This window comes from Apodemus sylvaticus, chromosome 1 (assembly GCF_947179515.1).
Source record: "Apodemus sylvaticus chromosome 1, mApoSyl1.1, whole genome shotgun sequence".
Lineage (NCBI taxonomy): Eukaryota > Metazoa > Chordata > Mammalia > Rodentia > Muridae > Apodemus > Apodemus sylvaticus.
The window spans coordinates 104,519,192-104,627,246 of record NC_067472.1 but is presented as its reverse complement, the minus strand read 5'-3'; the positions used below and the strand labels follow the sequence as shown (position 1 = coordinate 104,627,246).

Genomic DNA, 108,055 nt, shown 5'->3' with positions numbered 1-108,055 from the left:
CAACTTCCGGCTGGGTTTGCACACCCTGCTGGGAATTGTGCTAGGTGTGGGGAAGAGGCTTGTTATGCTCTTGGTTGTTGTGATTTGCAAGCTGTGGCCATCTCTAAGTTAGTTACTGAGGGGCTGCCATCCCTATCCCTGCTAGTTAGTCTCTCAATTGTCATGGGTGTGTGTGCCCACCCTTGAATCTCTGAAGCGTTGTGTGTGTGAACATGCAGTTGCAGAAGCGTGTACCTGCAAGGGTGGGAGCGAGGAGTAGAGAAGAGGCTCCCAGTTAACTTGCAGAATCCCTCTTGGCACCTCAACCTTACTCTGAGAGCCCAGGCTACTTTGCTACTTCGCTTTGTCGCTACTGCTGACAGGTCCCTGTCCTCTGCTTGTGTGCAGCTTCTCCCGGACTTTGCCCCTTCCCCGGGGCTTACGGGGGCGGGCGCTAGGACCCGGCGGGGCGGGGCGGGGCGGGGCTCGGGGCTCCCGCAGCTCTTACCTCCGCAGCCTGGAAAATACCGAGCGAGGCGAGCGGAGCCCCGGAGCCCCGAGCCTAGCGGGAGGGAAGAGGGCGGAGGGGGCGCGCGGGGCGGGGGGCGCGGAGCGGGGCGGGGCCGGCGGCGGGACCCACTGCTCCTCCCCCCAGGGCCCCCGCGCGGCCCCCGGTCGCCCGGGCAGCGGAGGCAGCGGCGGCGGCGGAAGAGCTCGCACCCCGGCCCCGGCGGGCCCCGACAGAGAAGCCAGAACAGGTGAGCCTCGGCCCCCCCATGCCCCGCCCCCACCACGGCCCCGCGCAGCTTGCTAGTTATGCTTGTTAGTTGTGCGAGTCCGGCCAGCACCACGCAAGGGACTCCGTGCCAGACCCGCACCTGCGATCCCCCAGAGTCCCGCCCGGCTCCCGCGGGCTCCTGCACCCGCTACGCAGCAACCCTACTGCCGCTCCAGGGAAGTATGAGGTCGCTCCTTGTGGGAGGGTGGCCCGAGTGACTGTCCTGTGCCGGTGCACAACCGCCCAGAGCCAGTACCTGCCCTTTTCAAGCTGTTCGCTGGTCCGGGACCCCGGCTAGCCCCACCCGCGCCCCCAGCGCACTGACACTGGTCCCCAAACCGGTCTTGCAGGTCCCAGGAAGGTGGCGTCAGCATCTGCAGCCGCGTCGACGTTGTCTGAGCCTCCGCGGAGGACCCAGGAGAGTCGGACTAGGACCAGGGCCCCGGGCCTCCCCACGCTCCCTATGGAAAAGCCAGCTGCCTCAACAGAACCCCAAGGGTCTCGGCCCGCTTTGGGTCGTGAAAGTGTCCAGGTGCCCGATGACCAGGACTTCCGCAGTTTCCGGTCAGAGTGTGAGGCTGAGGTGGGCTGGAACCTGACCTACAGCAAGGCCGGCGTGTCTGTGTGGGTGCAGGCTGTGGAGATGGATCGAACTCTGCACAAGATCAAGGTAGGGTTGCCCTGTGGTACCTGCAGCCTCCACTCCTCCCGAACTATCTCTCACAGGAGTCTCCTGGTCCAGACTCAGGCCAGGGGCCCATAGAGGGGTGCATGTGGGCTCAGAGTCTCCTAATATGGACCCCCACTACACACATGGGCCATGTGACTTACCTGACTTACAGAGCGCTAACCTGGGCATGCCTGTGTGTTCGGGAGATGGGTGATAGCCAGGCACACTTACGGGAAGTGTCTCTCAGAGGTCTTGCAGAGTAGCTTCTGCTTGGACCCCTAGTTTGACTCACTAGGTAGGTAAATGGCCCACTTCCTCCGTCACCCGGGGTTCTCTAGCTCGAGACGGGTCTTCTGGTCTACTTTCTGCACTCTTGGGTGCGGAGGATGAGATTCCTTCCTCCTGGTTCCTTTCCTCTCTGTCCCTGCCCAGTGGCTCCGGCAGGCTCCAAGTCTGCAGCAGGCCTTTAGGACTGTGGCTGGCAGCTCCTGATGGCTCTCTTGCCCTGAGCCTCACTTGGGGGGGGGTGAACTAGGGGAGTGGGAGGGTCTTGGGGTCAAGGGAAACCAGCTCAGAAGGCAGCTAATCAGTCTCTCACTGTCGCTTCTCCTCCTCCCTGCCCCATGATTCTCTTCTCTCTGTCATGCAGGGCAGCTTGGGGTCTGATGGGCAGAGATCCCGGTCTAGGGGCCTCAGAGGCTGCTTGTCACACGTGTGGTTTTGTTGTGAGTGCCACATTGCAGGGTTGAACTTCCCCTTAGAGCGCGCTTGAAAGGCCACTCCCTTGCACCCTTCTGCAGCTCTCCTATCAGATGCATTCCTGTTCTTGGGGGCCAGGGCACCCGGCTGTCTTCACAGGGTCCCGTCTGCCTAGGGCCTTCTACCAGAGCCTGAGGTGCTAACCTATCCCCTCTGGCCCTGTGCTTTTTATGCCTTGCCCTAATCATGTATAGCTTTATCCACCTGTCCCCACACAATTGGCTTGCTCTTCCTGCTGTCCCTTTGCCCTCTGTGACTGTCTCTGTATGCCCCAGCTGACTCTCTCTAGGTTTCCGTGTCTATCTCTCTGCTCAGTCTTTTCCTGGGCTTAAAGGCCCTGGGCTGAAGCTTCTTCAAGGCCTAGCCTAGGTCTGAGCCCGAGGAGCAGGGCGGGAAGGGCGGCTGGTAGTGTCAGCATGTTGCTAATTGCACTCGGGGTCCTCCCCACAGTGTCCACTAGGGGAGTGATGCTGAGGAAAGATGGACTAGGGAACAGAGAGAAAGGTGGTGGACTGAGAAAGGCTGAAAGCCAGCAGTGTGCAGGGGCTGGGAAGTTGGCTTCCCCACAGGACTGGCTCTTGTGTGTGTGTGGAGGGTGTGGGGGGGGTGGGTACTCCCACCCTTTGTCAATAGGGCGGAGCTGCCTCCTCCATCTGGCTTGGTTAATGAATAAACCCAGCCTTGCCCAGGACTGGAGTTGGAGTTGGCAGGTCTAGAGACCAGGCTGCGTCAAACAGACCCCTGTGCCTAGATCAGACATGGGAAGGGAATATTTGAAGAACCTATGGTGTTAAAGGGCTTCTGGGCAAGACATATGTTTTCTCCAACACACGGGTTCCAGTGCTTTACATACTGAACAGAGAGGCTAAGGTATTAGACAGCCCCTTTATACAACCTATTTGTGAGCCCCTTCTCCTACAACAGGATGCAGGCTAGGATACTAAGGACCAGAGAATACCAGGGCTATGCATGTGGCTAAGGGGGGGAGGGGAGAGAGAGAGAGAGAGAGAGAGAGAGAGAGCACTTAGAGCCCTCTTGGCTTAGTCTCCAAGTCTAATCTTGTCTCTAATTTTTCTCCATTGTCTTAGCCCCATTTCCCGCAGTAGGGGAGGCGGTAAGCAGACCAAGGCCCAGGGAAGAAACTGGCACCTTAGTTATAGGTATCACCAGTGCCAGGCTCCATGCCTGGTCCTCTCAGCACAGCAGTTGGAACTCTGGGAGATGAGCTGAGGTCTCTGAGCTTCCCGTCCCCAGATTCCAGGACTTCAGTTGCCACAGTTAGCCTGTTTCTGATAAGCACCCTGCTCCCAGCCAAGCATTTTCTCTTGGTTATCTGATTTAGCCTCAGGCCATTCCAGGGGAGTCTTCAGTTTATCTCTGTGTTACTAAGAAAGAAACAGGCCAAAAGAAAGCTCAGCCTACCACTGAGGCAGGAGTGCAGCCCAGGTCAGCCTGCTCCAGAGTTGCTGGCCTCGCGGATGAATCTGCATCCTTGGGCAACGCTAGCCTTTAACCCCATCAATAACGCTTTGAAGAACTGAAGGACATTATGTTCCCATCATCATACTCTTGTTTGATGGATGACAAAGCTGAGGCCCAGAGAGGTGAGTGACTCTTGCCAAGGTCATACATCAGGTAGAAACCAGAGTCGCAGGGATCATTGGGTTATTGCAGGAAACTGGGACCTAACCTCGATTGTTTGTTGAAATTCTGTTTTCTCTCTTCCTCTTTCTTCCCCTTTCTCCTGCACCAGGGCATGTCCTGTGCTGTGTGTGTGTGTGTGTGTGTGTGTGTGTGTGTGGTGGGGGTGGCGGGGGTGGGAGCATGCCTTTTTATTTTTTGATTGATTTCATCCTGTTCTCCCTATCTGTGTCCAAAGGTCCCTGGGAGCCACCATGGCTCTGGGCCCAGCAGACAGCTCGGACAAATAAAAGGGGCTGATGGAGGCACCCCTATTCTTTCCCTCCCTCCTGGCCTGCTCCATCTTCAGGCCTGCCCTGGGCTCCTGGTTAGTGGACAGGAGGCAGACCATTCCTCCTGCAAGTCTAGACCCTGTACCCGAGGGAGGCAGATGTTGAGTATGGACCCCAGAGCAGGCCAGGGGACTGCTTAGAACCCAAACCTAGGTTTCCCAAAGCCCAGGCTTGAAGAAATAGGAACTATTTTTCAGTCATTCAACCAGGGAAGCATGTAGACCTGTTACCTTTTTGCTTTGTGTGACTGAGGCATATCCTTTCCACTCTCTGGGCTGGCTGGTCACCTGCCATTGGACCTTTCTTTCTTTCTTTTTTCTTTTCTTTTCTTTGTTGTTGTTGTTGTTGATAAGTATGTATTTTTTTCTTGCTTAGAAGAATTTTTTTTTTATTTTCTATATTCTTTGTTTACATTCCAAATGATTTCCCCTTTCCCGGTTCCCTCCTCCCCATAAATCCCATAAGCCCTCTTCCCTCCGCCCATTCCCCAATCACCCCCCTGCCACTTCTCTGTTCTGGTAATCCCCTACATTGCTGCATCAAGTCTTTCCAGGACCAGAGCCCTCTCCTTCCTTCCTTCTTGGGAATGATTTGATGTGTGAATTGTGTCTTGGGTATTCAGAGCTTCTGGGCTAATATTCACTTATCAGTGACTGCATTCCATGTGTGTTCTTTTGTGAATGGGTTACCTCACTTAGGATGATATTTTCCAGTTCCAACCATTTGCCTAAGAATTTCATGAATTCATTGTTTTTAATTGCTGAGTAGTATTTATTTATTATATGTAAGTACACTGTAGCTATCTTCAGACACTCCAGAAGAGGGAGTCCAATCTCATTAGGGATGGTTGTGAGCCACCATGTGGTTCCTGGGAATTGAACTCAGGACCTTCGGAAGAGCAGTCAGTGCTTTTACCCGCTAAGCCATCTCTCCGGCCCCCATTGGACCTTTCTGATTTAAAGGACCTCAGTGGCTAGACCAGGACACATGGGAGAGAAAACAGGGCGGCCCTGGCAAGCATGCTCTGGGTGACCTGTGCGCAAGTCTTCTGGTGCTTATTGTATGCCCCTCTCTCTGGCAGGCAGAGGAGGGCTCCCGGGTTCTTTCTGATGCTTTCAGAACTTTACTGGCAATTCTAGGTGCATCTAGGCCCACAGCACATTGTGAACACACACAGCAGCAGGGGTGACCCAAGAAGGAACCAGGACCTCTGACAAGAGCAGGCTGGTGTTAGTATCTCTAGGGGCTTGGAGTTAGAACATCTGTGAGAATTCTTGAGAGCCTCTTGCCATAGGAAAGTGGTTACAAGGGACTTGTGTCCTGATTTCTGGTCCTGTGGTCCTTCCCTGTCCTTTGGCGAAAGCTCTAAATATCGCCTCCTGGCTCAGGCTCACTGTCTGCCGGTCCCATGCCACAGGCACTTAGGGTACAGTCTCTCAAGCCAGTGTCCTGATCTTAATACCCATCTCATGAGCATCATGTTCTCCTGTGACATATGGGTCACTTAGGGATCTCTGAGGACCTTCCTTACCTTTAGAGTCTGGGACTCAAAGCCATCCTGGGAAAGACAAGGGTATATGGGACCAGGACCACTCCGTCGTCCTGAGAGGTAGGACTCTTCAGTCCAATGGAGTAGATGTGGAAAATGGAGGCTCAGAGCAGGGGTCCACTTGTACAAGACCAAACAGTTAGAAGTGGCTGAGGCTGGATCAGAGCTCAGGTTCTTGCCTCCCCCTGGCCCAATCAAAACCGCCTTCTCTCACCTGTGAGCCATTCTGTCTCCAGAACCTCATGGAGATTCATCCTCTGTCTTTGGGTCTCTCTGTGCTGTGTCATTGTGAGAGGATATCTTGGAGGGAACCCAATTGGGTAAAAGTCCAGTCCTCACTGTGTGATCTGAAGGGTCACTTCACCTCTCTGGGTTTGTTTTCTTGTCTGTGGTGGCAAGGGTGAGAGGTGATATTGTTTTAGGAACTCGTGGAGTTCAGCTCCTGGTTTGGCCTTTGCTTCTCCACGGTCAGTGAGTCCTTCTCTATAGGGAGTTGCTGGGCAGGTGGTTTGTAGAATCAATCCTAAACCTTAGGCCCGGGACGGTAATGTGAGTGTACTGCAGGGCATAGGTAAGGATGGTCAACTCAGGCCTGGGTGGTCTATGCCAGCAAGAAAGGCCCTAGGTGAGTACTCTGAATCCAGGGATGGTTCTGAGGATTCCTGCCTTGGCTCTAGCCTTGACCTGACACAGAAGTCCTAGAAGAAGAGGCATCCAGAGATGTCCTGGGGAATAGAGTTCTAGAGGAGTTCCCAGGGTGTGTGCTATGGGGAAGGTGCACTAAAGGGGGGGGAGGGGCGGACAGTTACCAGTGGCTGGAGGTGTTGAGGAAGCTTTTATGGCTTGAGGTGCCTGTTAGAGTTGAATCTCTACAAGAAAGAACACAAGATTCTTAGCCATGTGGCCCTGAGCAGGCCGCGTGCGTCCGCTTCCTCCTCTGTTCCACGTGCACAGAAGTATCAGTTTGCCTGTGTTGTGCTACTTCAGTTACTCATTCAGTGAACATCACTGGCTAGCCTCTCTATCTGCACTCATGCTGGAAGTAGGGGGCAGCCAGGAATTGAAGGGTTCCCAGATGAACCCAGAGTGGCCACTGAGCCAGCCAGTCCTAGAGTATGATGCCTCCCTTAGGTGGTGGCTTTGAAATGGAGGGGAGAGAGAGTAGGAGTTGGTCAGCATCCAGAGCATTCTGCACAAGTACAAAGAGGAGGTTACGATGGAGGAGACAGGACAGGGCCTCAGAAAAGACGCTCTGGTTGAGAATAGGGAGTAGAAAGGGAGCTAGGCCAGGCGGTTGGCTTGCTGGAACTTGGGGACTTATGGTGCCAGGGTTTTGCTGTTGGGAGAGGCTGCACCTGCCTGGGCAGTGGTGCTGAGTCTGTACTAGAGTCGAGGCTGAGGCTAGTGCGGCTTGGGCTCCGCCCAGAGGGATGAAAAGGGATGGGTAACGGTGCGAATGAACTGTGCGGAGGTAGAAGATGGTGGGATGCACAGCTCCCTGGGGCCCCTGTCCTGGCAGTGGGTGGGGTGCTTCCAGGCTATGTCCCTGTTGGGGGTAGGGGAGTCCACAGTTCCTAGGCTGACTTAGTGCCCTCCACGCCCAGTTCCCCAGGCTCCAGCTTTTAAACTTTAACGAGCCTCAGCTCAGTTTCCAGCCGAGAGTGTTTAAAGTTTCAGGAGATGAGAGAAAAGAGCAGTCCTGGAGACAGCTGGGTCCTCTTTCTTCCCTTGTGCCTCTGTGCCTGGCTGGACCACCTGGAGCCAGAGCCCTGGGTACCATGACCCTGGAGACGTGGCGCTCTGTGCAGGTCTGGGACATACACTGGGCCTCTCTAGAGCGTTCCCAGAGGCCTGGGTGCCAGGTTGCCAACAAGCACAGATGGGGTAGAACCCAGGCACAACCCAGACCCCTTACCTGGGCCGAGGGTCATCCTCTGTCCACCGGAGGAGGGACACAGCTCTGAGTAGGTGTCAGGTTGACAGTGTTCCCAGCCCTCTCAGTGCTCTATATGTCCCCTTTCTAGCATGCTTGTGTTGGTGTGGATGCTGTAGGTCCCTAAAGAAACTCAAAAACATGGGATTGGAGAGTCCCGTGCCAAACCCACACCCTTGTCACTTGCCATTAAGTGGAGCTTGTGGCCCGTGTTTCAGGGCAGCTCAGCTGGCGCTGTTTTCTGAAGCTGTGTGTGTGAGTGTGTGTGTGTGTGTATGTATTATATGTTTTATGTGCATGTACACATATGCATGCATGTGCATATGCCATGGCAGGAGTGTGGAGGTCAGAGGGCAACTTGACAGTTGGTGGAAGGTTTTCCCCTCCCACCACGCAGGCCCCAGAGATTGAGCCTTAGTCTTGGTAGTGGTGCTGAACCATCTCACTGGCCCTCTCTGGCGTACCTCTGCCTTTCTGCCTTCCAGCCTGGGCTCCCAGAAGGTTCCAGAAGGCATATGCTGCATCTCTAGAATCTTTCTGTCCTGGGGCAGGTGTACAGTGTCTGCACAGGTGGGAAGTAGGGGGTGACACCTGCTCTGATCGACTTGTGGCACCTGGGCCATTTAACCTTACTGGGTTTGTCACAGTGCTTATTAGTGCTGGCTCCCGAAGGTCCCCTCATTATTTCCTGGTCCCCACTTTCTGCCTTTGGACCTTTCTAGATGTCCTGGAACCTGGGAATGGGTGAGGGGTGATAGGATTTGGATAGAGAGGCCTGGAAGCTGGGGGAGATCTGTCTCCCCTGTGTGTCTCCAGCATGCATTCATTCATGCAGACATACATGTAAGCACAGAGTCCATACATTTAAGGAGTGCATATTGTATGCCAAGCATCGCGTTCTGCAGGAATTTGGCACCAAATCACACTTATCAGACGCTGTTGTTATGAGGCTCATATCCTGTCAGGGGGCCAAGCAAAACAGAAGCAAACAGCTGAAGAAGATACCAGAGGGAGGCTCTGTTCTGAGCTCAGGGTAATTTGATGGGGGTGGAGGAGACTGCGTGTGGGCTTCTGTGTGTGGAACTGGACTGTGCGTGGCTGTGTGCAGTACGGCCTTCGGATGGGCCGACTGTGAGCCCCTCACAAGCAGGTACGAGGTCCCCAACCCCAAGCAGGCATCTGAGACGTTTGGGTCATTCCACACTGAATGCATGTGTGTGCCAAGTGTGAGTCTCTGTGTTTCTGTGTCTGGCATTACTCTGTGTGTGAGTCACACCCCCTCACTGCGGGAGCAGAGTTGTCTCTGATCCAATTATGTCTGCTCAGCTGTCTCCTGGCAGCTCCTGCCCCCTGTGCGGCTCTGCCTCTACCTCGGCTTCCCGTTCCTGCTGCTTCTGAAGCATCTGGCTGCCTCTGGCTTCTCTCTGGGTCTCAGGATAGCCCCTTTCCAACCTTCTCTTCTCCCTGCCTGGTAACTGCCTGTGTCCCCGATGGCTCTGCTTGGCCCTTTTCTTTCTTTCTCTCTCTTTTCCCCTTGTCTCGGTTGTGCATTCATTTAGCAAGCCTCCTCTTCTGCTGTCTACCGACTCTGCCAGCTATTGTATAGTGGATATGGAGACAGATCAGACCTGGGCCCTCCCCTCCAGAGACTCCAAGCCTGGTGGAGAAACTGGGAAAGCCTTCGCAGGAGTGCTGGGACAGACTTGTGATGCAGATGGGAGCAGGGTGTGAGCCAGGGCTTCCACAGGGGGCCGGGCCTGGACCTAGCCAGATGCTGGAGGTCTGTGAGCGCCTAGATGCACAGATGCACATGCACTGGGGCTCAGGAAGAAGGGCGGCAGGACAGTGGATTTTATCCTGAAGCCAGGAAAGGGAGAGGCTTTCAAGCTTGGCAGTGCTGTTGTCAGCTCCAGAAAACTCCCTGGTCAGGGAACCGATTGGCTGGGAACCTGGAGGCTTAAAGGGATATGGATGGCTACAGAGGCCAAGCAGGGATGGGGGGGGGGCAGGGAGGGCTTGCCCAGAAGGAAGGCTGTGGTGCAGCAGGGCTAAGGAAAGGGGGGGGGGGGCAGGAAGGAATTGGTTGAGAGCCAAGCCTGGGTTCAAAGGCACTGAAGGGAAGCAGGCACTGGAACAGCTTACAAGTTTGTGTTGGTCGTGGGGAACCCAGTTGTTGGTATTCTGTCTAAGCTCCACCCCACACCTACCTGGCAATAGCCAGGTATGCCCCACCCCATAGATCTGGCCCTCTATAAGAGGGGCTACTTGCCCCTCCTCTCTCCCTCTTTGCTCTCCGCTCTCCCACATACTCTCACCTCTCTGCCCCTTGGGCTCTCCCCGCCTCCACGCGGTCATGGCCGGCCTCCACTCCACTTCTCTACTCTCTCTCTCTCTTTCTCTCTCTCTCTCTCTGCCTTTCTCTACTACTAACTCCCATCCCCTACACTGAATAAACTCTATTCTATACCATGCCTGTGTGTGTGTGGTCCCTCAGGGGGAAGAAGTGCCTGGACATGGGCCTGCCTGGGCACCCCCTTCCCCCACACCGCCGTGCCACACTCCCTTAACCCCCAATGCTCTTTTTTTAAGCTCCTTCACCAGTGGCCTGGGGGCTGTCTAGAGCTTGATGCCCAGGAGATTACTGAGGCAGAAGTCCAGTGCTTGCTAGGTCTTTAGGGATCATCATCCACGATGGTCACTGATACCAGGGGAGCATTTGTCTGTATATCTCAGTGTCCAATCACTGGTCCTCCCCCCTCCCCCCGCCCCGCTCTACCTCATTTTCTTCTACCTCCCCATTACACCTCTCTTTCCCAGCTCCCCCTCCTCCATCTGTCTCTGCCTGCCCTCGGGGTGAGAGCTGGAAGGCAGAAGGACAGACCAGGAGGTCAGCTTCTGTAGCCTTCCCTTCATCTCTGCTCAGAGCTGGCTCTGCGGCTGAAGCTGAGGGTGGGGGTGGGGTGTCCAGGGAAGCTGCAGGAGACCAGTGGGCGGGAGGGCACCAGGCAGAGCAGGCATGAGTCACCGAGCCCTGGATGCAGAGCGAGCGGCAGGGAAGGGCCTGGGTGGGTCCTCGCTGGAAGCTCTGTATACCGAAGACAGGGCAGGACACCTCTCCTCCAGCAGTCTTGGAAATGCCTGAGGAGAGCTGAGCTGCAGGTGGTTGCTGCCAGACCCCTCCCCTTCAGAGGAGAAGGCTATGGGGACCAATGGCCAATTTCCAGCTGTGACTACTGAGCTGGAATTGGGGGACGGAGATTTTGTATTAGGCCCACAGATATGTGTTCTCTGTACCCCTCCAGTAGGCCCACCTCAAACAAATGTAGCCCCAAGGGCCCTTCTGCATTTCACACGTGCCCTATAAGTTCCAGCCTCTAGCACGGACAGCCCTCATCTGGCTAAGTGCTAGCTCCCTAGTATTCCCTGGTTCTCTCACAGATAGAGCCTGATTCTTAGGGACCAGGCTTAGGAGGTAGCCTTCGGTTACGCTGGCTCTAGACAGGTTCTTCCGTACCATTTTCCCATTCACTAAGGGACGCTGACTTCCCACAGCGTGGGCAAAACTGTTAAGCCGCTGGGCTAGCACAGAACCTGGCGCAGCAGGCACTCCATTAACGGTTGCTGAATGGATGAATGAATGAGCAGGTTGAGTACCCAAGGGACAGCTCCGTTTCCTGCCTTACCCTTGTTCACTCTGGGTGACTCAGGTTACCTCATGCAGCTGCGAGTGCCTTCTTCCCGAAGCCAGTCGGTCTGGTTCCCGTCTCTGCCAAGGGCCTTTCACCCGGGTGCCACCTGCCCATCTGGCTTTCCTTTAGGATTTGGTTCATCTTTGCCTGTAGTTCCTCTTCCTTCTGTCTCTGCCCTGACCCTGCAGGGTCACCATCGCCTGCTTCCTGCCCTGGCACAAGAGTGAGTGGCCTAAGACCCTCTGGTTCCTACTTCGAGCACAGTCTCTTTGGCGATCAGTGACATAAAAGCCAGATACTGCTGAGCATTTCCAATAACGTGTGTCAGCCACAGTGTCAGGCCTCAGCCTGGATAGAACCATTCAACTTCAATAACAACAACTCTTCCTCTTCCTCCCCTCCCGTCTCTTTCTTGAGACAGGTTTCTCTGCATTGCCCTGGCTGTGCTGGAACTTGCTCTGTAGACCAGGCTAGCCTCAAACTCAGAAATCTGCCTGCCTCTGCTTCCTATGCTGGGATTAAATGTGTGCATCACTATCACCTGACCTAGACAGAACTTCTTTTTTGGTTTTTCCTAGACAGGGTTTCTCTGAGTAGCCCTGGATGTCTGTAGATCAGGCTGGCCTCGAACTCAGAAATCTGCCTGCCTCTGCCTCCCAAGTGCTGGGATTAAAGGCATGTGCCACCACTGCCTGGCCTGGACAGAACTTCTAATTAAGATACCAAAATGTGTTTTCTTCGCGGGTCTTAGTGTAGCCAGGCTGACATCAAACTACCTTATTCTCCTGCATTAGTTTCCTATGGGGGTTGGGGATTTAGCTCAGTGGTTGAGCACTTACCTAGGAAGTGCAAGGCCCTGGGTTCAGCCCTCAGCTTTGAAAAAAAAAAAGTCACACTGCCTTTTAGCCGGCAGTGATGGCGCATGCCTTTAATCCCAGCACTTGGGAGGCAGAGGCAGGTGGATTTCTGAGTTTGAGGCCAGCCTGGTCTAAAGAGTGAGTTCCAGGACAGATGAAACAGTGGGTTTTTTAAAAATATATTTCATAAATAGTATAGCAATAGTAAGAAGAATCCAAAAATTAAAATCTAGCACATGCCCAAAGTTTCAATAACTAGTTATGCTGAGGCAGAAGAACCACTTAAACTCAAGAGTTTGAGGCCAGCCTGGGTAAACAGCAGAAACCTTGTGGGGTAGGGTGTGCATGGAGAGGATGAGGGGCTGGTGTGTCACCTAGCTGGTGCTCGGCAGAGTGCGTGCCTGGCAGGCACACACAGGAAGCCTGGGTTTGGTTCTCAGAACTGAATAAACTGGGTGGAGTGGTGTAAGGCTATGATCTCTGCACTGGGGAGGTGCAGATGGGGGTGGGGGTCGGGGTGGGAGCGGAGAAATTTGAGATGGTCTTTGGCTATGTAGCAAGTCCGAGGCCTGCCTGGTCTACAGGAGACTGTCTCTTCCCCCCCCTCCCTCTCTCTCTCTGTTTTGTTTTGTTTTGTTTTGTTTTTGTTTTTATAAAAAACCAAACCAAACCCTGGTTTCCCACAGGGACCATCCCCAGCACTCCTTCCAGCTTTTTCCAAGGTGCAGGCGATCAGTGCGGAGTCGGCACCAAGCACAGTTTGTGTGCTGTTTTGTTCATTTAAATTTGCATCGGTAGATGTTGCTCACATCACCAGAGTTATTAATTCATGAGCAGTTCTGACAGCTGCTTTCCACCAGGCCTACTCTGGCTCTGAGGCTTACAGAGAGCTGGGAGGCTGCCCCCGTCCTGGGGGTGGGGCGGGGTGGACAACACAGCCCTTGATGGCTGTGCAGTCCTCAGGGTGATGTGTCATTCTGAACGGAACTGGCCTTGCTTAGGCCGTTCTCCAATATAATTTTCTAATTACAAATTCAATAATACACTCATGAATATTGTAACAGAACGTTTCTTATTTTATTTTTTCCTGAGCTTAGTTTTTTTTCTGAGTACTGGAGATTGAACTCAGGCCCTTCGTGCAGGCTAGGCAAACACACTGTTTCAGTTCTTTGTGAGTGCACATGCGTGTGTGTGTGTGTGTGTGTGTGTGTGTGTATGTGTTGCACATGTATATCTACAGAGGCCAGAGCACACCTCATGTACCATCTATCTTGCTACTGCTTTTCTTTCTTTCTTTCTTTCTTTCTTTCTTTCTTTCTTTCTTTCTTTCTTTCTTTCTTTCTTTCTTTCTTTCTTCCTTCCTTCCTTCCTTCCTTCCTTCCTTCCTTCCTTCCTTCTTTCCTTCCTTCCTTTCTTCCTCCTCCTCCTGCTGCTGCTTCTGCTTCTTCTGCAACTTCTGCATCTTCTTCTGCTTCTGTTGTTTTTGTTCTAGTGTCTCTCATGGCTTGGAACTTGACAAGTACACTAGGCTGGCCCATGAGCACCAGTGGCCTGCTTTTCTCTAATTTGTGAAGTGCTGGGATTAGCAGTTTGGGTTACTACCTTTTAAAAAATTATTATTAAATTTTATGTGTGTTGGTGTTTTGCCTGCGTGTGTGTCTGTACACATGTGCCCGTGTAAGGCAGAAGAGGCATCAGATCTCCTATGACTGGGGTCATAGACAGCTGTGAGCTCCCTGTGGGTGATAGGAATTGAACTTGGGTCTTCTGGAAGAGCAAGTACTCTTTTGTTTGTTTGTTTGTTTGTTTTTTTGGTTTTTGGTTTTTTTGGATTTGGTTTTTCCAACACAGGGTTTCTCTGAGTAGCCCTGGCTGTCGTGGAACTCACTCTGTAGACCAGGCTGGCCTCGAACTCAGAAATCCACCTACTTCTGCCTCCCAGAGTGCTGGAATTACAGGCGTGTGCCACCACCGCCCGGCAAGAGCAAGTACTCTTAACTGCTGAGCCATCTCCACTCCCACCCCACTTAATATCAGTTTTGAGGATCAAACCAGGTCCTGATTCCTGAAAATCAAATATTTTACCAACTGAGCCTTCTGAGTTTTGGGGTGTGTATGTGTGTGTGTGTATGGGCCTATTCACTCACCTGTGAGTGTGCAAATATAGAGCCAGAGGTGGGTATCTAATATCTTCTTCTTTTGCTTTCCAGTCTTAGTTTTTGATACACGGCCTCCTGCGCCTGCGCTTGCTGTTTCAGCTGCGGTGTGGCCAGTGAGCCCCCAGGATCCACCCGTTTTCACCATGCAGTGCTGGGGTTACAGATGGCTGCTGCAGTGCCTGGCTTTGACTTGGGTGCTGGTGATCTGAACCCGGATCCTTATGCTTGCACAGAAGCCACGTTACTGGCTGAGCCTTCTCCCCAGCCCTGTCCCTGAGCCTTTCCTCTTTTGAGACAGGGTCTCATTAAGCTGTCCAGGCTTGATTTGTACTTGCATTCTTCCTGCCCTAGCCTCTCAAGTAGTTCAGATCTCATGGCTGTGCCAACCACGTCTGGTTTGACAATTATTTTCTAGAATGGTCCAGCTAGTTGTTACTGCCACTGCATATCATTCTTTTCCTTGGGGGGGGGGCGCTGCTGAGGCCCTGTCCAAGGCTTTGCTCTCTCTATATCACTAAGCGATACCTAGAACACTGTTACCACATCCTTATAAAGAGTGGGTAGTTCATAGATTAGCGGGTGTATTCATATGTTAGTTTATGAGTATAAATAGGTTCTTCAATATTTTTCAGATGATTATGATGACGATGATGATTGGTTTTAGAGACAGGGTTTCTCTGTGTAGTCCTGGATGTCCTAGAACTCACTCTGTAGACCAGGCTGCCCTTGAACTCAGAGATTCGCTTGCCTCTGTCTTCTGAGTGCTGGAATTAAAGCCACACCTGGCCAGATTATTATTTTTTTCACACCTGGCCAGATTATTATTTTTTTGAGGCAGAGGTCTCATAAGGTTTGCCAGGCTAGTTTTCTAAAGACACTCTTCCCTTCTTCAGCCTCCTAAGGAGCTGAGATTGTAGGCCCACTATCCTGACTAACTACTTATTTACTTTTTTTGACTACCAGAAATGCTAAAGATTTTAAAAACAAATTCCAGATCTTCCCTGGACCTGTCTCTTGGTATTTCTGATCCACTCCAACCCCTCTACTCCTTTGTCAAAGAAATTTTCCTTAAGGCAAAAAATTTTACAAGGACCCAACTGTCTTTCCCAGCTGTGCAGGTGTCTGACTTGATCTGGAACCCCATGCATTAGTTCCCAGCCACTCACCAGCATTCTGAGTTAGAGAAGCCTGCACAGGGACAGCCTGGCTATGGGCCCTACACTCAGGTCTTCACTGAGCACTTGGAATATGTCAGGGGCTGCTGTGATCAGGGGCCTCAGAACTTCAGGCAGAAGAATGCAATGCCTAACAGAGCCAGGACGATTGCCTGGAGAAGAGCAGACAAGGAGGTCTGGGGCACAGCACAGCCTGAAGAATTTAGGGACAAGACAGCAGACTCGTTAGGAGAGGAGCCAGCGAGGGGATGTCCTGGGAGGCCTTTGGGACCTTGGTGTAGCTACCTTGCTACTCCTCATGGAAGGACTGGCAGGTGTCTTTCCTCTTCCCTCTTGACAGTCACTGGAGAACGGTCTTAGGAGTTTCTGTTCTGGGGACCCCAGAATCCCATGATGAGAAGTGGGTCCTCCCTCAGATGCCCTGGGCCTGGTTCCCTGTGGAAACAACAAAACAGAGGGAGAGCCAGAGCAGAGAGAGGGCCCAGGGCCTGCTGTGGGGCTTGTGCCTCTCAGATCCCCTGCTCCTGGTCCCGCCCACTTAGGGCTGGTCCTGGCTGTAGGTTATGAAAGGTGACTGGGTTGATCTATGCAGGTGTTCCTATAACAAGTGTCCACCTATTTGTCCGCTCAGCCTCTCTTGTCTTTATATACCTTGCCCTTTGGAGGTTAGCAGAACGCTACTCCTTGGGCATGGCCAGAGAGCTCAGGGAGGAGCCTGGGGCTGAAGCTAGCATGGCACGAATTTGAAGGCTTTCTGTGCAAGCCTCCTTTAATCCTCATAGCACCCTCCAGGGAACCTCCTTTGACAGGTACAGATGCTGGGACTTAAAACTCCTTTCTTTGCTCAAGCTGAGACCGCATAGCCAAGGTATAGGAAAGGAGAGTTCTGTCGCATGCACAACAATGCAGAGTTGCTAGGGAAACTGAGAGCCTCAGGGCCCTGGCAGGGCACCATGTTAGCCTGAGGCTTCTCAGAGAGCCAGAGCCCCAGCGCTGGGTTTCAGACAAGCATGGCCCTGTCTTTGAACTTGGGGAGGTGTGGTCAAGCAAGTCAGATAGATAATCTGTTAGCTCCTCTTCTCTGACCAGCCACCCTCCAGATGGTCATAAGCACAACACTGCATGGTCCTTAGACAGCATGCTTTGGTTGTCAGCATTATTTTAGTTGGGCAACAATCCTAATGCTTTGGAGTCAGGAGGCCGTGGACTCTGCGTCTCTGCTCTGGGACTATGTGGCCTGGGTCCATCATTATGCCTCTCTGGGCATGCTTCAGCATCGTGCATTGGGAGGTTTTGAGGGTGATGTGTTCTCTTACTAGAAAAACTTAGCCCAGAAAAAGGTAAAGAAAGATCTCCTAACTTCTCAACATGAAATATCCGAGCAGATGGTCTTGCAAAGAAGGTAACCATTAAGCAGCCAATAAGACAGATATGGCCTTGTGCTATGGAAGCCTGCAGGTAAGAACAGCCCCATTTTGAGTGTTCACAATATTCTGGGCATATCTCATACATTATCTCATCCAGTCACAATATCTAGGAGGTAGATGTTATTAGTGTCATGGTTTTTTTATGTGAGGAACCCAAGGCTTGTGTGGTAATAGCCGAGTTACACAGTAGAAATGCCTGCCGCAGAGTGTTCCCGAGCGTTCCCTGGCAGCCCTCCTTGCCTATCCAGTTCCTTCTGCTGTGCCTCTGTGGGTGTGGGGTGGTGACTTGAGCCTATGCTTGGGAGTTCTGGGTAGCCTCACACAGTCATAGGGATCTATCCCCACATCAAGATTTGGAGACAGTTCTGCGTAGTCCCTCTAAGACTCACTTGTGACATGACAGCTGTCATACACCCTGTATCACACACACTATATCCAGACTTGGAAAGTTTTATAGACCAGCAGAGCTCCTAGCACTCTCTGCCCCTGGACTTGGCAAACATCTCCCTCCTAGACGGAGCATCTCCAGGAAGCCTGCTCCACACCGGCTTGTCTGGGAGGGTAAGCCTGGCTTCATGTTCACCTCTGCCACCTTTGACCCAGGGCAGGGCTGTGACTGGGGGCTGCCAGTTAGATCCAGGGGGCTGCTGGTGGGATCCAGTCACGCACTTCCATGGACTAGAAAAGCAAATGAGGCTGAGGGAAACGACTTCCTCAAAGGCACGTTTTATGGGTGTAGGTTGGAGTTCATTCCTGAGTTCTTGAATTTCTTTGATGCTGGTAGAACCCACAGCTTTGGCCATGCCAAGCATTGGCTTTGCCAGGGAGCTCCGTCCTCCTCTTGCCTGAACGATAAAACCCTTTTTAAAATTAAAGTTATTAATGCTGCACATGTATTTACTTGCACATGCATGTGTGTTTGTGTGCAGGTGCATGTATGTGCGTGTGCCTGTGTGTTCCAGTCTTTATTCAGAGGCTGAAGGTGGGGAAGAAGCTGAAGGTCTGATCTGGTGTCCTCAGCCGGGCAGATCCATCTGCCCCTCTCCTGGCTGACAGCTGGGACAGGCCTCTGCTGGGAAAGTGAGAATCCCAGCTACTACTGGGAAGGTTTGGTGAAGGACTCAGAGCAGCCTGGCTTCTCAGGGGCCGGTGTGGAGCAGGCTTCCTGGAGATGCTCCGTCTAGGAGGGAGATGCTTGCCAAGTCCAGGGGCAGAGAGTGCAGTGAAGACCAAGGCCCAGAGCCAGACAAGAGCACAGCCTGCTGGCTCCTTAGCTTGCCCACCTGGCTTAGGTTTCTGTGCCGTGGCGCACAGAGCCTAACACTCAAAAGCTCCCTGCTTCCAAATATGCTGGGCCAATGGATGATTCAGGTCTGGGAAGTACTCAACGAATGACCTTGACCAGTAGACATGAGAGCCAGCCTGAAGACTGACTAACCTCTCAGGATTTCCCAGGCCTCTCAAAGTTTTACGACTGAAAGTAGCCAGTTCTGAGAGACCACAATTCCTGGAAAACTAGGACCAGCGTCACTCTACCATGAGCTACATCTAAGACAAGCTCATTACATTGAGTAATGAACAAAACAGTGATAACAGATTATACTGAACCCAATAAGAAAACAAAGTAGCCTTTCCAATTTGGGCCTGGCAGAATGGCTCCTGCAAAGAATGGTGGTCAGAAGGAACCTTTCAGTCATCAACATGGTGGTCACCTGAGAATAAACCATCAACATTCATAAGCACATCCATGGAGTGGACTTCAAGGAGCGTGCCCCTCGGGCACTTAAAGAAACCCAGAAATTTGCCTTGAAGGAGAGGGGACTCCAGATATAAGTATTGACACCAGGTTCAATAAAGCCATCTGGGCCAAGGGAATAAGGAATGTTGCGTATTACATTTGAATATGTTTGTTCAGAAAATGTAATGAGGTGAGGATTCACCAGACAAGCTCTACACATTGGTAAGTTACCGAGTCTGTTGTCACATTCAAAACTCTATAGACAGTCAATCTGAGTGAGAACTAACCTGCCAAGTGCCAAATAAGGTTGCAGAACTGCAGAGAGAGAGAGACAGAGACAGAGACAGAGAGACAGAGAGACAGAGACAGAGACAGAGAGACAGAGAGAGACAGAGAGACAGAGAGAGAGAAGGAGGGAGGGGGGAGGGAGGGAGAGAGAGAGTTCTGGCAAAAATATATGCAATGAATGATCAGTAATGAATTATGCACACAGTTTCAAGGCACTGCCTATCAAACACTTATTAATTACAAGGGAAAATAAGAACCTGGACGATGGCTTAGTAAGCAAATCACTTGAAATGCAGGTGTAAAGGCCTTGGCATTGTCACCATCACCTGTGTAAATGCTGGACAGGTGTGGCAGCCCTCCTGCAGCCGCAGAGCTAGGGGATTCCTGGGACAAAGCTGGCTAGTTGGACTAGCTAGACTGCTGAGCTCGTGGTTCACTGATAAATCCTGCCTCATTAAACAAGGTGGAGAGTTATCAAGTAAGACATTCCATGTCAACTTCTGGCTGCTACACATATGCACATGCATGCACACACATGTACAGGGGCAGCGAGTGCAGTCAGGACCAAGGCCCAAAGCCAGGTAATAGCGTGGTGTACTGAGTTGCTGAGCGCGTCCACCTGGCTAAATTTCTGGGGTGTGGTGTGCATAGCCTAATACTCAAAAGGTCCCCGGTTCCAAACACACAGAGTGGGAGGAATAACTTCACAGTAGAGAAAGCTGTTGGTTCATGTATGTTACTAGGTCAAGTTACAATAGTGCATTCCCTAATAGAATGCAGTGGAAAGATTATGGACAGCACTTACGTGGTATCTCCCCCAAGGAAGCGTTGAGTACTTCCTTTCCAGCTCAGTAAGATGTTCCAGGCTCATCCTATTCTTTCTGTGACCCAGACCTGAATCATCCATTGGCCCAGCATATTTGGAAGCAGGGAGCTTTTGAGTGTTAGGCTCTGTGCGCCACGGCACAGAAACCTAAGCCAGGTGGGCCAGCTGAGGAGCCAGCAGGCTGTGCTCTTGTCTGGCTCTGGGCCTTGGTCTTCACTGCACTCTCTGCCCCTGGACTTGGCAAGCATCTCCCTCCTAGACGGAGCATCTCCCTCCTAGACGGAGCATCTCCAGGAAGCCTGCTCCACACTGGCCCCTGAGGAGGAGCCAGGCTGCTCTGAGCCCTCCCAGGCGTGTTCGGTGACCGTCCTTGTCTGGGAGGGTAAGCCTGGCTTCATGCTCACCTCTGCCGCCTTTGACCCAGGGCAGGGCTGCAACTGGGGGCTGCCAGTTAGATCCAGGAGGCTGCTGGTGGGATCCAGTCACGCACTTCCATGGACTAGAAAAACAGATGAGGCTGAGGGAGACTTCCTCAAAGGCACGTTTTATGGGTGTAGGTTGGAGTTCATTCCTGAGTTCTTGAATTTCTTTGATGCTGGTAGAACCCACAGCTTTGGCCATTCCAAGCATTGGCTCTGCCAGGGAGCTTCGTCCTCCTCTTGCCTGAACGATAAAACCCTGTTTAAAATTAAAGTTATTAATGCTGCACATGTATTTACTTGCGCATGCATGTGTGTTTGTGTGCAGGTGCGTGTGTGTGCATGTGCCTGTGTGTTTCAGTCATTTTATTCAGAGGCTGAAGGTGGGGAAGAGGCTGAAGGTCTGATCTGGTGTCCTCAGCCGGGCAGATCCAGCCCCTCTCCTGGCTGACAGCTGGAACTCTTCCTTCTAAACTAGGACTTATCCCTCAAAATGTAGTTGTGACCTGGGGTACCTTCGTACTTTAAAAATTGTGTTAAAATCTGGGCATGGTGGCACACACCTGTAATCCCAGCGCTTGGGAGGCAGATGCTGGAAGATCTCTGAGTTTGAGGCCAGCCTAGTCTACAGAGTGAGTTCTAGGAAAGCCAGGGCCACACATAGAAATCCTGTCTCAGAAAACCAAAGGTGGGAGGGGAGATTGTTGCTGAAGCAGTGCTGCAGGTGTTGCGGGAACTCAGGAATACAAACGAAACAGTCATCGCACTTCTGGCAGAGAGACAGCTGTTGTCACCTGAGATTCGTGCAGTCTGAGCTTTTTCTGAGCAGAGATTTTCCTCACAGCTCTTTGTCACGTACTTTGGGGGGGTGGGGTGGGAGAGGGCAGAAATTTCTACCATTTGTGTACATACAGTTTCAGTGCATCTAAGACTCAGATCACCCTCATGTTTCTCTAGTTGTCCCTAAAAATGTCTCTTGTAAGCAGGACCTGATGGCGCAGGCCTGTCATCTGAGGCACTTAAGAGCTGAGGCAGGAAGTTCTCAAATGCAACCTGGCCAACTTAATGCGATCCCATCTCAAATGCAAGAAGCAAAAAGAGGCCCAGGATTTAGCTCAGTCATAGAACATTTGTCTTGCATGCATGAAGCCCTAGATCAAATCTCTGGTTAAAAGGAGGAGGAGGAGGAGGAGGAGGGGGAGGGGGAGGAGGAGGGGGAGAGGGAGGAGTAGGAGTAGGAGTGTCTTATTTATGCCAGAGTCACACTTTACAGAGGGTGGTACTCAGTCCTGGAGAGATGGCTCAGGAGTTAAAAGTACCAGCTTCTCTTTTCAGAAGAACAGAGTTCAATACCCAGCACCAGCACGTGGCAGCTTACAAAAGTCTGTTCCTCCCGTTCCAGGGGACTTAAACTCCTGCACAGACACACATCCAGGCAGAACACCAATGCTCATAAAAAGCCCATGCCTGTAATCCAAGCATTTAGTGGGTAGAGGTGTGCAGATCTCTGAGTTCTAGTTCAGCCTGGTCTACAAGGCTACACAGAGAAACCCTATCTCTAAACAAACAAACCAAACCAACAATAACAAGGAAAAACCAAATGGTGGCGCCCAGTCCCTACATTATGACACCTATTTGAGAAAGTGCAGCAACTCTGCATAGCCGAGGCTGTAGTTGTTTAGGGCCTGGCCCTGCTCTCCTGGGGTCCTGAGGCCTGTTCGTCTGTGCTCTGTATTTTCTGAATCTGAAGCGGGTAGGGCATAGTATGTTTTCTGTATTTTGCATCCCCAGCCAGGAGCCCCTTATCGTGTGCTTTCATTGTGCCGGGGCCTGTCCTCGGAGAAGGGGGGCGCAGTGCTTCCTCTCTTGTAGCTGAGTGCACTCACTTTCTCATGGGTAGAGAATAAGCCCACAACCCGTGTGTGGGCTTCCTGTGTTGGACGAATGTCAGTTCTGGGAGAGTATTATAGACTATACAGGAACAAAACCGTTAGACTTTGCTGTGGGGGTTGGGCTCGGAGCAGACTAGAATAAGGGCATTGAACCTCACCTTTGGGATACGGGTCTTGAGAGATCTGGTTCTGTCTTTACTCCCAGACATGTGAGCTGGATTAAGTCACAGCCCTGCTACTTAACCAGCCAGGTGACCTTGGCTGGGTGCTTAACTGCTTTGAACCTCAATTCCTTCCTTGGCTTTGTTACCTGCAATACTTGTTTGAAAGGCTGAATAAAGCAAGACGCCCAACTCTGCTGTCGCCTCCCCTAGATAGGAAGCTCTTTGATGGTACAGCTGAATAATAGGAAGATGTCTAAAAATAGTCTCCTACCAACTCACTATCTAGCCCAGGCTGGCCCTTGAACTTGGGGTGCTTTTCCTGCCCCAGCCTCTCAAGTGCTGGTGTTACAAAGCAGTTAAATCACCCCCCCCCTCCACACACAAATGTGGCTGGGTGGTAAGGTGTATTTGCGCATTTGATTTTCCATAATGTGTACCTATCTCAAGCTCTTTGCTGAATTAACTGGGTCTGTCCACAAGCTGCTCCCAGGGGATAGGGAGGGCACAGACACAGTGCAGGAGCCTGACTGGTTTGCCTGAAGAGGACTCCTGAAGAGGACACAGGGCTGAGCTGGGGGGCTGGGATCCCTTGGTATAAGAGGTTTCTGGGGAGCTGAGCCAGGCTCGTGATAGGAGTGGCCCCTGTTCCTCTGTCTCCTCTCCCTGACCCCCACCCCCCACCCCCATGCCTGTGGCCCTGACAACCCGTGTCTGTCTGCAGTGCCGGATGGAATGCTGTGACGTGCCAGCTGAGACGCTCTACGATGTCCTGCACGACATAGAATACAGAAAGAAGTGGGACAGTAATGTCATTGAGACTTTCGACATCGCCCGCTTGACCGTCAACGCTGACGTAGGATACTACTCTTGTGAGCAGGCACAGAACTCAACTCCTACCCCCTCAGCTCCCACCCCACCTCCTACCAAGTCTCCTCTGACTCTCCCTCCCTTGGTCACTCCTGTGTGGGCTGCTCGTGAGATGGAAAGCCGTGCTCTCCTTGGGCATACTCACATGCTCTCACAGACACGCACTCAACGACAGCACACACAAACACATGAACGCACAGTTGTACGCCACATGCCACATCCCACAGGGACACATTTTCAAGCACATGCAATCACAGTACTGTCTTTCAAATGTATTCACATATACAGACAAGTCAGAGCAAAGGCTGTGTGAGGCCCTGGGGGGCAGTGTGGGCAGAGACAGTGGGGACAGGGGTTCTTCCGTGCTTCCTGGTTTCACGGTGTATTTCTGGCAGGGTTGGGGGTACCTGTTGGGGTGGGGAGGGCTGGCAGTTAATTGGATCCAAGTATTTCCGGCCTCTGTCACACCATCCCTGATAGGAAGATGAACTAGCAGCCAGGCTGAATTGTTCCTTGCCCTCTACAGGGAGGTGTCCCAAGCCCCTGAAGAACCGTGATGTCATCACCCTCCGCTCCTGGCTCCCCATGGGCGCTGATTACATCATTATGAACTACTCAGTGAAGCACCCTGTGAGTTGGCCTGCCCTCCCCCTGGGTGCGCAGAAGGGTGATGAGCAGGGCTGGGCTGTGGCTGTCCGGTGACTTCAGGCAAGCATGGGGGCCGATTTCCTTCCTGCACATTGAGGGTAATGACTTCCCTAAGGGGACTGTCAAGGAAAGGGTAGTGTGGGCTATCTCTGCGGTGAGTGGGTGGGGGAGACTGATGTGGTTGACTAGCCCTTGGGATGAGGCTGGCCTATAAATGGGCTAACAGGAACTAGAAGGCAGGATCCTGTGGTGGGACTCGCTTGAACTCCCTGGGCACAGAGGGCAGGCAGGTGTAGTCAGCCTAGGCAAGGGTTCAATGCCCACAAACACTCATAAGCCCTGACGCAGCCTGGCACTTTCCTGATGGCACAGAGAAAGCACAGTAAGAGGGGGCGAGGGTGGCCTGGCCTGGCCTGGCCTGATTACTTTCCCTTTACCCACCTTAGGTCTGGCTAGGCACAGTTGTCAAGACATGTGAACAGCTATGGTTGTGTGTGTGTGTACCTTATAGAGACATTCCCTCTGTCCCTACCCAAGTCTCACCTCCCTGTGCCTTCCATCCTCAGAAATACCCACCTCGGAAAGACTTGGTCCGAGCTGTGTCCATCCAGACGGGTTACCTCATCCAGAGCACAGGGCCCAAGAGCTGCGTCATCACCTACCTGGCCCAAGTGGACCCCAAAGGTGAGGGCTTAGGGCTGCAGCCCGTCAACGGGCTCCTTTCCTGTATGGGGAATGAACTTGATCTGCAGGTCATCTGAAGGCCCTCTGTTAGGAGCCCTTTGGTACTGGGGGATCTCTATCTAAAGCTAGTGGTTTGAAAGCAATGGACCCACGAGGCAGCCAGTGCTCCTCCCGGGAGTTTGGAACTGCCTTCCTGGTCCATTCCCAGCCTGGACCTGCTCTTGCCCCTCGGCTCTGTCAGCTGCGTCCCAGAGGCCTGAGTTTTCCATGCTGTTCTTTCAGTGTATGCCCATGACAGCTGAGCCCTCATCTCTCAGGTGGTCCGCCTCCTAGACGGCTCCCTTAGGATGTCTTCTGAACACCTGAGACTTGCTGTGCCCAGCTGTGAACTCATCACTGCCCTCCGTAGACCCAGCCTTCCTTCAGATCAGTAGCTTGCCTTTGTTTAGAACTTGCCATTAGTTAGTTCTGGCTTCTCCTTGTCCGCTCTTAAATCCAGTACTTAGTCTCTCTCTCCCTCCCTGCCTTTCTTCTGACTCACTCTGTAGCTCAGGCTGGCCTTGAACTCACCATCATCCTGCCTTTGTCTCCTGAGTGCAGGGATTCCAGGCCTGTACTAACATACTCAGTCCCCGTTATCACCTTTCCCCCCTTGAAAGCTCCTAGCCTGTCATTCTTCTGGTGTCCAAGCAAGCTACTAGAGGAGATTAAAAACAACACTTGCTTCCTCTGACTCGCCTGCTTAAAATGCCACTGTGACCCTGTTGCCCTCTGAGTCCAGGTGGAACCCCTGCCCAGGGCGAGGAAGGGGGGGTCTCTAGCCCCTCACACCCTTCTACTTCCCACTTCTGTGTCCATCCAGCCTATATCTTCAGCTAGCTCCCTGCACCTCTGCTTCTTACTCAGGGCTCCCGGGATCCAGGAAGTGAGCCTTCCTCTGTCCCTAATTCCCAGAGGGAGGGCCTGCTCCCTGTTGCAGGGCCCATGGCCCTCTGTGTTGAGATGCCACGTACTAGATTCCTGTTGTGACCTCCAGGCAGGTCCAGGGTGGGTGTCACAGAATGTGGACTGAGTTGGTGACTGAACTGGTAACTAAAGGCTGGTTAAACCTCATTGACAGGATTGTCATGGACAGAAGTGCCCCGTAGCCTAGGTCAGTGTTCCCTGCTCTTCATGAGTGTTCTGTGTGCACAGAGCAGGTACCTGGGGGGAGACATGTGGAGATCTGGCCTATGGATTCCAGGACAGGCTACATTGGAGTGCTGGGCTTAAGGGGTCTGAGGAGGCCCAGTGAGACAGACCCCAAACAGGCTGAGCACCAAAGACAGTCCTGCGTTACTAGTGTGAGGAGAGGGAGGTGACAGGCTGGAGCTTGGTGGATCAGAATGTCAATCCACAGGTTACTTATAGTTACCTAGGATCCTGTGGTTTCCTTCTCTGTGCTGGAGCTCAGCATAGAGACAGTGGGGGCAGAGATGAGCTTGGGGGATTTGAGAACTTCATTGAGAAGGAATGAAAAGGGGTGACCTCCCCTCAAAATCTGAAGAGGGAGGAGGGCTGGCAGTGGGTGGGGCTGGGTGCCTAAGGGCCTCTCCCTGCCCCCACAGGCTCTTTACCCAAGTGGGTGGTGAATAAGTCATCTCAGTTCCTGGCCCCCAAGGTAAGTGGTTGTGTGCTCTGGGACATGGGGGGAGGGGTGGGTAGCACTGAGTAGGGCAGGGGCAGAGTTAACACTGGGTGACGGCTGATGGACCAGGTCTACAAATGACTGTAGTTGGGACCCTGGGGACCTACTGTGCACCTCAGGAGGGCTCTGGAGGGGTGTGGCCCTCCAGGCACCCCTAATACTGTTCGGATGGTCTACAGGCCATGAAGAAGATGTACAAGGCCTGCCTCAAGTACCCTGAGTGGAAGCAGAAACACCAGCCACATTTCAAGCCATGGCTGCACCCGGAGCAGAGCCCCCTGCCCAGCCTGGCGCTGTCAGAGCTGTCGGTGCAACACGCAGACTCACTGGAGAACATCGACGAGAGCGCTGTGACAGAGAGCCGCGAGGAGCGAGCGGGCGGCGCCGGAGGAGAGGGCAGCGATGACGACACCTCGCTCACCTGAGTACCACCTCTCTGCAAGGACCAAGCCAGGACTGGGGTGGAGCCCTGGGGCACTGAGCCTTCTGCACTTCCTCCCTTCCCCCACCTGCCTTCTGGGGGCACTGCTCCTGCTCAGGTGGCTGAGGCATGGCTGGACAAGGCCCCAATAAATGAACCACACAGCCCCAGCCAGCTTTGTGCCTGCTTCTCGTCTGCCGGGCACCGCGCTGCTCTGCTCTACAGTTATTTTCCTTAATGCTGTCACTGCTCGCTGGGCCTCTGTCCTTGTAGGCATCTTCTTTCTACCTGTGTCATGCAGGATGGGGCTTGTGGCCTCCTCCTGTCCTGAGCTTCCTTTCTGCCCGTCCATTTGCACATTCATTTTGCTGGTCACAAAGGCGGTTTGCTTGTTTTTTCCAAGGCTCTTAAGAGGAGCTGCTCTAGCCAGAGGTCAGGTTTCTACTGTGGGACAAGCTAGTTTTAAACAGTTGGTCTGGCATACTCTGACTGGTTCCTGTCATCACAGAAGGAAGGGGAGGGACCCATAGGTCAGAGACCAGGGCTGAAGGCCTCAGAACTGAGGTGGGGTAGTGTGTACTGGAGGAGGGAGAGGGGTGGGTACTGGAGGAGGGAGAGGGGTGGGTACTGGAGGAGGGAGAGGAGTGTGTACTGGAGGAGGGAGAGGGGTGGGTACTGGAGGAGGGAGAGGGGTGGGTACTGGAGGAGGGAGAGGGGTGGGTACTGGAGGAGGGAGAGGAGTGTGTACTGGAGGAGGGAGAGGGGTGGGTACTGGAGGAGGGAGAGGGGTGGGTACTGGAGGAGGGAGAGGGGTGTGTACTGGAGGAGGGAGAGGGGTGGGTACTGGTGAAGACACTTCCACTGCACTTAGTGTGACCTTAGGCTGGTCACAGGAATCGTGGGATCCTCTGACCAGGTGCCAGCCGGCAGGCACATCATGCCTGGCTGCTCTGAGATCTAGAGGGAAGCCTGGGCTGCCTCTGCATCCAAGGGATGCCCAGAGTCCCAGAGTTAGTCTTAGGCCCTGCTTTTCTCTGTTAGTTTTGGCACCACAAGAACTTGGGGTCTGGAAGAACTCAAGATCTGACCCAGTTCATCTCTCCTGGAAAGCCCTGCTAGTGGAGAGCCTTAGTGGGCTAACAGTCAAGTGTTTTCCTGAGGAACAGTTTCAGTGAAGAGAGACCTGGACGGACAGGACCCTGTCACCCTGAACACCCAGCTCTAGGTCTGCCCATAATGGTCAGTAACTTTAAGAACACCCTGAAAATTTCAGACTCTCATTTCCTAACCTATAACCTAGGGTGATAATTTTACCCTTAAGCAAGTGTGACAATGTTTTTAAAATTAAACAGAACAAATTGCTCATCACGGGCCAGGCATGTAATAGGCTGTCTGACTAAAGGGCATTCTTCCTCCTTTCAGGGCAAAACCCCCTTGACCCATGCTGCTGAAAGCTGTTCTTCCAAATATACCCACACTTCCTATGGAGAGAGAGATACAAGTCCAGCTAAATTACGGTCTCGGACTTGGCTGTTTGCAGGGAGCCCTGGCCTCAGGACCAATGCCTGCCAAGTCTGGGGATTTCATCTGTGTGGGGAGGGAGGGAGAAGCCACGGACTCTGGTGGGACATCCCCAGCACCCTCTGCAGGGCGATGTGGTCCTGCGGACAGGAGCAGAGACTCTCTAAGAATGGTGCAGAAGAACTCCAAGAGAAGGTGCTTGTTCTACCTCCAATGGTGTGTGTGTGTGTGTGTGTGCCTCCTCTGGAGACAAGGAGATTCAAGGATCCGTGGAGTCTCAGCTGGGGCAGGGTAGACATGAGCCTCAAAGCCTTAGCTAGCTAAGGGTAAAGGAAGCGACACAAACCTGGCCGGCCGGTCTGCCTAGGGTACTCAGGATCCGGACTAGGCTGGGGGCGGGACCGGCCGGCTCCCTGCCGGGTCCCCGCCCTCACGTCCCCCGGGTGTCACGTGGGGCGGGCGGAAGCGCCGGGCGAGGTGGGCGCGCCCGGACCGCTGACGCGAGTTGGCTGCGGCCGCGTGTGACAGACGGTACCGGGACCCCGAGTCCCATCTCGTGGAGTTCTCTTCGCTCAAAACAGGTCAGTGAGGTTGCTGGGACCTCCCAATCGCCAGCCGTGGCCCGCACTGCCCCCATTCCTCAGAAGGGAATGGTGAGGCTGGGTTCAATTTTCCCGGGGTCATCTGGTGCGCGCTCTTGCCTAGGGGTGAAGTGATGTGGGGTCGCCTCTGGAGGTGGAGTCATCCAGCCAGACCCGTAGGGACAGAGAAGGTGAACTGGTGGACACCGGCTTTCAGCCATCAGCTCTTCTGCTTTCGGGCTTGCAGGCTCCGGAGTCAGTAGCGGCAGGCAGGTTGGTTTTCCCCACTTGAGAAATAAAGACTCTGACCTAGCCTACCCGGGACATTCTTACAGCCTAACAAAGCTTTAGGACTTTAGCCCTGGACCTGAGGCGTTGGTAACCTTGGGCAGATTACTTCCGTCCTCTGCACCTCCATTCCCTACCACTTAATGGGGCATGGTTTCTCTAGAGCTTACCTGGCCCAGTTGCCAGGAAAGAAGGGGTGTGTTCATTGAATGGGGTCAGGCTGGGAGTGGGTGGATGGGCCTAGAGCAGGCTTGCAGGGCAGGGGGGGGGGGGAACGCTGGGATAGGGGTGTTGGGGAGGAGGCGGGCAGGTGTTTGGACACAGATCTCCGTGGGTAGGTTTGGGTGCTGGGTGATTAGGAACCAGCCCAGTAAGTGTCTGTCTTCCCTATGTTTCTCTAAATCGGGGATCTTGGGGAAACCTTCCCTAATGCCTCGACTCAGGGTGCAAGGATTCAGGGTTGGACTTGGGGATGCCCAGGTAAGGATTTGATTGCTGCTGGATCCTGTGCTTGGAAAAGCTGTGACTGTTGGGGAAACCTAGGATCCTAGCAGCATCATTATAGGGTAGAAGAAATTCAGCAGAAGCCAGAGACAGGCGTGGACCCGGGGAGGAGAGGATGCCGGAATGAGCCTTGGTAATTAAGTAGCTGTTTGCAAAGACTGGCTGCAGGGTGAGGGCAGAACTTGTCAGCAGCAGGGATACAAGGATACCTGAGGAAAGGTGAGGGAGGTGGGTGTGGCTATAAGGTGTGGCAGGGGAGGATGTACAGAGAACTCATCTTTGGGGTTTATGCCTGGCTAGAGTTTACTCAGATCCTGGCCCAGGGACCCTGCTCTCCAGCTGACATTCGCTCACTTGAATGGGGTACAAGTGAGAGGTCCCCAGTAGGCTGCTGCTGGCTGTGAGGAGATGGACCCAACGCCCAGGCTTCGTGTGGACGTTGATGCCTCCTTACTTGACCACCACGCAGAGTTTACCACATGCCCAGAATCAGCTTCCGTGCAGGTGCTCCCTGCCCTGTTTTCTCCCCAGCCGAGTCCCTGTGTTCTATGGGACTTCGGGGTTCAGATTGCAGCGCCTTCCAGCCTGGTTTTCAGTTCCAGGTATTGGCAAGGCTCGGGACAGGTTTCCTTGGATGTCTGTGAAGATGGGGTATAAGCATCTGGAATTCTAGCACTGCTCCCAAGCCCTGTGGGACTTTGCCACTCTGTCCTTTTCAACTTCTGCATCTGAGGGTTGGGATGATTAGCCTGGCTCTGTGGTCCAAGGACGGACTACTAAAGCAAGAGTCAGGCCAGTGTGAATCCAAATCCTGCCCAGAATCTGAGTGAAGGAAAGGCAGACCCAGAGGAAAGGGCAGTGGGGAGCGGGACGCAGAGGACTGGCTAGCGGCAGGCAGGGCAGGCGCAGCGATCCAGGCCCAGGACCTGTGTCTAGCATTCTCTAGGGCTTCTCCCTCCCCACTCCACTCTTGGCTGAGCTCAAAGCCAGCCGCCAATGCCCAAACAAGTGGCCTCTGTTCCTAGGGGAGGGGGATGGGAGGCAGGCCCCAGGCTCTGGGCCTGCCTGTCCAGCACTGACCCTGCCCCCCCTTTTGCTGCGGTCTTAACTCTTGGAAGCCTGAACTGGGTACTGGGTACTGGGCTGTCTGAGGGCTGGTACTTCTTGTCCTACAACTGTCCTGTCCACCTTGCCTCAGGTCTCTGGGCTCTGTCTCTTTCAGAGGGAACTGATAGGATGTCCTTCTCTGTCTCTGTCTCTGTCTCTCTCTCTCAGATTTTATTATTATATGTAAGTACAACACTGTAGCTGTCTTCAGACACAGCAGAAGAGGGCATCAGATCTCATTAGGGATAATTGTGAGCCACCATGTGGTTGCTGGGATTTTAATTCAGGACCTTTGGAAGAGCAGTCAGTGCTCTTAACCACTGAGCCATCTTTCCAGTCTAGGATGTCCTTCTCAGAGGAGCATGTATGTGGGGTATGGGTGAGAGTCAGCTCCTCTCAACTCCTTTCCAGTCCATGAGGTTAGAATTAGTCCCTCCATAGATAGCATGAGGTCGTTGTGTTTTAGAGAGAGGTTCTGTGCTCAGAATGACTACCAGGTGTCTGATAGTAAAGATGGGTTGCAGGGTCCCCTGCAATGCAGTCTTCACAGAGCTCACATTTTACAGCTGACTTCACACCAGGACCCTCTCCTCAGTTCTGACAGAGTACATAACTTCTTGTCAACCTATCTTTCCCCCGAGCCAGGCCCCCAGACCTGTACATTCCAATTGGGACTCTGGGGGGGGGGGCAGTCCCTGTCCCTCCTGACAGAAATCAGGAGTGGTGAGGAGTCATAGCTCAGGGCTCATTGTCCACAGCTTTCCTGTGGAATATCTCCCCACCTCTCTCATTTTTTTTGATCAGAGGTCAGAAAGAAAAGCCTGTTGCATAAGATTCCCGAGTCAAGTATGGTGCGCACGCCTTTAATCCTAACACTCAGGCAGCAGAGGCAGGTAGACCTCTGAGTTTGAGGCCAGCTTTGGTCTAGAGGGAGTTCAAGGAAAGCCAGGACTACACAGAGAAACCTTGCCTAGAAAAGGAAAGGGGAAAAAAAAGATTTCATCCATAGATCACTGGGATAGAAGGACTTGGAGGGACGTGGAGTTAAGTGACTACTTCAATAACATAAATATTTTATCTAGTATAATAGTTATTATCTGAGTATACTCATAACAGCAGTAGAAGCTGCTATTTCTTAGCTATTCCCATTTTATAGGTCAGCTAAGTGAGGCCAAGAGGCAAAGTGATTTCCTAGGGACCAGACCTTTCTTAGACTAGTGGAGACATTGCATTTTTTGTTACTTAGAATGAGACTCTTGAGCACAGGGAAATCTTTTGCAGATTCTACCTCAGCCCTGCCCTAGATATTCCCAACTGCAATAACTGGCCGATTGGGGGACTGCTTAGTCCCTGACATTGGTGGTGATCCATCTGGGGAAAAGATTAATTTTCTCCCTGTCCCCCTGGCTTTCACAGACCCTCTTTTACTGCTGAGGAAGCCAAGGTCTGTAGATGGTCAGCATCTCGGAGACAAAAGCGGGGCCAGGAGTCCAGGCTGGGGCTGTACATGTGCTTTCCTCCCTGCCTGGGGCCAGGGGGGCTCTGAAACCCCGAGCTCTGTGCAGAGACTGCCCACTGCCTTATCACAGGGCTCAGGTCTGTGTCCTCAACAAACCAGGAGCCAGCTCCTCTTAGGGGCCCTGGTATCGCTGCCATGTAGGGTATTGGTGACTGAACAAACCTGGGAAGGTTTCCAGAGTCAAGAGACCAAGACACAGAGGCCACCTGAGGTCACGTGCATTAGGCTTAGGGCTCCGGTGGCCAGGGGGGGTGCAGGGATTGGAGATCTATTTTGTACCCCCGCCCCATGTATCTAATCTTCTTTTCCCTCATTTTCGTTTTGTGAGGACCTCTCAGGGTCATTCCTTTGTCGTCATCTGAGGGTAGAGAGCCGGAGCCACATCTGGAACCTTAGTGGCCCAGGACTCCGGGGGAGTCTTGTCTGGCCAGCCAGGTGGGGCCAGGCCAGGCTGCAGTAGGTGGCTGCATCCCTGGGACAGGACACTCTAGGGTTGAAATGTTCTTGCTCCGTAGCCTCCTGGGTGCCAGGCTCTCCCCCACTGGCATCCATTTCTCCAGACAGTCTTTTCTTTCCTCCTCTTCCCAGGTCTGCCTGTCCCGTATGTGGACAGCACCAGAGAGAAACCAATGGGACAGTCCAGGAGTTGATTGAGTGATAGTGGCGGGAAGGGAGGCCCCACCCATCACCACACGGTCCCTCGACCCACATTAGCTGACTATAAGCTGACTGTAAGATTCTGAGTTTGCCATGCAAAGCATTGGAGACGGGAGGGGTTGGTTTCTGCAGGTGTTCCCAGCTTTTAAATGTTAATGTCCTAGGGGCCTACAAAGCTTGGATTTGGAGTGGGTCTCCTTGAAGTGAAGCTAAACACTCTGCCACCCTTGTCGGCCACATTGCCATCAGACTGTGGCTTACAGACCATTGTGGGTTACCCGGTGACTTTGATTCCCTGCCGGCCACCAGGCTCGAGCGATCACATATGCTCTGCTCTCCTGCTTCTCTTTCTACAAATCCACAGGGCCCAGGGGTAGCACCTGGTCCAGCAGCCTTGTAATGGAGAGTCTTGGGACTTGGGGCGGCTGGGACCATGGACTGAGTTCATGAAAGACAAGCCCCGTGTACGGGAGGGTGCAGCTGAGGAGGAACCCAGCCTCAGGGCTGGCAGGATCATAGAACAAGGTCAAGAAATGCTCCATGGACATCAGAAATAGCAGATGTGGCTCGGCAGACCCAGATCAAGTCTGCAAAGGATCAGGGTCAGGCTGGAGGACCCTACAGAGAGGGGTGGTGGGCAGAGGCTTGAGTCAAGGAGGCTGAGGAGACTTATGATACCTTCGGGTACAGGAAGCTGTCTAGTGCCCTTAGGTTTTTACCACACCAGCTATGTGTCACTTGGGCTCTGCCCTTGTAGAAGGGGAGCTGTTCCTTACAGTATGTGCGATGCTTCCCAGAAGGCTCCCTGCCCGGGAGGCTCCTTGATAGGGGCTGGGGTATACCTACCAGTCCCTCCTATGCCATTCCCTCTGTGGAGAGTCCCTGAGATTGGATTCAGCATTTCATGTCCCAGGACTTGGGACAGGTGGAGCCCCCTCTGTACCCACAGTATGTGAGCTAGGCTAGGCTTTCAAATCTCCAAGTGTCAGCTCTCGGTCTCCTTAGTGAGGACCTTCATTGGGCTGTGGGTAGTTTCATAACTAAAATGCAATGATTTCTCGCCCCCCTCAAGACCCCAGACCTGAGGGGCAGAACCTGGAACAGATACTTTACCAGAGAGCGGGTCCCTCTTGCTTGGTGAGGAGGGGCCAGAGTATTAGCTAAGGTCTACCTTTACCATCAGGTGCCCCCAACACCTGCTGCCTCTTCCTCTGCCCTAAAGATGACTCACTAAACCTAGGGCGTCTGAACATCCAGGGACCTGATCGGGACACTGACCTGCCTGTACTGCTTGTGGCCTGAAAACCCACATTTTCAGGTCTGAAGAGATAGATAGCTCAGTGGATTAGAGCACAGGCTGCTTTTCCAGATGATCCAGGTCCAATTCTCAGCACTCAACTGACAGCTCACAACTGTCTCTAACAGGTCCAGGGGATCTGATGCCTTCTTCAGGCACAAGGCACGCATGTGGTGTAGAGACATACATACAAGAAAAACACCTGTAATATAAAATAAAATGAAAGTAAAACCCACATTTTGGCCTAGGGTTGATCCAGCACCCATTAGGTTCTGGGTTCAATCCCCAGGATAGCAAAAGCTGAGTATGGTGGTATTTCTGTAATCCCAGCACTTAGGAGGTAGAATCAGGAGATTCAGAAGTTTAAGGCTGGGATGAGGAGATGGATTGGGAGATAAAAGACTTGCTATGCCAGTGGAGGGACCAGATATCATATCACCAGAGCCTCGGACCGTAGTACATTCATCTGTAATTCCTTCACTCCCATGGGAGGATGGGAGGCAGAGACAGAGGAGTCCAGAAGCTTGGGGGCTAGCCTGGTCTATGTAGCAGAGAGCAACCAGCGCAAGCAAGGAGGAAGATGAAGACCCGCATCAGAGGTCGCCCTGGTCAAGCTCTTGCTCTCCCTGGGCCTCACTTCTCTTCTGGAAATGGGAAGATTTGGATGAGGCACTGCCCAGTGTGTTAGGAGCAGGTGGTTGGGGCCCGGTAGTGCTGGGAAGTCAGGGCAGGAGGTGGAATTGTGTCAGGTGCAGTAGAATAAAAAATCCCCATGCTGGAAAGGCCGCTGACCTGCAGTTCCTGCTTCATGTGTCAACCAGGAAATGGCCACCCAGTTATCAGCTGTTTACTATGTGCCACCTTTGAGACACAGTAGAATCAGACCTGGCCGTGTCTGGGTTGGATTGAGAGGAAGCACGTGATCCAACTGTGACCTGGGAGTCTGAGACTGTCCTTTGGAGCAGGCTGGAAAGGCTGGGTGGAGAAGAATCCAGGCAGAGGGAATTGTTTAAGCCCAGGCCTGGAAGGTGGTGTGGCTATGAAGGAAACAGGGCCAGTGTCTGAGCTCCCTGGACAGTGAACAGTGCGGAGCGGAGGCAGACGGGGAGAGACGTGTGCGCTGTGTGAGAAGGGTGGCCCAGCTCAGATTCCTGGGAGCCAGGTGTCAGCTGCTCCAGGGCCCTGTTAGGCTGAGGGGCAGCATAGGTGGTGTGTCTCCTCTGTGTAGCCTCCCCAGAAGTGTTTGTGGGACTATCCGGCAGGAAGTGGCTGGGCCAGCCTCACTTGGGAAGACAGCTACAGAGGATTCCAGAGGACCCCAGAACCTCATGTCTGAGGATTCCTAGACTTCTGCTGTGAACTCTACAGGTGCCTTGCCCAGCTCTGCTGTGTCACTGTGTCACCGTGTGTGTCACCGGGTGACCGCTGTGCTTAGTCTAGCCATCTGCAGATCCTGTCCTGCCCACGCTGACCCACTGTGTGCGGTGTGTCTGCATTCTGGAGGCTGAGGGAGGATGGCTGCTGTCAGTTCTATACCAGCCCAGGATAAACAACAAACACAGAAACAAAAACAAAACAACAGCCCCCCTGAAAACACCCTAAACACCTCCTCCCTCTGTGCCCACCCCCAAAGAAAGACAATGAAAAACCTCATAGCCCAGAAGGCAAGAACACGATGTCAGAGTAGCTGAGGATTCCCAGGGGGCTGGAGCGGAAGCTCGGAGGGTAAAGTGCTTTGGTGGCTTTCATGCAGCCCAGAGTTCAGCTCTCCAGCACCCGTGTGAGGAGCAGGGCACAGTGCTGGAACGAACGCCAGCGCTGGGAGCCTGGAGACAAGCGACTCCCCGCAGCGCAGTGCAGTCAGTCTAGCCAAATCGGTGAGCTTCAGCGCCAATGAGAGACCCTGTCTCAAAAACTAAGGTGGAGGATGATTGAGAAAGCCACTTGGCATAACTCCCTGGCCTCTGCATGCGTATGCTGTGTGCACACGCGTGCAAGTGTGGGCATGTGCACACTTGAATGTGTGTGTGTGTGTGTGCACACGGATACACACATAAGTACACAAAAAAAGGAAAGCAAGTGAATCCTCAAGTCTCACAGCAGTAGGAGCCCCTCTGTCACTGAGTGTTCTGTGTCTCTTCTGGCCACAGTATGGACAGTATAGATGAGTGTCTTTTTAAAAAATCAATCAATCAATCACTCAATGAATTAATTACTTGATTGGTTTTTCGAGACAGGGTTTCTCTGTGTAGCCCTGGCTATCCTGGAATTCACTCTGTAGGTCAGGCTGTCCTGGGACTCAGATCTGCCTACCTCTACCTCCAGAGTGTGGGGATCAAAGGCGTGTCACCACTGCCCTGTCTTAGAGTATCTTTGGGTCTAGGCCTTGCAGAGCCCACACTCCCCTCTTTCTCTCTTTCCTTCCTGTGTCCTCCTTCGGCCACCAGCCTCCGGTCCTGGCTTTGGGTCACCCTGAGTGAGCTACCTCCCCTTCCTGAAGCTCACTTTAGTCATCTGTGGCATTGGTTACACCAGCTGCCTCTAGGATGTGAGGGTTGTGGGTAGGGTGTGCAGTGTGGTGGTGGTGGGTTTCTTGTTGGACAGTGTGGACTCAGTTCAGTCTTTGAGTGCTCTATGCAGGAAGGTTAAACCTCCCTCCCCCTCCCCACACATACACAGGCCCTGCTTAGCAGGAACCTGAGAGGGGAGGTAGAACGAGGAGGAATCCTCCTTCTTTTGTCCAGTTGTAGCCTGGGGCAAGTGGAGGTGACTTGTTGCATGGGGCCAACTTGCCGGGCTGCTCCCCCCCACGGCTCTCTCTCCTCTCTCTCTCCCCTCTCTCTCCCACGGCTCTCTTCCACTCCCAGCCCCCCCCCCCAGCAGCCACCTGGCCAGCAGACTGGCCTCTTCAGCAGTCAGCAGGGCTGCTTTCACTTTCACGAGCCAGCAGCAAGGGACCTGCCTACTACTGTCTTCCTCCTCTCCATCCCGGGGGACTTCTAAGGAAATGGGGGGGTTGCCTCTATTTCCTGGGGTCACTAGTTCTGAGGACAGAGAGCCAGAGTCCCTTCCTCATGGGCAGGAGCTTTCGGCTTCCCACTTTCTCTCTCCCCTCTCCAGCCAGCCAGTGCTGGCCTTCAGCCTCCAAGTATGTGGTGAGGGTCCTATCAGCCTCCGGTGACCCTGGATTGTCCCTTCCTGCTGCCTGTGATCCTGTGGTCAGCCCTGTGCCCTCTCTCCCTCCTGTGGTCAGCAGCTTCCTGTTTCTACCCCATTTAGACTCTCGTCCCCTGGGTGGAGGGTGCTGCCGCAGGAGGATCTTCCTGGAACCATGCTGTGGCACCTCGGGCAGTGTTTGCCCTTGTAGGGGCAAGAAGTCTCAGTCCCCAGGAAGGCACCACAACAGGGGCAGGGGCCTAGGCCAACGCTCAGCTGTCCACTGTGGCACCAGGGCCACCTTGGTGTACACAGATGGAGAGAGCTGGAGGAGGGGGGGTTGGCACCATGGCTGTGTAGAGGCAGTTAGGGGACCTGCCTGGTACCTGTAGGGGAGAGAAAGACAAGGAATGGATTCGGATAGGGTCCACCCAAGGGCTGAGGCTGAGGCTCTTGTAGATTCGTCCTTGGCTCATGGGTGTGTGTGTGTGTGTGTGTGTGTGTGTGTGTGTGTGATGGGGTTGGGGTGCCAGGGGCTGGGTTCCATCTCTAGCAAAAACATAAAGGCCTGGGAGAATATTGAGGGGGGCATGAGTTAGAGGTGCGCCTGTAGGGAATGGCAGGGCAGGCGCGGGCCCATTGAGGGGGTTCCTATTGGGGTATGAGAGGAACTTTTTGTAAGTTTGTAGCACTTTGTCACTTGGGCTAAAACCAACCCTTTGACTTTCAGCTTTCTTGATTTGCAAGTGAGGGACTAAAGAGAGTCACACCTTCTCCCTGTGTGACCTCCTTCTAGGGTGGAGCCTGGCCATGAGTGGGCCCTGGATGAGGTGTGAGGCTGTGATGGGTCAGATGCTGTCTCAGGGGACAAAGCAAGGGCCCCTAAGTCTAGTGTTTACTAACGGGTGCTTCCTTGTGGAGACTTAGCAGACCCAGCCTGCTGTTTGGGATGGAGTGGGAGAGGCCATGAGTCTCCTTCTCTAGGCCAGATGGCCCAGGACTATAGAACTTTCATATGTGATAGTTCCGCTAGTAATCTATATATATATTGCTGGGTGTGGTGGCTCACTTCTGTAATTCCAATACTCAGGAAGCAAAGGCAGGAGAATTGTTACAAGTTTGGGATCAGCATGCAAACATCGAATTCCAGGCCAGCCAGGGTCGTTTTATATAGGAGGACCTGTCTCAAAATAACAACTTAGGGGCTGGAGAAATGGCTCAGTGGTTAAGACCATTGGCTATTCTTCCAGAGGACACCGGTTCAATTCTCAGTACCCACAATGGCAGCTTGCCACTGTCTGTAACGTCACTTCTAAGAGACCTAACACCCTCACACAGACATACATGCAGGCAAAGCACCAATTAATACTCATAAAATTAAATAATAACAAGATAACAGCAAACATTAAAACAAACACAAACCAAATCTATGTTATACTTAAAATCACAAGAATGAGGCCACCTTGTGTTTGGGTCTGAGAACAAGCAATATATAGAGATTCTCATTTTGTGTTTTACTTTAAATCTATCTCTTTACTTATTATGGTGTGTGCACATATATGATGACATGTGGGGAGGCACCGCAGAGCGCATGTGAAAGTCGGAGGACAGCGTCACAGAATCCATTCTCTCTTTCCTTGTTTACATGTGTTCCAGGACAGCGTCACAGAGTCCATTCTCTCTTTCCTTGTTTACATGTGTTCCAGGGATGAAACTCACGTCACCAGGCTTTGTGTGACAAGCACCTTTACCTGCTGAGCCATCTTGCCGATCCATGGATTTCTACTTTAAAAATATTATTTTTGAAGTTTTGTGTGTGTGTGTGTGTGTGTGTGTGTGTGTATGCGGGGGGGGGGGGGGGGAGAGAGAGAGAGAGAGAGAGAGAGAGAGAGAGAGAACGTGTCAGAGACAACCCCGAGTGTCATCCCTTCTTTGAAGTTGTGTGTGTGTGAGTGTGTGAGTGTGTATGTGAGTGTGTGTGTGAGTATACAGGATTATGTGAGGGTTCAGAGACAACCGGAGTGTCATCCCCTCTTTGTTGTTCACCACTGCATACACCAGGCTAGCTTCTGGTTTTCCTGTCTGCCTCGCATCTTGCCGGAGCTTGCTGGGATTTCAGGTGCATGCTCCTGCTATACTTAGCTTTACATGGGTTTGGAGGATTTGAACTCAGGTCTTGCACTTACGTGATAAGTGCTTTACCCACCAAGCCATCTTCCCAACCCTCTTTCTTTGTTTATTTTTGAGACAAGGTAGCTGAGACTGGACTCTAGCTCAGGCTGGCCTCTTAACTCTTGATTCTCCAGACTCAGTTTACAGAGTACTTGGTCACCATGCTGCTCCCTGAACTCAGTTCTGGTGATTTAAAATACATCATGGTTGGGCATGTAATTCTCCTGGTAGGATGATTGCCTGGCATGAGTGATGTCCAGGGTTTAATTTTCAGCTCCCTGTAAACTGGGTATGGTGGTGTATGGTTGTGATCCAACACTCAGGTGGTAGAGACAGGATTTGAAGTTCAAGGTAACACAATGAGTTTGAGACCATCCTGGGATACACAGGATTCTGTATAAAAAGAAAAAAAAAGTCACCTTCCTCTTGCTTCCCTCCTAATGGGGATCGAAGCAAAGGCCTTAATGTGCCAGGCAATGCGCTACCTCTAAGGTCATCTCCAGTCTCCAATCTAATAATAGAAGTGGTATTTAAAACTTTAAACACCACAGGCATGTGATTTATAGAAACTCTTTCAGGATATAGCTTGTGTAGCTCAGAGGAAGAGCATTTGCCTAATATGTGGGAGTGCCTGGGTTCCAATCCCAGCAGTACTCAGACGTATACATACACACAAGCTGACCAGGGACTGTCTGCTATCCTTTTGTCATTAGCACCCCCTGTTTGTTAATAAAACTGTGGGTTAGCATTTTATTAGGGTCATGCTATACAGAGCTTGTTCAAGCCAGGCGGTGGTGGCACACACCTTTAATCCCAGCACTCTGGGAGCCAGGGAGAGTCAGAGGCAAGTGGATCTCTGAGTTTGAGGCCAGCCTTGTCTACAGAGCAAGGCCTAGGACAGCCAAGGCTATACAAAGAAACCTTTTCTTGAAAAACCAAAAAGGGTGCAAGAAAGGTGGTTAAAATGCTGTGCTCTTTGCCAGTTCCTCTATGTCTGGATGCCCGTGCTTTGTGCTGTCTCGGATTCCTGATGGAGGGTCGTGGTGAAAGCCAGGAGAGACAGGCTTGATTCCCCAGGCTGTCCTCTGCAGGCTGAGCTGCATCCTATTGTGGGGTTCTGGGGGAAGAGGCACCTTTTCCCAATTTGTTTAAGGGCCCCACCTGGCTTAGGAACAGCAGTTCATTTAGAGAGGGGAGCATTGGGGAGCTGTGGGGAGTTCTATGTGGGATGGAGTGTGGGGTACCTGAGTTATAGGCTGGTGTGTGTGTGTGTGTGTGTGTGTGTGTGTGTGTGTGTGTGTGTGCAAGTTCCATCTAGCACAGGTGTCTGGAACAAAGCCCGCTAGAGAACATCCCTGGAGCTGGGGTGACAGACTCATTGGTGACAGAAACCTGAGAAAATTAGGTACTGGGACCTGGCGATAAGCCCAAATACCGAGTCCAGTCAGGACCAGCCACGGCCTTAGGACTGGGACAGGAAGTGACTGCCTGAACTGAGGAGGAGTAAGCAGAAGATGAAAGTCTGGCCTATGCTGTGCATGAGGTGACGTGTCACAGTCATCTGGGTTCCTGGCTCTGTGGGCAGAGACCTCACTTTGTAGAGGGAAAATGTGGCCTAAGGTGGGATGGGTGTGCCCAGGGTTTTAGGCAGGCGGGAGAGCCAGGTGGATTGGGATTGCCTTGCAGCCCGGGTGGAGATGGGGACCAGCTTGGGGCCTAGGTTTATTCATGTAGGCCTGGGAAGCACAGCCATACTCAGGACCCCCTGGAAAACAGGCCGCACCCCTAATGGGATAAACCGACTGCTCTGAGAGCCAGGAGAGTGAGTCAGTAGGGCAGACATAGCTGGGAGTAGTGCAGGAAGCCTATATAAGACCTGCATGCTGCAGCCTACAGTCCATAAGAGAAAGGAAGTCACTTTTTTGGTCTCGGGGTCTACTATGCCATGCCCCTTCCCCTTGCCCTTGCTGCCTTGGTTCTGAGGGAGTTAGCTTCGTAGAGTTGGGGGGTCACTTCTGCACCCTCTGAGCTGGGAGCCCAGCCCCCCACCTAGTTCCTCATAGCTACAGGAAGTATCTCCAAGGCTTCTTGCCTGCTAGTGGAGGCTCACAGGGTCCTGTGGACGCACATGGGAGCTGCAGGAGCCTAGGATGGTGACCATGTCACAGGTATTACCTGGTTCCTTGGCCCAGGCACCTGTGGGGTGTGTGCTGGGCATAGTGGGGTTTTAGGGAAGTTGTATGGGACTCTTGGGCAGTTGTGCGGCGGGGGGGGGTTCCGGGGCAGTGCTGTGCGCTTGAGCTGTGGATGGGAACATGGGTTCTACTGGCTGGCAGGGCAGCTCTGCCCAGCAGCTGCCAGTGAGTCGAAGGCCTGAGTTTGGGAGGTGGTTCAGGTGTGCTTGTATGGTGCTGTGGTGTGTGGTTTGTAGATCCAGGTAGGTGTGTGGTTGTGGGTTTTGTGAAGGTAGATCTGAGGGGTTTCCTGAGGGCTAGATACTGGAGTACCTGTCCAGCTGCCTGGCTCAGGAAACTTGCAATCCTGGGGCAGGGGTGGGACTGTGTAAGAAGCCAAGGAAAAGAGAGCGAAGGCCACAGGTAGGCCCGGGGCTGCCTTCTCCTTCCTCTCTCTAGGGCTGGGTCTTTCCTTGAACTTGGAGCAGAATCCTGTAAAGGGAAGACCTCAAGGGAGACCACCTAGGCACGGGGCCTCGAAAGCTCAGTGGGAAGAGCCTCCAGAGCTCGGTGGGAGGAGCCTCCAGAGCTCGGTGGGAGGAGCCAGGACCTTCAGGATTGCTCTGAGTCAGTGTCTGTCTGTGTAAATGCGAATGCAAAGAAGACAAGGGGAGGCCTCCAGAGAGGCACACCCTCAGGGCCAGCAGGTTCTCAAGTGACCTCGCAAGCTGCGGCCCACACCTCTGGGGTAGCCTGCCTTCCTTCCCTGCGGGACTTTCTCATCTCCAGCGTACTCGATCCTTTGCTGTGCGCTGTGTCCGGAGCCTTGTACATTCAGTTCCCGTTGTGTGGAACAGTGTCCTTCCTGTCTCCACCCGTCGAGGCCCAGGGAGGCAGCCTGTTCTCCAAAGACTCGGGGCTACAGCAGGGGACTTGGTGAGTGTCCATCTTACCCAGATGCCATGGGGCCCCCTGTCTTAGACTCATTGTAAGAGCTGAGGGGACATAGATGGGAATCTGGGAGGGGCTGAGCAGATGTGACGTTTGGGAGAGGAAAAGAAGCCGAGGCTGCGGCTACCTTGCTGGCTTGGTGAAGCTCCTGTCACTGGTCAATAGCAGTAGGCATACCATGCAGGAAATGTTGAGCAGGGCCAGAAATGGGCAGTGGGTTCAAATTCTGGACTGGGCTGATAAAGTCCTTGAAAGGGTGAAAGCTTTGGCTCCAGCAAGAAGGAGTCAAGCTGGACCTGAGGGAAGACTGGCTGGCAAGGATTAGAGATTTCACATGACTCTTCCTTCTAAAGTGGGACTGAAGGCCCTGAGCCCTTGGAGAGACAGACTCAGGACATTACAGAAGATGCTGAAGGCAGGACACAAGTGGATCCTCACAAACGGAGCGACCAAGGAGAGCAGGCAGAAACATGGAGGCCAATGGGCAGTCTTGGAGGACTTTCTGGAGGAGGTGGCTTGGAGTGGGGCCGGGGTGGTTGATATACTCATTGTCAGCTGACTCTCTGAGGGGGCTTCCCTATGTCAGGCTTGTGCCGATGAAGGAAATGACACAGGAGTTGTGGATGGGGCCAGGGCTTGGGGTATGTCATCGAGCATTTGGGCAAGTCACTTCCTCTCTGTGGTGTTTTATTTCTTCATCCATAAGAGGCAGGGCCAGACTACAGCAAATGAGCGGCTGGAGAGCCCTGGGGGACAGGGAGCCCAGTCAGTTGTGGCAGTTGGTGGGTCTGGCTGAGCAATACTGAAGGAAGAGCAGGGTGGGGTGTGGGCAGCTACACAAGCCTGGCTGGCTGGGGTACCCCTCACCTGGCTACAGTGCTGTTAGCTGAGGATACTTCCTCAGCTGGGTTTCTGCCTCCCAGAGAGGGAGAGCAGACCCCGGATGCTGAGGAGCCCCGTCCTCGAGGCATGTGATGCTCTGGCGCCTGCCGTTTAAAGAGAGAAAGCCCACCTCAAACACCTGCGGCTTTCATTAAAGACAGGCTAGAGTTACCGATACTCTCTGGCCTCCACAGCGATGGCCACAGACTTCTGTCAGGCACAGTCGCCTCTGCGAAGCCACTCTGACCTAGCGTGGTGCAGGCTCCAGGCTGTGGTTCCTGGGTGACAGTGACCAGCTCGAAGTTGCTGGAGGCTTCTGGGTTGTGCTTCCAGCTCCTTGAGTAACACTGTCCCCATGGCTGTTAGCACCCAGTCCCCAGGTCTCTGACCTTGGCCGGTGTCCTTTAGTGCAGGAATAGGAACTCGAGAGAGGCCAGGCTCTTCTCAGGGAGAGCAGTGTCTTCCTGTTTCCCAGCCAGCCTGTGCAGCAGCGAGGGCTGGGACGATCCCCACTCCCTGTCAGCTGCCTGGGCTCAGCACGCCGTCCTTTATATTTGACTCTGGCTTGTGAGAGGCAGCAAGTGGCATGACTAAGGAGAGCCGCCTTGCCCAATAGACAGTGCGAGAGCAGGCTGGCAAGATGGCTCTATGGTTAGAACGCTGACCTGAATCCAGACCTGCAGAGCCCAGGTAAAAGCTAGGGAGGCAGCTCAGTGACTACAGGTTCCTGGGCCCTAATCTGACGGTCTGAATTCAGGGTGCACGTGGCAGAAGGAGAAAGGTGGCTTCTGGTTCTGCACATGTACACACATGCATGTGTGTGTGTGCACACACATAGCATAAAGACAAGACAAAATCAAACCTGGACTAGATAGTATGTGTACGTGCATGCGTGTGTGCGTGCGTGCGTTCGTGCGTGTGCGAGAGAGAGAGAGAGAGAGAGAGAGAGAGAGAGAGAGAGAGAGAGAGGAGAGAGAGCATACTCCAGAAAATAAGAGGTTCCAGAAGGAAGGTTGTGGAGAGTGAGAAGTAGGAGTGTCATCCCGGTACACAGTTGTGAGCAGTGAAAGACGTTGTCTCAAGGGGACACATTGTAAGGGACACATGCCCAGGGCACATGCATCATGGCAGGTATGTGCATGTGCTCACACGTGTACATGCACACACACACAGACACACAGACACACACAGTGTACATGCACACACACACACAGACACACACACACAGACACACACACACAGACACAGTGTACATGCACACACATACACAGACACACAGACACACAGACACACAGACACACATACACAGAAACACACACACAGACACACACACACACACACACACACACACACACACACACGCTAAAGTAGGCATAGTAGCACACTCTATTGTCCCAGCCCTCAGGAGCCTCAGTGGCAGAGGCCTTACCTAGCCTGGACAAGGCCCTGGGTTTGATCCCAGACAGAACAGAACAAACAAGAGTAATGAATTTTAACTTTTTTTCCCTTTGAGACAGAGTTTCTCTGTGTAGCCCTGGCTGTCCTGGAACTCTCTGTAAACCAGCCTGGCCTCGAACTCAGAAATCCGCCTGCCTCTGCCTCCCAAGTGCTAGGGTTAAAGGCGTGTGCCACCACTGCCGGGCCGAATTTTAACATTTTTATTTATGATTTCAATGTTTACTTTGTGAGTATGAGTGTGTCTGCCTGCATGTGTGTACATGTACTACATGTATGCCTAGTGCCTGAGGAGACCAGGAGAGGCATTGGGTTCCCTGGAAGCAGTGTGGAGACAGGCGGTTGTGAGCTATCATTTGGGTATTGGAAACAGAGCCTAGGTTCTCTGTAAGAGCGGTGAGTGCTCTTAGCCGCCATCATTTCTCCATCCTGTTTTTAAAGTGTTAAATATTATCATCACCATCATTGTTATTAGAATCCGGGTGTTCTGTGTCCCAGGCTGGCTTTAAACTCACTGTGTCCCCAAAGCTGGTGAATTCTTGATCCTCCTGCCTCTACTTCCCAAGTGCTAGGATTGTGGGTGTGTACGACCATCCTTAGCTTCGTGTTGCTTTAGTAGTATTTTAAACCTAAATATCCCCAATATTATTACTCATCCTGCAACCAGTAGCAAGACAGTGAGATATTTTACATTCTTTTTTTTTTCTTTCACTCTCTTCAAAATCCCATATGTTCAGAATTCAGTGTTCCTCACTTTGGGGACTATGTTTTAAGTGTTCAAAAGGCGGACATGGCTGCCCCAGCTACCTCTCCGACAGGGCAGGGCTAGAAATGTTGAGACTTCTCCTTCCTAGCCCTCTGACTTAGATAAGTCACTCAGCTTCCCTCTACTCTAGTCTCTTATCTTAAAATCTCTAGACCGTTCTTTGTACTTTACAGCTCACTCCAGCATTAAGTGAATTTAAATGTGGAGACACTTGGTGGAAGAAATGCATGGTGTTAGACCTTTTTCTTCCCAAGACGGGGTTTCTCTGTGTAGCCCCCAGCTGTCCTGGAACTCGCTCTGTAGACCAGGCTAGCCTTGAACTCACAGCCTGGCTAGCCTCCTGCCCTGCCTCCCTAGCACTGGGGTTACAGGTGTGAGCCAGTCTGTCTTTTTAAAGCAGTTGTGTGATTTGCCCACCACTCAGGCCAGCACTTCCTCCAGGTGCCAGTTACCTGCCATGTGTCTTAGAGGCTGGGAAGATGGCTCAAGGGGTAAGAGCATTGGCTGCCCTTCCAGGGGACCCAGATGTGATTTCCAGCACCCACACAGTGGCTCAAACTGTCGTCAACTCCAGTCTCAGGAGATCTGACGCCCTTTTCTTGCCTACGGCACCACATGTGTGTGGTGCATAGCCAGACATGCATGCAAAATACCTAGACACAAAATGATTAAAGTCTTAAAATTTTGTTTTAAAATTTCTCACTTTAAAATCCCATCCCTGGGGCCACCGCTGTCTGTAAAGTGCCACATAAGGAGGGGACCTCAGTTTCTGTCCCTTCGTCTAAGAAGCTGGGCAGGGTGCTATCCTCTCGGGGGACACAGTGCAGGGTCCCCAGGGGTCCTGGCCAGCCCACATAGCCTAATTAGTGAGCTCCAGGTCCCAGTGAGACACTTAAAAACCGAGGTAGATAAGTCTTGAGGAATGACACTGGAGACTGATCCCTGGCCTCCACACATCTGCAGCAGCTCCCTCACAGGCCCTGTACCAGCACAAATACCCACAGGCACCACGTGCACATAAAACACCATTTTGTTTTGTTTTTATTTTGGGGGGAGGTATTACTTTGTTTGTTTGTTTGTTTGTTTGTTGAGACAGGGTCTGACTATGTAGCCCAGGCTGACCTGGTACCTGTTTTGTTGTTCAGGGTGGCCCCCTCTTCACAACAGTTCTGCTGCCTAAGCCTCCCACCTACCGGGATCCCACCATGCCTTGCTCCGCATCCCTGTTTTAACCTTGTTCTAAGCAGTGACAGTTGTAGCGTCTACATACCATAAATAATGGTCACGAGTGCCCCCAGGGCCATTGCTCAGGGCCCGCAGTTAGCAGGACTCTCCTGCCCTGATTTGGCTCTTTTGCCCCAGGGAGGGGTGTGTCCATTCCACTGTGTTCACGACCCCCCACCTCACATAGCCTGGTCCTTCTGAGCAGCAGGAGCAGGGCCTGTCCGCTAGCCTGTTCTCTCGTCCTCTGGAAACCCCCTATTGGCTCATTCTCCTCAACCCTTCTAATGGCCTTGCCCCAGTTCGGCCACTCCTTTGTCTCAGCCTGCTCCGCGGCCTCCAGACTAGTGTAGTCTTGTGTTTGTGCGTCCCAGCTCTCCTGTCAGGAAAGCATCCTGCCCTCTTGCCTCCTCCCTCTCTTTGCCAGACTCTTCTGTAGGTGGTCAGCCACTGGGGTCCCAACCAAGGAGCCAGTAGCCCTGAGCCTGTTAGTAACTGCGTCTCACCTCTTAAAAGGACCTCACAGTCCCAACCTCCCACCCCTTCTAGAAGGAGGTTCTACAGTCTCTCCATCTCCCTCCCCTCCCCTTCCCTCCCCCTCCCTTCTCTCTCTCCCTTCTCCCCCTCCCCCTCCCCTCTCCTCTCCCCTTCCCCTCCCCTCTCCTCCCCTTCCCCTTCCCCTCCCTCTCCCCTCCCACCCCTGTCCCTTTCCCCTCCCCTTTCCCCTACCCCTCCCCTCTCCCTCCCTTCTCCTCCTCCCCTCCCTTCTCCTCCCCTCCCCTCTCCTCCCCCTCCCCTCCCCTTCCCTCCTCTCCCCTCCCCTCCCCTCCTCCTCCCCTCTCCTCCCCTTCCCCTCCCCCTCCCTCTTCCCTCCCATCCTTGTCCCTTTCCCCTCCCCTCTCCCCTCCCCCTCCCCTCCCCTCACCTCTCCCTCCCTTCTCTTCCCCCTCTCCCCACCCCTCCCCTCTCCTGCCCTCCTCTCCCCTTCCCCTCCCCTCCCTCTCCTCTCCCCTCCCCCTCCCCTCTTCTCCCCTTCCCCTCCTACCCCCTTCGCCTCCCCCTACCCTTTCCCCTCCTCCTCCCCCTCCCCTCCCTTTTCCTTCCCCTCCCCTTCCCTTCCCTCTCCCCTCCCTTCTCCTTCCCCTCCCCTCCTCCCTCTCCTCTTCTCCCCCTCCCCTCCCCCTCTCCCTCCCCCCTCCCTCCTCCTTGTCTCTGCTTTCTTCCCCTGTCTTTGGTTTGCCCCGACTTCATCTCCTTTCCCTCTCTCTCTCTCCTCCTGCCTTTGCTCCCCTCATGGATTTTCTCCCATCTCTGTCCCTGCAGCTTCTGCCTCAGAGCACCATGAGGAGCCCTTGGGACTAGGACAACCTCTTTGAAGGACCAGGTGTCCCTGGTGGCAGGTGAGTGGGGAGCTGGGATCCTGAGGTGGGAGGTTCTTGGAGGCTGAGACCCGGGGTTTCATATTCCGTCTGGGGAGCTGATGTAGTGGGCAGAAGATGGGGCCTGAAAGCCTGGTAAGGCCTCCCCAGGGACTCTGAGAGGAGGGTGGGGTCCCAGGCTGGTTTGCTGGCTGCTGACTGATTGGTGTCTCCTCCTTGCTTGCTGAGTTTTGGTTTCTTTCTCATTCCCAAGTGCTCTTGATGATCATACCCCTCCCCTTTTAAATTTTAATTTTTTTGTGTGTGTTTGAGTGCTTGCATGTGTGTGTGTGTGTGTACGTGCGCATGCGTGTGTGTGTGTGTGTGTGTGTGTGTGTGTGTGTGTGTGTATGCGTGCATGTGTGTGAGTGTGTGTGTGTGTGTGCTGTGCTCTCTGGTGCCCTAGCATGTATTTGTTTTGTTTTGTTTTATTTTTTTAGGTTTTTTGGATTTGGTTTTTTCAAGACTGGGTTTCTCTGTGTAGCCCTGGCTGTCCTGGAACTCACTCTGTAGACCAGGCTGGCCTCGAATTCAGAAATCTATCTGCCTCTGCCTCCCAGAGTGCTGGGATTACAGGCGTGTGCCACCACCGCCCGGCTCTAGCGTGTATTTGGAAGTCAGAGGACACCTTGTAGGAATCTGAAGGCGTGTTCCCTCCTCTGCCCTAGGGACTGACCTCAGGTCTTCTGGCCTCATGGCTAGCTCCTTTACCCACTGAGCACCGCAGTCTCTTGAAATTGGATTCATTTGGGGGGCTTTTGGCACAAAATCAAAAAGAAGGATCTAAAAGGATCCCGTCTCCTCAGTTGCCATTTCTCCCCAAATGTTTGTTTGTTTGCTTGATTTTGATTTTCTGAAATGGGGTTTCTCCGGGTAGCCCTGGCAGTCTTCGAACTCACTCTGTAGACCTCACATCGGCTGGCCCCTGCCTTCTGAGTGCTGGCATTAGAGGTGTGCGCCGCGGCCTCCCCACAGCCCCAGTGTAGCTTCTTATGTGTCTGCCCAGACTTCATGGTTTTGTTGTTTGTTTGCTTTTTCTTTAGCTCAGATGTTTACACAGTGATGTTCTGCACCTTGCTTTTTATGCTTCGTCATACATATTTAACATCAGTTTATATAAACTTTAGAGCTTAGCCCAGTTTCAGTTTAGAAGTTGCTTTCAGGTTCTAGTTCAGCCCTGGAAGATTTTCTGCTGCTATGTGACTGAGGGGCCATAGTCCCCAAGAACACCCGAGTGCTAGTGCATTTTTTTCTTTCTACAGTCTTCCTTTAAAACTCACGTAATTGAACACTAGGTGGCAGAATATAAAGGGAACCGGCTTCCTCCACACTGAGGTAGTTGTCCAGGGAAGCTGAAGTTTTCATGTTCAAGGCCTGGGCCTGAGCACTGTGTGCCAGGCTCTATGTTTAGTTAATATTTCAAAAATAAGATATTCTTGTGTTCTCTTACCTCAAAAAATCATCTGTGTTTCTGTCCCTGTTCCCTCAGGACCCCTTAACTTCCTTCCTTTAAGCAGAGTTCCCTGGTGTGGCCTTGCCTCCTATCTCTGTGGAGACACGTGGACGGCTTACCCTGGCACTCGGTGTGCCCTTACTGTTGTCGGCTCTTCCTGTATGTAAAAGGCGAAATGCTACAACCAGGTTCTGGTTCTTGCTCACGTAACAGGAAGTTCATTCATGCCAGTGTAAAAGGATCTTCCTCATTTTTCCTTGCCACTTGGTATTTTATTGCATGATTACCCCATAATTTAGTCATCCATTATCTGGCTGATGGGCATTTTGGTTATTTCCATCTTCTGTAAAACACACCGTTTGGTAGCTGATAATCTTCCATATATGTAGCTTTGGGTGGGTGCTAGTAACACTGCAGGAGAAACACCTTTATTTGAGTTTTGACTCAGGGTGACTAGGTCAAAGGGCAGCAGCAGAGGGGCTCTTCTAGTGACTATGACATTGCCATTCCTGGAGGCACCCCTGCCAGTCGGGGAGGATGTGCTCACCCCGTGACTGGTGCTGTGTGTGTGTATGCAGTCTCTTTGTGTTGGCAGCATGTGGGTGGGAGTCAGAGTTTTACCTGTGTGTGCCGTTGAGTGCCTTGTCCTGTGTTTAAAGGCTGTTGAGCGTTTCTTCCTCTGAGCTTCTCTGTTTAGATTACTCTCTACTGCCCCACACCATTCTCTCTTGGTTAGTTTGGCTGTTGCTGTAATAAACACCATGACCAAGAGCAACTTGGGGAAGAAAGGGTTTGTTTCATCTGACAGCCTACATCATGACGAGGGAAGTCACGGCAGGAACTCAGGGCAGCAACCTGGAGGCAGGAACTGAAGCGGAGGCCACGAGGAGGGCTGCTGCTGGCTCACGGCTCACTGGCTTGCTCAGCCTGCTTCCTTTTAGAAGCCAGGACCACCTGCTCTGGAGTTGCAAGTCTCACAGTGGTCTGGGCTCTTGCACATCAATCATTAATCAAGAAAATGTGCCACGGACTCACCCACAGGCTGCTCCGATGGGGGATTCTTCAATGTGATGTTTCCTCTTCCCAGTAACTCTAGCTTGTGTGGAGTTGACAAGTTACAGTGTGCTCACACTTGCGTGCTCCCTTACCCACTTGGGTTCTCGTTCTCTCCCCGCTCCTTTCTCCCCCCTCCCTTCTCCCCTCGCAGCTCCCCCTCCCCCTTCCTTTTTCATTTTGTAATAGAGTTTCAAGTAGCTCAGGCTGGCTTTATGGACACTGTCTTCCCGCAGCCTCCTGAGCGCTGGGAGTACAGGTCGGCTCTTCCAAGCCCAGCTACCGCCCTATTTCCAGATGCTTCTAAGCTTTTGGGGAGTAAGGGGCTGGGGGACACTTAGGTGGTTTCGTGTCTTCCACTTTGTTTATAGTGGGTTCTACCATGCAGAGTAGCTTAATTTTTATATGTGCTGTGTCACGTGACATTTAATGACAAGGACACAGTCTGGGGGAAAAGGTAGGGAGCTAGCAGGGCTGAGTTGGTAGAGTGCCCTGTTCACGTACAGACAGCTCTGGGTTCAATACTCAGTGATGCGTAGCAGGGTGTGGTGGCTTGTGCCAGTAACTGGGAGGTGGAGGAGGGAGGCTCTGAAGGCCAAAGTCATCCTCAGCTACACGGGGAACTTGAGACAAGAGACTTCTGTGACACTGCCCACCCATGCAGCAGTTGTGCCTTCCTGTTTGCCCAGGCCATCTTGTTTGTGTGTGGGTGTTTTCTCTGCATGTCTGTCTGCCCATCATGTGTGCCTGGTGCTTGAGGGGCCAGAAGAGGGTGTTGGATGCCTAGGGAACTGAGTTACAGACTCCTGTGAGCCACTGTGTGGATGCTAGGGAATCAAACTTGGGTCCTTTGGAAGGGTGGCCAGTGCTCTTAACCACCGAGCAAGCTTCTCGTTCTGCCCCAGAGTCAGGCCTGCCCCCTTTAAATCCATAATGTCTCAGACTTTTATCCATATAGCTTTTCTGCCCACCTTCTTCTCCTGTGTGGGGACATTTTTAACTCTTCCTGTTTCCTTTGTCCTTCACTGTCTTTCCCTGACTGAGAATCAGCCCATCAAGTCCCCTGGGATGGAGCTTCGCCGCCTCTTTCTGTTTTTTATTTTTTTAAAGATTTATTTATTTATTATATGTAAGTACACTATAGCTGTCTTCAGACACTCCAGAAGAGGGTGTCAGATCTCATTAGAGATGGTTGTGAGCCACCATGTGGTTGCTAGGATTTGAACTCAGGACCTTTGGAAGAGCAGTCGGTGCTCCTAACTGCTGAGCTCCAGCCCCCGTATTTTCTGTTTTGTGAAGCTGTTGTTGAGTTGGGTCTTGTCCTGGTTACTGCACAGAACTGCTCCCATCTGCTGTGTAACTCTGGACCCAGTGACCATGCTGAACCCTTCTTGTGCTCATGACAGTTTCTCAGAGAAGGAGCTCGGGCTCCCATCTCACAGTCCTATTGGCGACTGTGAAGGTTTATCCGTCCTGATCTATAGTTTTCAGCTGCTCGATTTGTGGTTGCCTTGAGCCTTCAGCACAATCTGGATAATAAACACAATGACAGGATCACTCTCTTGTACCTCCATGTAGTGGGAATTTTTTTTCAAACTTTATTTTTTATGTATGTGTATATGTGTGTGTTCCTGTTTGTTGGTATGTGTGCCACCTGTATGCAGGTTCCTTCAGAGGCCAGAAGAGGGCACGGGGTCCCTGGGAACTAACAATCCAGGCGGCTGTAAGCCATCCAGTGTGGTTGCTGGTCCTCTGGAGGAGCAGCAGGTGCTCTTGACCTGTAAGCCATGTCCCCATGGCCCTGCAATTGGAAATTTCCATTAGTTATGTGAGGTCTGTTTAAGGAAGTGTCAGACTGTTAAGTTAGCTCAGTGCTGAACGTTACCATCGCCTCCTCAGTGTGGGGATGGATGACCAAGAGCCTTCGCTCTGTGGGTCTCTTGGTTGACTCTTCCTGTCTTTCTTGGACTCTCAGCAGAAAGAGGCTCTCAAGTTATTAATATGTGGGTGAGTTCCCACTGCCCAGTGCCCGGTGTGAGGGTGAGTTCCCACCGCCCAGTGCCCGGTGTGAGGGTGAGTTCCCACTGCCCAGTGCCCGGTGTGAGGGTGAGTTCCCACTGCCCAGTGCCCGGTGTGAGGGTGAGTTCCCACTGCCCAGTGCCAGGCCGCATTGATGACCGAGTCAATGAATGGATGGATGAATGCATGAACAAATGAATGTGGTTTTTTTTTTTTTTTAACTTTGTCTTGGTGGTTGGGGAGGGGATTGCACAGAAGGCCAGGATTCAGAGGCTGTGTGGCCTGAAACCTTCAGGGGTTCTTTCAGAGGGACCTTTTCCCCCTCTGGAGCACACCACTTAAGAGACACGGAGGCCAGCAGTGATGCCCTTCAATCCCACATGTGCTCACTGAGCCTCCAAACCTGGCCCTCACCTGGGAATAGGTGCCTCACAGGGACTGGGCCCTGGCCTGGGTCTTGCCGAGAAGAGTGGGTTCAGGGTGTCTTGCCTGGCACCAGCCATACCGTTTCTCACGGCATTAGCTGAGTCTGTAGGCTGGGGGTGTGATGGCTGTGGAGGAGATGATATGTGCGGAAACCTTGAGCTAGCTGTGAGGAACACAGGGGCTCCCAGCCGGGGAGACCAGGGTCATTCAGGCCGGCCTGGCTCTCAGCTCTCAGCTTTGCCTGGTTTGTAGGCACAGCATGGATCTGCAGGGTTAGGGCTGGAGTTGGGCATTGTGGCACATACCTATCATCTCAGTGCTCAGGAGCCTGGGGGAGGAGGATTGATGTAAGTTCAGGCTAGCCTGGGCTACATAGTGAGTTTAGGGTTAGTTCAAGGCCAGGGCCAAAAAGGCACATAGCAAAATACTGTGTCAAAACATGAAAGCCACTAATAACAAGAGAGTAGACTTGGAGTTCGTGGCATGAGCAGGGCTGGGCATTTCAGTTTTCAGCTTCCAAGGCTTTTGTCTTTCGGGACTGTAGTCTCTGGGATTTGGGCTTTAGATCTGTTGGGATTCTGCATTTGAGATTACGACATTCAGGACTCATTCAGGCAGAGTGTGGAAGCTCACAGAGGGACACTGCTGGCCATGGTCCCGGGTTGCTATGCCTCTCACCTGTGATCTTCTGTTTCAGGTCTGAGCCTAGCCCTGGGCCTCTGCTGCTGGAAGCCATGGCAGAGGGCCACGATGCCGCACTGTCAGTAGCCGAGTGGCTGCGGGCACTGCACCTGGAGCAGTACACAGCACTCTTTGAGCAGCACGGACTGGTATGGGCCACCGAATGCCAAGGCCTCAGCGATGCCAGCCTGGTGGACATGGGCATGCTCCTTCCTGGCCACCGCCGCCGTATCCTGGCTGGCCTGCACCGTGCCCAGGCACCCCCGGTCCCTCTGCCCCGCCCCGCCCCACGGCCTGTGCCCATGAAGCGACACATCTTCCGGTCACCACCTGTGCCTGTCACACCACCTGTGCCCGTCACTCCACCTGAGCCGCCACCCACAGCTGGAGAGGATGAGGGTCTGCCTGCTGCTCCTCCTATCCCACCGCGCAGGAGCTGCCTCCCACCTGCCTGCTTCACCCCACCAGCCGCAGCCGCCCCAGACCCTGTGCTGCCCCCACTGCCTGCCAAGAGACACTTGGTAGAACCGAGCGTTCCTCCTGTACCTCCTCGAACCGGACCCCCCTACCCACAGGCCAGGTGAGCGACGTCACGGCTGGTGGGTGGCAGGTCCTAGAATGTAGAGGAGCCAGGGTTGGAGGAATGACTCTGACTGCTGGTGGGGGCACAGGTTTAGAGAGACGAGAGCAGGGCTAGGCAAGGGCAGAGTGGGGTGAGGGGTGGACCCAAGGATTTAAGGATACCTGGATATGTGCGGAAAGAGCAGGGGAGCCACAGTGGCCCCCGGGTGACTATCCCAGCAAGTAGGTGGTGGTGCCGTCACTGAGGGTGGCCCAGTAACGGAAGGAAGTTTGGGAGACATGAGTTCGTTGGGGCACCTGGCCTGAGACACTGTGGAGATCAGGGTGTACCCTGGCACTAGGAGAAGATGTGTGGAGAAAGACAGAGCCCTGGGATGGAGGCTCAGGTGTGGGGGCGGAGAGTGCTTCTGTCCGTCATACCACTCCCCACCCCCAATGCTGTGCTTGACAAATCTCACCAAATCCCAGGACCCGTCGGAGCTGCAGCCTGCTTCGGAGTTCTTCGGAATTCCTTCTCCTCTCCCTGGCCGGTCTCCTCATTGCTTCCCCCAGCTTCTCCCTCTTTCTGTGGATGCTCCACTCATCCCCCCCCCCCCCCCGCCCCAGCTGTTTGCTCTGCTGCCAGCCAGAGAAACATCGAAAGACAGGCTGCCGTATATTTGGGAGAAAGACATCTGTTGGAAGTCTGAAGGGATGTGCTGTCTGTCACAGGTCTCCTGTCCTTTCACTGCTGGTCAGTGTTGGGAAGCTTCATTGATCTCTGCAGCAAGCCTCTGATGGGCACTGTGTTCTGATTTCAAGCTGGGAACCTGAGGCTTGGGGCATGGAGGGAAGGGTAGCTGGGTCCGTGCAGATGTGGGGGAAGTGGGGGCAGGGAGCACTCTTGTGGGGAAAATCTGTGAGGTTTTCCTCATCTAGAGAGTAGCATTGAGTCAGGGAACCTTCTAGGCCAAGCCAGGTCTAAAGTTATGAGATGTAATTGATGGGGAAAAAAGGCACAAGATTTTTTTTTTTTTTCCTGAATCCTCGGGATCCTGTTACCACAGTATACATTCATGGTTCTTGGTGCTATTCCGCCCTCTAGTGGCCATTCTTCTGCATGGGGGGGGGGTGGTCGGGCAAACCATAGCAGGTTCAGAGTTGCTGGAATTCAGATACCCTGAATTTACCACCCCACATCCATTCTCTCCTTCCTTCTCCCAACGTCAGGGTGTGGTAGATTTTAATTGTTTTAAACTTTAATTTTAAATGTTTTAACCTCCCTTCAAGTCCACCATCCACCAGAGGTAGTGGAAAAGAAAGGTTATTAGTATATGGGAAGAGTGGACCTGTTTAGAAACTGTTTTTTGGAGCAAATCTCATCTGCATTGTTAGAAGACCAGCAGTTCAGTTTACAGAAATCAGCAGCAGCAGCTCGATCTACTCAAGAACATTTTACATCCTAGCAGTCTAGTTTGGTAGTGTCAGGACAGTAAACACGAATCAGCAGCAGTGCAGGACCTAGCAGAGACAGCTGGGTCTCAGCTGAATTGGCAGGAGTCTGCAGGAGGCAGGCACCAGGACCCTCAAGGGGTTCTTGGCTGTGCCTTTCTCAATGAAGCAGAGATCAAGAAGCACTGTTAAAAGCAAGTCAAGCCTCGCACTGTCCTTCCAAATGTCTTGTTTCCCCATGTGTCTTATCTCAGCCTGTGAGTCTGTCTTAGCAAAACTTCATGTGAGTCTGCACCCGCGGACATCACTCTGCCAATTGTCCTGAGTCTGTGAAAGCAGCAAAAAGCCACAGGAACCTCTCAAGGAGTTTTTTGGTGTGTTTCTCTCTATGAAGTCATGACAAACGGAGCTCAACAACGCAATGAATACATATGTGTGGTTAGTGAAGAATCCTTCGTCATGCATTCTTTCATGTGTTTGCTTTAGCAGAGCATCCTTTCATCCATGTCTGCTTCCGCGAAACATTCCTTTACGTGTCTGTTTTAGCAAAATGTCTTTTTACCTGTGTCTGCCTCAGGAAAAACACTCTTTCACATGTTTGCCCCAGCAAAACACCTTCTGACACAACTGACTTTCCAAAGAAACCATTGTGTTTCCACTTCACCAGGGTGACCCTCTGGAGATGTTTTGGGAAGGGAGAGGCCTTCAGAAGAGGACAATGGGAAGAATTCAGCCGGGATAAGATTTTAGGCTATAGACCAAGATGTAAGCAAATCAGGAAAAAAACAAGGATAAAAATCATATCCACAACCCTGAGCCCCAGGACACAGGGCCCCACTCTCAGAGCTACAGTCTGAACACAGGTGCTTGGCTAGCATATGTGGGAGTCAGGGCTTCTAATTAAGACGTCTGGCTCTTCAGTAGGCATGGGTTTCAGGGAATTATAAAATGGTGTAATACTTGCAAGAAATCTGTGTGCATTCTTCATGTTTCTTTTGCTTTGTTTTGTTTTTTTCTGTGCTTTAGGATCAAACTCAGGGCTGTGCATGTGCTAGGCAGGTTCTCTACTACTGGTCTGCGTTTCCAGCCCCATCTTGTGTACTACAAATCATCTGGACATTACTTGCAGTGCCAGATACGCTGTAAATGCTCTGTAGATAACTACCATTATGGATTGTATAGAATAGGGACAAGAAAAAAATCTACATGCATTCGGGATAGATGCGCGTTTGCTCCACACATCTGGATCTGCAGTTTGTTGACTCCATGGATGTAGAGCCATAGGTTGCAAAGAGTCATCTTTGATCCCCACAGTCTGGGGCCATTCCTTAGGGCACAGTGGTGCCAGGCCTGGCATCTTTATCCTGGGAATGAGGCCTTAGTAGTTGTGGGCATTTGCAGTCCTCAGCTCATGGGAATACAAAGGCTTTAGGATTTTGTTTTAATAGTATTTAGCTAATGAATATGAGTACACTGTCACTGTCTTCAGACACACCGGAAGAGGGCATCGGATCTCATTACAGATGGTTGTGAGCCACCATGTGGTTGCTGGGAATTGAACTCAGGACCTCTGGAAGAGCAGTCAGTACTCTTAGCCGCTGAGCATCTCTCCAGCCCCTAGGGTTTTTTAAATCTTATTTTACGTGTGTGGGTGTTTTGCCTGTCTGCATGTCTGCACACATGTATAGGTATACATATGGACACATGTCTGTACACATGTATAGGTATACATATGCACATTTGGCCAGCTGTCTGGGAGGTAGCATGTCTGTGCATATTTGTGCCGGCTCTGCTTGATCCTAATGGGTACAGGGCTCTGCATAGTTCGGTGGTGACAGGCCGGTCTATGTGGCTCCTCTGGGCTGATAGATGTATACACAGGCCTGTGCGTATTGCTGCTATGGGGATTGCGGGGCTAGGCTGCATTGTGGATAGTGTGCAGATGCTGTTTGGGTAAGCGAATTGGCACATTTATTGTTTGTGTACTGTCAAGTGTGAGTCATTGTTCACATATGTGTGTGCATATGCTGCCAAGAGCCGTGAAGATGTCAGCTCTCCGAGGCTGGGGCATCTCCGTCAGTTTCCTTTACTCTTGAATTTCCAACGTCTGGCAAGCAGCACCTAATAGGCCCTTTAAACAAGTCACAGAGAGGAAAGGCCAGTTGTGCCAGGAGCTTTCCCACTGCGGGTGCAGAGCTGGGATGTCTGCAGATGAGGTGAGCAGGCCTCAGCCCACACAGGCCTGAGAGGCCCTGAGCTCATCACTCCAGATCCTTCTCCTTCATTCATGTCATCCACCTGTGGGGTGGGGGTGCCTTCAGCAGAGGTGGTGAGAAGCAAGAAGCTGACAGGATTCTAGGCCACAGAAAAGCTGTAAACAAACCAGAAAACAGAGAAAGATGGGGCTCCCTCCTTCCTGCCTGGTCAGATTGAGGGCTTTTAGAAGCAGGCTCACACAACAACCTGAAGACCCCACTTCACCTCTGCATCTGAAACATTGTTATTTCAGCCCATGGCCGTGAACTGACTGAGGGGAGCTGTGCCCAGAGCCGTGCCCAAAGCCACTCCACCCCAGAGGGGAATCCAGTGTTCAGATCCTGCCTCCTGGCCCTGTTCACTCAGCTTCAGGTGTCAGACAAAATCCTCAGGGCTTGCTTCTCTGCATCACAGAGGAAACATTTCCGGTCAAGGGTCTTAGAATCACTTCACACAGCCCCTTCCTTCCCTCTGTGGGTCTCAGCTTCCTCCTCTGGTACTTGGAAACCTATAGGTATTTGAGGGAAAGGAAGTATTTGCCCAGACTGGCCAGCCACTGGCTGGAGGCACACCTTTCCCTTCTGTGCCCCAGAATGCCTTGCCACACAGCCAATCCTTGGTCTTTCTGAAGACTGATCACCTGTTGCTGGGGCAGAAACTCTTCCCTGCAAGGAGCCTATTTTGCAGCCTCTTTGGGCCTCCTTCAGCAGGTTGGGACAGGAGACTCACCTTAATCATTAGTTAAAATCAGGGCTTCCTGGGCAGGAACCCTGTGAGGCCTCAGGGGACCAGCTAATTGCTCCATTTTAGTTTGGACTCTGCTAGCGTGGCCTGAGGGGCGGGGAGGAAGTATCTGTCCCAGGGGATTATGGGTGACGTTTCTCTCTGTGTGTGTTTTCAGGAAGTGTGTTGGCCTAGGCTGAAGGGGGGCGGGGAGAGGGTAAGAGAGGCGGAGAGCAGGAAGCAAAGACCAGAGCTGGATACACACAACACACACACACACACACATACACACACACACACAATCTCTCTCCCTCCCCGACATATTTATGATTATATTCAGATACACACACATTTACATACATTGAGACACTACCCATAGGTGTGCATAGACATACCTGGGGCTCACATATCCAAGGGAACAGGACTCAGACACAGCTGACAATAGGGACTCTGGCCACAAGACCAGGCAGAACACACACAGGCTTGTACGGGCAGGCACAGGGCACCTTGACACGCACTGGTCTACCTGTCTGGAGCCTTAGGAGTTCTTAGGCCCAGGACAGGATTCAGCAGGCCTCTGAGGGTGAGTGAGGGGCAGATCCGGCTGGGGTGTTGGACAGGTGGGAGGGCTGGGAGGACAAGTCTGTCTTTGTCACTTTCTGAGCTGTGCTTTCTCTTGGTTTGCTCAGACAGTCCCAGGCCCCTGTCTTGCCCTCTCCTGTTGCTTTGCTTTGTTGGCTGTTCCTTTCTAGCACTGCTGCTCCCTTCTCCTTCCCCCTCTGTGTCTCCACAGCAGCCTCTCTATATCCACTAGTGATCCCAAATACCCGCTTTTCTGGACCTTTGTCAGAATCTGCCCCACAGACTGGTGTGTGTGTGTGTGTGCGTGTGCGTGTGCGTGTGCGTGTGTGTGTGTGTGTGTGTGTGTGTGTGTAGGGGGGTGTCTCTGCTCCTTGGGCTTCTCGTGCCCACCTTTTCCCTTCTGGCATTCATTCCCAGTTCCTTCACCATCAAGCAGTTTCCTTGGGGGAGATGTAAGTTAGCTTGTGGCACTGTCAAGTTTAAGATGGCTGTGTGTCTGAACCCCTTACCCCCAGCCCAAGGTGACAAGGACCTCCCTGCAGAGGGCTGGCATTTCATCTGTATGGTTCCCCGTCTGCCCGTCTGGTGGCCAGGGTGGTCGGTTGGTGGGTGCATGTTGAGTGCGAGGTTGCCCTCCCCTCCTTCCAGTTTCCAGGAATCCCTAATGAGCCCAGCACCCCTTCGGTCACTGGGGACACATTATGGCCTCTACTTTGGACTGGTCACCAGAAGTGGTGGGGGAGGGGTCCTGGAACTGTCCGAAAGCTCGCCAAGGGCTGAGCTGTTCTTCTTGTCATCATGGGAACAGTGGTGCCAAACCCAGGAGGTGCACATAGCAGAGGCTACCTGCCTCTTGCCCACCACGGCAGGGCTGGTCTGTGGGGCTCAGGCTGTGGGGTGGCGTGGGGTGCCCAGCAGGCTGTGTTAACTATAAGAGGATGAAATCCATGTTTGGGTGGATTTCCTGGAGGGAGAAGTGAGTTTTAAGCAAAAGGGAATTGATGGTTTGGGGTCATTTTGTGTAAATGTTTCCAGCTGAAGCCTGGCTCGCAGGAGTGCTTAGGAAGGGGAGCTCCGGCCCAGGAAGAAGTGCCAGGGCTGGGGGCCTGGTTGTATGCTGGACTCTAAGTGGGTGCTGTTGAAGGGTGGGTCGGCTGCAGCCTCTCTGGAGCAGGATGCTGGTAGGGAGCAGTATAGAGCATGCATGCTAGCTGCAGCCCCTTTGTGTTAAGTGGCATGCAGGCTGCAGACCTCTGCTCCTGCAAACGAGGCCTGACGAGAGCTTTGTGCACGATGGCCTGGGCAGAAGTGAGTGGGACAGAGCCAGGCTGTACAGCGGCAGCCCGTGGTGGAGGAGGAAGGACAGAAGTGACATGGGGGAAGCTGGGAGTGCAGGGCCCAGCTGTTGAGGAGGAAGTGGGCAGCTGGGAAAGTTTACCACTGGAAGGGGCACTGGGAAAGGCCATGGTCCCCACATCACTGGGCCTGGCCTCTTCTTGCAGCTGTGCTGGTGAGAGCCTAGAGGAACTGGCCTGGGTCCTTCTAAGGTCCATGGAACATTTTACTCTGGGGTAAAGTGTAGTGTGGGTCCTTTGTCCCGAGGTCACCGCAGCAAACCAAACATTGAAGGATGTAGCATGTAGAATGGTAAGAAATACGGAGGTAGTCTGGAGAGGGGGCTCAGTTGTTAGGAGCACTGGCTTCTCTTCCTGAGGACCTGAGTTCAATTCCTAGAGCCTACATAGTGGCTCACAACCACTTGTAACCTCAGTTCCAGGCGATCTGATGCCTCTTCTGACATCCGTGGGCATCTGCATGCAGGAGGTACACTTGCATATATATTTACACAAATGCTTAAATAGATAAATCTTAAAGATAGAGAAGTAGTGTGGAGGTGGGGGAGCCCCAAGGAAGCCCCTAAGAAGCCTGAGGCATGAGGGAAAGCCCGCAGTAGAGGTGGAGGATGTGGGATATATGTCTTAGGGAAGAGTACAAATTTGGCTGGACAGGTACAGGTGTCCGAGGTGAAAGGAGTGCTTTATGCAAAGGCTTTGAAGGGTATGTTTATAGACTGCAGCTTGGGACTGTAAGAGGGCCCAGAAATTAAGAATCCACACTGCTCTTGTAGAGGACCTGAGTTTGGCTCACAGTACCCACGTTGGCTAGTTTACAACCACCTCGAACTCCAGCTCCTGGGTATCCTCTGGCCTCTGCGCTAGTGCATACATCTATACACAAACGTGTACAAACATACGAAATATTTATAGACTGCAGTGCAGATTAGCTTTTTATTTGGTTGGTTGGTTTTTTATTTTCTGAGACAGGGTTTCTCTGTGTACCCCTAACTGTCCTGGAATTTATACAGTAGACCAGATTGACCACAGACTCACAGAGATATGCTTGCCTCTGCCTCCCGAGTACTGGGATAAAAGGTGTACACCACCATGCCTGGCTCAGATTAGCTTTTTATAGATACTTGAAAGTGAATGGATAGGGGACGGGGAGTTAGTCCAACGTCATCTTGACATGTAGGCTGCTCCTGCAGCCCTCCTGTCCTCAGAGTGAGCCTTGGCTTCTCTGGCTGGAGGTGGATATAAACAGAAGTATTGGGAGGGAGCCCAGGGCATTTGGAGAAGGAGACGCCTGTAATGCAGCTTTGTGGCCTAGCCTCTGAGGCCCTGACTCTGTTGGCTACAGTCCAGGTAAGAAACCATGCTATCTCCTGTGAGAGTAGTGTGAATGAACTTGACGGTTAGTCAGAGGGGAAACTGAGGCTCAGAGGTGCTGACTGAGCTCTGGGGGGCTCAAACCCAAATCTGCCTGCCTCCAAACCAGAGCAGACACATGTCATTGTGTCCAGGACAAGCTGCTTGCACCTGTTGCCCTATAATGGCCATTGACTGAGCCTTAAGTTTCTGGTTCATACCATTAGTGACAGGGTCACTCTAATCTTACCCATTTAGACTTGGGGGCCTCATATGTCTCCCAGCCCTAGGTACAAGGTCCTAGGGTATTTAATCTGTAATGTCAGACTTCTTGGGCTGAGGGTTCAGGCTGAGATGGGTCACCACCTGTCCCTGGTGTCCAGTCCTATTGTGAATGACATAATAATTAAAATAGATGATCCATATGTCCCTTGGCTAGAGAAGGGCCTGAAGGACAGCAGAGCTGGGGGTAAGTGGGAGGAGGGGGCTTTCTTTGCCTTTCCATGGCCCATGGGGCTACATGTTGAGGTACTGGGGGTGCTTTCCTGGGTTGGGAGTTGGTAGAAATCAAAGGAGATGGAGCAGTGTGAGCGTAGGGATGATTCACCAATACTTAAGGCTAGGACTGTTTATAAGGGCGGACACCCAGGAGCTGCTCCCGGGGTGCTCCCCGCTCCTGGGATGCTCCCCGCTCCTGGGGTACTCCCTGCTCCTGGGGTGCTCCCTGCTCCTGGGGTACGCCCCCCTCCTGGGGTTCTCCCCCTCCTGGGGTGCTCCCCCTCCTGGGGTGCTCCCCTGGGCTCAGTTCTCAGTAGGGGATACTACCCCCTCCCCTGGGGATTTCCCACAGGCTGTGCCTTTCTGACCTCACTTCTCCTTTCCTGGCCCTGACTCAGCAGTCCTCAGTGCCCTATGCTAGGCCGTCTGGCTGTCATGGGGGTTTCTTGCCACGAGGGCTATGAGAGGCTCTGTTGTCTCCCCTCCCAGGGCAGATGATAAAGCAGAGGGCGGGCACCTGCAGGTAGCAAGCCTCAGCGCAGGCTTGTGGAACATGAGGACAGTGGTGGAGGTAGACATGGCGAGGGGAGCTTGTGCTTGCCTGACCCCTGAGGATGAGGAACAAGAGGGCACCCGGTTGCCACGCTCCACCCCTCAGGACACTGAGGAGGGGAGTGACAATAGGAAGCCAGGCCCACTTGTTTGGCCTGGGGAGTAGGAATCCATACTTCCCCATAGTTCATGGTCTGCTCTCAGCTGACTCCGGAGCATGGCCCCCCGCCGCCCCTTCTTCCTGGTCTCCGGAAGCAACAGCATGGTGAATTGACGTGCTTATCTGGAAGGCTAAGGACATCGGGTATCTGGGACCAGGCAGGCTGTTGGGCAGGTCAGCGGTCAGGTGCTTGGTCGCCATTGAATCATTTATTTGTTTCGTTGGCAACCAGACTACTCAGCTTGTTGTGACTCTGTCCACATAGCGGTCCTCCTGTCCACCACCCGCCCTTTATAGCACGCTCTGGTGGTGGGGCTCGAGAGTCAAATGCTTTCTTTCCCTCCTGCAGAGAGACTCAGGTCTACTGGGGAGACAGTCTAGTGCTGTGCTCACGAAGGGTCATCATACTCTCTGAAGCACCGCCCCGTAGAATCAGTTCCCAGAGAGGTAGGTGGGGTGTGGAGTGCTGCTTCCTCCCACAGTAGAGGCCAGTCAACAGCTGTCACCATCCACACAGCTGTGTAGCAGCCATTCCTTTTGACAACTCAGGTGACAGCTCAGAGGTGAGAGACAGGATCAGAGTAAGCAGGTGACGCACTGGGAGCCAGCCTGGCTTAGAAACTTCTATTCCCAGGGGCCAGTGAGCTTTCTGGTCACCCCGCCAACGTGCATGTTCTCAGTTGCAGGTCGCTACAGTGTTTGCTGGAGGTTTCTCCTGTTTCCCCTGCAGTTGTTGCCAAGGCAGGGCTGAGCCAGGCGGTGGTGGCGCATGCCTGTAATCCCAGCACTCTGGGAGGCAGAGGCAGGCAGATTTCTGAGTTCGAGGCCAGCCTGGTCTCCAGAGTCAGTTCCAGGACAGCCAGGGCTACATAGAGAAACCCTGTCTCGAAAAATACCAAAAAACCACACATACACACACACACACACACACACACACACACACACACACACACAAAGGCGGGGCTGTGTGCGTAGCTGTGCTGCTGCAGCACCTCTCACAGGTCATGACTCCACAGGGACGTTCCCTCCCTGTCTGCATGGCTGTAGCACAAGCTGTTTGGAAACAGACACATTATGGGAAGCACGAGCTCAGCTTCTCTTAGCTTAGGTGCTAATGGAGCCTGGGCAGGAGGGACATACTTTGAAGAATATTATTTGGAATATTTTTCACATACAGAGGAGGGCATCAGGGTTGAGGGAAACAGAAAGGGGTAGCGGGGAAGATGTGGTGTGGAGGCAGGGATGCTTCTATAAGGAACGGGGAGAGGGGAACTGGTGGATTCAAGAGTGACCCAGTCATATCCTCCTAGGCCTCCTTGCGTTTCCGGCAGTCACATGCTGCTACCCACTGCTGGGAACACTGGGGAACAGACCAAACCAAAAGTGACCAAAGGGGAGGAAGCTGCCCACTCTGATGCTCCTCCTTAGCCCTTGGCAGATGTGGACAGAGATAGCTGGTGGGAGCAGGCCAACAGGACTCGGCCGCCATTCTAACTGCTGGGCACCGAGGATCCTGTGTGTGGCTGTGTGACCTACTCTCTCTGCCCTCGAAAGCAGATCCTACTCTACGGAAGAGGAGACGCGGACCTGGAGAGGTTAGGCATTTAGTCCAGGGCACCCAGGAGTGAAGATACCAAGGTGGGGCTCAAACCTGTGTCCTGGATGACAAAGCCCTTCAGGAGACTCTCATCACCAGAATAGGGCAGTAGGAACTATGGGGGGCGGGAAGACCTGGGTACCCGAAACAGGTCCGAGAGACTGACATCAGAGAGGAATAAAAGTAGAGGGTGAAGAGAGCTTGGGGGACTGAGGTCACCATTTCTGAATGTGGACAAAAAAAAAAAAAGAAGAAGAAGAAGAAGAAGAGAGGTCCTTGCCCAGAGACCACAATCTGGGCCTTAGGAACCAGTTTCTGAGGCTCTGGTCAGTGGCTTCAGTGCTGGCCTTGGTGCCTGTTTCAATCCCATCCTGTCTGCCAGCAAATGCCCTGTATCCTCCATGGCACATGTCAAGACTTACCTCCCCCTTGCTCCATTTGGGTCTTTTCTCTGTGTGTTGTGGAGCACCAGGGTTGGGCGACCCAGCTACGGACCCAGAGGGGCTGGCCTGAGAATGCTGAGGTCTGTGCGAGGCAGGCTGGTGTCTAGCTTGGGAAGATGCTTGCCTAGTGAGCAGGGCCTCGGTGGGTCAGAACCCTGGCTGGTACCTGCTGACACCCAGCCCTGGGTCTATCCTCAGCCTTCTCTCTAAGGAGGAGTTACTGCTGCCATCAGTGTCAACCCGGTCCCAACCAGAGCCTGCAGAGCCTCCGTCCACCCTCCTGCCTGCCTTTCCCCAGGGGCTCCTGCAGCCTCCGTCTCCTCCTCTCTGTCCTCCTGTGATCCCTCCCAAGCCTCCCCGCCTGCTCCCTGAGTTTGGTGAGTGCTCCTAGGGGAATTGGGCTCTGGGTGGGCTCCTGAGATCGTACCTCGAAAGCAGGTAGTGGGCGTACTTGCTTTCTCCTGGTGGCTCCTGGCGTGTCCTAGGCCTCTCAAAGAGCATACTCTTTCTTTCTTCTGTCTCCTGATTGCCAATTGTGAGCATGGCTGACCCTTGGGGTAGCGAAGCTCCCGGGCTGAGTAACTCTTGGGGCCACCAGCCCTTGGGGCCACCTCCCCTTGGGGCCACCTCTCCTGGTTCATCCGATTCTCGTTACTTTGTGTGCCTCATTTGGACAGTCCCCACCCCGACTCCCAAGCTTGCTGCTTGGTCAGCCTCCTTGTGGTGGCCCTTCCTTTTCTTCAGTATAAATAGCACTTCCTGTCTCCTGTGCCTTTCTTTTAAAACTCAAGCCTGGGTGTGTGTGTTTGTGTGTGGTGGTGGGAGTTTATTCTAGCCTGGGAGTGGCCTTTGTGAAACCAAGACCCAAGAGGAGGTCAACTCCTGGCTTCTGAGCCAGCCCCTCTCTTTTACCAGACGACTCTGATTATGATGATGTCCCAGAGGAGGGGCTGGGGCCCCCAGCCAGCGTGATGACCAAGGTAGGCGGGTCAATTGCTTGTGGTTGCCTGGCTGCCTGCGTTGTGGAGGGAGGGCTACTCATTAGCCTTAGAGACCCCAGGGTCTCCTCCTCTAGCAGCATGGATACCTAGCCTGTTGTACTGTCTGCCTGATAGGAGTCACCGGGGGTCTGCAGCTCGTGGTCTATGACTTGTATTCCAGTGCTCTGGCTGGGTGTATGTAGTCTGTTGCTGTTTGTGTCTCAGCGTGGCTTCTCTTTCTCTGTCCTCATGTCACCTCTCTTGATTGTATATTGTGTCTCCATAGCTCGGAGTCTTTTCTGCTTTGCTGTTTTCTCTCTTTCTCCCTGCCCTAGATCCAGGCTTGCCAACAGTTCTCTTGACCCTGTCACCCTGGTCTCCGTGTGGTCCCAGCTGCTGGGGGAGGGGTGCGCAAACAGAAGTAAAAGTGCTGAGTTGTGGCTGTGGAGTAGAGTGGTGGGCGTGGTGGCTGGGGGTGTGGTCTGGGGTTTGAGGGGAAAATGTGACACCGGGTGATCCTTGGGGGCCAGGAGGATCCCCTGCCAAGCCGAGTCCCACGGGCGGTGCGTGTGGCAAGTCTGCTGAGCGAGGGGGAGGAACTGTCCGGGGATGATACGGAGGATGAGGATGACCATGCCTATGAGGGGATCCCCAAGTGAGTATCCCCGACTCAGCTCCTTCCTTCCCAAAGCCCAACCTGGCCTACCCTTCCCTGCCAGTGCTAGCCTGAGCAAACCTTCAGCCTCCTCCCTGCTTTCCTTCCCTTCTCTTGTCCTAGTGGCGGGTGGCCAACCAGTGGCCTGAATCCCCCCTTACGCAGTCTGATCCCTGATCTTCCACTGCACCCCATGGAGGAGTTGCCTGGGGGTTCCACCCCCGTCACGCCTGTCATAAAGGCTGGCTGGCTGGACAAGAACCCACCACAGGGGTGAGTGAGACCTGACAGCTCCTTCCGGCATCTGCAGGGACAGGCCATGCTCCAGGGTACTGGTGCCATGGATCCAACAATCAGAGGGTCCAGGACTGTTGGACCCTCACACACTGTCACCATTGGTAACCACTGGATGATCTTAACTGTGATAAGAAAGGGACACTGGGTGTGATGGTGGGACCCCCTCCTCATTCCCTGTCTCTACCTGTTCAGGTCTTATATCTATCAGAAGCGATGGGTGAGACTGGATGCTGATTACCTGCGATACTTTGACAGTAACAAGGTAGGGCTCCATCAGTCCCTCACTTGACCCCTACTCCTACCTAGGCCTCGGCTGAACCCCAACCCTGCTTCAGGCAGAGTCCTTAACTGACCTTCAGTGGGGATCCTGGTCTGTGGGCTGGTGAAGGTGGTGGTCAGAGCCAGCACAAGGTCCAGCTGCAGAGGACAGGCGTGCAGCCAGCATTCAGCGGAGCTGGGCAAGGGGCTCTGGGCTTCCCCCTCTGAGACGCAGCTCTTCTCTTCTCTCCCCAGGACGCCTACTCGAAGCGCTTTGTCCCCGTGGCCTGCATCTGCCGAGTAGCTGCTATTGGAGATCAGAAGTTTGAAGTGATCACAAACAATCGGACCTTCGCCTTCCGGGCAGAGAGTGATGGTGGGAGTTCAGGAGTCTGTGTGTGTGTGTATGTGTGTGTGTGTGTGTGTGTGTGTGTGCATAAGTTTGTGTGTGCATGAATGTGTATAGGTATATGTATGTGTGTATATGAGTGTGTGAATGTATGAGCGTGTGAGTGTGTGTGTAAGTGTATGTGAGTGTGTGGGTATGAATGTGTGTGTATAAGTAAGTATTTGTGAGTGTATGAGTTGTATTGTGTGTTAAGTGTATGTGTGTGTGTGTGAGTTGTGTTTGTAAGTATATGTGAGTATATGAGTGTGTGTGAGTATGAATGTATGAGTGTGTGTAAGTATATGTGAATGTGTGAATATTTATGTGTGTGTGTGTGGGGGGGGAAAGGACCTGGAAGTTGGACCACATTGTAAAGAGTAGGAATGGAACAGTGTGTGTCTGCTCTCTAACACGTCATATGTGGCATTGTAAGCATTGGGGCACTGTAGCCTACGTTGTCCAGGACAGAGCAGTCTAGCAATGGGACAGGCCACACCAGTGGGATTCCTAGCAGAGGTGACTTCTGAGCAGCCTAGAGCCAGGGGCCCCAGGAGCTGAATTCACAGTGACCTTCACCCTTTTGCAGTGGAGCGGAATGAGTGGATGCAGGCCCTGCAGCAGGCGGTGGTTGAGTATCGAGCCCATTTTCGGCTCTCTAGCGCTTCTGTGTTGGGAGTTCGAGGCACCGAGCAGCCTGACCGTGCTGGCAGCCTGGAGCTCCGAGGCTTCAAGAACAAGCTTTACGTGGCCGTGGCTGGGGACAAAGTACAGCTCTATAAGAACCTGGAGGTATGAAGGCTCTACTGCCACTGAGCTCTCCCGGTCCCACTTCCTACCTGTCCCACTCCTGCCTACCTGGTCTCTCCCTGGTCCTTCCTAGGACCTAAGCCCAGTCCTTTCCCTTCCAGCCTTTCCTGCCCTGGGCCAGCATTTCCCCTCTTCCCCGCTGCCTGCCTGTGCCTCATCTCCACTGTGCCCCTGAACAGCGCCCTTCTGTCCTGCCCCACTCCACTCCGATGCCTCCCCAACCTTCACCCCGGCTGCTCCAGTCCGGGCTCTGTCCTTCCTCCTTCCTAGGCTTTCTACTCCCTAGGGAGCACTTTCCCTGTCCCTTGTCCTGCACCATGAGCCCGCTGTCAGCCTTGCCTTCCTCCCTTCCCACCCACCCATCAGGAGTTCCATCTGGGCATCGGCATCACCTTCATCGACATGAACGTGGGCAATGTCAAGGAAGTGGACCGGCGCAGCTTTGACCTCACCACCCCCTACCGCATCTTCAGGTGAGCCCCTGCCCTGCCTTTGGCTCATGGGCATCCTCTTGGCATTTTTTTTCTCTCCCTCCTAGCCCCACCCCATAGAGCAGATGCATTGCCCACCCACCTATCTGTCAGACATCTTTACCCCCTCTCCATCTGGCCAGCTCTCTTCTCTTTGCCTACCACATTGTTTATGAGGTGTCCCACCAGCACCTGCAACCCTCCAGGGCCTGGGACCCAGGGTGGAACCTCTGTGGTACCACCCTGCCATCCCTGACCCCGAGCCCGTGGGTTCTCCAGCAGAACCTGCTTGTGCTCAAAGCGTGTGTGCCTGTTGTCGCTTGGATGTCTCCCCCACCCCCCAAGACCCTTCTCTGCCTCTTGTGGCCGGCCACTGCCTATCTCCTTTGCACTCTGCCTTATCTGTCTCCTCTCTGTGTCTGTCACCATCCAGGCCCTCTGGTCTCTGTCTCTGTGATTGCCAGTCTCAGGGCCTTCACTGTATCCATACTTACAGCAGGGTAGTGACCTGTGACCTCCAGAGCTAAGTGGGTGCTTGTCCATCCTCACATTTGAAATATCCTATGGCACGGGCCCTGTGATTCTTTGCCATCATCCTTAGTGACCACAAAAGCTGCAGCCAGTCACTTTGGGGTTTCCCTTTCTGTCAGCTGCAGAAGCCACTGCACTTCCTGGTTACTGTCATTGTCACCAACTTTAAGGAGGCCGATGTTCAACAGAAAGGACCTCCACCACCTGGGCCTACGAGCTTACTGCAGTGGGCTGTGCATGCTGAACTGAGGTCCTGGCAGCTTTTGGGTTCCTCTGCCGCCTGTCCTGGTGGATGCCATCTTCAACCCCTCTCTTACTCATGGCCGTTACCTCTTGGACACTCCCATGTGACTTGCAGTTGGTGGTGACAGCAGCAGAGAAAGAGCCAGGGGAAGTTTTTGTAGGAAGGAAAACAATTCTGCATTTGCTGCCGAGATAGAGATTCCCACTTGAAGAGCAGCAGGCTGTGGCTTTTTTTTCTCCTGTCAGAGTCTTTCTGCCTCTGCCGCCTGAGTGCTGTTAAAGGCATGTGCTATACTGGGCGCTAATGGACTCCTTTCTGGGATGCAGTAAGAGCTGGGACTGGGATGAGCAGAGGTTGAGGGTGGAGATGGCACACACCTTATAGTCTCTCTTCCTGTCCTTAGAAACACTTGATAGTGCCCCGCTGTCCTAAGGCTGCCCTGTGCCTGCTCTGCCTCTCAGGCCTGTCCCTGCCAGTCTGCTCTCCTGTCCTCTGCCTGTGTGATGCGCTGCCCCCTCTGTCCTAACCCCCCACCCCGATCATCACCTGCCTCAGCCTGTCTTTTCTGTTGCTGTTTGCCAGCTCCCCCTTTTCTCTTTAGTTTTTGTGTTTCCTTTGTTTGTGGTTTCCCAACAGTCCTAAGATGACACCTCTTCCCGACCCTCCAAGCCCTCCGAGCCCGTTCCCACCAGTTCCCCTACTTATGTGCCCCCAGCTTCTCGGCTGATTCAGAGTTAGAGAAGGAGCAGTGGCTGGAGGCCATGCAGGGAGCCATCGCGGAGGCCCTATCTACCTCAGAGGTGGCTGAGCGCATCTGGGCTGCAGCCCCTAACAGGTTCTGTGCCGACTGTGGGGCCGCCCAGCCCGACTGGGCCTCCATCAACCTCTGCGTTGTCATCTGCAAGCGCTGTGCAGGTAGGTGTGTGTGCGGCAGGCTGGCTGTTGGGCAGCAGGTGGCCTATTGGGAGATCCTGCAGCCCTTATATCTAATGCTGTTCCAGTATTATTGGCTCCTCTCCTGGGAGTGACCTTTGGTCCTCAATTCATGGCTATGCTCTCTCCACAGGGATGGGGACACACAAAGAGGGAAAAGGTATTTTTTTTTCAGGGCTACCTGGCAAGTGAGTGAGCTTAGATCAGAGCCCAGGCTGTTGGAACCTGATGTCCCTGTCACATCAGAACCATGCAGGAGGCCAGGTCACCAGGGCTCTTCATGCCAAGAGAGGAGCCAGTGTTTTGTCCAGAGGGGATATAAGACAAGGAACCCAGGGACATGGTCAGCCCTGTGGGCCAGACTCTGGCTTATGGGCAGAAGCTGAAATTGGAGACCCCTATCCAGGAGGGGAGAGGAAGCCCTGAGCCTTCTAGGGTGGTCTGAAAATTACATATGAAAACCTCCATGATAGCATGGCAGAGGAGGGTGGGAATGGAAAAACATGGGGCCCAAGGTGCATTCATCTGTTGACGGAAGCACTAAGGGCCCGGCATGTGCCGTCTGCTTACTGCACGCGGCATTCGGTTATCTGAGAGCTGAGAGTGCACTCTCAGGCGGTGGTTTTGTGTGGCTGCAGGGGAGAGGTGGAATTGATGTGGGAATCCAGGAGAAAGGACAAATCTGAGTGGTCACTGAGCTTGGGGAAGAACCCCTAGGCCTGTGGGACTGGGAGGCAGATGTCAGGCCCTGGGGCCATGAGGTCTGTGTGCAGACAAGCAGCCGCTCACAGAGCTAACACAGGACAACTGTGCTTCTCTGTGGAAGATGGGTGCATGAATGCAGGGCCAGGGCTGGAGTCAGGCATTCCTCGTGCCCCCTTTCTCATTCCCCGGGGTCCCTCCGGGGACCTGGCTGAACTAGCTCCATCCTCTACCTCCAGCCTTAGCCTTCCCTTTCATTCCTCTGACCTTTATTAAAAGCTTGTTTGTTCTGGGCACCGAGGATGAGGCCTAAAGCTGGGGGGCTCAGGATCCTGTTCTTATGCCGTTGCATTGCAATGGGACAGCAAAAAACACAGGAGCCAATCAAAACAAAGAGGTGGGAAGAGAAGGTGCTATTTGGACCTCTTCTCTGAGGAGGGGACATGTCAGCTGAGACCTGAATGACAGGAAGGCGTGGCCATGGAGAGGGGGAAGTCGGGAAGAGAGTTGAGGCAGGAAGTTGAAGATGACAGGGGAGAGATAAGGTATTGATGTCTACACTGGAACAGCTGACGTTGTGGAGCAGGGATTGGCACGTCAAAGCAGTCTCTTGGCCGGGAAGGTGGTCTGGAGGGTCTGTGGTGGCTGGAGGGCGGCCTGCTGAGCAGCCACCAGATTCTGGAGCCATGCCAAATGGAGCTGGCTGTAGGCTAGCTACAGGCCTGCCTGAGGAGCAGTAGGGATGAGCGAGTGCTCGAGAGGAGGGCTATACCAGAGTAACTGTATCTGCCTCATCTCAGGGGAGCACCGTGGCCTGGGTGCAGGAGTGTCCAAGGTGCGGAGCCTGAAGATGGACAGGAAGGTGTGGACAGAAACACTCATCCAGGTGGGCGTGCCCTGCGGATCGTCCATGCTTGGGGTTGCCTCTCTCAGCTGCTCCCCTCCCCCCCACCCCCGTCCATCGCACTGGCCTCAGAACTTGGGAGCCGAGGGAGCTCTGTGATAATCTAGTGGGTGGGGATTTTGGAAAAGCCTGTTTTTAGCTTTTGTCAGCAAACTGGCCAGTGTACTGAGAATGTTTTTACAGTTTTAAAGGGCTGTATAAAAAAAAAAAAAAGCTTTGACAGATTGTATGTGCTCCATAAAAACTTAAACTACTTATTATTTGACCTTTTAGAGGACTGCTGACCCCAGATATAGTTCAGCTGTTGTCCTGATGTGGAAACTGAAGCCCTGGACTGGGCTGTAATGTGCCCGAGGTTACCTATTGCATATTGACCACCCAGCCTGCTCCTCCCCACCCCACGTCCTAGTCGAGCTGGGGGCTCACCACTGTGCACAGCACTCAGGGCCTCTGAGCTTTCACGGCGCCTGAATTCATGTGCACAGTGTATGTCATGCATGACTTGAGGCACGTACATGTTCATCTATTTATACCTGTGCTTTAAATGTCTCTGGTGCCCCTGTGGCTGTCGTCATGGGGAACCTGCAGCAGAAGGGACCAAGGGACCTGCCACCCAGGGCCTTGCTGCTTTGTCGGGAACTTCATAGCATACCCAGATCATACCCCCAACACGGTGTTCAGTGTAGCACTGCTGAGAACATTGCTTTTGTTAATGAATTGTCTTTTAGAATAATCCTGAGTTAGGATTAGAATACCCAGGGTACAGTTGAGAACACTGAGGCGGAGGCCCAGGGAGGAAAACAAAGCAAAGCAAAGCCAACTCTGATCAGGTCCCTAGTGGCAGGGAAAGTTTCTGCTTTGTCCTCTGCTGAGACTCCAGCACTCTGAATGAGTGGGTGGGGAGCCCAGGAAATGCCTGTGATAGCTTGAGCTCTGTCAGAAGAAAAGGGTGAGCTTGCCTTATTGCCACACCCCCATCTCCTAGAAACTGCCACCCTTCTCTTATGCAGAGGACTGTTAGGAACAGATAGACCCCAAATCCCTACCTAGCCCATTGGCTGACAGGTTAGACACCACTGGTGTCACTGGGCCAGCCTCAGGAATGCAGAGTTCCAGAAGTGGGGCTGGGTGAGACAACAGGGAGGACCCCAGAGACCAGGCCTCAGGCATTCACCTATCAGACTGTCGGAGACAATCTGGGCTCAGAGCCCAGGCCTTGGGCAAGAGCACCGTGGCCACCAGTAGACCCAGCTGCTTCTGACCGCCCCATGGGGCAAATGGGTATGTGGCCTGTCTGTCTGTCTCAGGACTTTAGTTATCCGCTGCCCCTCTCACGCTTGCCCGTACCTACAGCTCTTCTTACAGCTGGGCAATGGTCCTGGGAACCATTTCTGGGCTGCCAACGTGCCCCCCAGTGAGGCCCTGGAGCCCGGCAGCAGCCCTGGTGCCAGGCGGAACCACCTGGAGGCTAAGTACCGAGAGGGCAAGTACCGCCGCTACCACCCACTGTTCGGCAACCAAGAGGAGCTGGACAAGGTCAGCACGCAGGGCCTCTGGGGTTCCGGAGCCTTCTTGTCCCTGCATTGTCTCTTGAACCCATCCCTTTCTTCTGTGGCCTCATTCCTCTCTCTCAACACATCTCTTCCATCAGCTTAGAGGGCTGTGTGGGGAGATGGAGGCCCAGAGGGCAGTGGGAAAGCTGGAACAATACAGGGAGGGGTCAGGCTTGGTTCTTGGTCCAGTGCCATGTCTTCAGCATCTGGCTGCCTCTCCCGATTCCTCTGTCTCCCGCACCCTGTCCTGTTCTTTCAGAATCCTGCCAAAGGAGTGAACTTGGTGGGGATGCTATTTCCTGTCAGGCTCATGAAAAACAGCTGGACCGCTCTGACCCATCCCATCCACACCCCATTCTAGATGAGGCCCCATATGGGCCCCAGGCCCCCAGAAGATTGGGAGCCAAGCCTTAGAGCCTGCTCTGGCTCAGACCGCTTGCTTGGAGGCAGCAGGGTAGCATTTGTAACCTGTGGGCGACCTTCAGCTCTTTCTCCAAGCAGCCCTATCCAGGCAGGCCGAGTCTAGCCCCAGAGCATTGTAGAAACCAGGCCTCCACCTCCCCAGGACCCAGGCGTCCAGCCCCCAGTTCAGCCCAGCCCAGTCTGGCCTAAAAGCCAGAAGGGTGGTGGCTCCCATTGGTCTGGAGGGCTGGGCCGGCAGTGAGGAATTCAAATGTGGGAGGAATTAGCTACAACCCCTCAGCCCCTCCCTCTGCCCCTGCTACAAGGCAGAGGGAGCCTGAGATCCTCCAGGGCTCCTTGTGCCCTGACCAGCAGCTGTGCCCCAGGACCCACAGGGTGAGGGCCTGTGGCTGGGACCCCAGCCTCAGCTGGGTAGCCTCTGCTCCGCCTCCCTGGCTTGCCCTCCTCTCTTCTTTTTTCTGACTCACATGCCTTTCTTTTCTTCCCTTCTGGCTTCTCTAAACCCTGGTCTCTTTCAATCTGAGGATGGTCCACCCCCGGGTTTGGGGGACTCCTTCCCCTTCCCTCCTCCCAGCCCTACCCCTCCACCTCCCACTCTTGCTTGGATTGATCCCCCTCCCCCCTTCTCCTCTAGGCCCTGTGTGCTGCAGTTACTACTACTGACCTGGCTGAGACCCAGGCACTCCTGGGCTGTGGGGCTGGGGTCAGCTGCTTCTCAGGGGACCCAGCAGCTCCCACACCCCTGGCTCTTGCTGAGCAGGCCGGACAGACTCTGCAGATGGAGTTTCTACGGAATAACCAGAGCACAGGTGAGCGAGCGCTGGTTCTGTCCCCTCTGTAGCTGGAGGACCCTGCTGGCAGGCTCTGCTCTTTTGGAGAGTTTTATAGGGGTGTCAACAGGAACCATGAATCAGATGAGAGCCTGGATTGGTAGGCCACTCCCAAGATGGGACTGAAGTTCTTTGGTGGTCCCTGTAGTGGCTGCATGGCGCTTGGGGCATGTTTGGGTTATGGTCAGTGCTTTGTGTGAGCGGCCGTTTGTGTCTGTCTCTCTGTGACTGTTGTATGCTCTGCCCTGACGTAAATGTGGGTTCCTAGTGGAGCTATCTGCTCCAGGGAGAACCTCGGAGCCGCTTAGGTTCTCTTTCCTCATATCTGCAGTTAAGGCTTTGGGGTTTGTGTATGTGTAGCGGGCCTGTGTTGCCGTGGAGGAGGGTGTTGCCGTGTGTCGTGTGAACCACACAGCAGCCTTGTCGTCTGTTTGCTCAGTCTGGGTGGGGTTCCATCAGGGACCTGAGTTGAGTCCCATTTGGCTCCTCATCTCGGGTGGGTGAGGAGGGGGTCGTGTTGGTTATGGCCCAGGCTGGGTCTCTTGAGGCCACATCCTAAGGCTGAGGGTGGGGTTCAGCGGCTGGGGCTCTGGGCCTTGGGCCATGGGTGGGTGGGGTGTGCTGGGCTGGAGAGAACCCAGGTGTCTAGGGAAGTACAAGAGACCACCCAGCTGGCTGGGGCCACAGGGCAGGAGCCTCGGTGCTGAGCTGGCCTGCTTCACTAGGCTTTGTGCTGTCTGGGCTAAACCTCTCTCTAGGGACTGTTATTGAGTTGGCCCAGAGCCCCCCCCTCATTCTAGAATACTTGTCTCTTTGCCTCCAACGAGGAGTGTGGGGTGGGCTTGGGGGTGGGTCATGGAGCTGTCCTAGGATGGGTAGGGCTGGGCCCTGAGAATGGAGTGACACCCCCACTGGTGGGCAGAGGTTGAGATGTGGCTTTTCAAAACCGTGAAGGTAGTGGCAGTGGGGGCCTGAGGGTGCTGGTAGGGAGCTAAAAAACAGGGCTGTGACCATGAACCTAGGTACTTTGCCCTAGGGGGCATCTGAGAGGGTACCTCCTGGACACCCGCATGACCACTACCATTCTTCTACTCCAAAGAAGTCCCGCGGTTGGACTCAGTAAAGCCTTCGGAAAAGCACTACTCTGTTACCCTGCCAACTGTGAGCCACAGTGGCTTCCTGTACAAAACTGCTTCAGCCGGCAAGCCTCTGCAGGACCGCCGTGCCCGGGAAGGTGAGTCCAGCTTCTTTCTTACCCATCCCGGCCCGTGGTGTGTGTCAGCCTGGCTGCAGGGCCAGCAAACTAGGGCTGGTCCAGCAGAGGCCCTGAGGGTGCCAAGTGGACTCTGGCAGAGCCACCTGGAAAGTCTTGGATATGGCCTCTTGTATACAGTGAGTGCTTGAGAAATGGGCTGGCTGGGGTGGGGGATGGGTGCAGTACTGCAGAGAGTTTTCTGAAGTCTGTATGGAGCTCCTATTGGGTGTGGTCTCGTGCTAGGCGACTGGTATACTCCAGATGTGGATGGTAGGCAGTTTGAGGACTTGAACCTGAGCGCCATCTCTCTCAGGTCTCAGCTGCCCCCCACTTGCTCCATGGCTCCAAGTTCAGCCTACAGTCCTTACACATCACCAGAGAGCTACCTGCCCTCCTATCGCGCAGACACCCCTCCCCGGATTCTGCCCCAGCTCCATGACTTCCAACACATGAGCCAGATTTATACCCACCAGGAATCTGCTAGCAGCTCTCTTCCCTAAATGCTTTCCCCAAATGCCCCTTAAAACGTCATGTCTTCAGGGATATCGTATCTTTCCCAGCCACTCGATACTGTGCCCCATGTCACCCCCAATACTATTTTTCTGCTTACTGTGCCATCTGATTTTTATTTTTATTTTTTGCTCCCAAGAGCCTGGCATCGAACTCCTGGGCTCAAGTTTTCAACTTGTCTCAGCTTTTCAAGTAGCCGACATTATAGGTAGTGCACTCTACCGTCTCAGTTGTCCCTTACTATATGCCTCTGCATCCCTGGAACCTGTTGCAGCCCTAGCACCTGGGAAGCCCTGGTACCCACTGGTAACTTAACATATATCTGTGGAATGAAGAAGACCCCAGCAGGCTAGTGCGCCTCTCAGAGCGCGTGTGCTTGGAGTCACGTTGTTCTCAGAAGGCAGGTGTCTTCTCAGAAGACAGGGTGAGGAGCAGCATACCGGGGGAGCATGATGTCCATTGCTTTCAGCCTTTCTCAGAACCCCTTCTTGGAGTACCCCAGATGAAGCTCTCTGACTCCCAGATGGTGTAACCCTCTGCTGCTCCCAGTCAGTTCCCTCTGCCTGACGATGTCGTTTATGTAACCCCCCACCCCCCAGTCAGCCTTTCACCCTGAGTGCCAGGAAGCTCTGCACCACTGTGAGGCTAGTGCTGCAAGCTACAGTTGCCTGCCTGGCCTTGGTGCTCTGCTCACTCACCTTTCATGATCCAGATTCCCATTTCTGTTTCTCCTGGGGGTCTTGTGCATCTTCAGAGCCATTGTAGGAGGAGGCAGACTATAGAACCAGGAGTGTATCTGGCAAAGGAGACGGGGCACAGGGTGGGCCCATGTCTTAGTTAGGGTTTTACAGCTGTGAACAGACACCATGAGCAAGACAACCCTTATAAAGGACAATATTTAATTGCAGCTGGCTTACAGGCTCAGAGTTTCAGTGCATTATCAACAAGGTGGGAACATGGCAGCATCCAGGCAGGCATGGTGCAGGAGGAGCTGAGAGTTCTATATCTTCATCTGAAGGCTGCTAGCAGAATACTGACTTCCAGCCAGCTAGGATGAAGGTCTTAAAGCCCAGAGTGACATACCTACTCCAACAAGGTCACACCTCCTAATAGTGCCATTCCCTGGGCCAAGCATATACAAACCATCACAGCTCCCAAGACTTCCTATGCAATTGGAACTGCAGGTTGAAGGAGCAGCAGGGGCAGAAGCTAGGAGTAACCAAAAAGACAGACAGAGGCAGACCTAGACCGAGAGACACGGGTTGCCCTAAAGATTGGGGACAGTGTGGGATCTAACATTTAAAGAGAAGTGGGATCAAGACTCCGTCATTCTTGGCCTCCAAATGGGAGGCCAAAAGTTCATAGAGGCTATAGGGAAGAGTTGGGGACTAGGTATAGAGACTACAGCTGGGGGACACTCAGGCCAGTAGTGAGTTAAAATGAAGAGCCTATAGGTTGAGTAGGAGCAGAGACCCAGGAAAACGGCAGGAGAGTGGTTTTCAGCCAGCCTGGGGCTTTCTTCATGGTTCCTCTGTCTAACTTCTCGGCAGAGTTCAGCCGGCGCTGGTGTGTCCTGAGTGAGGGGGTCCTGAGCTACTATGAGAATGAACGGGCAGTGACACCCAATGGGGAGATCCGGGCCAGCGAGATTGTATGCCTAGCTGTTTCCCCTCTGGACACCCATGGGTGAGTACCCCTGGCCACAACCACAAACTGCCAGTGCTAGGAAGTCCAGTGTCCAATTGAGGAGACAGGGACATAGTCACAGAGAAGGACAGGACCTTCTCAGGTTCACACAGCAGAGAGACTGTAAACATTGACCTTAGCTCATGAGGCTGCAGCCCAAGGCTGTTCGTCCGCCTCTTGGGGGTCAGGGAAAGCGTACTGACAAGGCCAAGGGTACTGACAAGGGCAAGGAGTAGAGAGTGCTAGGTAATGGGGGGCAGGGTCATGCTGCACGAGTGAATCGTGGTTTGTGTATTTGCAGCTTTGAGCACACCTTTGAGGTGTACACGGAGGGAGAACGGCTGTACCTGTTCGGGCTAGAGAACGCAGACCTGACTCACGAGTGGGTCAAGTGCATTGCCAAGGTGGGCCTGGGTGGGCTGGGTAGGCGTGTGATCGGGGCAGGGTAGGCCCTCTGGCTAAACCCCGTGAACCCCAGCTCTTCCATTTCTGATGGAGAAGGAGCTGGGCGTGGGTACAGCAGACTCGGGACAGACCTCTCAGGTCAAGGGCAGCACAGATTGCAGCCCTCTGGTCCCTAATGGACATTTGCTATGAGGAATGTGTTTTGGGGTCACTGTTTGTAGGTGTGCAATTAGACTAGAGGGGGAGGCAGGGAGGCTACAGAGGAGAGGTCTGCCTTAGAGACGAGAGCCAGGAGCCCTCTTGTGCCTTGAGAGCCTGGGGCTTCGTTCCTCATTAGCTCATTTGATAAGCTCTCTATGCCTTCTGAGGATCAGTGCCCAGGGCCCAGAGGACCCGGGTGTGCCAGTCCTCTGTTGTTCCTGTGGGAGCAGGACAGGCAGAGTCCAGACGCTATGGTATAGCCAATGCAGTCGCAGATGGTTAAGTATGTGGACACTGGGAACACAGAGAAGGACACATCCAAATAGGTACAAAGGACAAGATCCCAAAGTCCTATCACTGTGTTGTGTTCTGCCTTGGGGAGGAGGACATAGTTAGAGGGACAAGAGCCTGTGCCCACAGCGCCAGCGCCAGCACCAGAAGCTTGGGGGTCTCTAACAGGCTTTGCTGGGCTTACATTCTCTCTCCGCTATTTCCCCAACTAGGCGTTCGTGCCTCCCCTGGCTGAGGACCTGCTAGCCCGGGACTTTGAACGTATTGGGCGCCTACCCTGTAAAGCTGGCCTGAGCCTTCAGCAGGCCCAGGAGGGCTGGTTTGCCTTGACTGGCTCTGAGCTCCGGGCTGTCTTCCCAGAGGGGGCCTGGGAGGAGCCGCTGCAGCTCCGGAGACTGCAAGAGCTTTGTATGTGGACCTTTGCCTGGTTCCCCAATCTCTAGGATCCCTTGTCCCAGCCCCCACTCCCACCCCCCATGTCCCTAGCCCTTGTCTGGAAGTCTGAATTCTATTATGGCCTGAGTAGATGATCCAACCTGCCCTCCATATCCTCTCCTGTCCTTGGAGTACCTCTCAGCAGCCCTTTAGGTTGGTGGGTGGAATCCAAGGGTGAGACCCAGAGGGCCTCAGGAGGGAGCAGATTATGGGTCATGAATAAGGCCTGGGCCTCACCTTGACTGGCCCCTCCATAGCTATCCAAGGAGACAGCGAGAACCAAGTGCTGGTGCTGGTAGAGCGGAGGAGGTGAGCCTTGGCTTCCCTGAGGATCCCGGAGACACCCGAGGGCAGGTGGGCTACAGGGACAGGCAGGTGGGACAGTGACTATCTCTGGTACAGGACACTGTACATCCAGGGCGAGCGGCGGCTGGACTTCATGGCTTGGCTAGGGGCCATCCAGAAAGCAGCAGCCAGCTTGGGAGACACCCTGTCAGAGCAACAGCTGGGGGACTCGGACATCCCAGTGATCGTGTACCGCTGTGTGGACTACATCACGCAGTGTGGTGAGCACAGCCTCTGAGGCCCAGCCACTCCTCTTCTCTATTGATACTCAGCCCCAGTGCCCAGGATCCTTCTAAAAAGTGATCTATCTCCCTCCCCAGGCTTGACCTCAGAGGGCATCTATCGAAAGTGTGGTCAGACCTCTAAGACGCAGAGACTGCTAGACAGCCTACGGCAGGACGCACGCTCTGTGCACCTAAAAGAGGGAGAACAGCATGTGGATGACGTCTCCTCTGCACTCAAACGCTTCCTCAGGGACCTGCCTGATGGGCTCTTCACTCGTGCGCAGCGTCTTGCCTGGCTGGAGGCCTCTGGTGGGTCCTGCTGTCTGTTTCCAGCTGTGTCCACCCTCCCTTCCTCAGCATGTCCCCATCATGTCCCCATCATACCCTGGACAAGGCTTGCCCCAGCTCCTCTGCCTCCTCTGCTTCTGGGCCCTCTAGTCCTCTATCGAGACGGAGTTGCTCAGAGGTGGAGAACAGAGCACTCCCTGTCCCTGCTCGGTGCCTGTGAATGATGTCTCCATCACGAGAGGAGGCAAAGCTGCTGGGAGGGGGGCTTGGCGGCCAGTTTCTAACCCAGTCCATCTCCCCCCCACCCAGAGATTGAGGATGAGGAAGAAAAGATCTCCAGGTACCAAGAGCTCTTGGTGCATCTGCCCCCTGTCAACAGGGCCACCGTGAAGGCCCTTATCAGCCATCTGTACTGGTGAGGGCCATGCCAGTGTGAGGCTCTGGGGAGATGGGTGGGGAAGGTTCTTCTATTCCAAACCTGGCTCACTGCCCTCTCCTGGGGAGCAGGTGGGTCTGGGGACCACCCAATGACTGCCCTGATATTGGACATTGGATCTTAGCTTATGTCCTTCAGGATAAAGGGGGGATGGGGTATTTGTCAGTATGGGGCCAGGTTACTGAGGCCAAATCATGGTCCCCAGCTCTATGCCTTGCCAGGATGTGAAATGTGTCCCTTTCACTCCTTACGTGCGGGCTACCCTGTCCTCTTTGACCTCAGTCCCTTGGCCAGTCTTGTGACTGATAGGAACTGGGAAGGTGTCTGGGAAGCTCTGGGCCAGGCTCTTTAATTATCAGTTTCTTGTCTTTCTAGTGTACAGTGCTTCTCAGACACAAACCAAATGAACACACACAACCTGGCTATTGTGTTTGGGCCTACGCTCTTCCAGACGGACGGACAGGACTACAAGGCTGGCAAGGTGGTGGAAGACCTCATCAACCACTATGTGGTGGTGTTCAGTGTGCGTCCCAGATGGGATTGCGGGTCGAGGGGAGGGGTGGGCGAGGTGAAGCCTCTCAGAGGGCAGTGACATCTGACCCTCCCCAGGTGGACGAGGAGGAGCTGAGGAAGCAGAGGGAGGAAGTCACAGCCATTGTGAAGATGCGCGTGGCTGGCACGGCCAGCGGGACCCAGGTGCAGGCCAGGGTTTGGGGAGGCTGGGCTGGTTGCCAGTTTTGCTCCCCAGACCTCTGTCTGAGCCCCATCTCTCCTGCAGCATGCAGGGGACTTCATCTGCACGGTGTACCTGGAGGAGAAGAAGGTGGAGGCTGAGCAGCATGTTAAGGTGGGGGCTGCTGGAGGCTGGACCAGTGGCTTAGAGATCTTAGAGGATCCCCAAAGACACCTCTTTGCATTCGGGCCTCAGAGGACCCAATGAGGAATGGGTTTGGGGGCCAAATTACAGGAGATTGTGGCCAAACAGAAGCTGGTGATGCATTTGGGACTGGCTGATCTTCTGGGTCTGTGCAGATCCCGGCATCCATGACAGCAGAGGAGCTCACTCTGGAGATCCTTGACCGGCGCAATGTGAGCATCAGGGAAAAGGACTACTGGACTTGCTTTGAGGTCAACGAGAAGGAGGAGGCAGGTGAGTGGCCGTGGACTGCCTTTAGCCTTCACTTCTCCTGCTCCCGGCAGTTCGGGGGCCAGAGGTTCTAGATGACACTTTTTGCTGGCACACGGATGAAAAGTGTGGTCTCTGTGCAGGTGGTGACAGGCAGCTAGCAGGCCCTGGTGACGGTGCCAGCCATGGTGATGCTTTTCCTGGTGTCAGAATGGTGTTGCTTGCAGAAGGGACAATGCTGAATTCAATGACAGGATTGTAGGGTGATACTCTGGGGGTGAAGAGGATGGTGGATGGTGACCATACAAGCAGGTGGCTGTGATGGGGGAGCCTGACTATGGTAGTGAGTGGCCAATTGGAGCCTTTTATGGTGAAGGGAGCCATGTTGAGAGGTGGGGGTGTTTCTGATGCAAGCAAGCATCAACTGTTTTTGTTGAGTGGCAGTTGCTGGGCTGAGGACCCAGGTAGTGGTTAGTCTAGTAAGGGACAGAGATGCCAATGCCATGACCACTCCAAGAAATTGACAGCTTCCGTGGTGTCAGCTAACTGCTTTAAAGGAAAGGCCCAGGCTGTGGGCAGAGCCTATGATGTGGTCCTGGGTTCTGGGTTCTTCTCTCGGGGTGTCCAGAGGCCAACAGTACAGTGGCTCAGAGAGGACAGGGTGATGCCAGAATGGGTGGGGTCTGCACTCTGCCTCTTCTCTTTGGGATGTCAGACGAGGACTGGGACGAGCAGGACTTTGGCCTGGTTGGGTGTGAGTGAGGAGGGCGTTTCTTTGACGATCTTAGTGTTAAGGCTCCTTTAGATGAAGGCCTTCTCCGACCATCTTTAATGAAGCAGCTCTCTGAGATGATCTTAGCTTGTTTGTATTTCTCTATTGGGGGGTGCATTTGAACTTTATTTGGGGGTGAACCAAGGGTTATATAGGGTTTGGGGTGAGAATATCCACTCTGAGGAAAAAGTCGTTGGCTGAAAGCTAAGGTACTGAGATGCCTCATTAGCATGGAGAAGTGGTCCAGGTGCTGCTCTGTGACTGGCTGACTGACTGCCTGTGACCACCTAATTAGGGGTCGCTTGCTTACATATTCTGAAGCAGGCTCAAAAACAGGGAAGGAGTTAGCTTGTCTCAGGATGAGATTCTAATATCAGTTTTTGAGATTTCTGGGGTTTGGACATGCAAGGTCTCACCCAGTCCATGCCAGTTCCTCTGGTGACACGTTCCACACACCTGCCCCACACTATGACAGGGCTGTCTTTGGAGTGCCTTAGCCAGCTGTGAGGAAGAATAAGGGTTACTTGGTAAAGGCAAGACAGGTGTTCCTGGAAACAAGACCAGCTGCAGCCCCAGGCTGGGCCTTCTAAGACATGAGGAAACCCAGGCTGGCATTGGAGGTGGAGTCAGCCACAGGACCTGGTGGGGCCACGGGGCCATGGGAGGGCTAGCAACGGGGCGTTGAGAAGATGCTGCTTGCTGCTAGATTGGGAGAGCTTGACAGGTAGCTATAGTACATGCTAGAGGCCATTTGAAGGTCGGAGCATGCAGGCCAAGTACAGAGGGACACACCAGATTTGACCCATGAGGGTGGAAGGAGCTGGAGTATTTTTGATCTGAGCAGAGGCAGTGCTTGTTGGGGACACATGGGTGACAATACAACCTTGGTTTGGGCTATAAGTATGTGTGACAAGGCAGAAGCCAGCTTATAGGAAGGGTGACCTTGATGGCGGTGTGTCACGATGCTAGTGGACGCTGAGCCATGTAGGTGACATGTGTCCATTTGCTTGCCCTTGGTGGCACTGAGCGGTGTGGATCCAGTGACAGTGGTATGGCCTCTCCACAGAGCGCCCGCTGCACTTTGCGGAGAAGGTGCTGCCCATTGTGCATGGGCTGGGCACAGACAGCTATCTGGTGGTGAAGAAGTACCAGTCTATGGAGGCCATGCTGTTGTACTTGGGTAAGTGGTGTCTGCAGGGGATGTGGGGTGGATGGGTGCCTCCATCTAGAAGCAGGGTGGGACCTGGCGGCACCAGGGCAGAGCAGGGCAGATGGAGGAAACTGGGGGTCTTCCATGGGGAGGCTGGGACATGAGGTGGGGCATTGGAGTCGGAAGGTGGGACGGTGTAGCCCGTGCCTACTCTTGTCCTCCCCCAGCCAGCCGTGTGGGCGACACCAGGCATGGCATGATGAAGTTCCGTGAAGACCGCAGCCTCCTGGGTCTGGGGCTGCCTTCGGGTGGCTTCCACGACCGCTACTTCATTCTCAACAGCAGCTGCCTACGGCTCTACAAGGAGGTCCGGGTAAGCCCTGTGTGGACATTTGTATCCCATCCCAGACACTCATGCACAAGCATTGCCCTCGGTCTGCAGGAGCCAGGTCCCTGTCTGAGGGTCTTGGTAGTACAATGGCCGATGGTAACTTTATATTCTCCTGCTGTGACCCTGAGTAGCCACTCAGAGCCTCTGTCCACACGAGGCCTTAGAGTGAATGATTGTCAGGACACGTACATATGCTCCCATGTTTCCCTGGACCTGTGGCTTGTCACTCTCTCAAGAATGTCTCTGTTCCAAGTCAGCCGTCCTGAGCTAGGCCCAAGCCTGCTCTGCCCCGTGCTAGGACACAGCCCTCCTGACCTACTCCACCCCATGCTGAGAGGTCTCCTAGACCAGACTCTTTGGCACCCCATTCTTCTGCACACAGATGCCCTGCCACCCTCATCTCCCTTGCCCCTCACACCACTGCACAATCTGTTCTGGCTCTGGACTGGGATTCCGCCCTCCATAACCCTGCTCCTCTATCAAACAGAGCCAGAGGCCATGGAGCGGGGCCCCTGAGACCGTGAGTAGCTGTGGGCCAGTTGCCAGCTGCCAGCTGCCTTGCCTTACACCTGGGGCCAGGCGAGCAGGGTCGAGCTTGAGGACACAGTCAGGGCTCCCAGTCCTCGCCAGGCATGGCTCCCTGTCTTCTTACCAAGTCACTGGCCCCTACCCTGACTCCAAACCAAGATCTTTTCCTCAAGATAGGGTCTCTTGTGGGTGTGATGCTAGTATTTTTGTAGTACTCAGAGAAGTTTTGGAGGCAGTGTTAGAGAGCCAAGAGTGGCTTAGGACTGGTTCATCTCCTCTTATTGTCTGAGCTCCCCACCTTCCGAACCTAGTCAGAGTACCTGACCCTGTTGACCCTGGGGTGCCAGACTGGGACACAAGGCTGTGAGACACTCCCTCAGGGATGGCTGCGCTTTCCCAGCCTCCCTCGCTGTGTCCCCCCCCCCCCATGAGAGCCCCTCCCTGTTCCTCTGCCCAGCCTGCTGCTTCTGTCTGGAGGTTGCCTCTGGCTCAGCTTCAGCTGAGAATCACCTTTGCCTCAGGGCCCACAGAGTGTAAATGGTGCTGCAGAAGCTCTGTGGAGACTGTTGTCTCCCCTGGCCCTCCCGTGGAGGTTCTTCCTTAGACTCATGGAGCAGAGTAAGGCCAGCTGTATGGGCAAAAGGGAAGGCACCCCAAAAGGCAGGTGCTGACCTCTAAGCTCGGAGAGAAGGTCTGATGGTTACTGAACAGGGCTTAGCACTTGTCCCTACTCCCCTCAGAGCAGGAAATTACCTTTCCAAGGTGAGAAAGGGCGGAGGGACCTTCCCAAGGCGACTTCGCTCATGGCAGACTGGAGTGAAGGCCACGCGTTAGGGTTCACGCTCTGGCAGGTTAGAGCTCCAGGGTACAGCGGGAAAGCTGTCAGATGTTGACAGGCAAAGCTGTCATCTCGAGGCCACTGAAGTGTTGATGATTCTGACATCAGCTGGCTTAGGGGACCACAGGAAAGAGTATTTGAAATTAGGATAGTCTCCTACCAAGATGCTGTGGCTTCTCAGTCCCCATCCCAAGACCTCCCGATGTTTAAGACTCTGGAACATGTGAGAAAAACATAGTCTAGAAAAATCATGGTACCAGCATAAGGAACCATGAGCATTGAGCATAAATTTTATTCCTTGCCCATGACCTTGGACCTCATGGTGCCAGAACCCTGAGCTTGGAAGTCTGACTCCAATAGGAGTTAGTCCCCGAAGGGAGAATCTTCTCTGTGTTTCTGCCTCCCTCTGCTCCCACTGCCCACTGGTCTCCTGCCCTGACAGGGACTGCCCGGTACCTGCTGCCGGACTTCTCCCAGCCCTTCCCCTATCTGTCTTTGCAGCGGCCTGTGTTCTCCCAGCCTGCGTCCTGTCTCCATCTCCCATCCCTTCTCCTGTGTCCTAGTGTGCAGGCTGATTTTTTCAGTGCCTCAGCCTTGCCTCTGCCTGATGTGTGTGCGTGCGTGCCGTGCGTGCGTGTGTGGTGTATGTGTGTGTGTGTTGTTTTCCTTCTTGTGTTCTGCCCACACCATTTCCCCCCACAGCCTTAGCTTCATTGTCCATCCCACATCTTGATCCCCATTCTGCAGCCAGTGGTCCAGGCTGCTGGGGACATGTTGTGATTGTTGGGTGAGGTGCTCTCTATTTGAAGAGTTGGGGCTCCTTCATCTGTCAGGTCTTAGATCTTTACAGGGTCCCTGGCCACATCCCTGAGGTGACACAGAAGGATCCTTTAGTTCTGAGACAGATGATCCTTTTTTCTCCTGCTGAAGAGCCATGCCTGGGGTGGCTGGGAGCTTGGTGGGGATCGAGGTGGGGGTGGCTCGGTTTTAGAGGCTCAGCTGCAGTTGTAGTGCATCTCCCTCCCCTACCGTCCTTTCTGGTACCTCTGACCGGTCCAGGGGTGCCTGGTAAGGGGAGGAAGCTAAGCAAATGGCTCCCAGAACTGGGGGAAGTTCATTAACCTTCAAACAGTCTCTTCCTTGAGGGTCCCCTCTGCCTTTGAGCCAGCCTGCTCCCTCCAAGCCCAGACCCATATATGCAGAGGTGAGGGCCAGGCAAACACGTCAATAATCTGGTCTCGCACCCTGGTATATGGGTCTTTTGCTTCCTGCCTTAGACCATTGGGAGTGTCTCCCTCTGGCCTATCATGCAGAATATCCGTGTGGGCTTCAGCTTGAGTCATGGGCCTTCTGATGGGCCCATGCTAAGGATTGCTGGTCCCCAAGCTTCTGTTCACACAGTCAACCCTGGAGCTTCCACAGGCAGGGGATGGAGAGCGATGAGTGACTGAGACAAATGCAGACCCTAGTGGTCAGCCTTCAAGCTCTCTCACAGCCGGGGCCTGCCCCCGTGTGCTGTGGGGGGATGGCATCCGGAAACTTCCCTCCAGCAGCAGCCAGGCCTGGAGCTCCCAGCTGGAGTGCTATCTTTGGGGACTGAGGGTTGACTGTCTGACACTGCTGCAGAGAGCATCGTCTTTGGGTAGATGAACAGGGAGGGGGCTTTGGTGAGAAGGCTTCCTGGAGGAGGAGGAGCCCTGTTCCAGAATGCCGAGGTGTTGGGGCTGGGGGAGGGCAGTATGCCAGCAGAAGAGCTACTTCTGGCTCTACCCCCCTGACTGATGGAAGTGTCCCCCAGAGTCACCGTCCTGAGAAGGAGTGGCCTGTCAACAGCCTCAAAGTCTACCTGGGTGTAAAGAAGAAGCTGCGGCCGCCTACTTGGTGAGTCAGGACTGAGGTGCCAGGCCTGTGCCTAGGGCCTGTGGAGTCAAGAAGTGATGGGAAGGTGCGGCCGGGGTTCGGCCTTTCTAGGGAATAGTGTAGTGGTTTGTAGTCAGGGTCCTCTTGGCAGTAGCACCACTGAGACACACCTTAGAAGTGTAGTTTCTCAGGTAACCCCTGAGCCTCCTGAATTAGGGGTTCTGTAGTGGGGTGTAGGGCTCAGGGCTCAGTGTCTCATCAGGCTGTCCAGGTTATAGTGAGAGTGAGTTTGTGGTTTGGGGGCTGCTGTGTTTTATGCATGTGTGGTGCATGCCAATGAGCGTCTGGGTGCATGTACCTGTGTATGCTCATGTGGAAACCAGAGCAGGCCTTGGGGTATCTGCCTCCCACTCTCTGCCTTATTCTCTTGATCCGGGGTGTCACTGCAGCTCACTGTTTGAGCTAGGGTGTCTGGGCAGTGTGCTCTTGGGGTCCACCTGCCTGACTCTGCTCTCCAGGGCTGGGGTTACAGGCACCCACAGCCATGCCCCACTTTTTATGTGGTTGCTAGGGATTTAAACACAGATCCTCATGCATGCAGAGCAAGCCCTCTTACTAAGCAGTCTCCAACCCCGAGTATATGTTGCAGCAAATCGAAAAGCAGTGTGTTCCACTATGGCTGTTAGGCACTGCAGTCACATGACTTGATTTTCTGACATTCTCCTCTGCTGGCCGTGTCAGGCCAACTCTGACTCTTGAGTAGACCTGGGTGGACATCAGCACGTTTGGACGGTTTTTTGTTTTTCAGTGGTGAGGGTAGAACTCAGTATCTCAGGCACGCTAGACACACGTACCATCCCCAGCTCAGACCCTGTGTTGGGTAGGGAGAGAGGGAGAAGGCCTTAGTGTACCGCACTGGGGGAAGCCCTGGCTCTGCTCTGCCCAGGCTGCTGGGCTCTGTCCCACAAGTCTTGGCAAGTTCCAAGTGACCCCTCTCTGGCTCTTCCTGCAGCTGGGGCTTCACGGTGGTGCATGAGACAGAAAAGCATGAGAAGCAGCAGTGGTAAGCCGGGGCCCACTCTAAGGCCTGGGCTGAGGGAGACGGGCGGGGCGGGGCGGGGCAGGGCAGGGCAGGGCGGGGCAGGTGGGGCGGGGCGGGGCGGGGCGGGGCGGGGCTCTCCTCTCTGCCCAGCTCTATGGCTTATGAGGAGACAGGGAGGCAGAATGCTCGCTCTCCGAGGTCCTCAGCATCAAGCCGACCTGTGCCTTCTGCAGGTACCTCTGCTGTGACACTCAAATGGAACTCCGAGAGTGGTTTGCCACCTTCCTGTCTGTACAGGTACCAGCTACAGGGGCTTCTCCAGAGGCCCCACAATGAAGGATGGGACAGCAGCAGAGAAGTGGTGTTGTAGGAGTCAGGTCACTGGGCACGTTCACTTCCAGGAAGAGCAAACAGCATACCCAAAGGCCTTGGGGTGAAAAGGAAAGGAAGGCTGCTCATCAAAGAAAGCGTTTAACTTGGGGTTCAAGGTTCTACAGGGTTAGAGTCCATGATCATCATGATGGGGAGTGTGGCAGCAGTCAGGCGGCCATGGTGCTGGAGGAGCTGAGACCGTATACCTCATCCATAGTGGGAGAAGAGAGGGTAGGAGGGAGGGAGGGAGGGAGAGACAGAGAGACAGAGACAGAGAGAGAGAGACAAAGAGACAGAGAGAGAATGAAATTATTAGAAATGATAAGGCCTTTTGAAACTTAAAAAAAAAGTGACACACTTATTCCCCAGTGACACATCTCCTCCAACAAGGCCACACCCCCTAATCCTCCCCAAATAGTTCTACCAAGTGGGGACCAAGTATTCAAACTCGTGAGCCTATGTGTGTCATTCGCATTCAAACCACCACATTCACCACTCGCACGGGAGAAGCCATCAGTGCTGGAGGTTGGCCCTGATTGTAAGAATCTTGAGACCATGGCCAAGAGGCTGAACTAGACCTTGGGTTCTAAGTGAGTTCCAGTGGTGTGCAGGACTGAGCTCAAAGGGGATCTCTCAGCTCCCTCAGCACCTGTGTACAGGAAACAGAACCTGAAGGGCTGCGCCCATGGAGAAGTCACGCCAGAGGCTGGTTAGACATGAAACACATGCGTTAGAACAGATGCTCAACAGAGTTCAGAACTGTGTAGGGAGGAGGAAGTCAAAACTGCCAGGGCTCTGGGCTGAGTTCCTGCTGCTGTTATAGTCTTAACTCTGACCTTCCTGGTGGTCAAGGCCTAGATGAAAACAGGGTAGGTTCTGTAGTTCTTGGTTTCCAGGAAGAGGAGGCACAGAGTCTTTCATTTTCTTGATGTTCCATTCTCAGGGAGATTTGTGGATCTTGAGTAATCTAGCTGGCTGGGTTGTGCTGGGATATGGTCATCTGCCAACAGCTGCTTCTCATATCGGCCTCCATCAAAGCTGAAGGCGTCAGCTCGGATCCTAGCTGGAGGCTTTTCTGAGAAGGGGCGGGTGGAACTTGAGCCTGCTAGCTGAGGCGTGGCCCAGACCCTAGCACTTCTTTCCTGGTTGTTCCCTAGCACGATGGCCTGGTGTGGCCCTCAGAGCCCTCTCGAGTGTCCAGGGCAGTGCCTGAGGTCCGGATGGGTAGTGTATCTCTGATCCCCCTCCGTGGCAGTGAAAACGAAATGCGCCGGAGCGTGGCAGCCTTCACTGCTGACCCCCTTTCCGTAAGTGGCTCTGGTCCCTGTGGGCAAGGCTGGGTGGGACCTGGCTGGGTGCCTGCCTGAACTTCACTGATTTCTCTCAGAGCCTGTCTAGTCCCTTCCCTAGATTTCTGGGGCTCCCCTCTGTCAGGCCCTGGGAACCGCAGCTGCTGATATTTCTGCATCCACTCTATTGCTAGCTGCTACCTTTTTATTATCACAAAGCACTGATAGGATCTGGGCTTCTGTGCTCCCTACAGCTCCTCCGTCATGTCTGAGCACAGGAGTCACTCTGACTCTGGGACACCATCACTGCCACCAGGAGGCATTCCTGTTCAGACACCCTCGTGGTCTGCGTGTTTGGTGTGAGCCAGCAGAACACACGGGGAAGCCATACCCGTGTCCCACATCCTGGCTGCGGCCCAGGCTCCTTGGCTGGGCAGGAATGGGCTGCAGTGGGGATTTCCCAGGAGGGCCCTTTCTTGTTCTCCCGGCAAGTGATGCTCTTGACCTGGCTGCCTTACCCAGGGCCACTCTCCTTGAGTCCGTGGGATTGGAAAGATGGACAGAAATCAGGAGCTGTGCAGGAGAGGCTCAAGGGTTCGGGGCCCCGCTGGGAGGGAGCCCACCCCTTCCCACAGGCTCCTGAATGGAGAAAGTGATACTCTGAAAGAACTCCTAGGGGGTCTACAAGGGAGCTCGTGGGAAGCTTCCATAGGATGACATCGGGACTTGGGGATGTCAGCCCTCTTCTGGTGTGTGCTGACAGGAGGCCCAGGCTGTGGCTGTCGGCTATCCCCCCCCCACTTTGGATACTTTTTGATAATATAAATATATCTGTATATTTTACCCTATGGTGCTGAGGCCTGCGGTTGTTTGTGGGGATTGGTGTCCTAGACTAAGGGTACAGCTGACTGTGAAGCTCAGAAGTGAATGCTGGTGCTTTGAAGCCAGAGGCCTGAATCTACCCTCTGCATGCTTACTGAACTGTTTACCCTCTGCTGTCCTGGCAGAGGCCTGGCCTGGCCCTGTACCTATTGTGCCACTGTAAGGCCAGGCTATGGAATTCCTGATTCAGGACAAGGCAGACCCCAGCTAGTCTGAGCCCCAGTTCCTGCAACCATCTGAGTTGGGGCCTAGATCTGTGTTGGTGACCCGGCACAGCTACTCCTAGCCCCTGATGGAGACACAAGGCCACAATGCATACCACAAGCTGCGGTGGACCATGAAGGGGGCCTTCACCCTGGGTGCCTTGCCTCCAGAGTGCAGCCTGCCTCTCACGTCACAGGGCATTACCTTCCGAGGGAAGCGCTGACCTACAAAGGTCACCAGCTATTCAAAGACAGACTGGAGACTTCTGGGAAAGTGCCAAGCATTCTGCCTTCTCTGGAGTCTCATTACCACCCTGTCTCAAAGGTCTAGTGAGCAGACTTGTTGCTATCCTATCCCTAGCCTGGGGGGTGGGGGAGTGCGCTGAGCAGAGCTGGTCAAGGCTGGGACATCTGTGCTGTCTGTGATCCCCCTTAGTGGGAACCTAGATGTACACCTCGACGTGTGTCCCTTGCCCCATTTCTCAGGAAGGGTGGGGCGTTTGCCAGGAGACAGTGCATGACCCTTGAGCTCTACTGACCTGTTGCACCAGCCGGCCTGGGGTCCCCATCACTTTGTCCTGTCTTCACGGAGCTGCTCCAAGACAAATTATCATGTCCTCCAGGCAGGACACGACTGGAGGGCTTATGTGCCCAAGATCTGCTTAGAATTCCTCCCTGAACTTGATCTACTGTCCACCAACCCCTGAGGATCAAGAAGAGGGCGCAGCTAGAGGTGCCCTCTGCTGGGCTGGCCCTGTCATTACTCTGGTTTAGGGACTAGCTAGAGGGGAGCTGCATTTGGCCACTAGGGGGCAGTCATGGACCACTCATAGTTGCTAATCTTGAGCAGGCTGGCTCTGTGTAACACCTCCTAGCCCTCCCTACACCCCGCAACCCTACACCCCGCAACCCTTCCTCCCTCCCTCCCCTCCCAGTGATGGAGGGTCTGGCTTTGTTATGCTGCCAGGACCACTCAGCACTGCCCCTGGCCAGCAACTAGTGACATGTTGTGAGATAGCTCAGTAGAGGTACTGTGCTTTGGTTTCCTGGGCTCTAGGACATGAGAGGAGCCCTTCACCCAGTGCCTACTGAATGCACACCTAAGTCTGCTCTCTGCCTTCCCTGCCTGACATTAGAGTCTCCTCAGCTTTCCTCGGGCTCTCAGCACTGTTCTCCCTCGTGAGAACTCCAGAGAAGAGGCCGGCAGCCAGCACTGCCTGCAACGCCTTAGAATGCTTTTCCGTGGGGCGAGGTCACATCCCTGCAGAACTGAGACAACCTTTGTGGAAAATACCTGTGACTACAGTGTCGGGGAACCAGGGCAGAAGGCTCTGTTGACTCAAGGATTCCTAAAACTGGAGCCATTGCCAGAAGGGAGGGATACACTTGGTACTTTAGGTTGTTTGCAGTCGGAGAAGCCCAGAGTTAGCGGTAGGGAGCCAGGAGGAGGAAGGACTTCCTGGAGGAGTGTAGTTGGGGGCAGGATTGGATTTTGGAGAGAACAGGGCGGGAACTCGGAGAGGCTGCAGTAGGGCACCACGGCATTGCAGGTGAAGCGTTGGGGGGAAAGTGGGCAGGGACGGATATGGGGCAGCGGAGGGCTGGGCTATCTGCCTTTCTCTCTTCTGGCCCCTCAGTTTAACACTCCTGCTCTGCATGATAACCAGCAATGAGGACTGAAAAACCCTTGGCTCCAGGGGGCTCTGGGCACACAGGCTGCAGTGAGGCAGGTGGGGGACCCTGCCACCACTGTGCTAACCCTGGGGCTGGAGGGGACACGGAACCTCTTCTCTACCCTCTTGCTGGGATTGCTGCCTGCTCACGGTTCTGTTTGGAAGGTTTGGCCGTGTAGACAGACGTCCTCTCTAGTCCGCGTGGCTTTGACAGTTGCTTAGGTCTCTGATCTTCTGTGTTCTCTGTCCTTTGGAGCTGAGCTGCCTCCTGATAGACTCCTGGGAACACTGAATGGGCAGGTAAGTGTGGAGAGCTAGCAGTGTCCCTTGCTAGCCTTCCTAGATATATCTGTAGTGACATCCAGGAGGAGGGCTTGAGAGGTTCAGCCGGCACTTACTGAATCCTTACTGTGCTCAGTCCTCATTCACCAAGCACTTGTTGAATACCTGCTGTGTGCAGAGCTTCGCCGAACATGTGGGGCAGATGAGTAAGTGGTGTGGGGGAGGAGGAAACCCTTGAGGAGAGGATGCTGATCAAAGAGGGTTCATGAAGAGCTCAAGTCCAGAAGACAGGAGGGGAGGGGAGGAGAGGCCCATCCAAGAGAAGGAATGGCCCTGAGCCAGACAAACGCATATGGCCTGTAGTAAGGCCCTGTTGGAGCTAGCGAGCACCCCTGCAGGCCCAGGGCCTCACACCCTCAGCACCAGACACCCCTAGCTGTCAGGGGGCCTCCCTTCTACACCCTAGCTGTCAGGTCTTAGCCCTACTGGCTACCCAGGAGGCATGACCACATCCCTGTCGAGTGGGCCTTTTAGGATCTTGTCCCTACCAGAAAACAGCATCTTTCCTACCACTTAAGTACTTAGTGACCTGAATGACCCAGATCCTACTCTGAGACAGTGTGACTGTTTCTGTCTCACTGACACACATGCACGAATGTGTGTGTGTATATAACACACACACACACACACACACACACAGCTGGTCAGAATCTCCCTGCCTCTCCTGTCAGGAAATGCCTTTGGATTCTTCTTCCCAATGTCCATATGAGAACATGGGGAGGATTTGTACCCAGCTAGCCGACCAGGGGCTGGCCCCGTGAAGAGCTCACTGGCCCTGCCACGTCCCCTCTTCTCTGCTACTTTCAGCCTGTGGAAATTTCCACACTTTCTCTGCCCTGGTTACAGCTCCTACTGCTGTATTTATCACCCTGGAGACACAGTGACACAGGCGCACATAGGCCACATGCACACACTCATGCTCCACACACACGTGCCTGCACACCTCAGCTTGTGCTGCCATAACTCAAGTGCAGCACACACACACACACACACACACACACAGAGCAGCACGTGGAGGAGCAACACCCCCACACAAAGAGCTCTCTAGGAAAATTGTTCTCCCTCCTGCTGCTGCTCCTCCCCCACCTCCTCCTCCTCTGTTCTGTCCGCCCACCCGCCACCCACAGACCAACAAGCTAGGCTTAAGGACGGCACCTCCCACCCCTTATCAGCTGGGAGGCACTCTGCCTGGTGACTTGAGTGTGCCCTCCCTCTTACCATCCCACCCCCTTCCCCCTCTGCTACTCCCCTGCAATCTTGTCTGTCTTCTCTGCATAAGTCCCCTCTTTGTCACTCTTTTGACACTGAAGTGGAAACTGTCATTCTTCTCTGCTTTGTCTCCCGGAGGTTCAAGTTAAGGAACTCCACGGATGGAGGTAGAGGGATAGACTAAGAGGGGGTGCCAGGAACCCGCATCTCCTCAGCCCCTGTCACCTTCAGCCCTCCTCTTGATGAGGGGAGGACTGTGTGCCTGGCACCATGGAGACCAGCGAGCGTCATGGCAACACAGTCTGGGTGGGCACAGCCTTCCTCCTCCGGGGTTTGTGGGGGGGGGGGTGCATAGGAGGAGCGCCACAGGCCTGACGGCTGTGGGCCTTGTGCTGGTGCCCAGTCTGCCTGCAACCTGTTCTAGTCCTGCCCCTCCTTGGCTCACTGCACTGCAGGCTGCAGGGCTCGAAGGCTCTGATGCTCCCTGGACACTGCAGGGAGGATCCTGCAACACCAGCAGTGCTCAAAGGCTCGCCCAGGGCCCCACAGCGCCTCCTGTCCTCACCCTGGACTTGTGGTGGGCCACCCATGTGCGCTTACTCAGGGCAGAGAAGCCAGTTTAGTGTGAGGTTGGGCTCCCTGTGAACCCCCAGCCAGCCCTTTGCCTTGCCAGTGAGAATACGGAATACCTGCTGTGCCAAGGCTCCGTGTGTCCTCTCACTTCGCCCTTGGGAGGCCCAGGGTGGCCAGGAAGTAGCCTAGCAAAGACAGAACAGGCTTGGGACAAGGTACCCGTCCTGGCAGTTCATCTTTTCCCATTTCTGTCTTCCTCGCTGAAGAGGATTCCCTGGCAGGTTCTGCAGCTTCACCAGGATCTGTCCCTCAGGTATCTGGAAACCTGAGAGCTAGTTTGGGGCGGGGGGGGGGGGGTCAGGTGGGGTAGACCCTTCCTTAAGTGCGTAGACATAGGGAAGACTTTGTAGCCCCACAGTGATTGGTTTCTGGCCCTGTAAAGAATTGTGTCTGCCGTGGACTAGAATGCAGAGTCCACAGAGTCCGGGAGGAGACCCCTCCATGTGACCCAGACTTGACTTGTCTCCTGGCCTCTCTGCTATCACGTTGCAGCTGCCTTCCTCCTGGCTTATGTAATCACTCAAATATAACAGCTGCCTTTACCACTGAGTCACACCCCTCCCTTCCTCCTCAGGTGTGGAGAGTTGCACAAAAGAGGTAGAGCAAGACTGAGTGGGAGGCTGGGGGACTCCGGGAAAGGGGGGTCCCGGTGTGCTGGACTGGAGGGAGATGAGGACAGCAAAGCCTTTCTCAGAAGAGGAGCTCAGGGATTGCCTCTGCTCTGACCCATCCTGTAAAATGCATTCTTGTCGGGGGAGGGGTCCACGTGTTAAGCTCTGTCCGCAGCCTCTCTTGTTGAGCCTCTGTTCTTACCAGAGGAGAGGCAGAGAGGATGAGGGGGAGAAAGTAATTTGAGACACAATGGCCAGGAGTCTCTGATGTGGTCCAGCTCAACCCTGTATATCCTTTGGTCCTGGATATCTATGTCCCTGGCCTGTTTGCCCATCGGTGTAATGATGAGTTGGGCTTTCCTGCCCTGACCTCTTATGCTCCGTGCTATCAGCCTCTAGTAAAAGCACCCAAGGTTGGCCTGCCTCACCCGCCTCACCCGCCTCACCCGCCTCTCCGGGCTCAGCCTCAGTCTTCCTCTGAGCCACAGCTGCTTAGCTCTGCCCATGGCACTGGGTAGGAAGCAGGGCCTCTGGATTCTGGGTTGAGGGACACAGTAGCCTTTGGCTGTCCTCTGACTTGATATCTGCCCCGCTGCTTCATCCCCAGTGGTATCTGGAGATTATTGCCCCCACCTACAGTCACCAGCCTCGCCCCTCGTAGAAAGCTGACCCATGTCTCCTCATCTGTGGATTCTGGACGGACAAAGCCACCTTCCTGAGATGGTGAAGAGGTTGTTCCACCCTAAAGCTGTTCTCAAAGCCATGGTGGCTTTCCATGTCCTTGTCAAAGCAAAGGCTTTGTCCCTAGTGGTGTGATGAGGTCCCTGCTCAGTGTAATCTGTGCCTGGCACCAAGGGTACATGCCAGGCCTTTCACAGTGCCATGGTTCTGGGCATCAGGCCTACAAGAGGCAGCTTCCTGGCCGTGGGGGTAAAGGCACTGTGAGATGACTCTCTTAGCTACCAATTCATCTCTCCCTGTGCTCATGGATGCTTGCTACCAAGACCTAGGGGTGGACCCCCCACTCTATATCCCTGGCCCCAGGCAGAGTCATCCAGGGTGTCCCAGTCCCCCATGAAGCCCGTGGCCTGACAGTTACTCCCCATCCCCAGTGGAAGACACTACATTGCAGCATCAGCTTGCCCCAGGATACAGGGGACAGCACCCGCCCCAGCGCCTTACTAGACCCACTGCAACTTGGTCCTGGACTGAACTTGGCTCTGATTAGCACTATGCTTTTCCACCTTCCTTTGTCTCTCTCTGGACGTCTCCATCAGCGTTCTTCCCTTGCACCCTTAGGCTGGGCTGGGAGTCAGAGCCCATCCTCCAGGAAAGTAGGGCTCAGCAGACTAAATAAGAAGATCCCAGACAGGCAGGAGGGGGCGGGGCAAATGCAAGGTGTGGAGGGAAAGCCAAGAGCTGAGTAGCTCCAGGCCCAGAATCCCAAGGGTGCTGGGTGTGTGCTGAGATGGCACAGGAAGGGTGGGGCCAGGATTTGGGATGGTTGGTGGGGGGGGGGGGAAGAAGGGAAGTCAGTATCCTGAGGGACAAACATTGCACAAAGAAAGGAACAGAAGGGGACTGGAAAGTGATAGGGATCCCCCTCCCCCACATACACACCTGTAGCACAAGAGGATAGAGAGAGATCAGTCAGGGCCACATTGAAGACCCTGAGCCAGGGGTAGAGGAGTTGGGGGTGGAGGAGGGCTTTGAGGGGGACCACATATGTCAGGAAGCTGCCACTATGTGCGGCACGGATGCGGAATACAGAGGTTGACCTGGAATTAGGGGCTGGGGAGATGCCAGGATAAAAGAGATAAGTATGGATAGATGTGAGAATCCACTGACTTCTGGGAATGGGGGATGCGGGGAGCAGAGTTGCAGGGGGCGGGGGCGGGGGAGAGATCGAGCTGTGGAGTTCAGTCTAGGGATTGGAAATTTTGCTGGAACTTCACATGCAATCAACTTCACTCTTTGGGTTTCGGGCCAACTGGATGTTCCCGGAGGAGATGCTCAGAGACATACTACACTGGCCTTTGGCACACCAGAAGAGGGCCGCATGAGTTGGCGTGTGTTGGGCGAAGGATCTCTGCCCAGTGGGACAAAGAGAATGGAGAATTTTGTTCGAAGCATCCACATTGTGGAGGCAAAGATGGGATGCGCCTCGGGAGGGAGACAGAGGAGGGGCCGTCTGGAAGGTAGGAGGGAAGCAGCAGTGCAGGAGGAGGCGCAGGCTGGCGCTGAGAAGTTGTGGTCTTGCGCAAAGAGAAGATAGCTGGGACCTGCATCCTGCAGTCCTCCGGAGCAAGGAGGAGCAGGCAGCGTGGAGGCCGATCCCAGAAAGACACTCTCTCATCCCTTTCGGCAGCCACCCTCGTTTCCATAAGCATCCTTCCTCCTCCCACTTGCTTCTTCCTCGACCCAGTTAAAAACAACAACAACAACAACAACAACAACAAAACAAAGAATGCTGACCCTCTTGTGGAGAGCAGGGGCCTTAGAACGCAGCCATCCTGGCTCAGTACCCTGGAGAGCGTTCTTGGGCGGGGTCTTGGGTGGGCGGAGTCTGCAGCCGGGCGGAAGATCTAAGCGATTGAGGGGCAGGGGGTGATGAGGAGAGACTTGAACTATTTCAGTCTCTCACTCCCTTTCTGCACCTCCCCCGTCCAGATACCGTCCTGGGGGAGCCCCTGTCCCAGCCAGCACGTGAGACTATAATAGTCTCTTCCTCCATGAGAGGCAACTGTATACTGAGAAATTAGAGTTGTTCCCCCAAATTTTACAACTCTTTATGTTTTGAATCTGTGACCTTGTTTTTCATGCGAAGAAATGAAATTGGGGTTCAAAGAGGTGAAATGACTTCCGTAGGCGTGTGGCAGAGCTGGGATTCCAATCCCGGCTGAGTCCTGGAGCCGCTTCCTCTTCGTTGTTCTGGACCTTGGCCTTGTTCCTGCAGATCCTGCTCCGGGGAAGCTGTAAGGTGTGGGCTGGTGTTTGGATAAGGAGCAGAGCACCCTACTTTGTTCCCCAGGAGATTTCTGAGCAGGAAGCCACCACTAACGTTTCCAGGTGGGAGAGCAGAAAGAGGGCCAGTCAGGACTTCAAGACCCACACCCAGGAGTCTCCCTCACTGGGACTCTTCTGGCCCAGGTCCACTGACCAGCTCCTCAGGTCTAAGAGCAGATTCTGGGTCCAAGGGGGAGCTGTGAGAGACAGCCATGGTCCTGGACCTTGGAGAACGTCTCAGCTCACAGGCCTGGAGCAGGGAGATCCCAGACAGAGGTGCCAGGCTAAGTGAAAAGATACCAGCTTCTGAGCTGGCTCAGGGGGCTTTGAACCAGCCTGGCCCCTGTTCCCTCTGAGTGAGATGTGGTTTCCCCAGAGCTTTCTGTGAGTTTCAGGTCCATCTTTGGGGTTCCAGAGGGGAAGCAAAAGCTCCCACAAAGTCTGTCGCATCTGAGGCTACGGCCCTACCGTGTATAATACTCTGCTTGGATGGCTGCTTGTACAAACTGGCTCATTCCTGTTCATCATGCCCTTCAGCTTGTGTCAGGTTTCCATTAGGTCTCAGGGGCTTCTCTGCTTGGAGCCCAGTGTGGGATGGGGGAGGGGAGAGTGGCACTCTCTTCATGACTTGGAGAGATGAGGTCACCATAGCATCTCCTTGGATTAGCTCTTCCTTCTGCCTTTAAAGACACATCTTAGAACCTCCTCTAGAAATGTTGCCAACTTCCGGCTTGGGTCAGGGTGGGCAGAGGGGCGAGAAACAGTTGGAGTCATAGCTGATGGGGTAGTGACCAATGGTAGGTGCTTGCAAATGTATGAGCACATCAATGGTGGAGTCAGAACTCTATTTCCTTACCCTAACTGTCTCCCGCCCACCAGCACGCGGTGTGGCACTTTCTCTCCCACACACGATAATTGTCTACTGAGACAACTGCCTACCTGCTCTTTGCTAAATGCTCCCGTTCTGTTAGGTTAAAGCTTTGTCCCGAGGAGCCCTTCACGAAGGCAAGATATCGAAGCAGTAGGCCTCCCCATGCCTAGAACCTGTGGCCACTGAAGGCAGGGGAGGGGCAGGCTGTAGCCTGGGCACCCACAAGTCCTAGTAATTCAGGAATCAGCTCCCACAGTGGCCCTGGGAAGCAGTCACCAAAGGTAGGCTCTGTGACAAGGCTGAGTCTGCTAGTGACAGACAGCTCACACTGGTATGCGCCCGAGGACATGACACAAAGACAGCCAGAGTGCCTAGAAGGGATACCAGCTAGTTCCGCACGAGGCTTTGCCGCCCCAGATTCAGAGGATAATGGTGTGTGTGTGTGTACCCACCCTGAGGGACTTTGTGGTGGGGCCTCGAGAGTCCGGATTGTGCCCTGTCCCTGGGGTCGCCAGCCTCATCCCTGTTCTCATAGCTGTGTCTCTGAACCCCTTTCTGGTCTCTGTGTTTCCATCTTTACCTCTCTGAGATGCAGCAATCTCTCTTCATGTTTCTCTCTGTGTCTGTATATCTCTCAGTCTCTCCCTCTGCGTGTCGTGTCTTTTCCCTCCTCCCTCCTCTCCTTCTCTGTCTGGGCCTCTCTCTGTTCCTCCTCCACGCTCCCTCCCCCTTCTGCATTATCAGACTTGCTCTAGCCTCCTCCCAGAGCCAGCGTAGCAGCAGAGGCAGTAGCAGCCGGAGAGGCAGGCGGAGCAGCCCAGGCAGCAGAGCTGGATCGGGTGTTGAGTACAGGCAGAGTCGAGAACCAACCATTGCTCTTGGCTCCTATGCCTGCTGGGAGTGCCCCAGCCAGAACTCCGGGCAGTGGGGGCAGGGGGGACAGGACGAGGTGCCACCTTAGTCTGGCAGGGGAGGCAGATGATGAGGAGTGATGGGGCAGGCATGCGGCCACTCCATCCTCTGCAGGAGCCAGCAGTACCCGGCAGCGCGACCGGCTGAGCCGTGAGTACTAGCAAGGGGGCCTGGGGGCTGGATAAGCGGCAGCCAGCGATAGCACAGACAGGGTCCGGGGAGTCCCTCTAGGAACTGGGCTTGACATGGGGCTCAGCCACATGGGAGGTACAATCCTGCTGGGGATGACTGCAGTACGGCACCCTAGTTGGGATCTCTGTGTAGGGGAGGGATGCCTGGCATCCATCCAGGAGGAGATGAAACCGGGGTCCTAAAGAAGGGCTCCTGGCTGGGGGATGGGTGGGGTGAACTGAACTACTCTTAGGGTGGGGTGAAGAGTTTGGCCAAGGAGTTTCTGGGAGCTCTGGTGGCTGAGCAGGTTCAGCACCCTGGAGAAGGACAATGTTTGCCTGGAGTGTGTGTGAGGGGTCTAGGGTGTGTGTGTGTGTGTGTGTATGAAATAATAAGGGTACATCGAAGTAAGAGTGATCCTGGAACAAGAGCGTATAGGAGTGATACATTCTGTGGAATCAGGAATTAAGCATTTGGGACGTTACTTTACACAACTTTCCCCTCAAAGCATCTGTCCCGGGATAGTGCAGTGAGAGGCACAGAGTGTTGCTTTGTTCAGGAGTTGCACGAGTGGATGAAGGAGCCACTGTGAGAAGATCCAAGGTGGCAAGCAGGTGGTGGTGGTGGTGGTTGCGGTGGTGGTGGTGGTGGTTGCGGTGGTAGTGGTGGTGGTGTGTGTGTGTCCACACGCGTGCACACACCTGTGGAATATAGGGGGACATCCTGGGTGTAGAGGTCTTGACGGTTCTGGGGTTCCTGGGGTTGGATGTGCCACTCAGACTGCCTGTGTCTGAGTGAGTGCAGGCTGCCTCAGGACGAGGCATGCATGCCAGGTCATTTGCGTATTGCCCTGCATGCTAAGGTGTGTGCTCTGTCCCAGCGACTCAGTATGCATGTTGTTTGCTTGGGTGTACATTCACAGTTGTGTGTTATTAGCACTTGAATAACTGCTTTTTATGTGTGTGTAGGTGGACCTGTGTGTTCGCCTAAAGTGTGCTTGTGTGGGTGTGTGATCATGGGGCTGGTGTGAGAATATGTATACATCTTGGTCTTTGTGTAACCTGAGTACATGTGAGTATGCCTATTGATGCCCATTTATGTGTGTGGGTTTCTTTTCTTTCATGGTTGAATACACAGTTGGGACACTTTGGCCTGCCCAGGGAGGGAGGAGGTGGCTGAATGTGTGACCACCTCTGTGAGCCCAGGACAATTCATTCTATACCCTGTGGAGAGATGCAGAAAAGAAATAGGCAATAATGGCCCTGTCCTCTGGGGCCCCCTAAGCTGCACAGACACAAAATAGCTCGAGAATAACGAAGCAATAAAGAGCAGCACAAGCTAACAGGTGGTGCATTCTGGGAATGGCCTAAGCCAAAGCCGGAGAGGTGGGATTGGACAGAAGAACATGGAGGAGGAAGCTGTGGAGATGTACGGCGGGAAGTAGCGGCAGGCTGGGCAGGAGCCATGTCTTGCAGGACTTCGAACTCCAGATCCCCTGGGCCTTGTACAGAGGTCCCAGGGTCCCATGGTTTCTGCAAGGGAGGGATATGACTATTTGGGCAGAGGGAGGATGGGATTATGCTTGTGTTAGAAACCTGCTTCAGTGACACTGTCAAGGTGCTTCAAAGAGCTGGGCCCAGAAAAGGAGAGCAGGGGCAGGCCAGCTCCGGGGTCGAGCCGGACAGGTCAGCCAAGGGGCGGGGGGGGGGGGGGAGGGAGAGAGAGAGAGAGAGAGAGAGAGAGAGAGAGAGAGAGAGAGAGAGAGAGACCTGGCTGAGGTGCATAGCGGCAGAGTTGCCTTTTGCTAGCCTCCTGACTGCCAGTCTGGAGCTGGACCTTATCCTCAGCCTGGTCTCAGCAGCCGGGCAGTCTTTTCCTTTGGGCTCCTGGGCTCTCTGGGTCAGCTCACTGGGCATTAACTGCCCATGTTCTCTGCAGCTCCAATCCCAGCTCCCCCTACCCACCAAGCAGCTCCTGCCACTTTTCCTGCTTCCCACACCAGCTCCTGTCCCCAGAGGCTGCTGATGGCTTGTCTGGGATCTAGCCAAATGGTGATGGCGGTGGGGTGGGGGGGGATGTACTCCCATCAGCGCCCCTCTCTGTCTTAATGGACTAGAGTCTCACTCTCAGCTACACTGCTGCCAGCCCTGCATTTCTCTGCCTTCTGCTGCCAGGGACTTTAAAATATAACCCCTCAGCCTGGCTCCCTTACTCACCTACTCATTCATTACTTCCTTCATTTGTTCATCACCAGGGCCTCCCTAAAGCCTGCTTGGTACCCATGACTCGGTTGTTAGAGGCACTAACCCAGCCTTCACACTCAAAGCATGCTCAGTATGAAAGAGGCAGGCATGGAAACTGATACCACACAGTGTCACAGGGCTGTATGGAAAAGAGTCCGAGGAAGAGATGTTTGGCTGGGCCCTGAAGGATGCGCCTAGCAAAGAGCAGCAGAAGCAACACGCAAAGACAGGAAGGGATGGACATTCCAGCGTCGTCAAGGTACAGAAAGAACCCAGGCTGGGAGCCGGAAAGGATGTGGAAAGAGGCAGACAGGGCCAAAGGGGCCAGCATTTGTAGGGTCTCCAATGTCACCCCCAGGAGTGTGGTCCTTTTCTCAGGAAGCAGAGATGGGTAAGATTTTTGGATAGACTGCCTCTGCTAGGAACCCATGGGATTAGAGAGAACAGAAGATTGTCTCTTCTCTCTAACCCCGTGACCCACCCTGCAGTCTTGATCTCTCATGGGTCAGGGTTGATAGTGTGGCTCTAACACATCCCTGGGATGTCTCCTGTATTACCCACACGGCCAGGGAGATCTCAGTGGCTGCCTCATCTTCCCACCCTACTCTTCAAGGTTTCTTTTCCAAATCTTGGCTGTCCTGTGGCCCTTGCCCCCTTCCCTGTGGTGTGTGGGCTGCTCTGTCCAGCGCCTGACTTGTACACTCCAAAGACACTCTCTCCTCTCTGCCTGGGTAGCCCATTCCCTTAGAGCAAGCCAAGGCTGTTTACTCCAAGTGCCTGGCTTGGCTTTATGTCTTTTCTCCACACTAGGTCATTGTCCTTATCCTAAGCGGTTGCGTTCAGGGGTATAAATGGTCTCAGGGGGACAGCATCCCAGGCCCAGGCAGAGAGAAGGAAATGAACAGCTTCTAGTGAGAGTGTGTAGTGAGCTGAGTCAGGGCGGGGACTGACTCTTCTTTAGAAACCGTGATACAGAAGCAAGCATGGCCTGGAGGGGAAATGAAGACAGATTATAAGAAGAACTTTCCACCACCATAGAAGGGCTGTGGAATCTGCTGCTGGGTGGCTGCACTGATGGAGGAGGAAGTGCCTCGGGATAGGAAAGAGTTGGAGACAAGGCTTTATTCATCCTTGATCCTCCTGCAGGTGGCCAACATCAGCCAGGGCTAGGGAGATGGGACTCAGTGATGGGGGGTCACTCATCCATTCCGCAGTCTTTCCTGGTACTGCTGCCCAGCTGAGTACTGCATCCCTGAAGGACATGGACGGAGCCCGTGAAGGCAATGGAGGAAGGCGCCGCCTTCCTTTCTTGTGCTGGGGCCTCCGGTGCAGCCTTCCCAGGAAGAGTCACTTCTAGCCAAATTGAGAGCCTGCAGTGTACAAAGGCCAGGCAGGGCAAGCATGGCTTTGCTTAAGCCAGGGTTAGCAGAGTTCAGAGTGGCCTAAGATTGAAGTGTATGCTGGGAGAGAAGCACTGGAAAAGGAGCAAGGAATCAAGGATAGACAACAGGTAGCACTTCCAGCCAAGAAGGTGTCTCAGACATGTAAACAGTCTTGTAAATGTGCACCAGTTTTGGTTGCTTCTTAGTGCCCCTGCTCAGGGCCTGCCAAAGGGACGCCATACTGGCTGAGAATGGTTCAGTGAAATAAGCAGAGACCCTGGAAATGAGGGCAAGGCAGTATTTGAAGAATGGGAGCCCTTCCAGAAAGCATCATGCAAATGAATGCAAAACAATATTCAAATCAGTGCGTTGAGCTTGGCAGGTTAGGGCTGAGGACAAGACTTCCCCTGCTTTCTGCTGGCCTCCTGCTCCCTCTGCCTCAGGTCCGGGCAGCCAAGATGGCCTCATCTGCTGCTCCAAGAGCCCTGGCTTGTCTGACCCATAGACTAGGGCCTCCAGGGTGGGACCGCAAGCTCCCTGTCAGCACCTCAATCCTCTTGGGATGTCGATATATTTAGTAACAGGGATCTTTTCACACGTGTACCTCTCGCTGTTCAGCTGCCCGCTCCCTGGGAAAGGCCCGTTCCCTAGTGATGTGACCCACTTCCTGAAGTCCCTGAAGTGATAGTCTCACTGCCCTTTGTGAGGCGGCAGAAGGAGTCGGTGTCGGTGTCCGACATCTGGGAGGACTTCTCACTACTGTTGCTGAGATGAATGAACCCCGGGACTTCTGGGGTGTTCCTCCTGGTTCAGAAGAAGCTTTGAAGATGGGGTGGTGGTGGAGGGGGTGTGGGGGGGTGGAGGTGGCAAACAGACATTGGTTCTTCCCAGAGCCACGTGGTCCTGGGAAAGTTGCTCCACTTCACTCTGAACCTTGATCAAGAGGTGTGCAGCGGCAATAAGCCTGCTGTCCTCACAGAACAGTTGTGAAGAATCTGGAAGCACAGACCGTAGAGCTAGGAATTCAGTGAGTGCTCATATAGAGGCTAGCTGCTGTCATTGTAAACACCCACACTCACCTACACTTTTAGACCACGGCTAGGAGCCCAGAGAGCTCAGCGTGTGGGAAAGACAGGAGGAGGTGGGTGTGGTGAGAGGCGCAGATGCTCTGTGGGCAGAAGGACGTAGGTGTCTGATGGACATAAGGCCACCTTTCTAGGCTGCACCTGCCTGACCTGAGACCAACCCCCAGAGGGTACATGGAAGGAAGAGCTCACTGAGAAAGGGGTTAAACTCGTGGCCACACCTACAGCAGCTTGAGTCATTCTGGGAATTGTAGTTTGGCGGGAGCTTGCAGTAAATACACTTGGTCTAGCCTCTTTTCAGCCAAATCTACAGCCCGGTGCTGAGGCTGGTAGTTGGCAGGATCTAGTAGGGTAGGGGTTGGGGGCTGGGGAGCTCAGATGAAGTGGCCTTGACCCTTTCTCTGCTTCCTGTCAGCTTGCTGTGTGCTTGTTTGGAGGTAGGAGCAGGGATCAAAGGATTAAGTCATAATGAGAACTCATGCACATGCACAGGGAAGTTTACAGCTGCCTGAGCCCGATTTCCACAGCTATGATCTTCTTTAATCCCCTCCACAAACCCAAGAGGCTGCTGTTTTCTGGATGAAGGAGCAGAGGATTCAAGAAGGGACTGACTTGCCCACTGGGATGAGAGGGGCCAGGCTTGGGGCCCAGGGTGCTCAGGCCCCCAAAGCTCCTGCTATTTTCATGAATAATTGGTCCAGATGGTGAGGCATGAGCCTTGAAGAATGGGAAAGATACGGATGATTCAAGTTGGGGATGAGGCTTCTCAGTTGAGGAACAAGGGCTGCCTGGGACAGTGAACGCAAGAGCTGCATTCTGGGGGATAGACGGACAAAGGGAGGGGAGGGGAGAGCTAGCCCAGGCCTAAAGACTGGATCTCAAGTTGAGAGCTTGGGTGTGCGGCTGTCATCTGCCAGAACTCCCATCCCAAGGGCTCCGCGATGTCACGGAGGCTTTGAGAAGGATAATCTTGAAGCCCTGGGATCGCTGATTGATGTGGACAGACCAAAGGCTGTCTGAAGCTCAACTCCACCCTTGGAGCACCCAGCACTTGGGTTCTCTTCCTCTTCTTCCTTTTTGCTGCCCACGCTGGGGATTGGTACTCTATAATGGAGCTGTGATGTAGTATCACACAAACCCAGCAGGGGTCGCTACACACCCCATTCCATCTCCAACACGGGGAGGGGAGAGTGAGCAAGGAGCTCAGATGGGGGAGAGGGGGAACAAGTCCGCACCTCCTTGGAGCCCCACTGCAAAGGCACACATGGTGGGGAGTGAGGGTGGAGAACATTTGGGACCTCAGACAGCAGGGGCAGACATACTGGAGGAATGAAGCTCATTGAGAAGAGCTCTCCACCTCACAGTTCAGGGACCGACTAATTGGGAAATAGACTTAGGAACACCTTGCATTTAGGTTTAGTTTTTTATTTTATTTTATTTATATTGTTTGAAATTTGTCTGATGCTGAAATGCAGAATACTATTAGTTGATGTGGGGTGTGTGTGTGTGTGTGTGTGTGTGTGTATGTGTGTGTGTGTGTGTTTGTACCTGAGTATGATCTTCCAGTCTTAGGTGTGTGTATACTGGTCAGAGAGGGGAAGAATGTGGGAACTTTTTTCCACAAACTTGTGTTTGTGAAAAAGTGTGTATATATTTGTGTGTGTGTGTGTGCTTGTGTGTCTATTCCTATATCTGAATCTTGGTAGATGGTTGTGTTTGCAAGTGTGGCTTGTATGCATGTGTGTCACCTGTAGAGTGTTATGCACATGTGTTCTAGTGACACTGTGGGTCTCTATGTTTGCAGGTGCATGCATGTGAAGGGCCTCAGGCCTGTACTGGTGATGAAGTAAGCCTCACGAGGTCTGGCCCCTCATCACCCTCCCTCTTGGCTCCTGCCTGCCTGAGGGTAGAGAGGGCTCCGAGGAGTTCAGCTTCAGTGATAGACAGGCAGCTCAAGCACTTTGCAGTCCATGAAGACCTAAGGAACAGTCTCACTGTCTG

The 108,055-nt window shown here is 53.7% G+C and overlaps 2 protein-coding genes across 7 annotated transcripts; both read left to right on the top strand.

The window, feature by feature from the left end:
* Positions 1 to 468: 468 nt before the first annotated feature.
* On the top strand, positions 469 to 26,752 carry Stard10 (StAR related lipid transfer domain containing 10). Its single transcript, XM_052157195.1, is given in 8 exon segments — positions 469 to 737; positions 1,108 to 1,427; positions 22,997 to 23,144; positions 23,669 to 23,772; positions 24,357 to 24,474; positions 26,082 to 26,134; positions 26,341 to 26,550; positions 26,552 to 26,752. Coding segments are annotated over 7 exon segments (1,023 nt in total). The 5' UTR covers positions 469 to 737; positions 1,108 to 1,220; the 3' UTR covers positions 26,735 to 26,752.
* A 1,819-nt stretch (positions 26,753 to 28,571) lies between these two features.
* On the top strand, positions 28,572 to 91,679 carry Arap1 (ArfGAP with RhoGAP domain, ankyrin repeat and PH domain 1). Of its 6 annotated transcripts, none has more exons than XM_052157143.1 (35): positions 28,572 to 28,684; positions 48,157 to 48,233; positions 53,900 to 54,463; positions 65,611 to 65,789; positions 66,328 to 66,392; positions 66,923 to 67,047; positions 67,171 to 67,320; positions 67,537 to 67,606; positions 67,858 to 67,978; positions 68,577 to 68,779; positions 69,164 to 69,270; positions 70,758 to 70,957; positions 72,478 to 72,563; positions 73,935 to 74,117; positions 75,192 to 75,366; positions 76,487 to 76,621; positions 78,703 to 78,838; positions 79,140 to 79,242; positions 79,948 to 80,143; positions 80,428 to 80,479; positions 80,573 to 80,736; positions 80,836 to 81,048; positions 81,337 to 81,442; positions 81,839 to 81,986; positions 82,073 to 82,159; positions 82,242 to 82,310; positions 82,496 to 82,613; positions 84,428 to 84,541; positions 84,739 to 84,884; positions 85,390 to 85,422; positions 88,067 to 88,149; positions 89,141 to 89,191; positions 89,404 to 89,467; positions 90,700 to 90,849; positions 91,086 to 91,679. In XM_052157143.1, the coding sequence occupies exons 3-35, from the start codon at positions 53,937 to 53,939 to the stop codon at positions 91,101 to 91,103; spliced, it is 4,377 nt and encodes a 1,458-aa protein (XP_052013103.1). In that variant the 5' UTR covers positions 28,572 to 28,684; positions 48,157 to 48,233; positions 53,900 to 53,936; the 3' UTR covers positions 91,104 to 91,679. The 6 variants fall into 6 exon arrangements, with proteins under 6 accessions (XP_052013103.1, XP_052013128.1, XP_052013120.1 ...); XM_052157160.1 differs by lacking the exon at positions 28,572 to 28,684 and adding an exon at positions 41,476 to 41,552; XM_052157151.1 differs by lacking the exon at positions 28,572 to 28,684 and adding an exon at positions 42,195 to 42,494.
* The last annotated feature ends 16,376 nt before the right edge of the window (positions 91,680 to 108,055 follow it).

What these genes read in the sequence shown, in the direction of transcription:
- Arap1 (XM_052157143.1), top strand. Translation starts at nt 53,937, where the DNA reads ATGGCAGAGGGCCACGATGCCGCACTGTCAGTAGCCGAGTGGCTGCGG. An exon ending in GGACCGCCGTGCCCGGGAAG is followed by an intron (nt 76,622 to 78,702) that starts GTGAGTCCAGCT and finishes ACTTCTCGGCAG; the next exon opens with AGTTCAGCCGGCGCTGGTGT. An exon ending in GGGTCAAGTGCATTGCCAAG is followed by an intron (nt 79,243 to 79,947) that starts GTGGGCCTGGGT and finishes TTCCCCAACTAG; the next exon opens with GCGTTCGTGCCTCCCCTGGC.